This window comes from Barbus barbus, assembly GCF_936440315.1.
Source record: "Barbus barbus genome assembly, chromosome: 44".
In the NCBI taxonomy this organism is placed as follows: Eukaryota; Metazoa; Chordata; class Actinopteri; order Cypriniformes; family Cyprinidae; genus Barbus; species Barbus barbus.
Window position 1 is genome coordinate 14,650,570 of NC_136722.1, and position 115,980 is coordinate 14,766,549.

The 115,980-nt window shown below is 35.6% G+C and overlaps 6 protein-coding genes and 1 pseudogene across 16 annotated transcripts in view; 4 read left to right on the forward strand and 3 right to left on the reverse strand.

Moving 5' to 3' along the window:
- LOC306863293 (deleted in lung and esophageal cancer protein 1-like) overlaps positions 1-3,637 on the reverse strand; it is a 20,053-nt pseudogene extending 16,416 nt beyond the window's left edge. Inside the window, exons 1-5 of the transcript in view lie at positions 3,566-3,637; positions 3,266-3,406; positions 2,772-2,925; positions 2,540-2,650; positions 2,270-2,457 (exon numbers count right to left, since the gene is read on the reverse strand). The product of the transcript in view is annotated as a deleted in lung and esophageal cancer protein 1-like (transcript). The remainder of the gene's footprint in view (positions 1-2,269; positions 2,458-2,539; positions 2,651-2,771; positions 2,926-3,265; positions 3,407-3,565) is intronic.
- A 1,366-nt stretch (positions 3,638-5,003) lies between these two features.
- On the forward strand, positions 5,004-26,437 carry LOC306863599 (1-phosphatidylinositol 4,5-bisphosphate phosphodiesterase delta-1-like). Of its 2 annotated transcripts, none has more exons than XM_079407029.1 (15): positions 5,004-5,191; positions 12,853-13,011; positions 18,077-18,305; positions 18,696-18,825; positions 19,057-19,285; positions 20,224-20,425; positions 20,527-20,671; positions 21,455-21,607; positions 22,915-23,064; positions 24,290-24,449; positions 24,593-24,709; positions 24,830-25,008; positions 25,547-25,682; positions 25,768-25,917; positions 26,000-26,437. In XM_079407029.1, exons 1-15 carry the CDS (start codon positions 5,161-5,163, stop codon positions 26,086-26,088), a joined length of 2,259 nt encoding a protein of 752 aa, XP_079263155.1. In that variant the 5' UTR covers positions 5,004-5,160; the 3' UTR covers positions 26,089-26,437. The 2 variants fall into 2 exon arrangements, with proteins under 2 accessions (XP_079263155.1, XP_079263154.1); XM_079407028.1 differs by lacking the exon at positions 5,004-5,191 and adding an exon at positions 8,425-8,637.
- A 1,676-nt stretch (positions 26,438-28,113) lies between these two features.
- Positions 28,114-41,855, reverse strand: LOC306863600 (advillin-like). Its single transcript, XM_079407030.1, has 20 exons — positions 41,736-41,855; positions 39,956-40,035; positions 39,530-39,604; positions 38,132-38,325; positions 37,940-38,048; positions 35,331-35,441; positions 35,030-35,235; positions 34,706-34,784; positions 34,513-34,611; positions 34,257-34,410; positions 34,023-34,123; positions 33,800-33,937; positions 32,512-32,670; positions 32,099-32,278; positions 31,106-31,251; positions 30,869-31,013; positions 30,360-30,548; positions 29,328-29,387; positions 28,932-29,168; positions 28,114-28,489 (listed from the first exon to the last, which is right to left on the reverse strand). Exons 2-20 carry the CDS (start codon positions 40,022-40,024, stop codon positions 28,376-28,378), a joined length of 2,565 nt encoding a protein of 854 aa, XP_079263156.1. The 5' UTR covers positions 40,025-40,035; positions 41,736-41,855; the 3' UTR covers positions 28,114-28,375.
- A 4,178-nt stretch (positions 41,856-46,033) lies between these two features.
- Positions 46,034-88,505, reverse strand: LOC306863624 (CTD small phosphatase-like protein). Of its 8 annotated transcripts, none has more exons than XM_079407085.1 (9): positions 65,234-65,319; positions 65,027-65,099; positions 61,750-61,907; positions 60,224-60,256; positions 55,695-55,796; positions 52,200-52,256; positions 50,311-50,403; positions 48,667-48,852; positions 46,034-46,946 (listed from the first exon to the last, which is right to left on the reverse strand). In XM_079407085.1, exons 1-9 carry the CDS (start codon positions 65,291-65,293, stop codon positions 46,821-46,823), a joined length of 888 nt encoding a protein of 295 aa, XP_079263211.1. In that variant the 5' UTR covers positions 65,294-65,319; the 3' UTR covers positions 46,034-46,820. The 8 variants fall into 8 exon arrangements, 6 of the variants coding, with proteins under 6 accessions (XP_079263211.1, XP_079263212.1, XP_079263214.1 ...); XM_079407086.1 differs by having other exon boundaries at positions 65,246-65,315; XR_013783707.1 differs by lacking the exons at positions 65,027-65,099; positions 65,234-65,319 and adding an exon at positions 87,987-88,388 and having other exon boundaries at positions 46,045-46,506; positions 46,690-46,946.
- A 2,373-nt stretch (positions 88,506-90,878) lies between these two features.
- LOC306862945 (glycine--tRNA ligase-like) lies at positions 90,879-99,612 on the forward strand. The gene is made up of 17 exons (XM_079406055.1): positions 90,879-91,190; positions 91,629-91,730; positions 95,257-95,359; positions 95,506-95,647; positions 95,720-95,808; positions 96,339-96,415; positions 96,781-96,926; positions 97,052-97,201; positions 97,308-97,470; positions 97,549-97,713; positions 97,804-97,911; positions 98,037-98,182; positions 98,351-98,436; positions 98,515-98,624; positions 98,712-98,805; positions 98,891-99,081; positions 99,163-99,612. Exons 1-17 carry the CDS (start codon positions 90,933-90,935, stop codon positions 99,286-99,288), a joined length of 2,256 nt encoding a protein of 751 aa, XP_079262181.1. The 5' UTR covers positions 90,879-90,932; the 3' UTR covers positions 99,289-99,612.
- Positions 99,613-101,159: 1,547 nt separating this feature from the next.
- LOC306863075 (protein-cysteine N-palmitoyltransferase HHAT-like protein) lies at positions 101,160-107,099 on the forward strand. Its single transcript, XM_079406239.1, has 12 exons — positions 101,160-101,452; positions 102,231-102,351; positions 103,367-103,434; positions 103,520-103,633; positions 103,747-103,941; positions 104,570-104,779; positions 104,863-105,034; positions 105,119-105,263; positions 105,414-105,449; positions 105,545-105,746; positions 105,902-106,043; positions 106,435-107,099. Exons 2-12 carry the CDS (start codon positions 102,246-102,248, stop codon positions 106,662-106,664), a joined length of 1,620 nt encoding a protein of 539 aa, XP_079262365.1. The 5' UTR covers positions 101,160-101,452; positions 102,231-102,245; the 3' UTR covers positions 106,665-107,099.
- Positions 107,100-108,025: 926 nt separating this feature from the next.
- Positions 108,026-113,631, forward strand: klhl40b (kelch-like family member 40b). Of its 2 annotated transcripts, none has more exons than XM_079406236.1 (7): positions 108,026-108,084; positions 109,097-110,307; positions 111,227-111,387; positions 111,687-111,794; positions 111,910-112,095; positions 112,238-112,387; positions 113,202-113,631. In XM_079406236.1, the coding sequence occupies exons 2-7, from the start codon at positions 109,177-109,179 to the stop codon at positions 113,311-113,313; spliced, it is 1,848 nt and encodes a 615-aa protein (XP_079262362.1). In that variant the 5' UTR covers positions 108,026-108,084; positions 109,097-109,176; the 3' UTR covers positions 113,314-113,631. The 2 variants fall into 2 exon arrangements, with proteins under 2 accessions (XP_079262362.1, XP_079262363.1); XM_079406237.1 differs by having other exon boundaries at positions 108,045-108,413.
- Positions 113,632-115,980: the final 2,349 nt, after the last annotated feature.

The window sequence follows — 115,980 nt, forward strand, 5'->3', positions numbered from 1 at the left end:
GCTGTCAAATCGATTAATCGCAAATAATCACATCCAAAATAAAAATTTATGTTTACATAATGTGTGTGTGCACTGTACACACACACACACACACACATATATATATATATATATATATATATATATATATACACAGTATCTCACAGAAGTGAGTACACCCCTCACATTTTTGTAAATATTTTATAATAACTTTTCATGTGACAACATTTAAGAAATGACACTTTGCTACAATGTAAAGTAGTGAGTGTACAGCTTGTATAACAGTGTAAATTTGCTGTCCCCTCAAAATAACTGAACACACAGCCATTAATGTCTAAACCGCTGGCCACAAAAGTGAGTACACCCCTAAGAGAAAATGTCAAAATTGGGCCCAATTAGCCCTTTTCTCTCCCCGGTGTCATGTGACTCGTTAGTGTTACAAGGTCTCAGGTGTGAATGGGGAGCAGGTATGTTAAATTTGATGTTATCGCTCTCACTCTCTCATACTGCTCACTGGAAGTTCAACATGGCACCTCATGGCAAAGAACTCTCTGAGGATCTGAAAAAAAGAATTGTTGCTCTACATAAAGATGGCATAGGCTATAAGAAGATTGCCGAGACCCTGAAACCGAGCTGCAGCACGGAGACCAAGACTAATACTGCGGTTTAACAGGACATGTTCCACTCAGAACAGGCCTCGCCATGGTCGACCAAAGAAGTTGTGTGCACGTGCTCAGCATAATATCCAGAGGTTGGGTTTAGACATATGAGTGCTGCCAGCATTGCTGCAGAGGTTGAAGGGGTGGGGGGTCACCCTGTTAGTGCTCAGACCATACGCTGCACACTGCATCAAATTGGTCTACATGGCTGTCGCCCCATAAGGAAGCCTCTTCTAAAGATGATGCCCAAGAAAGCCCGCAAACAGTTTGCTGAAGACAAGCAGACTAAGGACATGGATTACTGGAACCATGTCCTGTGGTCAGATGAGACCAAGATAAACTTTGATAAACAGATGTTGTCAAGCATGTGTGGCGCCAACCAGGTGAGGAGTACAAAGGCAAGTGTGTCTTGCCTACAGTCAAGTATGGTGGTGAGAGTGTCATGGTCTGGGGCTTCATGAATTCTGCCGGCACTGGGGAGCTACAGTTCATTGAGCGAACCATGAATACCAACATGTACTGTGACATACTGCAGCAGAGACTGGGCCGCAGGGCAGTATTCCAACATGATAACGACCCCAAACACACCTCCAAGATGACCACTGCCTTGCTAAAGAAGCTGAGGGTAAAGGTGATGGACTGGCCAAGCATGTCTCCAGACCTAAACCCTATTGAGCATCTGTAGGGCATCCTCAAACGGAAGTTGGAGGAGCGCAAGGTCTCTAACATCCACCAGCTCCGTGATATCGCCATGGAGGAGTGGAAGAGGACTCCTGTGGCAACCTGTGAAGCTCTGGTGAACTCCATGCCCAAGAGGGTGAAGGCAGTGCTGGAAAAGAATGGTGGCCACACAAAATATTGACACATTAGGCCCAATTTGAACATTTTTACTTAGGGGTGTACTCACTTTTGTGGCCAGCAGTTTAGACATTAATGGCTGTGTGTTGAGTTATTTTGAGGGGACAGCAAATTTACACTGTTATACAAGCTGTACACTCACTACTTGTAGCAAAGTGTCATTTCTTCAGTGTTAACACATTAAAAGATATAATAAAATATTTACAAAAATGTGAGGGGTGTACTCACTTCTGTGAGATACTGTGTATATTTATTTATATATATATATATATATATATATATATATATATATATATATATATATATATATATATACATACACATAAATCATGTATAAATCTAAATATATATGTATACGTATGTATGTATATTTGTATATACAGTGAACACACAAATATTACGTAAACATAATTTTATTTTGGATGCGATTAATTGAGATTAATCGATTTGACAGCCCTAAATATAAAGTATATATATATATATTCTATGTATAATATTTATAATAGTACAAATGTAAAAGTCCAACTATTCCATATATTTATTCAAATAATTAGTAATATTAAAACTACAAGTAAAGTAATCATAAAAAAATATAATCTATAGGAGTATAGCTTGCTATATCTTGGGACATGTGAACTACCCGTAAATACTGCTTATCATGTGATCTGGGGCTAGAGTGTTAATTTGAAAGAAGGAAGTGGTGTAATAAAAAATATAAAGGTCATTCTACTCTCTTTGATATGAGGAAAATGGAATAACGTTCAGAGGCAAACCTCGGTGCCCTTGATGGAGCAGGACTCTGGAGAGGAAGGGAGCGTGAGTGTCTCCTCTGATTGTTCCAACAGGCTCTGGGCCGTATGCGCAGGTGGGGGGAGAGGAGTATAACCATCATCCTGTGGTTCGGTGCAAATGTGCATATTATAAGAGACAGTTGGCTGGGCAAAGCCTGGAGTGAACGTGCCTGCAAAATATGGGGAAATGATTATAATACGTAATCTTATTGTTTGAGTATGTTTTTACTTTATAGGTCAGTGAAATAATACCTTTTGGGGTTTTAACAACTGGGGTGTGCACTGTTGTATAGTCCAGTGGACAAATCAAGTTGTTGCTCCTGAGAAGCTCACTGTCCACACACCACTTGAAAGCTGATTTAACTTTGGAGACACAGAGGATTCTTCAGGGTTTTGATGCCATAAGACTACTAACTCACTAACCGACACACTGTGGATAGTAAAAACAATGGTTGTTTAAATAAACATAACTAGAGAAACCTACCTGGAGGAAGACCCAGTTGACGGTAGGCCTCACCCACTTCTTCCATGATTCTGTTGTGATCGTGCTCCTCCTTTGCAGCAGCATGCAGTCGGGCCTGTATGTGTGTCTCCAGCATGTCAGCGTTCTGAATCTGTCTGTTGTATTCAGAATGCACCTGATAAAAATCATAAAAATTCTATATAAAAAACATAATGTAGATAATACAAATCCCAAAAAAAGAAGAATTGAATAAGAATTAAAGAGCCAACACTAGGGAGGTCAGTAAGATTTTTTATATGAATAAATTTTTTGAGCAAAGGACTAAAATGATCAAAAGTGACGGCAAAAACATTTACAGTGTTACAAAAGGTTTCTATTGTAAAGAAATGCTGTTCTTTTGAACTTTCTACACATAAACAATCCTAAATTTCTGTTTCAAAAACATTTAAAACTTTTTAAAAATATATAAATCACATTTTATAAGACAGACTTTGCTCAGATGTGAAGAGAGGCACCTGCTGTAGCGCTTCCACAAAATGTTCATGGTAGTTGTTGCTTCCTCTGCGTGATTTACTAAGATTAGAAACAGTGTCCTTCCTAATCACCTCTATGGTGTAAAGGTCGTTGAATATGCTGGCCAGTAGATGAGAAATGTCCTGTACACACGAGACCCAAAAATTTAAAACATTTCCTGTAACATAACATCTCATTTTGGGTTCAACGGAATACAGTTCTACAGTTTGAGTAAACACTAGGGTGATAAATGGACTGTTAAAATAACCATCAGTTGCAGTGTTCAGCAGTCATTCTCTTACCCGAGTTGTATTTGATGCTGGTTTGTGTCGGTTCATGGAGGGTTCAGAGCTCTTTAGTGCTTTTGGTTCAGTTTCATTCGCGTAATTTAAACGTAATTTTATATTTTAAGCTCCGGCATGTGTGGTACGTAGCGAAGGAGGTTTATGGTGATATTTTTTTTTTGGAAACGTGCCATAAATGCTCATATTTCTCAATATAAAACGTGAAGGCAGAAATAATAAATACACAAAAAATACACTAAATGGCACCATGTAGAAGTTTCCTTTACTACATTGACCGCCATGTTTGTTTCGGGTAGTAACAGATGGAGCCTACCAAAAACTCCGTAACCAAAGCGATCCTAAATTATCAGAGCCTTAGAAAACGGCAAATAAAACATTTGGACATTTAAACCTCAAAAATGTATACTACTTTTAGGTGGTCAATATTTTTTTTATTTAATAAGAATGCATGTAGCCTAATTGATCAAAAGTTGATCAAAGCTGTCACACAAATAAAAGAATTTAAAAATATATTAATATAAAAACTGTTATTTAAAATTATAATAATTTAACTATATATAGAGAGAGAGAGAGAGAGAGAGGGGGGAACCTAATGGTAAAGCTAAGTGGTGGTAGTGGTGGCAAGTTACTGTGATGGTACACATGCAACATAACCAAAAATTAATGACGTAACATGTTACCCAATCCAAAAATAACATGCACACTTCTACATACCTGAAGATTATAAATGGCTAGGCAGTTTTAAAGGGTGTGCTAAAACTTGCCAGGCAGGATATTTTCAAAATCCCCATCATCACAAAGCAAAGAGCCTCTGAGCTTTATGCTATTGGACTTTGCTTCACACCCTACTTCTACGACAAAATTAGACTTTGGTTATTGTGAAGACAGATTGAATTTGGAAGTGTTCTGATTTTGTCCCATCTGGCCCCGGATGCAACACAGTCAATAAATCACTGATATGTAACTTTTAATACAACCTTAATTATGCAAAGTCCCATATTCAGATGAATCCATCCAGAAGTGGAACATAAAAACAAAACAAGGAAATAGCATGAAGTCTCACAGACCCTCACAGATGTTTTAACATTTAATCACTTGCATTGAAATGAAGACTTTTTTTTTCTTAACATGGTTCAATCTGAAAATACAATGTAAATCAAAAACTACTGACTTTTATGTCCTTACTCCTAAATGATAAGATGATGTTGTGCTTATGAAACAGGTGGAGGGTCAGATTAAGAATGCAGCACTTAGGTTTTGTTCATGTTCATGTTCAAGAAAGCAGACACGTTTCTGAATTAGGCTACACTTTAGTCGTTCATAATGGGTGGAAACAAATGAAACTTTTCAGGTCATCATTGAGAGAGACTTGAAAGACCGGTGCTGTGGGTGTTGGTGAATTCTCGATACTGCACTATAGTAATAGGCGGGTTCCACACAACAGTGCATTGAACTTTCCTGTCAGTGGATGGTTTAGGACACGAGCTGTACTCATCCCAGTCAGTATCTGGGCGGCTTTGGGACGCTAAAGGTATTTTTCCAACTGAAATATACAACAACTGAAAGCAAACGCTAAATAAAACAACAGAATTATGGAAGCCAATGGAAATACCAGCAGATTCGGTAAGTTTTACAGTGATGTCATGATTATTCCGCGCGAGAAGTGAATACATTTGATTTAAAGAGTCAACAGGCTATTCATAATGCCTGTGAACACCATAATGTGACCATTTATACAAAGCTATTTGCTCTGAAACACAATTTGTAAGATATTTTACCTTGTTTTTTTTATTTCGCGAGGTTCTTTTAAGTCACGCGACGTGTAATGACCATCTTGTTTATTGTTGCACACTCAAAACTGCTATTAAATGTAGAGGTGCCTCGTATTTAGTGACCTCAGAACATTTTCCATCACTTCAGGAGTTTGCTGACTTAAAGGATCTTTAATATACAGATGCATGAGTTCACAAATAAAACCGTGTAATTTATGAGCATTGCAGCTTACAAACAAACAGGCTACACTGAGCTAATGTAGCTTATGGATATATAACATGTTCTGTTCGTGCACCTTCTCTTGCACCAACACACACGTTCCCTAAGACGACGTTAACTAATGTCACGCGATGATTCGACTAGAAGAAGACGCCCAATGCCAAATTACTTTTGAGCTAGTGATTCATCAAAGTGACTCGGTTCACTCAAATATTTTATTTATTTTTTTAAATATATGCTTTATTATCAACAGGTAGCATGTACAGTGCCATATCTCAATATATAACAAAAAAAATTTTTTCACAAAAAACAATTCACATGCCTCAACAAGTAGGAACAAGGGAGAAAGAGAAAAGAAAGAAAAAAAAAGAGAACGAGAGGGTACATAAGCATCAGTTTACAGACAGATATCCATTATACATATATTAACAATTCCATAGAATATTACAATACAATACAGACAGTATACTTTGCTGGACAGCACCATTCATTTTATTTTTTATATTATGTGAAAATGTTAAAGGAGGAGCATATATTAATCGTTTTAATTGCTTTACTATTTTTAGATTTTGATATCACATCTACATACATTTCAATCTCCTTTTCAAGCACCATAAAAAGAGGTCTGCTTTTTGTAAACTTGCACTTATGAATGTGAAATTTACATAAAAATAAAATAAAATTTATAATAAAACCAACATCCTTTAAAGAGCGAACCTTGATATAATAACCCATAATTACATGTTTATAAGATAAAGAAAATGTTTTTAAAATGTTATCAGCAATGAAAACCTCCACATCATTCCAAAAATACTGGGCGTGTTGGCAGGACCAAAACAAATGAAAAATTTTTCAGTGGAGCATTCACAGAAAGAGCATTTCAAATCAATATCAATTTTAAATTTTTTGTAGTTCACTCAAATATTCATTTAGATTCGCTAAATATAAATTTATGTTTATGAATTTAATAAAGTTTAAGAATACAGGAATAACTAAAAACGAATAACTGTTTATCAATGTTCACTCTTTGTTAAAGAGTTTAACTCACAAGCTGAACTGAAAAACATGTCGCATCTTCAGCTGGTCAGCAGATATCCCGTTTATTTAGTTTGTCTCATTAATACCGCTACGAGTTCAGTGAAGGGGCGGTTCGTTCAGCAGGTCCAGCCAATTAAATGCTCCATCGCAACCCGCCTGGAATGCTATTGGTTCGCATTTTGGTCAGCAATCCTGCGCTTTAAACGAGAGAAACCTCAGCAAATTAAATAGGAGTCAAACCAGACCGACTCTTCCATTTAAACGGTCACTGTCCCGTATACGGGACGCCTAATAATGTAATCATGGCAAACTATATATCATTGGAAAGGTCTAAGTCTCCTAAATAGATATTTTACCATTTTTTGTAGTTACAAATTATGTAGGAACAGTAATAGATTAATTTATGACAAGAGTGCACCAAGAGTCTGCTAAATGACTAAACGTAAAAAGTAAAGAGTGTAACGGCCATCGAGTCCAGGACACCGGCAAAGGATATTAGTATCTCTTTTTATTTAATTTATTTATGTTTTTCCTTTCTATGTTTACTATTGAAATGTTGTTGTTGTATGCATTTGTCAATTTGATTTAATTTCTGTATTTTCTTAAATGAGTGTGTATAGAGTATTTACAGAGTGTTAACTTTTAGTTTTAGTTACTTTTTCTTATTTGTAAGTCGCTTTGGATAAAAGCGTCTGCTAAATGACTACAAGTAAAGTAAAGTAAAAGTAAGTCTGTGATAAATCTACATCATAACAGGAGTTCTGACCGTTGTCACAAAAAGTATTTATTTCCTTGCCTTTTTCCCTATCACATGTTTTAGCAATCATCATGTTATATACCATTTGAAAGCTTAAAATCTCATCCTGTGAAAACCATTTTGAAATTAGACATTGCCTTACCATAGAAATGGTACTTCAAAATATTTTAGCGGTCTCCTCCCCTTAGTGGGGGTGTCCTATTACAAAATGTATTATGGTCTTTTAGAATCAAAACTTTTTATAATCTTGACAAAATACATATCGTTGGAAAGGTCTGAGTCTCAAGATTCCATATTTCCATATTTATTTTGTTATAGATGTAATATTGAGAGAGAAATTTATAGATTTGTGACAGAAATGCATCAACAAAAAATTCAATGGTGTTTGAATGGCACCCGGTGGCTGTTTTTGGTATAACGCCTAAACAAAATTGCATATGAACCTCAATTTTTTTTATATAAACTTCAAATTTGGAACACAACTTATGTACACATGTGGATTTAATTTTATAGCAATTTTAGATTTTTTTTAAACTATTTTTTTAAATATTTATTTTATATAAAATACAATAAAAACAATATAATACATTTGTTTTACAGTAAATATAAACTTCTATAACGTTTTAATACTTTAATTGTATTAAATGATTTCACCTCTGTAATAATCTGCTAATTGTCTTTTTTAAAAAGAGACCAACCTTAGGTCTGTATTCAAGCGTTCATGAATTAAAATAATTTAAGTTTGCATAGTGCACATTTTCAAAAATGGGGATGACAGATAAGGGGTTAAAGGATTTGTTCAAAGATTATGCGAAATGCCTAAAAGGAGAAGCCACGTTTGTAGACAACAGGTAAAATGTATAGGTTACACGGAAACCTCTATCAGGAGGACGTAAAATGGGTTTGTGTTTAAGCAGGCCGAGAAAACGCTACCAACAGACAAAAATATTACGTTACACATGTTGTTATTACATCTAAATACCACAGAGCATGCCATAACGACGTATAGATGCGAAAACCTGAGATACACAGAGCAAGTGGATCATAAAAACACAATACGATGATTAGAACCCGCCCATAGAAAGAGACCCGCAAACGTCATGGTTTTCTCGCCTCGTGTTATTTTTCTAGACAAACTAACGTTAAACCGATTACAGTCGATCTCGTGGAGGAATTTCGGCCATGTCTTGTGTGCGGAAGCTTCGCAAAAGGACGAAATCCCAGGAGTTAGTTTACCAAGAGCAGTGTAAGATCGTGGCACAAGAGAATGGGAAACGCATAGGTGGGTGTTGCATTTGTGTCGGGCGGTCGTGCATTAAATAGCCCTCCGTGGACTAAACTGCATGAAAGTTGTTTAGTCCCAGAAAGTGAAGTTTCCACCAAAACCGCAGTTATAGTTTTATTACTATTACTGTAAACCCATAAAAATGGGGTCTCATTTCAACTGCAAAAAGTAAGAGAAGAGCTCGTACTCAATGTAAATGTTGTAAACAATGTAAACATTTAAGTGACACTGCAAGGTTTTATAAAATAACATTAACCGCTCGTGCTGAATTTGAAATAGCACAAAGTTTGGTTTATGAAACGTGCACGCTGATTATTTGATAAATACTGTAAATGTGTCAACCAATCTCTGCTACATCTTCCTGCACAAGTCAGATCAAGAATCTGCACTCTAAATATGAAGGATTAAAATGATTTAAACATTAAGATCATTCACAAAATACCACGATGAAAAGGATGTTTATTTGCATGTCACAAACATCCATGACTGTTTATTTCATAAAAGTGTATGATACACTTTTTTAATATTTGGGATGAGGAAGGGGATTTTTTTGATGTTTTGCTGTGTGTTAAATGACATTCCAGCCAAATACAGCAGAGAAGATCTGTTTTGTTCATGTTTTACTGAAAAACGGAAGGTAGGATTACAAAACATTTCCAGGGAAAGAATTAACGGTTGATTTATCACAGTTTAATCTCTGGCTACGTTCCACTGATGGAAAATCAAGGTTAAATTAAGACTTCTCATTAACATTTCTATCTTTCCTGAAGAATAGCTTTGGATAAAAACGTCTGCTAAATGACTAAATGTAAATGTAATGTAAATGTAAGAAAATAGTGGCACTCAGGGCTTCTTAAATGGAAATTCCAGTTAAATGGAAAAATTTTACAACAGCAGCATCAAAACACAATGAATAGCATTATCATTGTCATTTATTTTCCCACTTTGTTACAGTGTCCTGAAACTGAATGGATTTAAATGCTTCAGTTGCTATGTTTACATGCACTTTAATAATCAAAATAAAGTGCTTTCATGCTAATTTTAATTAAATTGAGGTTGATCCAGAAAATAAATTACATGTTGCGCAGATTTTAAGCATTCTGTTGATAATGCCATATAAACATTTGAATCTGACTAGTCACTGTAAGACTAAAAAATATTTAATGTACACATGTAATACTATTATGCAGTGATGTCTAGTTATTGGAAGCTAAAATGGCAAAATGATGATGGCTAAATTGGGGCACAAAGTGGATGGGGGCTGTAAAACTCCAAAATTACACACACAAAAAAAAGCACCATAAAAGCTTCGGTACAACTTTTGCGCTATATTGCAAGTCTTTTAAAGTCATATGTTAGCTTTGTCTGAGGATCAGACCAAAAAGTTTGTATTTGCTTGCTTTGAAAATCTCTCTTGACAGCTGTGGTCACCATTCACTTTTATTGTACAGGAAAGGGCAGTGAGCACATTATGCTTAAAATAACCTTTTTGTGTTCAATGGACAAATTCAATTTCATGCAGGTTTCAATTCAAGCTAGAAAGATAAGAAAAAGGCTCTTTTTTTAGTTACACATGCTGAGTTGCATAACATCTTAATCAGCTGTCTTTGACATGACTCACAAATTTCTTGGCGTCCTGATTTTAAATACATGTATAACCAGAAAATTCTGAATTTGTTGCCATAATGAATTGATACAGTTTACCAATAATCTGTGCATGATAGTACAGTCTGTGAAAGTCAACTTTGTGTTTTACCAAGGGTCAAAAAGGTGCCCTGTGTATCATCAACTTAAGAGCTTTGTTCATCTTCAGAACACAAATTAAGATATTTTTGATGAAATCTGAGAGCTTTCTGAACCTGCGATTGAACAGGTTCAGGTATTTTAACAGTGTCCTTTCTACCTTTCTGGGCCTTGAATGTGGCAGTTCCATTGTTGTCTATGGAGTGTCGGAAAGCTCTCAGGTATTTTAAGGTATTTTAACAGTGTCCTTTCTACCTTTCTGGGCCTTGAATGTGGCAGTTCCATTGTTGTCTATGGAGTGTCGGAAAGCTCTCAGATTTCATTAAAATAAATCTTAATTTGTGTTCCGAAGATGAACAAAGGTTTTAAAGTGATGATAGTAATTAATGACAGAATTTAAATTTTTGGGTGAACCATCTCTTTAAATATTTCACTATAATATACTTAATAATTTACTAATGCCCTGGTATATTTTGGACAGCCTTTAAAAATTTTAATTAATTTTTTTCCCCTGTTTGCTGCCTTTAAATTGCTGCTGAGGTGAATGGGAATGCTTTCGAATAGCTTTATCCAGGTATTAGTGATCTCTCTCGCTGGCTTTTATTCCAGCAATGGCACAGGCCTTGTTTCTATAATTTCTTTGAAGTTCACAGCAATTAGAACTAGAAGTCAGAAGAGTATTTGAACTTGCCGACATCTACATTTGCATTCTGAATACCTCTGTAGCATGATTTGAATGAGATAAAAAGTCTGATACACATTTTCCTAAATGTTAAATACCTCACCCTTTTCAAAAATGCTATAACACTAGTATCAGTCATCAAAATAAAACCTTAGCACAGAGTTTTCAGAGTAAACATAAGCAACCACTCCAGCACAGAAAGTGTTTTCAGCCCCATTTCAAAGGCCTTTCTGAAATCAGCTAAACTTTTTCACCATTTCTCCGCCTTCTGCTCGAGTGCAGCCAGAGCCTCATAAACAGCGTCTGTGGCAACAGCTCGTGAAAAAATGCCTGCAATGTTGTGGTTGTGCCCACACCCTTGGGTCAGAGAAGCTGGAGATATTCATAATTCAACTGCTGGGCCAATTAAGCCCATCACGACAGAGTTCAACCAGGTTATCACTCTGATATCAGCACTATGATAGCTGGGGGTCAACGGCTTTGCTTCTCATCAGGATGTTTCAGGCGTAAACTGCAATATTTTATCGTTCCAAATTTAGCCTCTCCTGAAAAGGAAGTGAAAGCAATTTATGGAAAGACTGATCTTTTATTGCAACATTGACATGAGTTGACTACAAACACCACCCATGCACATACACATTTTTCCATATTGCAGTAATATTGTGGTTATCTTTGGCTTGCTTTATAGATGCAATAATCCTAGCGTAATTGTTTGAAAATTCATCCTAAAATTTATAATACAGAGCATATGGCTATTTGGAAAGTGAACTCAGTATATTAAGCGAACTGGGTGTATTATTCATATATATATGCTGATTTGCTCAAGAAACAGTTCCGCTGCTTCATATTTTTGTTGAAACTGACACTTTTTTTTCAGGATTCATTGTATATCTTCTTTGGATATTTGTGTGTGTTTGTATGACTATTTCAAAGCCATAACTCAAAAAACAAGTATAATGTTCTGCTTATGGATATCTTTTTGTATATATATTTAAATATATTTTTAATCATACAATCTCTATATATTCACACAAGAATCTCTGTGAGTGATGTAAATAATTTTATTGCTAATCTTTACTATCAGCATTGTGGGTTTGTGGTTTCAGCAAGAAAAAATAACCATAATATGATTGCAATATGGAAAAATGCTGTGTGGGTGGATGTATGTGGTCAATACGTGTCAGTGTTATCTTTCAGACTATGAGAAGTATTTATGATACTTTAATAAAGAATAAAAAATCAATACAATACTTTATAAACTGAATATAATAATGATATACTGTATAGTGTTTATATTGTTCAAACTTAAAAACTAGAAACTAGTTACTGAAAGGGAGCGATTCTAGGAATTTACCAACAGTTGGAATGGTTAAGCAATTTATTTTCATGAAAGTAAAAACTCGATTTGGACTTTATACTGTGTAGATATACAGCACGAAAGAGTATCAAAGAAAATCTTGGTGCATTTACAGTAACCTTTACCATACTTAAAGCTCACCTAGCAGGTTTTGACCTTGAGCAAAGCTGTGTAAATTCTGCAAGTTCATTTCTGCTTTTGTCTGGAGAGAGGCATTAGAATGAATAAAACCATGGCCTTGACCTTTACGTGACTCAGCATTGACCCCATGTATTTTTGACTTTGTTTCTAGATTTAGACTTCCAAAGTTCTCATAAATTTTGAACTCATAAAAAAGAAACTTTTTTTGACTGTGGACTTTGAACATTTTGTGACCTTTGTGAAATCCATTCGCACTGATGCATGAACTTGACATTTTCTTGACCTTTAGGTCTGGAGGGAGACTCAGACCTGCAGTTTTTGCTGAAAGGTGGAGACCTACTAAAGGTGAAGTCAAGGTCATGGAGGAAGACCCGCTATTTTCGGCTGAATGAAGACTGCAAGACTGTGTGGCAACAGACCACCAAGAGTTTCAAGAGGGACTCCAGCTGTAAGTGTCTCTGCTGTCCCTTTATTCAGTGTCTGTTTGAGAGAGAGGAGGAGAAGAGGATTTGGTCATATCATGAAGGATCAGATTTTACTTGAAATAATAGATTTTGATATAATAAGCAAAACACTGTAAAATATGTGAATACAACTTAGCTGCCAAAACAACTCGTTTTGTATTGGCTATTTTGATCAGTAAACATATGAATGTTCAGGGTTACAAAACGATGATGCCATAAATAGATACTATTAAACACACTTATATAGTCCAGGTAATATGTGAAAATAATGTTCACTTTTTCATAAAAGCATGAAACTTGGTACACTTGTATAGTTTGTGGCCCTAAACATTTTGAGAAATGGAGCCATCACAAAAACACCTTGTGGTTGCCATGGCGACCATTTTACTTTCCGCCATAACCAAATTATGTATTTTGTGTCATATCTCCTGAACCAAACATAATAACACGGAAAACAAGATGTCTACCCCTATGTTGTGATGGTCAAGGATTACAATGATACCATGCACAACAACATAAACTGTTCAGGTAAAGAGTTAATGGTGAAATCAGCAATGTGAGAAGGATCTGAATGCCACAGCAGTCCATATTATATTATACATTTTTTCTTTCTTTGATAATTAACTAATATTTTATTCAGTAATACATGAAAAGATTATTTTCAAGAATACTATCATATGTTTCAGAGATACAAAAAAATAATCTCAGTTAAGTGTATTTTTCCTTACCTCTCAGGCGGAGTCATGTAGGCGGTAGTGTGTTTCCAATACATTCTTGTTCTCTACGCACTAACATCACACACAGATGGCAACACAATCAGATGAACAGTTAATGGTGAATTCAGTGACTTTATCAGAAGGATTACAATGAAATCTCAGAAGCAGCAGAATGAAATTTCAAACATATTTCATGTAAACTTAATTTACAATCACTCTCTGGGGCCAAAGTTGTCTATTATGTTGTCCACAAGGGGGAAGCCAGAGTCCTGCATGCGAGCGGGTACACACAGGTGAACCCCTAATATTTGATGTAACGGGTGGAATAATATTTATGTGTAGGTGTGGTGTGGTGTGGGTGCGGGCCGGACAGTGACAAGCACAGGCGGGTTACGGGTCCAGTAACCAAGACTATTTCGACTCTGTCCAGTACACGCCGAACAATGTAGCCAATCGCGCTGCCACTGATTGACAGCTGTAGTGATGATCTTAAAGGGAGAGCTATTCGCTTGCATTCTGTATTTAATCTACTCATAATTTGAATAAACATTTTAAAGGGGTCTTATTATGCTTTTTCACTTTTTGAATTTTAGTCAGTGTGTAGTGTGTATGTTTGGGCATAAAAAGCGGGCCTTCATCAAACCCGGAACTAATCGAGTCGTTTGTGTCAGACTTGGGAGAGAGGTATTGTAATGATGTAAATTATGTGAAAAATGAGAGCATGTTCCTTTGTGTTCAGCAGAACAAAGACATTCATACAGGTTTGGAACTACTTGAGGGTGAGTAAGTGATGATAGAATTTTTTTTTTTGGGTGAACTATCCCTTTAAGATTGTTTGAAGGAAGACATGCTAACATTGCTATTAAAGAACTGATACATTACCATCTTCAATAAATTCTTCTCCCCACAAAAATTTTGGTCAAGCCTACTTAATTTTTTGTATTAGAGAAATCTAGTACATTGGTGAGCCACCCAAAAGACGGCTCATCAAAAATACAGTAAAGATGATGATACATGGTGCAACTTTTTAGGTTAGAAGGAGTAGTATGCACTTGCCTGTCTAGACAGATATTGTCTTGACAAGAAGTTAAAGTGGACCATAAAGTGTCAGTTGCTGTATTTACATCCAGAGATGAAAAATGGATGGGTGAGGAAATAGAGGATGACACTACAGAGGGAAGATGGAGGGGTGAAAGAGAGCGTAGGTTTTGCCTAAAAGTAACTGGTAGAGGAAATGGTGGCACACAGATAGTAACATGTAGGTTAAATGTAATAAATAAATGATCAGAGATGTCTAGAGGTTTTACCAAATGTTGTCTGTGATATAATTGCATGTGCAAATTAAGTCAAGCTGGTTTCCTGATTTGTTAGTGCTTGTGGTGGTAAGTAGGGATGTTCATTTTAACCGTTTAACCGACCAATAAGAATTTTGACCGATTAATACAATCAGTTAAACGGTTTATTTTTTTATTTTTCAGTAATTTATGAAAATATTTTAAAAGGTTTGCTGCATGGTTAAAATAAGATACGCATTTAATGCTTCCGTATTCACGATCATATTTAGTAAGAAATTCCTAGCTTTGCTATCAGAAATATAAATTATGATTTAAAATATTTTAAAATAGAAAACAGTATTTCTATTCTTACTGTATTTTGGTCATACACACAATATGTGTGTGTGTATGTTTGTGTGTGTGTGTTTGTGAATGCAGTTATCATATATCTTAATACAAATATCTTATAAAAACATGTTTCTTGATACACTGTAATCAAATTACCTTGTACAATTTCCTTTCGATAAATGATCTCATGCTGACATCAGCAAGCCTCACATCAAATGGCTTTCTTGTAAACCCATTGTTTTAGTCTGGAGCTGTAAACAAATGTAACCCTGTCTGTGAAATCCAGGGTAAAGTGTCAAAACCTGATTAAGAGATAAGCATCAAAGTTTGATTTCAACCATTCATTTTAAAATGATTTAAATCTTTGACATGGCCTTACTCAGTCAGTGTTAAAGATATCAAGGTTACATTTTCACAGAATGTTCTTTACCTTATGAAGGATGATTTTATGTAGAAGACAGTAAAGACAGCTGGGTTTTCACAGTCAGGGTCACAAACAGTTTGACCTGTCCTTCACTTTCCTCCACAAACATTTTTACCACCTGCAAGGCCATAAAAGGCTTTGAGTTGAGCGGAAAGGAAACGTCTCTGACAAAATGACCAGAGAGGAGGGGAACGAATTTTGTGGTGATATTAAATCTTTTTCCCACATGTTGTCCAGAGGCCTCTGCTCCCTTAGCTTCCGGCCTGGTTCCTCCTAGCCAAAGGCCTCAGATCAGACCTCTTTATCTGCTGTCTGCCAGACTGTGGCTGCCTCCTCTTTGTCTTGCATGTGTGTGATTAAGGAAACCAGGACCAAACTAAATCAAAGGATTCTAGTGAAAACACCAAATATCAGCAGGGGAAACCTCTGGTCCTGTCACCCATTAGTTGGGTGTTTTGACAGGCTTTTATCTCCCATTGGCCAGGAATGATGATTAGATGGATTGCACATGTAGTCGAAGCATTTTGGCCTCTTATTATTTTCTCAAAACAATGACATAAATGGTGGAAAATGTACCTCCAAAACAAATAGCATCTTTCTAAGTATTGAAAAGTTACAGGTTGATTCAGAGACTTGCCATTGGAGCTATATTTAAATCTATAAAATATTGGCTAGTTAAATGCGAGAAGGGGATCATGTTATGCACAGGAAGTGAGGTTTTTATTATCTTATAGTGATGGTGCCAAGTTTATCTCAAGTTAAATGGACTTGAAAGGGTGGGAAACAAACTGAGGAAACATAACAGATTGTTTTTTATCAAACACTAGTGCTGATGCAGTAAAACTGTCCAGAAAAATGACCATTTTTCATCTGTTAAACCCTGTTGGACAGAGACAGTTTGAATAAAACATCAACCTCAGTCCTGTGTGATGCCCCGTTTCATAGTTTGACGCTATTATCTGTACAACAATGAACAGATTTTGCCCCTGTTTAGGGTGTTTGTCATGAGTTTATTATTCCCGCCTCCAGCAGAACACAATGAAAGGTCACATGGTCAGCATCCCACTACTGTAACATACAACAGAGGTCATATGAGGCAAAATCAGAGCCCTGATATTTGTTTAAAAGCTCTTGCTAGCACACCACAGCTGCTATTTTTTATTTTACACTAAGTATTGAGCTTTACTGCCTACAATAGTTCTTCCGTGACATCAATTATATCTCAAATAGGGCGGCTCGGAGGATCTGAGAAAAAGCACCTCACAGGATGTGGTTTCAAAACCAGACGTATTTTTGAAATGAGCAATCATTTTTAAAGGTGAAGTGCGCAATTATTAACATAAAAGTCACTGTTTTCATCTTGAAATAGTATTTCAGACACTGTATTTTATATAACACATTCAACGTAACAATAATTATCTGACAAAATCAGAAAACAGAGGTCAGAATTTGGCCAGGCACAATGTTTCCTTTCTGTCAGCTTGTTTGAGTGGAATCTGAAGGATGCTAAACTTGCTTTTGACACTGCTTTCTTTCACCAGTTCACTTGAGATTGGGTGTTATCCAAATAGTTCTCCTACAGTCCCCATATTTGCCTTTGTGAGCGTGTGCTACGTCTAAAACAGCAAATTATCTCCAGCTGTGCTTTTTCGACATTTTCCACAAATACTGTACAAATAAGTGTGTGAAGCAGGGGCGTTGCACTGGGGCACAGGCCCCCATTACTTTTTCTTTCACTTTTTTCTTGAAAGCCTGCTGCGTGCAAGAAGTGTGCAGCACAATGCACTGTACAAACCTCCGTTGCAACCACTATTCTTACACAATACTGAGGAAGGTAAACATGAACATGTACATTGTTTAAGGCATAAATGGCATACACTGTATGGAAATAATAAAAGCAGAAAGAATTTTGTCTTGCACATCTGCAATTTTCTACATTACACAATGATAATGAATATTTACATACTGATCCCTAAAATCTTTAAAAAGGATGGACCCTCTTGCACTTCTGTGTCTTTTGGTGGTTTGGAAGATTTTAGATGTCAAAATATACTCTTTAAATAATGCGCCACTGCATGTACAGACCTGCGTATCAAATAAGCCTAGAAATAATGTGTCTCTTTGACTTCAGGCTGTTTTGTTGTAAATCACTGTTGAGATGTTTCTCCCGCCAACAGATTTCTTGTGAAAGGCAGATGTATTCACAAAAAGTTCAAAATGCAGTCAGTTAAGTGAGTTAAAACTCTAAAATGAGTAATAATAAAAAAATCTCTTGCCTCTTTTACAGTCAGTCTCGAGGACATTGATTCGGTGCGGTATGGCCGTCAGACTGAAGGGCTGCAGAAGTACACTGACTCCTCGGCAGATGACCGCTGCTTCTCCATTGTCTTCAAAGGTCGACGAAAGAACCTGGACTTGATCGCCTCATCCAAAGAGGAGGCCAAGAGATGGGTCAGTGGTCTGGAGAAGGTCATGACTGGTATTTACAGCCTCAACCGACAGCAGAACAGCGAACAGTATCCTTGAACGTCCATTTCTCAAAGCCTGCTCTCTGAGCACATTTGTCAGCACTGTTGCAATTAAAGGAAAATATTGATTTAACATAATTAGGTTACACATCATTTCAAAGTGACATGTATTTAATATAAGGTTAAGGTTAGGTTTTGGTTTAAAGTTGGTTGCTTATAGTTAATAATATATTTTTATACATAATTCACTGTTATTCTCATAATAAGTACATGTAATATGTGTGACTGTCACCTTATAGTGTTACTCCAATTTATACTTTTTTGCACTAAAAGTACTGTGTAAAATGTGTAATAAGCATTGATATAAATCTTTTTTATATAAGTAGATAAGATCTAGCTACAAAACTGTAATATTCAGTCCTTACATCAGCCAAAAAGCTGGATCTATAATTGCATGCGCAAGGCAGACAAGAACGCAGACAACAAAATGTCCTTGAAGGAGTTGAAGCATTTCCTACGTCAGATCAATATTCAGGTGGATGACAGTTACGCTGAGATGCTTTTCATGGTGAGAGGCAAATCATATAAATCTATTGTTTTCATTTTAACTTGTTTTTCTGTTTAAATTACTGCCGTTCAGGATTATGTATGAGTCTACAAGTTATCTACACAATACTAAATAAAACATGTTTAAATTGCTTTTGAGCTCGCTGAAATTTTCAAAGAAAGTTGTTGGAATCTCCTGTTGATGGTCCTCAAGAATTGTTTAATTTTTATTTTTTGCTATTTAATATTGCAGAAATGTGACACATCAAACTCAGGCACTCTGGAGGGATCTGAGGTCAAACACTTCTACGATTTACTGACTTATCGTGAGGAAGTTGATGTGATCTATGGGAAGTACGCTAGTACTAATGGACAGATGAGCTCCGGCGACCTGTTGAACTTTCTCCAAATTGAGCAGAGGGAGCCAGTGTCTTTGGATTATGCAAAGCAGCTTATTGAGAAATATGAGGTGGATGAGACAGGTAAGCACACTTAAAATTACCAGAGGAATACATCAGGTAACTCTTATAGTTAATAGCTGCATTAATAGGATGCATTAAACTGATCAAAAGTGATTTATGCTATTTTTAAAACTTTCTATTTATCAAAGCATCATGGTTTCTACAAAAATATTAAGCAGAACAGCCATTTTAAATATTAATAAAAATCCTACTGTCAAACGATTAATCAAACGAGGAGACGAAGGAGCGCTGAGACATGGGAGATTCACAGTCACAGTCTTTATTTGACAAGATAGCCAGGCGCGCACACAGGTAGAGCGGGGTGTGTAGACAATTCAATACCAGACAAATAAGACAAGAACACACAGGGCTTAAGAACACTAGGTAATTACTAAAACACTAGGTAATTACTAAAACATTACTAGACCAAATAAGGGCATAAGGGAGCACAAGGGGAACAAAACACAAGCCTGACAATATATGTGTGTATCTATATATACATAATAAATAAACACAGCACACACATATAGTATGCAAACAAAAACTTGTATTTTGGACATGATTAATCATGATTAATCGTTTGACAGCGCTAATAAAAATAATTTCTTGAGCATCAAATCAGCATATTAGAATGATTTCTGAAGGATCATGTGACACTGAAGACCGGAGTAATGATGCTGAAAATTCAGCTTTGCATCACAGGAATAAACTAAAATGTAGTAAAATAAAAAAACAAACAGTTGTTTTGGAACATTTCACATATAATATAATTTGGATAATAGAAGATAAACATTATTACATTATAACATTATTATGAATATAACTAACTATAAATACACAATAATGAAATAAACTGAATTACCCAATCAAAATAGCAGGTGTATCATGTAACAAAATATAAGTAACATGTATTTTTACAATACATTTTAGTGTAATAGAGTGTTTTTACATTTACCCAGCCAAACAGAACAAGAACATGAGCAAAGATGGTTTCCTGATGTACCTGAACCATGAAGAAGGCTCCATCTTTAACCCGGCCCACAAACCTATATACCAAGACATGCATCAGCCGCTCAATCATTACTTCATTTCCTCTTCCCACAACACCTATCTGATGGAGGACCAGCTGAAGGGGCCTAGCAGCATAGAAGCCTATATCAAGTACGAACATGTCTGCTTTCACTAGAAGTCTCAACAGCTATGCATTAACACATTAAGCATTCATCCATAAGCAATGTGAGAAAATGATTGTTGTCTTTTAGAGCGCTGATGAAGAGCTGTCGCTGTGTGGAGCTGGATTGCTGGGACGGTGCAAACGGAGAGCCGGTCATTTACCACGGCCATACACTCACATCCAAAGTGCTCTTCAAAGATGTCATCAAGGCTATCAAAGAATATGCTTTCAAAGTGAGTGAAAAAGGTGGTTAAGTAATAATACCCACCACTTTTCAAGGTGTGAGTTTTCTATCTATGCAAATTACTTCAAGTGTTTATCATCACACAAAAATTTTATTGTACAAGCTTGTGTATCATTAACACACAGGACAAATGGGTAACTAATGCATTGCAGATGCAGAAAGAAGTAAATTATGTTTCTTTAAAATAAAGTTAGCTTTAGCTGCATGTCACATTATTTATTACTTAACAGAGCATAGAGATGTTTCACACCAGAATCCATTCAGGATGCTTCAGTTTTTCAAATAAAACCACAGATTCTCCACAGATGCACTTATCCAAGTATCTTGAATGAATCCCAAACTCCCATTACTTAATCAAGAAAACAATACATTATTTAACTGAGAAAATATCACAAAACAGTGAATGAAGGCCATTATCATAAAGAATGATGAGTCTGATCAAACCCTTGCATTTTGATATTACTGGCTGATTTGAGAAATGAAACGAACAAAACTCCTAGTATCTAGTTTTCCAAAAGACCTTTTCTTTTGGAAAACTAGGTATTAGGAGTTTTGTTCGTTTCATTTCTTAAATGATTAATAATTAATTAATCAAAATGCAATGTTTTGTATGTGTCCAACAGTTCATTGAGCTTTAAAGCTTGACAGACAATTTGATTGGTTATTTTTGGGCTGTAAGTCATTGATCTGTCATAAGGTCAATTGGATGTTGTGATGACTGATAATAGCAGCTTTGTGGGTTATGAAAACCTTGTGTTTTTTGCTACACTAGACCTCACAGTATCCAGTGATCCTGTCTTTGGAGAACCATTGCTCCATAGAGCAGCAGCAGATCATGGCCCGCCACTTAACCACCATCCTGGGCAGCGCTTTGCTCACTCAACCCCTGGGGCATCAAATGCCCAACACTTTTCCAGGACCTGAGGTTAGTCCGCTAAAAATAACATACTTGGATGTTGCTGAACCACTGCACTGTAAAAATATATGCTTTTTTTTTTTTTTTCTCTCGTTTTTCTACTTCAAAATTCATGCTCAATTCATTGTTATTTGTCATTTCTTTGTAATTGCTTGTGAAGTTTCTACACCAAATTTTTGTTCTATTGTAAAGAAATGTGTGCAACTGGACAGCTGATTCTACATATCGCCACCTGGTGGATAACAGAGACAGCTCTCTAAAACTAAACCAGCCACATGACCTCTTAAAATCTCTTTTCACCACACCCCACTTTCCTCAGATGACTTCCCTCATCATCCCTGCAATCTTCCTGTTTACTTCTGTATGCATGAATTCAAATAGCTGAAGACTGAGGAAGTGATTATTAGTAGAGCTACGATTACATGGAGAAACTTTTTTATCGTAACCATTTATCGCTTCCTGATGATTCACCAAAACACTCACCAAGCTTTTGAGTTGCCGTCTGAAAGTCAAATGACAAGACGGCACAAGTTCAGACGGGCAGGATTCGAAGTGCTTGTTTTGGTTGTGAGGTGGGAGGGGCTTCTGAATGATGTCACATTGGAATCCATGCTGCTGGATCGGTTTTGAATCTTTTCCTTACGATGACCTATTTGAATTGAGTTTCAGCCCTGAGCTTTGTCTTGTACTGAGAAGTTCTGCCAGTTTCTCTGAATGACACTATGGTAGGATGATAATCAAAGGGGATTCTAGTTTTACAGCCTGAGGGCGGTTCAGCCATGAACTCCCATCCTCACATAAACACAATAAGAAGAGAAACAATAGTAAAGCATCATCTTTCAGTTCCATTTGTAATATGTGAGAGGTATCTAGAATTTCTCTCACAAAACCTCTATCAAACAAGTCTCTTATGCTCATCAAGGCTGTATTTATAACAGTTTAGAATAAAATAACTTTCTATTTTAAAATATAATTTTTAATCCTGTGATGATGAAGCTGAATTTTTAGTAGCTATTATTCCAGTCTTCAGTGTCACATCATGATCCTTCAGAAATCATTTGGAAACACTTCTTATTATCAGTTATGCTGCTTAATATTTTTGTGGATTTAATTTTGATGAATAGAAAGCATTTATTTGAAATGGAAAGTCTTTACTATAACTTTTGATAAATTTTACGTATCCTCGCTGTATAAATGTATTAAAATACTTCACAAAGAGTGCTGAACAGTAGTGTATATAACATTTCAATGCATTATCAGATTTAATTTTCTACAAAAAGTGAACATATATTTGTGTCATCTGTTTATGTTTGTAGGAGCTGAAGGGACGTTTCTTGATTAAGGGCAAGCGTTTGAACAAACTGGATGCAGCATTCAACAACAACACCACAGAGGATGTAGACAGTGTGTCAGAGGAAGATGAGGCTGCTGAACTCAAAGAGGTTGAACAGAAACCAAAGGAAAAGGTGTGTAGAAGCCATACAGTCATTCAGAGACCAACAACCAAACAGCAGCTGGCATGAGTTTAAAGGAACACGCCACTTTTTTTGGAAATAGGCTCATTTTCCAAGTCCCCAAGAGTTAAACAGTTGAGTTTTACTATTTTCGAATCCATTCAGCCGATCTCTGGGTCTGGCGGTAGCACTTTTAGCTTAGTTTAGGCTATATGGCTAGGAACTATAATCTCACTCCGGCGTAATAATCAAGGAACTTTTCTGCCGTACCATGGGTGCAGCAGGTGCAATGATATTACGCAGCGCCTGAAAGTAGTCCCTAGCTGTCCCTAGAAACCATAGCTAGAAACTAACTACAGAAGAGTCAAGTTTTAAATAGGAAAAATATCTAAACTCTTTGGTCATTTTTGAGCGAGATGGTAATGGTCTAATCCAGGGCTGACCAAACTCGGTCCTGGAGGGCCGGTGTCCTGCAGAGTTTAGCTCCAATTTGCCTCAACACACCTGCATGGAAGTTTCTAGCATGCCTAGTAAAAGCTTGATTAGCTGCATCAGGTGTGTTTAATTAGGGTTGGAGCTAAACTCTGCAGGACACCGGCCCTCCAGGACCGAGTTTGGACAGCCCTGGTCTAATCCGATTCAATGATCTATGCTAAACTAAGATAACTCTTGGGGACTTGGAAAATGCCAAATTTCCAAAAAAAGTGGAGTGTTCCTTTAAGCTGTATTAAACATTATCATGAATGTAATCTAATGTACCAGTGAAAACAAAAACAGCTCATAATAACATTTCTGTCTGTCAAGTGCTACAAAATTAACAATCACCAAACACCACATATACTGTATGAGTAAAATTGGATGAAAAGCGGATTTTATTTGTTAGTGCAACAAAGTATGGTTTAAATCGAATTAATAAAAAGTTTAAAATCAAAAGTCTATTCTGATCCTGGCTGAAGTTTTTTTTCCAGACCACTGCATTTTCTTTTAAATGTAAACTGGAAAACAAATTTTCCACAAAGCACACTTGGGGCCATGGAGTTTATTTGCATACACAAAGCTGCGGTAGATAAGGTTGAGTTCAAATCGGCACACTCAGCTGTCACAGACATTCCCACAAAAACCCCATTCAAATCATGAGACAGATATCAGATTTGTTCTGCTTATTTGGCATCCCTTTGTCATTGCATGTGTGAAGTTGTGCCCAACTGTAATTAAACTATTTTTTAATACTTTGTAGACTTCCAAAAAGTTCAAGCTGGCTAAGGAGCTGTCAGACCTGGTCATCTACTGCAAAAGTGTCCATTTCAGCAACTTCGAGCATTCAAGAGATAACCACGATTTCTATGAAATGGCCTCCTTCAAGGAGAGCAAAGCAATGAACCTGGCAGAAAACTCAGGTAAACCAGGGTGTTTCTAACTTCCAGGTTGGCCTACAAAAATATGTCCTATGTCAAATATGGCCAAAAAAATGAAAGGCCTAAAATATGAGTGATGTTGCCAGGTATCCTCTAATATCAAATTTTTTGGTGATTTCTTGAAGCTACGGCATATATTCATCACAACATGGATAAGCTGAGCAGAATCTACCCAGCCGGCTCCAGAACCGATTCATCCAACTACAATCCGGTCCCACTGTGGAACGCCGGCTGTCAAATAGGTGCAAAGCCCTCGCGATATGACATAATACGAGTCTGATGCAGTTCAGAAAGTCTGTTTATAATCTACATGTGCTTCCATACTCCACTTAATATGTTTTTATCCCTCAAATTGTCTATAGTGGCTCTAAACTTCCAGACTCCTGGTAAGGAGATGGATCTGAATGAGGCCCTCTTTCTACCTAATGGCAAGTGTGGCTACATACTTAAGCCAGAGTTTCAGAGGGACCCGGCCTCACAGTTTGACCCCAAGAACCTCCGTGTAGGCCCCTGGCTGAAGAAAAAGAGCTTGCATGTCATGGTGAGATAATAATAAAAAAAATAGGGATGAATATATATTAAAATTCTGCCTGATAAAATAAATAAAAAAGAAATTAATTAGTACATTAATTATTTAATTTTTTTTAATAAAAAAACAAAATCACTAAATCTAAAATCCATTCATTTTAAATGCTACAAGTGAATTTAGGCATTCTGAAAAATAAATATTCATTTTGAGGTTTGCTAATGATTATATTTAACAGTGTTATTCTGGCTGATACAATAAATGAAATAAATTAATGAGTACATTAAAAAGAAAATCTTTTAATTAAATATTAATCAGTAAAAGCTGAAATCCAATTGTTTTTAAAGTGAATTTAGGCATCACAACATTATAATATTGAATATAATAAACATAAGAAAAATAAATATTCATTTTGAGATTTGATAAAGACATTTAACGGTGTTATTGAATTATGGCACTGATATATCATTCATCCCTAAACCAAATGCAAATCTATCTAAACCCTCAAAAAATCTTCAAACACAGCGACCAATTCTTGTATATGTCTGTTCAGATCATATCAGCCCAGCAGCTGCCTAAGATCAACAAAGACAAGCAGAAGTCCATCGTGGACCCTCAGGTCAGGGTGGAGATCTACGGTGTGCCCGACGACAACAACAGCAAACAGACACATCACATTGACAATAATGGCAAGTGTCAACAGTCCATTTACACTTATGCATTTAACAAATGCTTTTTACCAAAGTATAGGTCACTGAAGTGTTTTTGTTACAGGTTTCAATCCTATGTGGAACATAAAATTCCAGTTCACTATTCACGTGCCAGAACTGGCTTTAGTGCGGTTTGTGGTGGAGGACTACGACGCTGCTTCCCATAATGACCTGGTTGGCCTGTACACTCTGCCCTTCACCAGCATACAGAATGGTGAGCTTGTGAAAATAAGTGAGAAATTGTTGTGCAGTTATTATGTATTTGCTCAACATAAGTCCTATCTTCCTGTCTTCAGGGTACCGCCATGTGCCTCTGCTCACAAAGAGAGGAAACCTCATTCCTTCAGCGGGACTGTTTGTACACATCATGGCTCTTGATGCCTAATAAACTCCAACATTCCCCTCAGTCATCACAATGTCAAAGTGTGCAGATCACTGAACAAGACAATCAACTAAACTGTCCTCTGCAAACACTTTCAGTATAAGATTCGGACCTTTGCCTTGTGCTTTTCTGGTTGTCCTTACCATTTGAGTACAGAAGTGTACCTTAAAATACTTCATGGGGTTAGTACATGCGGTTCAGTTTCAAAAAACAGGTGGGGTGGGGTGAAAAAAACTAAAGACACAAGAAAAAAATGTCAATTCAAATAATGCTCAAAATTCTACACATTCTTTGTCTTTGATTTTTTTTTTCCATAGCGTGCAAATTTGATAAATTTAAACAAATATGGTTTAAATAAAAAAAATAATAATAATAATAACAAAAAAAAAAAAAAAAAATATATATATATATATATATATATATATATATATATATATATATATATATATATAAATTAATAAAATATATTTTATTTTAAGTTAATTTAAATTTTAAGATTTTAAGTAATATTTTTATATTTTTTTGGCTACCAGTTAGAGTAGTACTTACTAGTGTTGTCAAATCGATTAATTGCGATTAAACATATCCAAAATAAAAGTTGGTGTTTACCAGTGTTGGGGGTAATGCATTACAAGTAACCCAAGTTATGTAATCAGATTACTTTTTTTTTCCCAGTTACTAATAAAGTAACGCATTACTTTTAAATTTACAAGAAATTTGAGTTACTTCTGCAAATAAGTAACGCTAGTTACTTTGTTTCGCAATTTATTCACGGACACCTCTATTATTCCTGTGTTGAGAAAAACTTGGAGTGAGGTTCAGAGGCACTTCCTTCAGTCTGAGGCTTATTAATTTCACTTTTGGTGTGAAAGGGTTTTTACAGTTGCCAGAAATATAACTTTTGGGTTTTTTGTTATTAATAAACAAATAAGCAAGCTTAGCCCAGGTGACAAAAAGTAACGTAACGCATTACTTTCCATAAAGAGTAACGCACAGTTAATTATTTATTTAGTAAAATATACATGTATGTGTATTTATATACATATAAATATACACAGTACACACACATATATTATATAAACACTAACTTTTAATTTGGATGTGATTAATCGTGATTAATCGATATGACAGCACTAGTAATTTCAGAAAACACATTTTACCACACTGAAGTCCATTTGAAGAATTCCATCGTCATTCCTGTCTGAATCAGTTTAGATTTGTAATTAGAGAATGTTTTACCTAACAGTTTTCTAGTTTAATATAAAAAAAAATATACTACACTGATCCCTTTTTACATTAACAGAGTATTCAAACAGTGTTTGTATATAATTTCTGATTGTCAATGAAAGTGTTTTTGTCATCTTAGTCGCAGTTATATCTTGGTTAAACAGGAGATTTAATCTTAACAATACCATCCTTTTGTTCAGTGTTGTGTGAGATGAGTTGAACTGGAGTAATATTGTTTGATATTTGTTAGTTACAATGACTTGCGTTGGCTTATGCTCAGTTGTTCTTTATATGAACTCAGGATACAAATGAACCGTTTACCCCATATTACCAATACTGTACATGCTACCCATTATTTTTTGATAAACATGTTCAGCTATCAATAATAATCACATTATATAAGAATCTGAGTTATCTTGTCAGAGTGGTAAAAGTGTTGCACTACAAATGTGTATGACGTAAAAGAAAGGAAAAGTTATACATTTACAAACAGTAGCTGTACTTTATAGTTTTAAGGTGTTTGTTTTGTACTCGTTGTTGGTATAAGGTATTGCTGCTTTGATCTGCTCCTCTTCTAGAAATATTTCTATTTTTATGTTGTTCTTAACTTATCTAATGTGCCTTAAAGGAAAGTTGTTACACAAGCGGTTACCGTCTACTTCAGCAAAATGAAGTCATAACAACATCTATTTCTGATGTCCTGTTCTGACGTCCTCCGAACAGGAAAGAACTGGCTTTACTGACACTAAAATGCTGTGACATTCAACTAGTGCATTCATTAAAAATTTCAGAAACATTTCTTGGCATACATTGTGTTTTTATTAGCACTAAAAGTCATTAAGACATGTTCTACTGTATGTGACTGATATAGTTATTTTGGTGGGATAATTTTGATGTTCTATGCAAGATATTTACAAAGCATTTCTATTAGGTCATGTTAGCTTTTGAGTCGAAACATAAATCAAAAACATTTTATAGGTGACCATCTTCTATCCCAGAATACATATAAAGCACAATAATCAGGTCTGAAGATCAGACTGTATCTCTTTATAGCAAAACCAACTCAAAACAGTCCTGCCTTCTTTTTAAGGTCGTTCTGACGCCATTTAGGCAGCCGCTGGAAATTGTCACGGGTGCAGCCGAGGATATTCTCAAATTCTGCATCAGTCAAATATTCCTGAAATAAAGTCAGCGTAAGAAACAATTATTAGATAATAACCTTAAAAATATATTTTGAGCTCTGATTTTTTTAAGACCAAGTCCAAAAAATATGGAAGCTTGTTTCTTCCACAGGATTAAAAAATAAAAAAAACGTTAATTGCAACTTTTATCTCACAACTCTGACTTTTAGTCTCACAATTGTGATATTTATTCTTGCAATTCTGAGTTAATATCTCACAATCCTGCGAAAAACGGTCAGAATTGCAAGATATAAACTCACAATTCTGACTTTAATATAAACTATTGAGAGAAAAATAGTCAGATAAAAAAAAAAAAAGTTAAATAATTCTCTCAGAATTGTGAGCTATAAATTAGCTACAAATCGAGTCACAATTACCTTTTTTATTTTTTATCCCATCACAGAAAGAGGCTTCCATACTAAAGGTCTCAGTACCCACCTCTTGTTTTTCAGGGTCCACTCCTTGAGGCAGCTGATGTTGAGGAGTTCTATCTAGCTTCTCGGAATGAAGCATCCCAGAAGGCTTTGCTCCGCTGGGAGACTGATCTACATATGCATTGGAGATGGAGGAGGACATCCTCTTATTATGAGACTTTATATTTCCTGGACCTCCAGGAGCGCTGTAGCTCCCGCCACCTCCTCCTGTCTTCTTATTCAGGTTTGTGTTGTTGACATTCTACAGGAAATGAGGTTGATATCATGTTTAGATTTGCACACAGGTGTGTAAATCATATTGACATCTAAATGTAATTAGATAATCAATTTGATCACATTCGAATAATCAATTTAAATGAATCAGGTCAAGCATTTAATTGGTATGATGAAAGCTTTTTACCACAGTGATTTGCGAAATATCAGCCAGCTTGCTTTTCATCTCCTCATATGAAAGGCCTCCCTAGAATATACAGTAGAGTGAAACTGAAAAAGTGTCTCTCGTGTAACATTCATTCTTTATGTGGTGTGGTCGAGGACAAAAAGTATTTAAAGTCAGGATGAGATGGCACTGGTGACAAGCTTTACTTTCATGATATTGAATATTAAATTAGAAAAAAAGTAGGAGGGACCTGATTCTTTGCATCAGGGAAAAATGGGCATGGTCTGAATATGAATATGAGGCTGAATGTGAGATCAGTTTACATTTGTTCAACCTCATTTTTTTGTGACCAGAGGATAAAAAATAAAGGTACTGCAAGATGAAAAGTCAGAATTCAAAGAAAATAAAGTCAGAATTGTGAGGTATAAACTGAATTGCGAGGAAGTAATTCAGAATTCTGACTTTGTATCTTGCAGTTCTAATTTTATATCTCAGAATTACAACAAAAATCTAAATTCTGAGATATACATTTATAATGTTAAAACTGAAATGTATGAGAAAACTTGCAATGACCCCCCCCCCCCCCCCCCCCCCCCATGAAGTAAACAAGCTCCCATAATTTTTTTGTCAATATTTTAGAGAAAATCTGTATTATTATTATGCTTTCGAGAAGAAATTGAAGAAAGAAGAAATTTAAACTTACAAATATTTAAACTTATAAATTAATAATATTAATAATAAATAAATATTTAAACTTACAAATAATAAAATACTGAATAAAATATTTAAACTTACAAATAAATAATAATTTAAATTTATAAATATTTTTTTTTTTTTTGGAAAAACACAATGAAAAATCATGCAAAATAAGATCACGAAAATGTGTTAAGAAAGCAAAAATGGTCCATTTTGCTTTCACGTTAAGGATGTATTATTAGATGAGAATCAACAAATGATTATGTGGACTGAACTTCTCAAGATTCAGTTAGTTTGTTAGTGAATTGGTTGTGCATTACTGCCCCCTGCTGGACAAATGCAACCTGTTTGACTCACACTCCACTTATGAGCATCCCAAGCATTAAACCAGCCAGTGAAGGTGGGCGGCTCATAGCCTTGTTTAACAGTGGTGATGGGTGCCCCAGAGTCCCGTCCGGCTGGGTGGGTTTTAAGATATTCCACTGCACTGCTATAGGACTCCTGCGTCTCGTATTGGTTGGCTGAGTTGCCAATCCAAAGGAAAACCTGAGGGAGGAGGAAGAAGAGGGGTTTAAGAGATTGACATAAGATTGATATAAAAGCAGGAGCTTTCTAACTTTTGAATGCCACAAACCTTCTTTGCAAAGGGCCCCTCCCACATTCTTTATATTTTTCTTTGTAATTTATTTTCCTGGTCAACAGTTTGAAAACCCCAGGGTTTGAGTAACTTAACATGTAAAACAACCAGCAGAATTGTTGTTTGACGCTAATTTCTCTCTGCATATTTTGCAAAACCCAGAACGACACCGCCATTTCTCAGCAGACTCATGCAAAAGAAGCCGACAGCATAACCTCACGCAGCCCACCTCCTCCCAGGTGTCTAGAAGCATGACATCATCCTCGTCCAGGTCATCCTGAGTGAAGTCAGCCACTTCTGTCATAAGGAATCGGCCCGTCTGATTGGAGCATTCAAACAGACGAGGTTCGTGAAGTGCCACTTCTTTCTCCAGTCTGGTGGCGATACAGAGGAAGTCAGTGGAAATGATTGACTGTCCTCTAGATTTGAAGTATGAGCTCATCTTTATCTGTTTTTATGGTTGTACCTCTTGTCACTGGCGTATGGACCTTTCCCTCCCAAAGCCACCCAGAAGGTAGCTGGTTCCTGTCCTTCCATCACAATCTGCTTGTCCTGCTCAGAAAGCAAATCAGCTACAGCTTTTCCCATCTCCCTCTCGTCTCCACTGCAGCCCTGTGAGAAACAGAAACAAACACAAATACAAAGAGAGAGAAAGAGATGTAAAAATATAACAAAGTATATTTTTTATGATTAATAAATTAATAAACTACTTTTTTTATTGAAATCTCTTATGCTCACTTGCTCAGTGATTTGGTGCTCTAGAAACATTTATTATTATCAATGTTGAAACCATTTTGCCATAAGTAAGATAAAAAAAAAAAGAACACTTTTAAACAGTAAAGATGTACAAATGACTGTAAAGATGTGTATAATATTAAGTAAAGATTTCTAGTTCAAATAAATACTGTTCACTTATCAAAAAAACATTTTTCGCAAAGTAGCAAAAACTGTTTCCAGCTTTGATAATAATAAAAACCATTATTAATAATTGAGCACCAATAATAAGTGATAATTTAGCAAAAACTCTGCATATTAGAATGATTTCTAAAGGATCATGTGACACTGAAGACTGGAGTAATAATTGCTGAAAATTCAGCTTTGTCGTCACAGAAATAAATTAGAATTTTTTTAATTGTAATAATATTTCATAATGATATGATTATAAATATTTACTGTCTTTTTGATCAAATAATTGCAGCCTTTATGATCATAAGACACTTCTTTTTAAAAACAAAAATCTAAACTTTTTACCAGTAGTGTATATTTATTATAACACATTTTAACCAAAGTATAATTGTTATGTTTAGCTTATATTTTAATGTTATACATTTTAGTTTTAGTCTATATTTATTCAATTCAACCAATTATATATGCATTTATTCCAATACGTTTATGATTCATAGATTTAATTATTATATTTAATTAATTAGCGTGTATTTTTATATATACTTATACTTGCCTTGCCATACCACAGGAAGACATTCTGATGAGTTTTGAGCAGAAAGACGTCATTTGTGTTGAGAGAGGCGGCTCGGCCGGGCACCTCTGTTGCTTTGGTGTTCATCTCATGTGTCCCTCTGACCTGGAAGAGCCTGGCACCAGGATCAGGGTTCACAACACCCGGTCTACCTGTCCCGCCCTAAGAAACAATCAACATGTCAACGAAAAGCTAAAGCACTTTAGTATTTATTAATACATACTTAAAGAAAAAGTAGACTCATATAATACTCCAAAGAGGCAAGACATCATATTAATATATTCTATGACAATGTAAGTAAATAAATAAATATTTGGTTACCTGAAGGTGGCAAATAATTCAGATAATAAAATAATTTAGAGTTATATGTTTCATAGGAATGAAGGCACAATCACCTCAAAAATGATGAGTCTGCCCTTAAAGATGGCCAGGAAGTGTCTGGGCTCTTTTCCCATGACTACTCTGACCTGTGTTGGGGCTCCATTGTATTTGTTATCCAAATTCACCGCCTGATAAGCACATGCCGTCACCTCATCCTGTGTAGCATTGCGACCCTGGAAAACACATGCTTCATGTCATAGGATCTCCAATGTGTACATCCAGATTATTGTGTATTTATAGCTTTTCTGCTCAATACGTGTGAATTTTTCTACACAATATTTGTGTAGAGTTCAAATATTAGAAATGCTGCATTGTTTATTTTGCACTGTAGCCTTATACTCTAGCTATATAATGCATTTTATATACAGTGGCTCCACTTATGTCACACTTAAATGAATGTCATTATATAACAAATATTACAGTGACATTTATTTTAAATAAATACAGCACAAACAGTGTGGGGTAATGCATTACAAGTAGCGCGCGTTACGTAATTAATTACTTTTTTCAATTAACTATTAAAGTAATGCATTAAATTTACAACAAAATATCTGATTTACTTTCTTTTTTTAAAGTAACGCAAGTTACTTTGATTTTTCATTTATTCACTTACACCTCTGCTGTTCCTGTTTTGAGAGAAATCAGGAGTGAGGTGCAAAGGCTGAGGCACTTTCTTTGGCCTGAGTCTTATTAATTCCACTTTTGATGTGAAAGGGCCTTAACAGTTACCAAAAAATATAACTTTTGAGGGTTTTTTTTTTGTGTGTGTGTGTGTGTTCTTAATAAACAAATAAGCAAACCCAGCCTAGGTGACAAAAGGTAACGCAAAAGTAACAATGCATTACTTTTCATAAAAAGTAACTAACACAATTAGTTACTTTTTTATGGAGTAATGCAATATCGTAATGCATTACTTTTAAAAGTAACTTTCCCCAACATTGAGCACAAACAATTTCATAGCAAACCATTTTCTCAAAAAACAAAAAAACAAGCTTTTTGTGGAGAACATCCAAACTTCAAGGCCACTGTAAAATAACTCTAAGAAGTGAAGGTAGCTTAGCTTTGAGAAAATATCTAGAATTATTTGTTTGTGGTTGACACTTTTGTGGTTGATATTTTGTTATCTAGTAGAATTAAATTAATTTGTGTGAATTTATTATGTAAATAAATACTTACTTTGGGCCACTGGATCTGTAACTCTGCAGACTATTACATGATTTTTTCCACATATTATGACATGAAATGAATTTAATTTCAGTGTATATTGGGTTGGAGATAGAGTTTGCATGTTATGCTCCTCACCTGCCACATGTAAAGGATGTACTGTGGTTTGTTGGCTCTGTTGTAGGTGTACAGAACTAGATAACAGTCTCCTCCATAGAACTGTCCATATGTGCTTGGGTTTACCTCCTTCAGTTCAAGATCCTCAATGCGCCAAACCTGAACACAAAAGAGAGCAGACATTTGTCTGTTGTGGTGTGGTAACAATGCCAAACTTTTGAGTTCAGGTATTATTTTATCAGACCTGAATATGTCCTGAGGCGTCGTCCACCATCCGCTCCTGAGCAGCCAGCTTTGGCTGAGCGTGAAGCTCCATGACGTCAAACTTCACCTGATCCACTTTAGCTGCAATAACAGGTGTGTATAACAATCAATCACCACTCTGATACAATCAAATATGCAAATATGCATATACTAACATAACAATGCTGAAACATCTACACTCTCACATGAGAAATAATGCTGAATGATGAGTCACCTATCTTTCCTACTGAGTGCGTCTTTCCCAGTCCTCGAGTTTCACCTTTTTCTTTCCAGGACTTGAAGAGATGTTTAAACATGGCAGATTCTCCTCCTTCACTCATAACCTCCACTTTCGTGTTGGATGGGTAGTTCTTCGCTTTTATAAAGCCCTGAGGGATGAATATTTGTGTGCACCAATTATGACACAATAGAGAAGTGATATTAAATAAATATACTACTTGTAATAATACTATGCAAACACCGATACTTACAACCGCCCGACTCAGTGCTGAGTGTCTCTCTTCATCTGATGCTGCTTTTCCTTTCCAGACCAGTACTGAGCTGCCACCTTGATCTAAAATATAGCAATCCTGCAAACAAAACATAGTTCAAAGAATAATCCACAGATAGCTCTGCATCATATAATGATACTTTGGGTGTTTACGTAGACATCATGTCTCTCACAGTGGATCTCAGCAAATCCTGGGTCAGTGGACTGGTAGCCACTTCCTGTACCAACAGCTGACCACTAGCATCAGACACACTGAGAATGACAGAATGCTAATTAGGGACGTTTTATTCTATGTTAGTTCTGAATTATCAGTTATCAACATCATCATTAGAAACATCAAATAGTCATGAAAGAGTGAGAGATATAGCTAGATAGCACAGACAGACACAATAAAAAGACGCACAATACGGACGGACGGACGAACAGACAGACGGACAGATAGATAATGTCATCCTGAATAAGACTTTTTAATGCCAAACAGATTAAAGTGTTCATACTGGTACAGTTTGACGTTGGAGGTCTGGTTTTGGTCTGGTTTATCATCAGGGATTGGCTCTTTCAGGTATCCAGTCCTCTGACCTAAAACAGACAACATGATCTTCATCAGCTCAGGAGAGACTTCCTCCTGCCCACCCTCAATCACACCAATCTGAGCCCGGCCTCCACGCTCCCGGTCCCTGATGTCCTGAGCCATCAGAATGGCCTACGAAAGACAGGAGAGGACAGGAACTCAATAGAAATCCATACATCATTTTATTATATATCCAGCACAGTATCTTCCCCCGTTTCTTCAATTACCTTTACTTTTTCTTGTCTGTTGCTATGAGGACCGTTCCATTGTATTATTGCTTTTCCCAAGTCCAGCAAGAATATGTCCCCTAGATTAAAACTGCTCCAGGAAACCTCCACCTGCAGACACACACACAGCCTTGCTGAAATTTAAGAGTTCTAGGTAGAAATCAGACATTACTGAAAAAGGCCTGTTCATTCTTGACAGTAATCTTGAATAATTTGTGGGGTGTGCAATATTTAACTTCCTGATTCTTTCAAGGACCCAGGCCATGTAATAGAGAAACATAAGAGGATATGAGGACAGCAGTGAAGCAGAGACAAGATTCTTGACCTTCTTGCACATTAAATTCAATAATTTACAGTCTGACAGCTTCATTTACTGATCCTCTTAATGTTGGCCCTTCGCCTGCAATATAAATATCTGTTCACACAAAGTGAATTGCATTGCAAATCTTCTAATGTGCACTGACCACATTTATAATCTAACTCTAGCATAAGTTTGTCTGTCTGTGTTCTGTGAAAACAAGAGGTTTCAATTTGGGGTCTTTATATAAAAAAACAAAACAAAAAAAAACAGACCGCACAGTATTTGTATTATCAAGGCAACTATAATTATAATATTAATTATTGAATTAATAATAATAAATTAACCAATATATATATATATAAACAATCGTGGTCAGATTTTATTGGCACCCTTGGTAAATATGATTAAAGAAGGCTGTGAAAATTAATCTGCATTGTTAATCCTTTTGATCTTTTATTTTAAAAATGCACAAAAATCAAACCTTTCATTGGATGATAAGAATTTAAAATGGGGGGAAATATCATTATGAAATAAATGCTTTTCTCTAATACACATTGGCCACAATTAACGGCACCCTTTTATTCAATACTTTTTGAAACCTCCATTTGCCAGTTTAACAGCTCTAGATTTTCTCCTATAATGCCTGATGAGGTTAGAGAACACCTGACAAGAGATCAGAGACCATTCCTTCATCCAGAATCACTCCAGATCCTTTAGATTCCCAGCTCCATGACACTGCTTCTTCTCTTCAGTTCACCTCACTCATTTTCTACAGGGTTCAGGTCAGAGGACTGGGAATGGCCATAGCAGAAGCATGGTTTTGTGCCCAGTGACCCATTTTTTGTGTTGTTTTTGAGGTTTGTTTTTGGATTATTGTACGGTTAAAAGATCCAAACATGGCCTATTATAAGATTTCTAACAGAGTCAGTCACTTATTGATGTTTTATCTGTTGGTATTTGATAGAATCCATGATGCCATGTGTCTAAACAAGATGTCCAGGACATCCAGCAGAAATATAGGCCCACAACATCAAAAATACAGCCGTATATTTTATTGTACACATGGGGTACTTTTTATCCCTGTGTTCACCAAACCCATCTTGAGTGTTTGCTGCTAAAAAGCACAGTTTTTAGTTTCATCTGACAATAGAAGCCAGTCCCATTTGAAGTTCCAGTCGTGTCTGATAACTGAATATGCTGGAGTTTTTTTTAAAGGTTTTCTGACCCCAAGACTCAACTATTTTCTGCAATTCTCCAGCTGTGGTGCTTGGAGAGTCTTTAGCCACTCAAACTCTCCTTCTCACCGTGCATTAGGACGATATAGACACGCGTCCTCTTCCAGGCAGTTTTGTAACATTTTATGTTGATTGGAAATTCTTAATTATTGCGCTGATGGTGGAAATGGGAATTTTCACTGCTCTAGCTCTTTTCTAAAAGCCACTTCACTAATTTGTGAAGCTCAATTATCTTTTGCTGCGCATCATAAATATATTCTTTGGTTTTTCTCATTGTGATGGATGATTAAGGGAATTTGGGCTTTGTTTTCCTGTGAAACAGGAAGCCATGGCTGGGTAATTTCATGTTCATAATCACCCTGGAGTGCTCACAATTGTGAATATGAATGGAAATATACTTCAGAGATATTTTACTCATAAGAATTTCTAGGGGTGCCAATAATTGTGTCCAACGTGTATTTGAGAAAAACATTTATTTCATAATGAGATTTCCCCCCATTTTCAATTGTTTTAGTTCAATGAAAGGTTAGATTTTTGTGATTCTTTTAAATAAAAGATCAAAAGGATTAATAATCACATTTACCAAGGGTGCCAATAATTCTGACCACGACTGTATGTATATGTATATGTATATGTATATATATATATATATATAATATAATCTTAATATATACATATCAAGAGATATGACACAAAATAAATAATTTGTTTATGGCAGAAGACATCTTGTTTTCCGTGTTATTATGTTTGGTTCAGGAGATATGACACAAAATACATAATTTGGTTATGACGGAAAGTAAAATGGTCGCCATGGCAACCACGAGGTGTTTTTGCAATGGCTCCATTAATGAAACTGTTTAGGGCCACAAACTATAGAAGTGTACCAAGTTTCATGCTTTTATGGAAAAGTGAACATTATTTTCACATATCACCTGGACTAATTAATATTAATTAGGGTTGGTTATTCTATGCTCCTGTAAGATTACCAAGCAAGTATCAACTAATTAATATTCATGAAGTGAGCCTTCACTATTGTAGTATTGTGATTGGAGGTGTCTGGTGCAGCAGTTCACCTCTCTTGCAGTCACATGTTTGGTTCCTTTGACATGGAGCAGGCGATGAATGTTATACACATTGGTCTCCACATGTGTGAATCCTGATCCCACACCTCCTTTTTTATATCTACAGAAAACAGGAAAGTGTAGACATAATCAAACCTTCATGGAATTGGTAGGAGCAAGCCAAAATGTTTTTATTTCACTCACATGAGGCCATTCTTGAAGTAGCTTTTGAATTTAGCTGATTCACTTCCCTGGACCTCCCGATGTTGAACTGGACTGCTGCCGAGACACTCATCCAGTTGGGTCACATAGATGGCTGATGCTCCCTGCTCATCCTGAGAGGATGCGTTGCCTATCCAGTAGTGAATATGAGTGGATTGTGTGGCGCTGTTGCTCACCTGAATGACACATGACAAGATGCATGAGGACAGACCAAACATTATTCAGACAACTGTTAGCAATGCAATTGTTCAGTCTGTGGTGTAAAAATGTTGCATTAGCAATTAAAGAAAGAACACTTAAGCAATACAAGGTCAGATCAAAGTGTCTGAATAATTTTTGGTCCCAAATTGTTATTACTTTTACTGGTAGTCCACTGTATTAAGAATTTTTGGGTATAATATGTCACAGTTTACTCCCTTGAAATATAGTGTCCTGTAACCACTAGTAAAAAAAATATCAAAAATTATATCTGGTGTCTGAATAATTTTTGGTTTGACTGTACGTATCATTAGTAATAATAAATTAATAATTAAAAAAATATAGAATATTAATATAGATAAAAAAATATAAAATGATAAATGAAATAAACTAATTATAATTCATTAATATAATTGAAATACATTTATTTTATTTATAATTAGCTATTTTTATTAATATTTCATAATAATTAAAAAATACAAATCTATTTTTAATAATATTTTTTAAATAAATGAGAAAAAAAAATCACCACTGATTATGATTGGATAAAGAGCAACATTAAAACTTCCATAATGTTAACTTCCTTTGTGTTCCAAAGGACATAAATTCTAGTAATTTATTGTCAACTGGAGCACTTCCACCTCCAGTTTCAGAGAAAAGGCTTAAGCCTAGTCCCAGACTAAAATGTAAGTCTGAGCGGTTTCAACTGAAAGAAACTTGCACTGATTGATCTTGAAACATGTCAGTGCCCTTGTTTTGTCTCGAGATGCACACCAGTAATGTTTTTTTCTAAGGCATGTTTCTAAAAATTACTTTAATGTCCTAATTGAACTATGGCTTAGTCATAAATCCTGTCTGTGAAAAAAAAGGGAAAGGGAAGTGGTGTGTGGCTAAGTATGGTGACCCATACTCGAAATTTGTGCTCTGCATTTAACCCATCCAAGTGTACACACAGTAATGAACATACACCCGGAGCAGTGGGCAGCCAATGCTGCGGCGCCCGGGGAGCAGTTGGGGGTTCAGTGCCTTGCTCAAGGGTCTCACCTCAGTCGTGGTATTGAGGGTGGAGAGAGTGTTGGTTATTCACCAAAAGTGCTTAGTTATAGTAATTCTTTCTAAAAGCACTATTTAAAATGACCGAAAGAGTATCATGTGAATTAGACTGTATACCAGATTACTTACATTAAGAATAATGTAGCAGTCACCTTCAAAAAAATTCCCGTACGCTTGCTCTGGGACAGGGACCATTTTCATTTTCTGAAGAAACAAAACAGAATAATACATTAATATAATATAACATATTATACTACATTATGTATGCATGTATGTATATATGTGTGTGTGTGCGTGCGTGCATATATATATATATGTGAAGAGTTTATTTGCCAAAAAAAATCATGTTTTTCATTATGCTGTCATGTTTTTATTGTTTTATTGTGTTAGTTAGCCAGTATATATAGTAGTTTGCTATCATTTTATATATATATATATGTATATATATTTATATGTATCATTGTGATGTACAATGATATCGCAATATATCATTAAAAATATTAAATCTGACTCTCAAAAACGGCCTAATTTGAGAAAATAAAAGTGATTTCTTACACTGATGGTCCAGATCTGCAGGCCAGGTTTTCGCTGGATGCTTTTTAACACATCCTGGGCTTCCGTCATTCTGCTGTATTCTGAGAAGAAATCTCAATGCTAAAACTATCTGAATAAAAACCATAACCACAGCATGATGCATCACAACTGACAATAAAACTTCAGGTATGCTGAAGCATATTTTGACACTGTGAATCTAAATTTGACCTGAATTCATGCTTGCATTATAAAGTATAATATAATGAAATTATTTTTCATTATATTTACTTTTGCAGAAAAAACAACACCATTGGACTATAATGTAAATGTGTACATGTGACACACTTATGAACACATTCTATATAGCATAATAAAAATGATAAACATTAGCACATTATAATAGCACAATGTGTTTCACATTTCAGTTTTTATTAAATATTATGACAGATTTGTGCAATTCTATCTTTTGTACAAAAATGAGATTTTTTTTTAAAGGTGCTTCATCACTCCTAACACTGAGTGACAGAGAACAGATGGTTTATGAAAGGATGATGAAGAGAATATGTGGAAATTGTGCTTCCTCTAGAGAATCTGTACTACTAAACAGCGCTGGCCAGTACTATGGCAACAAAGGGATTTCACTTCCAAGAATCTGCTCAGTAAACACAAAAACTACTTAGCAACAGAAATGTGCATTAAAAAAACTAATTTAAAACAGAATGTATTCACATTACAAATTATGTGGAAATATTTCACAATTCTTGAGTCATACAATGGCCAAAATGTCTTTGAGATGTTTCATCATCCATGTCCAGCTAACGACTTTGCTTCAGAATACATATAAAATGCAGATTCAGACAAGCTGTGAATCTTATTAGGACAAATAGCCTGCAAATAAGTAGCATAGTGCAACCAAACAACAACTACACATCAGCAACCAGTCCTCTCTCATAAAACTCAATGCTAGCAGTGAAAAGAAATGCTGACCTTTCATAATCACAGCACAGCTGTTGCTAAGAAACTGGGGTGCGAGAATATTGACTGAAATATAGTGTTGAGAGTGGAGCATGAACACAAATATCACACAGAACAATCTTAGCAGGTTGTAAAAGACAGCACCCCCCAGATAAAAACTAAAAAATCTACTAAAACACCAATTCAACATAAACAGAAATATGGAATCAGATAATGGTATTTAATGAGAAAATAGGCAAACTAAAGCACAGCTGGTCATACTGTGTATATATATATGATACAGCCTCAATAGTATTTAATCTTTCGAGTGATCATGTTACATTAATAACATTCATGATTGCTCTCTGACAAAACAGCTACTGTACAAACACTTCATATTTAATAGTTTTGTGTGCTTTCTGTCCTGAATGACTGGTTTTCCTGTCTATTGACAAAGCTTTTTTAATAATAGTCGGCATAGGCTTTTCCATAAATCCTAATCAATGACATGGATTAGTCTCATATTTCCCTGTGCGAGTTTAAAGATGTAGGATCTTTTCATTCGATACGACAAATTCATACATTTCTGTTCCAAATAATATCTAATCTGGAATATAATTGAGTAAAATTTCCATCAACGAATCATTAAGAAAATTTGTTTGCATTGCAAAGAAGTAAAATACACATTAAGATACTGTAAACAGCTTTTTTTGGTTATAAGTAAAAGTCAATTTTAAAAATGTAAAACTTTGGCAAATACTGTCTCATAATTATGATTATATAACATGTTCTTCAAGGACTGTATATGTACGTGATCAACTGAAAGATTAAATAAGGTTTTTCTTACCTGTATGCCTTGCACAGAGGTATTGTTCGGTGTAGTAATGTATTAATGAGTTATGACGAATCTCTGAGTGGTTTCCTCTCCCTCTGTATGTGCTGTGCTGATCAGGGAAGGGCTTGTTATCCAGCCCTACAGGTGAGAACACACCTTAATACCCACACAAGACTTTATATGGACAAGAACAGGAGTTCCTTTTGACCTCTTACGTACATAACCCTACATAAATAAACCTTTAGAAACAAACCAACACAAAAGCCAATAACTGAAGGCTAAAACTACATGTTTGTCTGTTGTGTAATTCCAAAACAATCCTATAAGAAAATAAATCAATACATTTTAGAATTTAGAATCTATACATTTATTTACTATTTCAGAAACTAAAGGAAAAAATACTTTTATTTAGAAAGGATGCATTGATTAAAAATGAAAGAAAAGACATTTATAATGTTAAAAGTTACATTTATTTATTATTATTTATAAAATTACTTAACTTTCAATTCATCAAAGAATCCTGAAAAAAAGTCAAATATGGCAGCACAATGGTTTTCAACACTGATAATAATAATAATTAAAAAAAATGTTTTGTAAACACCAAGTCAGCATATTAAGAGTGATTTATGAAGGATTATGAGACACTCAAAACTGAAGTAATGACTGCTGAAATACAGCTTTTGCCATCACAGGAATACATTAAACTTTAAAATATATTAAAATAGAAGTTATTTTAAATTGTAATAATATTTCACAATATTGTTTGACTGTATTTTCATCAAACAAATGCAGCCTTGTCAGATCTTTTCAATAAATTATTATATTCAGGTGTGAACGATTCCGCTGCAGCAGCTGTATGTGCGTTTTTTACATTTTAATATCACCTCTAAAATCATTCTGACGGACATTTAATAAGGCAAATGGCTTCACTTACTTAACTGTAGGGGGCTCCAAAGTCGAAAATACACAAAACTTCTTACAGCTGCTTTAACAGCTCACTGAATTGGAAGATTATTCATAAATAATAATGCCTTAATTTTGTGTTATCTATCATATGGCTTATAGTGCATGAGTCATATGGACTACTTTTATGGAGCTTTTTGCATGCTTATTGAAGCTTGAAAGCATCAGTTAACATTAACATGAAAAAAGGGACCATTATTGATATTTTCTAATTTTGTGTTTCACAGAAGAAAGAATGGTACATGTGTTTGGAACAACACGAGAGTGAGTAAACAGTAACTGATAGTTCATAAACTTCACCATGAATTAGGAATCTGCTTCATTGTCACATATTCTCTCAGTTATATAAAACAAGCTCGTTTGAAGTTGGTGGAGGTCAGACAGGCTCGTGCGTCTCTCTCCTGCTCTGGATTCCCCTCACATCAGCTCTGCGTCTCAGCTCTTTCACACTCAGATCACAAGGAACGCTTCAGACGGGAACGCTACACAGACACTCAGGAGAGCCGGAGAAGGAGACAGTGATTAATCTCTTCCACTCCAGCAGATGGGGAGAAAGAGTGAACGAATCCCCTGCGAGAGGCTCTTGGACAGATATCAGAGGCTTCCTATGGCAAACAGCCCATCAGCCACTAACAAATAAAGATAAGCGGCAAAATGGTGCTTCATTAAGGTTTAGAGGCTGAATGCCACTCTGAGGGAGACGGAGAGAGGAGGGCAAACAAACTCTCAAAGTATTGTGTGTGCAGAAAAGCAGAACATTACAAGAATAAAAGTGTAAAGGCATTTATTACAAGGAACAAAAACTTCTTTCCTGAGTAATAACAGCAGATCAAGATCTACTGTATATCCACCTGTATGTCTATCCATCTACAGTTTCTGTATATATACATCTATGTCCATCAGTCTGTATGTCTGTTATTTAACTACCCATCTATACATCTTTCCATCTGTCTATCCGTACGTCACGTATCTACTTACCTTCTGTCTCTTTCTATATAATCCATTCATTTATCCATCTACCAACCTATTTATAATGTACATCTACTGTATTTATCTAACTCTATCCTAGTCTAGTCTAGTAGTCTATCAACCCACTAAATATCTGTCTATCCATCCATCCATCTACTGACTTATATAGCCATCTATCTACCTGTCTCTTCACCTCTCTATATAACTATCCATCAATCCTTCTCTCTATTCTTCTACCTACCTACACAGCAAAATCCCCAGAGTTAAATCAACTCTGCTCAGAGTACATATTGTCCCAATCTACAGAGTGTTAAAGTAACACTGAAGTAGAGTTACCACTGTTGAGGATTATGAGATAAATTTTCATGTCTAAAAGCCAGAGCAGTAGTTGTTCATCTTCAACATTGTTAACAACGGGTTTTCTTTTCTAATGCTCACTCATCACTTAATGAATCGCTTAATTATCCCATTAACTTTAACTCTGCTTCAGTGTTACTTTAACACTCTGTAGATTGGGACAATATGTACTCTGAGCAGAGTTGATTTAACTCTGGGGATTTTGCTGTGTACCTATACATCTGTCTACCTACTTTTCTGCTGTATCTATCCATCATATGTCTCTGTCTATAGCTCTATCCATCTGTGTCAGTCCATTTGTCTGTCTTTTGATCTGTCTACCGATCCATCTTTAAACTACCATCTGCTATAGGTTAAATATAATGAATATATCAGCAATAATTATAGAAAATACTGAACTTAGAATACACTCATGTAATATATGGCTATGTTTTTTAATGTAATCGGTAAAGATTGTGATTATTTTTTTCTTGATTGTCCACCTCTACCTACAAAATCAATATAATTCACTTTTTTTCCTCTCAAGGGTCTGTTGAAATGGAACAAGACAATTTCTTTTATTTTCTGCAAAAACTTTTTCTCTCTTCAATGTCAAGACATTCAAATTCAAAGAATAAAAGGCATTTGAGTCCTAATGCGAAGAAACTCAGTGACACTGGTTAGGGAAACAGGGTTTGGGCAAAACTAATTATGTTTGTCCCAATGCCATTTAGCAGCCGATTAGGTAATCAGTGTTTATGAAGCAACACATGGCCAATGCAGTATGTCGGTGGTACAATAAAGAATTAATTTTACTGCATTTAACACTAATGGCATAAGACCATCACCCAAAAGTCTGCACGGATTTTTAAAAGACTCAAACATTCGCTCTTATAGTAAGTGTTTGTTCAAAGGTTTTGAATTGTAAATATGCAGCATAAAAACTAATTTGTGTCCTCATAAAACAAGTCAGAAGGCACTTGGTACGAGAGAACAAGAAAAAGTAAATAAAAATTTCATTTGACTAATTTTACAAGTAAAGAATTCATTTTACTGCATTTAACAGCATAATGAGCAACCTTTAAGATTTAAGAGTATTTTCCTCACTAAAGCAGTGTGTACAGCACACATACAGACTTGCACGCACACACGACAATAGTAAAGCAAACATATATGACTTATTTGAGCAACCCAACATGAGAGAGCTCATATTCAGCTGTTCCTTTCATTCACGTCCCAGAGACACCTTAGGCAAACATTTCTCGGACAGCACCCAAATTCAAAATGTAATTTTATACTCTCAAACACACAGCGCTGTTTTCATCTCCAAGAAGTAAAACACACAATGCATAAAGCTCAAGGTCATGTGATTCACATGTACCATATTTGGATATTCTGAAGTTAATCATGGAGATCAGGAATTTCTGACAGAGCAAATACATTATGAAATGTGTTGAATCAAATTTTGGTCTGGTTTTATGTAAGTCACAGAAATAATTTACATTAACAAAAGAGTCAGTACAGGACAAACTATTTTACTTTTACAGTATAAACTGAGACACAAAATGTTAAAGATATGTGAAACAATGCGAAAATCATCTTACCTTTCTCAAACTCCAAGGTGAACAGATAAAATCATTTAATAATGTATAAATGCACAGCTGACCGCCACCACATATATTTCCATGGCTAAAAAAATACCTGCTTTTTCCCAAGTTTTACCAGCAGAAATGACTATTTACTGTCACAAGTGGCCTTTTGGTTGCTGCTCTGTAAGTGAACCGCTTAAAGTTCATGGCAAATCATGCAGCAAACTAACCGAGCGCTCAGAGTTTGCTCATTAACTACATTTCACACAGCCCACATTTCTGTGCACTCCGTTCTTTACACAAAAACTTGTTGAGGAAAACCGAACATATTTAAATTCACTGTACTGTAAAGGTGGTGTACAATGGACTTATTGTGTGTATCCGCTCATGGCTTCCCAGCATCCCTTTAGAACTTAATCAAGAGCAATGCACACAAATAAAGACAAACTTGTGAGCCATTCTTCATATTGATTGCATCTTTTATTTTAATAATGATGATTATAAATTTCAGATCCTGACGTATTGGATTCTTGATTACCTTTAGGTTTTTTTCACAGGTTCAATTCACAGTTGGGTAATAGATGCAAACGTTCCTTTTGAACAAAATGCTTATATGCTATATTTTCAAAGGCATAGAAGAACCCAAGAAAATAAAGGCATCATCTTTTGCCCGACAATATCATTCAGTCCAATGAAGACTTCCGACTGTCACTGAAAAGTCTTCACGAATTTTAAAAGACTCAAACGTTCGCCCTAACAGTAAGTGTTTGTTTAAAGGTTTCGAATTGTAAATATGCAGCATACAAAAACTCATTTGTGTCCTCATAAAAACAAGTCAGAAGGCACTTAGTACACGAGAACGATAAAAAGTAAATCACAGTTGTTGGAACTACCGATGACGCCACGGAAAAGACTGCCTGCATAGCCTGAAAAAAAAAAAAAAAAAGCTTAGCGTTTTCACGCCGGTCCAGAAAAATAACACGTCTTGTTCTTTTTCCTGGTAAATATAGTCAAGGATATTAAACTCTTGTGTTTGTCTTAAAAAACAAAGCTTTTTTCTTCATTCTGCATCAAAAATTTAAATAAACTGAGTGTATATATTTGCTTGCCAAGGAACAATGTTGGCCGTTGGTCCATTGAGGGAGATGGAGTGGCGTTCGTTGGGTGAGTGGTGTCCTCTAGAGGCCAGGGCCGAATGGTGGCTCGGCCTGAGATGGCTGGGCAGTGCTGGACCCGTATGCTACCTGGCCCCCAGGCTCTGTAACACACTGTAAACGTCCGTCTCTTTGCTCAGGCCTTCGAACAGTGGCAGTAAATCCAGCAGCTCGGTGTCTGTCAAGTCATCAAACCACGACTGCACCGGCACCTGCAGACACACAAACACCATTACAACAAGACACTTGAAGCACAAGCTGAAAACACACTTTTTTTAACCTAGTAGCTTTAAACAATAAAAATGCCATTTGCAGTTCTTTAGATTGTGCAAAGAAAATAGTTTTTATTAAGAACCATTTATGATCATCGTATAGGGTCTCTTAATAAGGCATAAGAAACCCCCTTAATAGTTCACCCAAAAATAAAAATTCTTATGACTTTATGCAGAACATTGTTTTCAAGCTACTTGTTCTGTCCCTTTGAAAAATTTATAATTTTTCTATCGCTTTATTAAAAAAATTAACTCTTTATAAAAGGTCTCTTTAGGTTATTGATATCCCCTATAATACTGAAAATCCTTCATAATTTTATTTGTTTAAAAATATGAAAGTAGGCACAATTTGTGGAGAAAAAAAACATTAAATGGCAATTTTCTAAAAAAAACTAATAAATAAATAATAATTACATATCAATATAACTGTAATAATACTGTAATAATGTAATTATTGTTGTTGTTGTTCTGTTATTGTATTATAATTATTATGACTAAAAACACAATAAGAAACATTAGAACTGTAATATTTCACTGTAAAATAAAGTGTTAAAATTAAAATATTAATAATAATTTATTATTAATATAATATTATTTTACAGTACAACTGTTAAATGTGTGACCCACATTCACAGCATTTACTGCAAACTGAGCTGCTCTACGACAATAGCTGGGTTTCCATTCAAACGTGAAGCAATTATTTTTTTAATTTCGCAAAAAACAAAAAAGGAGAAAAAATGCGAATTAGGTGCGTCTCCATTAAGTTGTTTGAGTAGATGATAACCGTAAATTTAAAAAACCCCCCAGAAAAACACCATCAGTGGAAACAGCTGATTAGTCACGTAGGTTTAATGTTCGCTACGTCAGAATTTATTCGGCAAATGCGTTTCCATCTTACATTATTTGCATTAACTCTTTTTCGCACAAGTCAAAATGCACTTAAAGCAAGTGTAAAAACTTTTTGCGAACTAAGGGATTTTTTGTAATCAGGCGTTTCAATCGCTAAAACAATCCCTTAATTCGCAAAAAAGTTTGTACGCTTGAGGTGGTTTCAATCACTCATTTCTGATGCAATACTTCAAAATGCGCATAAAAATGGGGTAACAGCTACTGAAAACAACGAAAGAACATAGCACAAATATTTATTTAATTAAATTACATAATTTGTGATTTGATAATCTAAGAATTGGATTTTATTACGATTAATCATGCAGCCCTAGAAAGCACTGTTAACAGCAGTGGCAGATAAAAGCATACGTGACATATACAATCAACTTATTTTGCCACAGGCTTTAATTAGCACCTTCAGCTCATTAGTTTGAATACAGAATAACACCTTCTCATCTAACAGAAGGGATGCAAGCATGTGTAGGAGGTGACAGCACTGAGGTACAGTATAGGATCTGTCTGACTGCAGCTTCCTCCACAGGTCTCTCGCTACACACTGAGGCTATAATTGATGAGATGTTTTGATAAAGGAGTGTAAAGTGCCAGTGGCTGGGTTCTACCTCATTAGTTCCATTGGAAAAAAAAAGATTCTGGGATAAAGACAAAAATTCATGCACTAGGAGTCAACACGCAACCTTTATTATAAAGTAATAGTGTATTCTGAAGCTGTAATGTCAAATCAAATGCAGTTGAGGCCCACAGTGACACGTACAGCATTTTCTGGATGGAAGATGTAGGAGGCAGGGGAGTTGTCCACTATGATGACTTTGCTGAGCTCTCGGCCCAGTCGGCTGAGGTCTTTGACGTAGTTCCCCCGGTGGAACACACAGGATTCCCTGAAGAGCCGTGCCCTGAAAACGCCCCACTGGTCCAACAGGTCTGCTACAGGGTCAGCATACTGCAAGACCAAAACAGAGAGAAACAATTCAACAATCACACTATGACCAGACAGACTAACTTTCCCTGCCTGCACTTATATATAGAAGGCATCGGTCCTAAATTGAAGAAAAAAAAAAAAAAGTGTAATAAAAAAATTGTCAAGAAAAGAATATAAAAATACATATTAAATATGTATTTAATACATTTTTCATTTATCATATTTTACAAAAATATGTCATTTATTGCAAAAAAATCTATTATAAAAAATAAAAATTACAAAACTGCAGCAAAGCAGTTTGGCAGCAGTGTCAGTAGCACTCAACCATGCTATTCTTGCAAAAATAATAATAATAATAATAATAAATTTAAAATGAAGGAAAATAGTTAAATAAATTAAAATAAAGAATCAAATAAATAAATAAATTATTTTTCATATCTGACTCAAATCCATCCCCCAAAGAACAAATGAAATAATTACTTGAATAAATATTTTTGAACATAATAACTTAATATGAATTGATGAATTAAACATGCATTAATAAAAAAAAATATATATAAATAAATAACTTTGTTGTTTTATATATAAAAAAACATACACTATGTAACTGACACAATTCCAGGCAAAAAAACATGAATATATAATTTTTATTAAATATTTTTTACAAACTAAATCATGTAATAATAATAATAATAATCATAATAATAATGAATTAATTAAAAATGCATAAATAAAGTAAATAAACAATAAATAAATACTTATGTCTCTAACTCAGCCAAAAAACAAACAAAAATTAAATAATAAATTACTTGAATAAATCATTTTTTTCAAACCCAATCCAAAAAACATAAATGGATTTATATATTTATATATGGATTTTCGTTTATGGATTTAAATCTGATTGATTCCCCCCAGCTTATGAAAAACTGGGATAAATTTGCAATAAAATAAGATTTTTTTTCTTTCTGCTGAAAATGAACGTTTGTCAGGAAAAGTATTTTATATAAATACCAGTGGCGCATAATACATCATCTCACGAACAAGATAAACGATTATCAATGCATGAACCAAACTCACTGCAAACTTTCTGACTCCGTTTCCCACACATCATTTTTTTATTATATAGGTATATATAAATCACACAGAACAGCAAAACCGCTCTATACAACAATATTAAAGTTCCTCAGAGAGTATCTCACAGGAGCTGGATCTTGTGAACGCCACTGACTTCACTCCATCACTTATTTGCATAACATTCAACTTTTCTCAACATTGTTAAATCACTGGGCTCACACACATTACCATGCTAACATTGCTAATGTCAGCTTTCACTAAAAAATGACTTCCTTTGCTAAATCGAGTCTGTAAAATATTGACTAATTGGCCAAATATTAAAAAACACTGACTAGAAATTGCAAGCTGTTAGTCAGTTCTAAAGATGGTTTATATGCAGTCTGAAGAAAGCTTAGGAAATCTTACCTTAGCCAGGCTGGCTGTAAAAAGAACACATTCAAACAGTTCGCCCATTTTCTGAAGAAACTCATCCACGTGAGGCCTCTTCAGTACGTAGACCTTCAAACAAAGCAAATACAGAGCTATTACTGATGGAAAGAGATCATTTCTGAGTTCTGACTGACACTGAACTTTCAACAAACATCTTCGTAGAGTTTCAGTCTTCAACTTGTAGTTTAGTAGCTGCAACCAAGTGCAAGTAACCAAGAACAGGCCAACCCTGATCCACAAAGCCTATCCTGGATTACTTGAACCAGGTACCAGCCACTTCGCAGATGTTTTCCAGCAACATAATGACTCGCACACAGATTTACAATCAACACACTCCAGACTCCCCTCAAGTGTGTTTACTCTTTGTTCAGACTGGTGACATTTGTTTACTTCAAGTTAGTTACCTCGAGCGAGTGCTGCTGACTACATCGCACCCAATGACTCGAGGAGAATGATAAAAAGGCAATGAGTTCAGATTCAGACTGTGATTTAACATGAACCCTTTGGGGCCACTCACATATTACTGCTTCTTAAGGGATGAAAAGACAGACAAAAAACTGAATAAAAATACAAAACCTCAGAGGACACATGTTGGAAATAGTAAGATATCATTACCGCCGATGTCTTAATACAGCAGAGAATAAACAGAACAGTGAGGTCGTCATCACAAAAAATTATTTTATGATGCAATTCTTAATTATTTTTTTACAGGAATATTTCAGGTTCAATATAAGTTAAGATTGATGTGGCATAATGTTGATTACCATAAAAATGAATTTCTACTTTTCACTCTATTTATTTAAAAGAAACAAAAATTTAAGTTACAGTGAGGCACTTACAATGGAACTAACCCGGATCAATGCATAACTATTCAAATAATACAAGTTCACTTTACAAATGATTGCAATTTTAACAGTAAAGCTCCTACAGTTAATTGGTTAATGGTAAACAGTTTACAGTAAAATACTGTTAAATGTACAATTTTTGGGAGGATTTTGTGTTACATCTTGTGTTGTTTATTTTAATTTTATGTCACATGTTAAAATAATGCTGTTTTGTATGACATTATTAGTATTTACCTCAGCTTGTGAAATAGCAAGTTGTGATGAATTTTGATTCATCATGTATCTTTTTCTTTACCGTATGTATTTTTAAGGTGTTTGTCAGTTTATTATAAAAGGTAAAAAACAGCTTTAGTAATTTGATGTAGTAACATTATTTCAGTTAAAGTAGACTTTTTTTTTATTGGACATTAAATTTCAATCTGTAAAACCTAAAGAGTTGTTATTGTATTTTTACAGTAAATATCTGGCAACCACAGCTGCTGTTTTTTTTTTAACTGTAATTTTATCATTTTTTACTACATTTTTGCAATATAGTAGCCACAAGATGATGTACTGTAACCAAAAATGTTAACATGATTTTAATGTGAAAATCACTTAAATAACATTTTCTGTGTGAAGTTCCAATTTTACAACTTTGTTTACCAGTTCCTTAAGACAGCTGTCAAAAATGATGGATTAAGCAGCTTTATGGCTCAAATGTTGTAAATATTTAGCATTTTATAATGTAAGAGCTTTAATAAAATGATTTTAAATCCTCCAAAAATTGGTTCCATTCACTTCGATTGTTTTTGATTTCTTTTATTTTTAAAGGAAATTATATTTGTTTTTATTATCCAACAAATGCTGTCAACTTGTATGGAACCCATAATATTCCTTTAATTTCAATTCATGACATAGTTTGTCAAGGTTATGTGATATTGCAGTCCAGATTCAAAGGGAGCGAAAGCTTTGATATTAATCCGTTGCTGACAAAGTGTGAACATTTACTCGTGGCTAAATTTGAGCCCATTTGCACGGTACCTGATGAACTGTTCCGTCAATCTCCACAGGGACTATAAAGTCTGCGTTGCTGATGGGCTGCAGGCACAAAACAGGAAACCACACATTAGGAGCCTGCTTGAAACCGACTGTAAGCATGTTACAGCTGTATCAGCTGCACTGTTCTCTGAGAGAGCCAGAGGGAGGCATGCACCGCTTCACAGCTACCTGTAGTCAAGACTTTCAATTAGACTTCTTTGAGCGTGTATGTGCAAGAGTGTGTGCATTTGAGCATGTGTGTTTCTGACAGCTGACTGCATGGAGCTGGAACTGCAAGCTTCTTTGAAAAGAGACTTGATTCACTTTTTAAAAGAAAGTGGAGGGAGAGAGAGGAGGAGATGTGCTGTAGCGCGCTGGGAGACGATGAAAGAGACTCAGCGGGTTGCTATGAGCTGTCTTATTGCAAACAGAGAAAGGGAAAGGAAGATGAGGATGAGAAGAGGAGAGAAAACTTTTGCTCTGTGCACTTTTCAAGGGCTTGTTAAAAACAAGGAAATTCTCAGTTCTGATTGGACGGCAGAGGCGGCGGCTCATCCAATATCTGACCTGGCTTGCATAACATCACAACTGTGATGGATAGTTTCATTTACAACAGGCAGACTGCAGAACATATGCTTAATTAGTCTTGTTTTGAAGTAATTAGTTTTGTATTTTACTAATATAATTTTGTTGGCTCATTTTTTTAAACCATACATTTACAGATCATTTTTGTCTTAAAAGGCTACGAAAACTGAACTCAAAGTCTCAGAATATTTTAAAAATTTTATTATTAAGTACAGTTATCATATTTTTTACTGGAAAACAAGAAAAAAACATTAAAAATAAGTTTTTCTCAGTTAACAGTTTGAATGTTTATCTAGAATTACACTGGACAGATTCTGGAATGTTTTATTAATTTAATGTCTGTCTGAAATAAATATTTAATGAAGGGACTGATTTCAGATCAGTTTTCACAGTCAACTGATTTACACATCATTTCATAATATGGCCAGCAGGAGGAGTGGGTGATCTATATGAATGGGGATTGTGACACTGGCACAGCAGTATTTATTAGCTAGAATAAATGCATTAAATATGTAAAAAAAATAAAATAAAAAAAATAATAAAATCCAAAACCTAAACTCAACATATAAATTGTAGTTGGAAAGGGTCTTGCGTAACCCTAAAGGAGTTAATTATGTACAAATTACCATCTGACTATACATTATCCTATTTAATACATGGCTACTTACCACATAAGAAAATACATTGACTTTGGAGATTGAAGTAAAGTAATTAAATTATTATTATTATTATATGAGGAAAAAAGATTTGTTTTGAAACTAGGATACTGTAGGTGATTGGCTGTCAGTGGAAATGGCCAATTGTCAGTTTAGAAGTCATTATACAAAAATAAAAAATATTTAAACAACTAAAACTTGAAAAAATCCATTGCATTAAATACTAAATATTTCATATTCTTATACTTTTTGTAGGCATTGTATGTAAAAAAGAAAAGAAAAAGAACAACATCTGTCACTGAGAAAATCAAGCCAACTGAGACAGAACATTCTAATTAATAATTATAAGTAGAAGAATATATTGTAAACACTCGTCAAGTATGGTCACGGTCAAATCGTTTTTGTGTAACTGTGAGCATACCTTTCCAATGTGATGTGTGTGTGTGTGTTTTGGTGTCAGGATGGGTGTATTTGTGCGTGTATGTGAGATTGTGAACGCGCATAAAGGCATGCATCCCTCTCTCTGGGCCTCTTTCTCTCAGTCGCCGCCTTTCTCTCTTCTCTGAGCAAAAACAGGAGCTGCCAGGCAGACATTTTAAAGGAGGACAGGTTTAACAAAACACAGTTATTAGTCTTAGAGCAAACACATTCAGTATCTGTCACTGTCTTTCTCCTTTGGGAGCAGGGATGTATCCAGCTGCGCAAGACATGTATGCATTAAGCAGGATGTGTGTACATATGTAAATGTGGGGTGATTGTGTGTAATCAACTGGCCATAATTGTTTATTTGACCATGTGTGTGTGTGAGAGAGAGAGAGAGAGAGAGAGAGAGAGAGAGAGAGAGCTAAAAACCAGCCTAAAACCAACATGCAGAGAAGTGGGTCACTGCGCTCAGCAGGTGGCTCCCCGAAGCGCTACTTTCTAAGGACCAGACAAACATTTAATCTCGGAAGAGGATTTAATTCATTTGGGACTTCAAATCCACCCCAACAATCTCTGATAACCAATGCCTTCTGTTATCATGTCTTAGGTTGCTCAAATTATTCATCTGGCCACTCAAAAACAATGTGCAGGAGTGAATGTTCTAAATTTGCTCAATATTTATTTAGAAATGAGGACTGAAATGAAAGCTCTGTCCCAAAACCTACTGAGCTGCCTCACTGTCTAGTGCCTACATAGGCAGCTGCCTTCTATGAGCGCATTCAAATAGGATGAAATAGGATCTCATAAGTGACCGAACTGGAATGGTCTATAAAGGCTGAAACGCCATACAAATAGCACTCTGCATGAGAAACCTCTTTCACAATTGATTCCAACAGAGTTTAACATTTGCATGTTGCTTTGTTAGCACATAACACTTATTAAAATGCATAACACAAAAATTGGTTAAAATAATCTATTTCTAATTACACTGAACTATTTTGAACTATTTTTGCCATTCCTTAAAAAATATGCATTCATGATCAATATTTTGCCCGCATTCTCCACCATCTTTGATTATTGTGTATTCTGGGACTTCCTTCTTTGCAAAGGATAGTTATGGCAACTGATACATTCAAGGCCCAGAAACGTAGTAGGGACATCGTTAAAGTAGTCCATGTGACATCAACCGTAATATTATGAAGCTACGCAAATTATTTTTGCACGCAAAGAAAACAAAAATAATGACTTCCTTCAACGATTTCTTCTCTTCCATGTCAGATTCTGCTGCACATTCACAAGAGACCCACCATGCAGGAGTCGTTGAATTAAGTTATTTTTGTTTTCTTTGCACATAAAAAGTATTTGCATAGCTTCATAACACTGCGGTTGAACCACTGATATCTCATGTACTATTTTATCGATGCCCTTACTACCTTCTGGGCCTTGAACATGTCAGTTGCATTGCTCTCTATGCAGGGTCAGAAAGCTCTCAGATTTCATCAGAAATATCTTAATTTGTGTTCCGAAGATAGTCTTAAGGGTTTGAAATGACATGAGGATGAGAAATTAATGACAGAATTTTCATTTTTGTGTTAACTAACCCTTTAAGATGTCTACTTTTTTAAAAGGCTCCCTACATAGGCAGCTAACTACGTTTTAAAACAATATTTAGCAATACTTGGTGCTTTTCAAAAGCTTGTCAAATAAAGAAAAGCAATGGTTGCCAAGGTAAAACTGATTAGCAAGGCTCAATATGCCACTTATTCATTGCTATATGAAGTATCATAATTCAGAATTGTAGTATTTGCGGTTATGTGTGTGTATTCAGAAGTACCTTGAATGAGCTGTGCACGAGGGTCTCGTCCAGGTCAATGACCACACAGTTCTTGCCGTAATCATTAATGCTGACCTCAGGCAAGAGGTATTTGGCTGGAGGCTGGAGGAAATACGGCACAGATGAATACATGGAGGACAGAAGAGCAAACAAGCAGTTCACTGGAGGATAAAGATGCATGCTTATCATATTAGCCAGACATTCAGAGTTATAATCAAAAGCAATGGGCCCTTCTCCAATGAGACACAACATGCACTGGAGATTCTGTTGTTGTCCCAAATGAATCCCAAATGATGTACCGCGATCTGGTGGTTTTGGATAACCTTGAAACAACGATCATAGCTTTGTGTTAAAGTGACTGTCCCCCCCTTGGTTTGGCTTCTCTGCCAAGTCATGTTGCCTAAGCACAAGCTGCCTCTGTAGATGGTCTGCCAGTAACGGGAATGAGATTTCCTTTACTAAGCCTGACCTGAGGGAGGCAGATGGAGTTGCCTATGGGAGCAAAACAGACTCTCACATATCTAAAGATGCAAGCAAAGTCATATCCAGCACATGCAGGCATGCATAATTTATGCACATTCATGATAGTAATATGCCGAATATTCTTTACATGCGCATTTCTGCATGAGTGTGGAGGAAAGGTCATGGAGGACAGTGCATGGGCTGGATGATTTATCTGTGCCAGTATGAATCTGCTGGAGTCCTCCATGACCTTTCACTGCCAATATTTCCACCTCATCACCTCAGGTTTGAATAACTATTTGCAATTCGAATGATATTAAACTTCATTAAAGTTTAATTCATTATTAATCATAATTATTCCAGTATGTACTTTAAGTATTTAAAATGTGATCAATGTGTCAAACATGAATAATCCTATAACCTATAAAGTGGGTCTCAGTGTATGACCTTATATCAGGAATACCAACATAATTACCACAATAATCTTTATGTTATGACCAATAACAGGGTGATATTGAAATTCTGTATTATGTTGTCAACATAAAAGTATATAATAATTTTTTTTAAGGTCTATGCTGAACTCTGTTCATTTGCATTAGAGTAAATTATCAGGAAATTTTCATTTTTGGGTGAACTTTTCCTTTAAGGCATTGCAATATTATAATATACAGTTTGTAAAATAAATATTTATTTTGAGATTTTCAAAAGATTACATTAAGAGTGTTATTAAACTATTAGTTTAAAAAAAATTAACTTTTAAGAATTATTAGTGATTGAAGACTAAGTGAGTGTTAGATGACAGCAAATGCAATTTAAAAACAAAACAAAAAAATAGGGAAATGTGCATGCACAATTAAATATCCAATATTCACCAATACAAATAAATAATATTTACAAAATAGGTTTTTCGAGTTTTACTATCACCGAGGGAACATTCAGTCCCCACATGGATACACAAACAAGACCACACAGATGGTCAAATTTATGCATGCTCCATGATCACAGGCAATTACATCATAACATTATAACTCTGAAGACTTTACGGTTTTCAAAAAATGCTTTAACCATAATTGAAGCCTCGTGCTGTGTCAGTCAATCCCAGCATTCATTTCATGGCTTTCAAACACATACGATTTATCACTTGCTTGCATTATGATAATCTGTTTGCTCTGAGTGAAAAATGACAGTCAACAGTTTGTGGTTCACTAAATTCCCAACTTAACCTTTCCCCCAATCCAGACACTTTCAAAATGCATTAGAGAGAAGTTATTGAAAGCTTGACATCATGCAGTTGAAAATTTCAGTCATTAGTGTCAGCCAGTCAGAGCGGGAGGATCTGGAAGCAGGCAGTGAGACATTCCCAGCTGTCATCTTAGAAAATCAGCGGATCCGAGGTTTGATTACAATTACTGTGAGAATTAAAACTCCTGCCAGCATTTTCTCAACGTGGATCCTCAGTTTTTGCTGAGCAGGCAGAGGCAGGTGGAGTGTGTTTCAGGATTTGGGTCTCCCCAATCTCTGGATCAGCGTGAAGGCCTGGCTCATGATTTGACTTTCGGAGACTGCTGTTGTCCTCAAGTACAGCTTATTGCTATCAGCACTACCAGTCTGTCAATTACATATGACTTTATAACCGGGTTTAAAGGGGTCATATGATGCGATTTCAAGTTTTTCTTTCTCTTTGGAGTGTTACAAGCTGATTGTGCATAGATAAGATCCCTGAAGTTGCAAAGACTAAAGTCTTAAAACCAAAGAGATATTCTTTATCAAACTTAAGACTCTGCCACGCCCCCCTAAAACGACTCATTCAAACATGCCCCCACATGTCTACGTCAAGATGTGGAAATATTTGCGTAAGCCGTGGTTTCAGTAACTGCAGTAGTGTTGATGCAGCCGTGTCAGGGAGAAGCTGTGTTTCTAGGCAAAAGCAAAAGCACTTTATTTGGCCTTCCGAAAGCAGATGCATTTTGAAATCATTAAGATTACACAACGCATTATTACAACGCATATTATGGACGACCGTTTCGTGAACCTAGGAGAGGAGGTAATTCTGACTTTGCTTTGACAATCTAGCGCTTCTGAATCAGCAACTGTATGTTTTGTTATTAGTTGAAGTATTTGTTATTGACTATTCAAATGCAGAGTTTTGCGCGTTGTGTGTGTGTGTGAGAGAGAGAGAGAGAGAGAGAGAGAGAGAGAGAGAGAGAGACACGGTCACAACCACGGCTTGTGTACTGCAAACAAATACGCGCACTGTGTCTGTCACGCGACTCTGTTCCCCTCTCGGGCTTGAACTGATGGTAAAACTAACTACATTATTAACTGTTTTTACTTTAATTTTGAAAGCTGAAGCTTGCGATTAAGGAGAGGGGCGTTACATTTCCGACGTGGCTTGTGATGTTCAGCCAATCACAATGCACTGTGCCAGTTGGCTAATCAGAGCAGACTGCGCTTGTCGGAAGGAGGGACTTTGTAGAAAACGAAGCGTTTGAGAGGCAGGGCATAGAGGACCTACAATAATGCATAGTATTTGAAAAATAATGTGTTTTTTGAACATTAAAACATGTCAACATATTCTGTTACACCAAATACACAAAATGATGATCTTTAAAAAAGCACCATATGACCCCTTTAAGACTGAATGAATGAAATAGCATTCTCCACATATTTAAAGGGTACACCCAAAATAAAAATTGTGTCAATGACTCATATCATTCCCAAACTGTATGACTCTATTTGAAACAAACAAAAAAAGTCTTTTGTCTACAAAATGAAAGCCAATGGGGTCCAATCGGTGTTGTTTAGGACTCAATTGTACAGAAACCTGCGTCTACCACTGAATAAAATTTGCGAGTTGCAAGGTAATTGCAAGTTTTTCCCTCACAATTCTGACTTTCTTCTTGCAATTGCATGTTTACATCTTGCAGTTCTGACTTTTTCTTCCCTCAGAATTGTGAGTTATAAACTCGCAAATGCTAGTTATAAAGGCAGAACTGCAATATAAAAACTGGAAAAAATTCGGAAAAATTCTTTCTCAGAATTGTGAGATATATACTCGCAGTTGTGAGTCGAATTCTGAGGGAAAAAAGACTGACGTATTCAGAATTGCGAGTTTCTCTCTCAAAATTCTGACTTAAGTCACAATTGTGTATAAAATAAAGTCATAACTGCGAGATATAAACTCACAGTTCTGAGAAAAATAGTCACAACAGAGATATAAACTTCCAATTCTGATTTTTTTAAAAAGTAAAAAAAATTTTTTTTATTTTATCTCTCACAATTTTGACTTTTCTAAGAATTATGAGTTTATATCTGAGTTATGACTTTATAACAAACAAACAATTTCGAGTGGCAATTCTGACTTTATAATTCGTAATTGCAAGTTTATATCTCAGAATTCTGAGAAAAAAAGTCAGAATTACATTTAGCAGATTTACCATACAATTAACTACGGGGAAAAACTGTCAAAAAAATTCTTCCAAATATCTTCTTTTGTGTTCCACAGAAGAAATAACAGGTTTGGAATGGTGATAGGGTGAGTAAATGACAGAATTTTCAATTTGGGTTAACTATCCATTTAACTTAAATTTTGAGTGAAACAGAATATTGAATTGGAAATAATTAAGGGCAGTTTGCTGATTTGATCTGTTTGATCTGATCATATATGTCTATGATATGTTGATATTAACGTTAATAGATAAGTGATATAAGTGATAGGTTAAAAGTTAAATACCATGAAAATAAACACTACACTGAAGCCACTTTTGTCAAATCTAAGTGATATAAGTGATAGAAATGTTAAACCTCATGAAAATAAACTTGTCATAACAATTATATCCATGAAATTAATTCAATTAAAATCTTTAATCAATTGAAAGCCCAAGGTTTAAATCCTTCTGTTATTTATGCACAATATGTGGCAGTTTTCCAAGATGCTGCATACTTTATGTAAAGTGGTGTAGAAGCTAAATGCATCCCAGAAAAATGAAGTCAGGCAGGTTTCTCTCAAGAGATGAAAATATATTCATAAGCATGCAGGCAAAATAATAAAAAAAGATAATACATACACTGGGAATAGGGATGACCTGGACCTGATCACACTGAGAAACAAAACCAGATAGAAAGAGAGAAAAAAAAATTAGAAAGAAAACAAAACGGAGGGAAGAGAATCAACAAAAAGAAAAAAACCCAAGCACAACAAACACGACACTGTGAAAGCAAACATCACAACAGAGATTACGAACAGTTGTACATTATTATTACATGACTGACTAACACACAGACAGACATGCTGACAAAAATCACATCCTTGTTCACAGTGTAATTCTGCCAGGGTTCTCTCTGTAAGGGCTGTAAAACACATGGGGTTCGTTTTAAGTGTCTGTGGGTCTAAAACAGGGCAGCTTCGAGCGCATGCAGATGTAAAATAGAAGGACATTCCTCTGCAGATCGCGAGTCATTTGCAGGCAGACACTGGTGGTAATGCGATCTGATTCAGATCCATTTATAGCTGCCTGTACCTGCTTTGGCAGCACACATGAGTGTTTGTGGAGCGCTGTGGCTTAAAGTTTCGCCACGGACAGTGAGGTCATTTCACACGGTACACTGCCCAGCGTTTGTGTGTGTGTTTGAATGTGTGCAAGAGACAGAAAGAAAAAGAACAAGAAAGAGAGTGAAAACACACTAAACAAGTGTGAATACTTTCTTCAAGTATGAATTGTGTCTTAGTTGTTTCTTCTATAACTATTTAGGAGAAATAAAAGCAGAAATAAGCATGTTAAAATTACTTGGCTCAGTTTTTTAAGAATTTGATGAGAAATCACAGACTATTGACTGCAGTCAGACTTGGCTAGTCTCAGTTGAATTTGAGATTTTTCTCAGGAGAACAATCTGAAAATCAGGAGCAAATGTCTCAATTTGATTTTGCTCCCTAGGAGAAACAACTAAGATATTAAAAAGATCTAATTTGTGCTTTTTACTTTTTAACATGGTGACCTGTTTTGCATAATTACTTTATTACCCGAAAACAGCAAAGATGACATGCAAATAAACAGGCGCAATGCATTCTAAGTGTAAGTGTATTCCCCCTTAAGTGTACATAGCCAATGGGAGAAAGAGAAAGAAAAATAAAGAAAAAGGAAGGAGGGGAAGGAACAAACTGGGCAGCAAGTAATCAATCACACAAGACACATACTTCATTGGAATTAAAGAAGCAGTTCAGGAATGTGAGAGAGAGAATGTGTGTTTATGTGGGTGGGTGGAAACTGAAGAATGTGTGTGAGGGGAAGCAGGCACATCATTTCTAGAACTGGATGGTAAACATCACAGTGGGTTCACAGAGTTCGGAACAGCTGGAAAACTTTGCGGTGTGGACACGGGAACAGCGTGCACAGAGCCTGCATTCGGGCGCAGCTCGCAAACAAGAAAAAAACCTCAGCTAAAACGAGAGTTTGCTAATAAACAGACTTTATTCTGAGCTGGAACAACATTAGCAATTCAAACACAGTAATTTAAACTCTCCAATTTCATGCATCCATTGCTGAAGATTTTCACGCCGTTAAAACTGTCGTTAGAGAAATAAATGAGGCCTCACCTTTGGAGGGCTGCTGTTCTCCTCGGCAGGTGGAGGGAGGGAGCAGGTCTTGTTGTTGGTGGCTGGTGGTTCCGCATTATAGTCCCGGAAACAGCAGAAGAAGGGACTAAAGATACTTCTGTTCCTGTGTTTCTTTAAACTGCTGTTGGACTGGGAGACTGTGACAGAGAAAAACACACACACACCACACGTTGGTCACTGCAATGCACAAACTGTTTAAAACATCTGGGGCTTTACCTTCCCTGCCCTGTAACTTAAAACCCGTCGGCCTCACATACAGCACACATTCACGAAGGAGGTCGTAACGAGTGAAAAAACAACGGTCTGTTGGAGTTTGCTTATTGGTTACCGTGCACAGCTCACATGACCGAACAAGCGTGCAAACAGCTCCTTTTGTGTATTATAGTACACAGAACGAGTCTCCATGGGCGACTCTGTCACCTTTGCCCCCTATGCTTGCACGCCTGCTGTTCTGTGATTGCATTCCATGAATACAACAGCACGTCATTGTGCACAGCAATAGGTCTCAAGTACAGTTACACAACCTGCTTTAAAAGCCCTCTATTAGGCAAAAAATGCAAATCAGACATTGTACATGCTAAATGTGAGGAAAACATATTTAAGCTGATAGACAAAAAGAAGTGTCACACACGGTTTGCACAATCCAAAAATAAAGGAAGAACCTTTTTCAAATAAAAAACATTAATTTGAAAAATCGAACAATGCAAAACAAACAAAACCAAAACAAATATTATGTCATCTTTATTTTAAAAGAACAGTCACAGAAGGTTTACATGATCTCATAACAAAACAACTCTACACAGAAACAGCAGCTTTCCTTTGAAAGTAATCCATCTGTCCATCTCACAATAACATTCTGGTTATGAGCACATATGTGCATGATATTTTGACCAATAACTGCAGGAACTACACAAACAGTACTATGAAACGAAATACTGAATATCTGCAAAGCTACATCACTTGGTTGCACTCCAGTTGATTGCTGGGTAATAAACAGAAAGACTGGATGAACAAACTGGCTCCATAGGTGACCTAATAAGGCGTGCAGGCCAGGTATTGTTATTGGAAGAACAGGTCGCTCTTGACAGCAGCAGACGTTTGGCAAAATACAGGGGGTAAGCAAAATATTTGATATTTCTATCTTTTCTGTTAAATTGAGTAACAAAAGTCTCAATCACTGAAGACTAACATGTCGGTCGAGACTCTAGATGTTTCTTTCTAGTCATTCTGCCATCTTGTGACCTGCTGTGTGTTAAAGTGGCACAGTACAGATAGGGTTCCATGCTATCCAGGTCAGATGTGAGGGCCAAGTGCTCTCATTGTTGAAGTAATGCCTGTTGTAACTGCACCTTAAAGGGCTAAAAATCAACCAATTATACACTTTCATTAAATCAAGAACTAATACAGTGCAGTACAACCTTCTCCGCCTTGTGATTTTAAATGAGTTTAGCCAATTATTTGTTAATATATTTGTTAATAGAATTATTCAGGTAATCAGTTTGCTTTAACAGCTCTTTTAGTCCATGTATGTTTACTTCAAAGTCTCCTACATTATTATAAAAGATAAAAAATATAATTATGGAGATATTTATAGGCATGATTTGGTGAAAGACATTTTTATTTATAAAATAAAATAAATAAAAAAAATCCTTGGCCAACCCAGGCTTCCTGTTCATTTGAAATCCATCAACAAGATAGAAAAATGAGCTTGTGAAAGCATTAAGGTTTTTTTTTAGAGTATTAGTATCATGCATATAGTTTTACTCAATACTATACTCATGCACTTACATTGATTAATGTAATAGTTAATGTCAAGACCTATTATTTAGACCTCCTCCCTATTTTTCAAATTATATGATTATAAAATGAGTGTAAGCTAAATTAGTTCACTTGAATTTGTATTTGATCTAATTATGTGAGGTTTGTGTTTCTTTAAAACTTTTTGTGCTGTTGATGGTCTTGGCCAGGTACGGTATCTCTTGTCAAAAAGCTTTTTAAATCTCAATGTGTCTAACCTCTTTACATAAAGGTTAAATAAATATAAAACCTGTGAGCCAAGCGGATCTCAATCTCATAATGGAAGAAGCATTAGGATAATAGCTTACAGCATCTGTCTGATTACTGCTATTGGAAAACACATAAGAGTCACATCAGACCATGAGGAAATCCGCTTCCTGTGGCCCGTTACAGGTTGACAAGAACTCAGTCCAGCCCAAGTACTTCAGTCCTTATGATGATCCCCTAACAACAAGCTTTGGCTAGAACCATTATTAACCACCTGTATGAGTACAACATGTCCCTTTCTACTATTTTCACAAATGACTGCATTAAAAGTGAGGCGAGATATTATGGAAAAAATTATTATTATTATTTTTTTTTTAAATGAATAGCCCCAAAGAATATTCAGCATATTGGGGACACTGCTCATTTTACACACACAAAGACAAATCAGAACAGGTCATTCACATATATAAGTCTTAAAAGACAGAAAAAAACCCTTATTGATAAACAAAAGTATGACTGTTTTAAAAGAAACAATAACTAACATTTTAAATATAATACATAAACACAATTCAAAAAAATACCACAAATGTAGAATGTTGACTACTAGACACAAAGAATACACAAACATAGGTAAATAAATAAAAGCATTTTTTTTTTTTAAATAAAATAAAATTTACACATTTTTCTCATTTATTTCTATTAATAAATCGATCAAGTCTGCCCGTGCAGGGCAGACTTGATCGTCTGCCCTGCACGGCAGTCTTGATCGTCTGCACACATTTTTCTCATTTATTTCTATTTACCCCAAGTACTGTACGAGTGCACACATTAAAAGTATATCAAATTAAAACGAATATTATAACAATTAATTAGTTCAGATATTTTTTCACTGACAATATTGTAGACTTGGCAAATTGTTTTATTTTGGCCAGTTTAGCTATTTTTATTCATTTGAAATATTGTTGGAACTGAACAAGGCAACACATTTGAAATTGTTGCTGTTCTCTTTATTATAAAGGAACAGTCACACAAGTTGTCCCAAACAGAATTAAGGGAAAAATGTTTAAAATAAAATAATAATAATAATAATGGTATCTTGTATTAGAAAAAAAAAAAAAAAAAAAAACATGCAGCAAGTGTCTTTAAACACACTAAGATACTTGTGTGAAACTAATTTGAGGGGCGTCTCCAAAGACACTCCAAAGATAGAGACAGAGCAGAGGCATTAGATTTTCTATCTAACTATAATTACCTGTCAGTTGACAAGCTGGGCTCTGAGGCATAACGAGATGTAAACGAGCCGAACGACCTTCCACACAGAAACGCTAGTCAGAGGGTGATTTAATAGAGTATTTTAAAACATAATTGCACTGTTGAACAAAATTCTCAGGCTTATTATAATGAGTAACTAAGTCTACCGAGGATACACAGTCTGTCATAAAACACAGTACGATCCAACCTCTGCGCTCACATTCCCAAAACACCGTTCCTGTGCGATCCCTCCCTCCCTGGCCTCCATTTTGAGGCTGTTGGTATTTTCCCGCCTTGATCGTCTGCCCTGCACGGCAGTCTAATAATATGCAGGTGGGAAGGACGCCAGAGGGAGAGATGGAAGGAGGAGGGCAAATAGGAGGTGGGCCACTGTAATGAAGCCTGTACCAGCCCCCCGAACAACCATCCATCCAACACAAACAGGGTTTTCTCCACACGCACACATACAAACATACCCATCTAAAAACATATTCTCTGGCTGACCACAGGAATGTGGCTGGAGTCAGTTTGCATGGCGATGCCGTCCCTGAAACAGTGTGAAGAAGTGTTGTTTATTCTATTCAAATTCCACCTCACTCCACAACTGTATTTAACAGATGTCTGTATTCATGAACGCAAGCATTTGTCTAACAAAGTAGAGATTAGGGCTGCACATAAAACCGAAATTGTGCTAAGGCTTAGCTTGATTGTCAAATTACAAAAACTGCAATTTAATTACATACATGAGCTGCATATTTCAGAGTGAAGCGTGGCAGTGTGTTTTTTTACACGCTAGAAGTTTTCAGCGTCTCAGAGCAGCTGCGGCTTGTAGTAAACCTCTGCATGTGCTGTGAGTTTGGATCATTTATAAGATTTGGGAACACAACATGTGCCAACCATATTCCCTAACTTGTAACGAGAAACGCTTATTAACTGCCTGTTGTCAACAAAAGAGAAAATTAACAACTTCTTTTTGGCAGAATAAAAGCTTGATAGTTTAATGCAGTGGTTTTCAACCCGCGGGCCACAGCCCCTATAGTGGCCTAGGTATTGCAGGGGAGCCACTAATTTTTAATAGAAATAATAATATTGTTAATATAAGTAAAAGTGTCTAGTCATAACTAAATATCACAATTTGATATATAATTAAATAACGAGAAATAAATAAACTGTTACTATGCGTTCACTATTCGAGCTCACTGATTGGTTTAATAACAATCCGCCAATTTAATCTAACATATTTTTGCTGCATACATCATATGCTACAACAAGATTTATATACGGTCCTTCTGTGGCTCTAATAAAATATGTGCCTCATATAGAGAGCTATAACATAGATCGCGCTTTCTCTTTCCGTTTGCTCTGTTGGTTTAAACACTGAACTTCAAACTTGTCTATGCCGCTTTTTGATCTTTCTTAAAGTAAACTTTTGCCCATTTGGTGATCAAATAAAGTTTTAGACAGCCGCTTGAATTGAACACGACACGTGTGTGTGTGTGTGTGTGTGTGTGTGTGAGATACCTGATAGCTGTGAGTTGTCCATGCGGCACGACACAGCGCTGCACTTTTGCCCGGTGTGAGATTAACATTTTTTTATTTTGATTAGATAATCATCAAGTGTCCTAGAATAGAAGCAGTTAAACTGTGAGAGTATACAATATCCATATGTATGTAATTTCAATACTATGACCTTTGTGTAGATATTTAAAGATGATCATCTTTAGCATGACTGTTGATATGAAATGGTAACACTTTACAATAAGAGTCCATTTGTAACATTAACTAAGATTGATAAAAGCTGTAGAATAGAAGTGTTGTTCCTTGTTAGTGTGTGTTAATTTCAACATTTACTGATTTTTTTCTTTTTTAATTTTTAAGTTGCTTTTGTGGTCCAACCTAACTATCGGTAAAATCCATATCGGACCATATAAAATATTGGATACTTTACACTGTATCATCTTAAACAATATATGTTGTCTTAGCGAAGACAATTTACAAAGTCTTCCTTTCAGGTTTATGTAATAATTATTATTTAGGTTTAATAATAATAATCATAAACAAAATAATAATCATTATTATTAGTAGTAATAGTAAAGTAATTTTGATACATAATCACAAAGCTTTTAGCTGCAAACCAGGAGCCTTAAAAAAAAAAAAAAATCAGTTTTTCTCAGAAAAAAAAAACAAACAGAAAAAAACTCAGAATCCTGTAGACAACAAATGACAGAAAACCAAGTCTACAAGGGCCTGACGTTCCAAAAACACTGACGTTCGATTAACAGCTTACTTTTTGAGAAATCTCGATTCTAGCAAATTCTAGCAATTCCCTTCTCGCAAATGAAAGCTTTGTTTTCATCAAGTATGGATCATTCCCACAGTCAGCAAGTGAGGTAATCCGAAGCCGAGCGGTCACATGGGTGGGCACGGTCTCTTTGCTCTCGCAGCCGGAAGAGGAACGCACAGGAAATTCCTTACATTCCTTACAGGAAGAGATAATAACCCTCTGACCCACAGCGTGGAAAAATGCCCATCTGCAAAGAATACAGACCTCCAGTTTCATTACAGGGGTCAGAACTGGCTGTGGTCTGTGTGTTTGTGAGAGGAGAGTGGCGTGAAGGAAATGGGGGAAAGGTTAAAGAAGAGAGGGATACAGAAACAGAGAGAGCGGGAAGGGCCGGGTTAAGCATCAAACGCCCACTCAGTTGTTGCTTTAAGATGGTCAGTTCACTGTGAGCAAACACGGGAATTGAGGTGATAAACAACAAGCTCACAAATCTGTTTGCTGTTTTGTTCCGAAAGCTGATACGAAAGAGGAAAAATGAGAAAGAGATTAACCGTATACCCTCTTTCCACTGTCTCATTTTACTCAAACTATCCGTGTTGTAGTGAAGCCAATTGCTTAAGTCTTCCTTCCGGCTAGTTCCTTACCTAATCAGCCAGATGAGTAGAAAAGATCCATGTCTTACATAATAGGTTTTTAAATGTTTGCATATTCAGTGCGCAGCTCACGTTGTCGGCCTCAGGTCTGTTAGGATGATGTAAACCAGAGGACATAGAGAGCCAAGACAGCTGGCTGATGAAGACATAAATGACTGTTGATTGTCTAGTGAACTATTCCTGTCGTCTGTAGAAGCACGTTTTTCATGTCTGCCCCAGCTAATCCATACTAAATACATATACTACACAAAGCAATACAATTAGGGCCGGGACTTTAACGCGTTAATTTAGATTAATTAATTACACAAAAATAACGCGTTAAAATTTAACAACGCATTTTAATCGCACTTATTTTTGCACTGCGGAACGTTTCTCACTGGATGAGTTTCGGCGGACCGATTATACTGGAGCACCAACTAGCGTTCAGACAAAAACAAACCACAGTGAACATGGACAAAGAAGCTGATGAGACCGCTTTGGTTGGCCCTGTGGATGGGAAATTTAAAAATCCATATGAAAAAACTTACTTCTCACTGTTCTCAGGTCAAATATTTATATGCGATTAAAATGCGATTAATTTCGATTAATTAATTACAAAGCCTCTAATTTATTAGATAATTTTTTTTAATCGAGTCCCGGCCCTAAATACAATCCATATTTTTATAAATATAGTCAAATGTTAATTTAGTAACCACTCAGATCATTTAATTTGAAACTTGTTTAAACTGGAGTCTTTTTGATTGAATTATTAATAGAATTTGCTCATAAAAGTCATTTGTTTGTGATTCTACACTGGTTTTTCTGTGCCGCCAGTCCACAATGAAGGAAAAAATTACATCAAAACATCTGTAGAAAACATCTGTAAAAATTTAATATTTATAAACTTAAGAATTAAGTATATTTTTAAATAAGATTTTCTTTTATTAGACATTAATGCTTAAAAATTAAAATAAAATAAAATTAACAACTAACTTTATTTTTCTCAAAAAAAATTGTTTTAAAAACTGGAAAAAAATAAAATATAGATTAAAAAAATCTAAATCATAATAATTCAGTCTGTTAAGCTATTAATTTTTTTATCGAATTGATACAATTATATGGTGTGTAATTAATCGCACATCAACATCTGGCTGATAAATTACCCCCAAAACTTATAAATAAATAAATATTTTATTTGATTCAACATAGAACTTATTAGGCTACAATGGCCATGAAATTACCCCCCCCCCCCCCCCCCCCCCGGCAGACCCCCAATATATATTAAACAAATAAATAAGCAAAATAAAATAAAATAAACAATAATAATAAAAATAATTTAATATTAATAGATAAATAAATAACAATAAAATATTTTTTACAAAGATTTTAGAAAAGATGGCACAACATCAAAAGCCAAATGCCACAAATCCACAGCCTTCAGGCTAGATCCATGTATACAAGAAGTTGAGAGTTCCATCGAGATAATGTCCAAAAGATACACAGTCCAGGTTCGTCCGTCCATTGTGTGAGGAGGATTCCAACAGTTGACTAGCAATTTTTTGCTGCTGTGAGAGCAGCTCACAGTAAACATCTTTGTTGGACGGACAAGGTGAAGTCCCACAAGTCAATCATAAAAAAAAATGGCGCGGAGTCAAACATATCTCAGTACCCAACAAATATGATAGGTCCAGTGAGAGCGGAGACCAAAAAGGTGAGAGAGAGGGGCAATCCGAGCAAACGCAGATTGCTGCGCCTATTGCGATCCTGTAAGTCCACAACCTGTTGCTCGAGCGCGGCTACTCGCCTATCGTGATCAGCAACAACTTTTGTTCTCTCATCTCCCCTGCAAGAAGATCCGGTGTTGTCACGATACTGGAATTTCTAACTTCGATACGATACCTTGAAAAATATCGATATTCGATACCATTTTCGATACCATGGAGAAAAAAACTGCCACAATATTAAGGGGGTAATTTTTTTAATTTAAAGATAAATGTAACAAGTCGAGAACATGCGGTATATTTTACATGAACAAAAAAATGTCTTGAGGTACTGCATTTGTTGATTTATTTATTAATCTTTTATTAATCTTAGTTAAATGTTAATTGAAACTAACGTTTACTAATACATGTACCAATTAAAATCCAAAGTTCTATTTGTTGATATTCTCATTTGCTTCATAACCAAAATATTTCCAGATATAGGGCCCTATGAAATCCGTTTTATTTTTCCCCAAATTCCATTTAAATTTTTCTGGATTCAGTTTTTTTCCGTTTGAATTTTTCTGTTTTTTTTTTAATGGTCAAATTAAATGCTATTAATCTAAAATCATGTCTAATTCATTAAAATCATGAAAATTATACAATTTAACATTTAATTTATTAAAAGTGTAACAAAAATGACATGTTTAGGGCCGTATGAAATGTTTTATTTTTTTCTCACCTTATGTTTTATTGTTACCAAATTCTGTGTTTTAGCATGTCTATTATTTGAATGCATACAAACAATTTTTATTTATTCTTACAGTAGCCTTATGAAATGTGTTTTCCCCCTCAGAAATTCTGTGTTGTGTATTTAAATTTTACTGGATATCAGATGAATGCATAAAACAATTAATTAATTCATTTATATTTGAATTAATGAAAATTAAACATTTACATTTTTGGCAAATGAAGGGGATTTACTATTAAAATTAAAATATTTTGTGATTATTTCTTTAAAAAAATTAACAGTAGTAGTAAGTAGTAGTATTATGTACATTCTACTAAATAATACACTGTAAAAAATGATCGTGATTTAACGGTAAAAAACTGTGAAAATGCTACGGTAAAAACCTGTTACATGGTTATCGGAAACTTCCTGTAAAATTTACAGGGAAAAACCGTAAACTGATGTTCCCAGAATTCCCTGCGTTCCATTTCAAATTCTGTTTGAATTTGACGTTTTTTCTTTGAAATAACTATGTTTCTTCTTAGTTTTTTCTTATCAGTTATGTTTAGGGTTGTATGTTACATCTAATGTTGTTAAATTAATGATTATAGCATATTTCATTTTAAGGAGTCTCACCATGATGGTGTTTAGTGCTTGTATGAATGACACTGCATCTGCACCTTCTGTAAATGCTATTGTTTAACAGTTGCTTGTGAAGGGCTTTGGCTCATCATGTGACTTTCTCATCATCACCTGCATTTGGTGGTTATCAGTGTATTTCAAAAGAACAAAACAGATTTCAGTACTTTAATAGGTTGGTATATTAAGATTATATCAGTTAAAGAAATTACGGTATTTAACTGTAAATTTAAGTTAAAACCGTAAAACCTAAAACGTTGCTACTGTATTTTATACGGTAGAATTCTGGCAACCACAGCTGCCAGTATTTTACCGTGAATTTGACAGATTTATTTTACAGTGTAGTAATATAGCCTATTTCTGGCACACGGTCTTTAATAGGCTAAGTTAAACCAAACTTTTGACGGGTTGCCGTGAATACCTTTAAAGTTCTGTGTGTGTATGATATGACGCTAGTTTTACTCAAATTAAATGGTAAAATGCTCATAAAGTGCCTTTCAGATCAGTTCTGGAGATATTGTTGATGAATTTATGTCCTCATTGAGACGGCAGACGCTGAAATCACCGCGAGCGCCACATAAACAAAACCGCACGTGCAGCACATTCACACAGACGCGCAGAACATGCAGGATTCATATTTAAATCGACTTTTGCAAATTAATATTTACAGATACTAGTCCATATCGCGATTTGATTTAAGTGTAATGACCTAATTTTGATTAATTCATCCAAACTTTGACAAATTCCGTGACATTCCGCGTTAAACTGTAAATTCCGTTTTTATGACTGGATTCCGTGCGCGTTCTCTGCATCGCGGAGATCATAGATCCCTACAGATAGCGCTCCTGCTGTGTTCTTTAACAACCAGAGCAGTCATCTTTCTGTTCACTTCACTTTTGCTATTTAACCAGAGCGAAGGAGACGAGTGCGGTCACGTGTGGTGCTTGTCCACGCGCCTTTGGAGAGAAGTGAAAGTGACAGCTCGGCTAGTATCGGTGTATCGATACTTCGGGAAATTAATATTGGTACCGTTCAGATATTTCAGTATCGATATTTATCGACACATCGATATTTTTGACAACACTAGTTTAGAGCATAGTGACTGAACAACTGACATGTGAGAAGCGAATTCGTTCCACATCGCCATCAACTCGGTTCTTAGAATGTCCTCAAAGTGTGTAACAGCGTTCATCTTGTCCACCATATCGCTCGCAGTCGGTGGCTTGGATTTCTTCTTAATCAGAAAAGCCGACGGAAACAACTCCTACTTTTTCCGATTGTATGCCATCAGTGAAAGTATTATTAATGAATAAAACTTCAAATAAAATGAAAAAAAACAGCAAAAAGGGCCAAAAGTACAGAGCTCTACTCAAGTGCGACAAGGTTCATGAGCACGTCACATGACCCCCTGTAGCCAGATTATTTTGATAGCGTCAGATCTGAAATAGATCTGTCATGACAGCAACAGTTACTCACAATCAGAGTATGTGAACGGAGCGCGGAGTGGAGCGGTGTGATTTTGAATGGAGGAGCAGATTTTTTTAAAAGTTGGAGCGTCGTGGTTTTCACTCGCTCCAAGAGCGCTCCATCACCGCTCCATCACGAGTGTACAATTCATGCCAACGACCCGTAATATAAGTGGATATTTAGCAAGAATTCACATGTTAAAAATATTTAGCTAGCTAGATAGAAAAGGATCACTCAAATCAGAAAGAATGTGAAGGCTATGATGACTGCAGTGGACATGAGTGGGAAGTTATATTTCTCAAGGAATTTATTTGTTCCTTCTGAATATTTTCAGCTGACAGCTGACTTTTTTTCTCAGAATTGCATTATATAAACTCGCAATTGCGAGTTAAAAAGTCATAATTCTGAGATATAAACTCGCAATTCTGAGAACATATCAGTCTTTTCCCCCCTTGCGAGTTTATATCGCACAATTCTGTAAAAAAAAAAAAAAACGGGCTTCCATAGAACTGTAATATTTCAAACATACTGAAATACTTTAGACGCGGAGTAGTGTTTCTGATATCAGTGAGCGCGGAGTGATTATTAAATGCTCGGAGCGCGGAGGGGAAATTGTTGACACTCCGCTCACATACTCTGATCGGACACCGCCACACAAATGTGTTTTTTTGTTAATGACTGTCGCAGGATTTTACACAGAGTAACAGCTCACTACCAGTTACAAAATACATTGTAACAGTCAGTCACAGGCAATTCTGGTTGCTTTTTTCATCAATTAATATCTTAAATTATTCTTTGACTATGTTCTGGCCCGCCATCTAGTGGTGAATGTTTTTTTTTGGCCCGATGTATATGCTTTTGGCAGGATGCGCTATTAATGCTCTTTGTATGAGGCTCCCCATTAAACTGTGATATTGCTTTTTGCTGCACACATGGGTTACGTAACATTTTATTATATCCTATTCAAAGATCAGGTCAAATGTATTTTATTTTACCATGATACAGTAGACCCTGCCTCAGTGCTGAATAGAAGTGCAGAAGTCTATCAGTAACAGTCTCCAAGTTGTTTTTGATAACGAAACAAACGGTGCCTCTTGTGATGTCAAGTAAGCACTTGTTTGAAGCCTGACTAATGATTAGCATCAAAGTACTTGTCGTCTTGCTTTGGACATAACTAGCATTTACGTTTGATAGCTTTGTGAGGGCAAAGAGAATTGCAGCGTGCAAGCACACACATGACGTACTGACTAAAAGCATCACCTTGAGGAAGGGAGTTCCTTACACTCAACCTCAGGCTGGACCAGGTGTGTCTGAAAATACAAACATATGAAGTAAGACTGGGTACAGAAGAACTGCAATCCAATGTTTCGCTCCACTGCCTTAATGTCTTAACATGAGCACTAAGTGAGAGGACTAAAAGAAGAATGATCTGTCAGGAAACTATTCATTACAATGCACTGAGTGAGACAAGGAAAGAGAGAAATGCTAGTGTTTGAAGTCTGATTATAAGGCTGAGACACATTTAAACACTCTAATTGTCTTTTAAGCAATGTGACTATTAAAAACAAACAAAAAATGTGTTGACAGATAAATGTTTACAGTGGAAGTCTATGGGAAACATATCGGCCCATTGTAAGTGGTTTTGTGTCAGTTGTGATTTTACAAACTGATGGAAATATCTACTTTTTTCTGTTGTACATTTTTGTCAGTGTACATTTTTCCAATCAAATGTGTGCAACGCAAAGTCAACTATACATAAAGTTTATGAGAAATAAGGCAGACAGAAAGGCAGTCTGTATTATTTTCGAAGGAGATGGCACATTTATAGTGAGCTTAATGTTGGTGATGTGAATTCATCATTGCAAACAACAATCATGGCCTTCTGCCTCTTTCAGGTAAGGCAGCATTCCTTGGTGTATTTCGCCATGGCTTAATACAGTGTTACGTAACACGTGTGCAGCAAAAGCAATATCACAGTTTAGTGTTGAACCAGCATTAAAAACACATCCCGCCAAAAGAACATACTGTAACAAGTGTCATTCCCATAATACAGTGCAACTTATAAACAGTGCAGGTGTTGTGATGTACAACAGACTAATGAATTATGAGGTTACACTTTTTAAGGTGTCCTTGTTACAGTGCAATTATACATTTATGTACTAAGTAATATTAATTAACTACTTGTATTTGCTATATGGTTAGGTTTAGTATTAGTGTTTGGCTTAGGGTTACTTGCAAGTAATTATGCATAATTAATGTTATTATAATAATAATAATAATAATAAGTACATGTAATGTGTAACAAAGACACTGCAAAATAAGTGCTACCAATTATGAAATAAAATCAGGTCAATCTCAGGCACTTAAAACGGTGTTAATTATAACTTGATTATTTACACAATGGCAAGAAAATTAACAGAAAAAAATCCACTCAAACTAATTTAAAGTACTAATATTAAAATTCTGGTCAATAAAGATAAACCAATAATGATTTGAAAGTGAAAGTGACGTGACATACGACCAAGTATGGTGACCCATACTCGGAATTTGTGCTCTGCATTTACTCATCCAAAGTGCACACACACAGCAGTGAACACACACACACACACACACACCGTGAACATACACCCGGAGCAGTGGGCAGCCATTTATGCTGCAGCGCCCGGGGAGCAGCTGAGGGTTCGGTGCCTTGCTCAAGGGCACCTCAGTCATGGTATTGAGGGTGGAGAGAGCGCTGGACATTCACTCCCCCCACCTACAATCCCTGCTGGACCTGAGACTCGAACCCGCAACCTTTGGATTACGAGTCCGACTCTCTAACCATTAGAGAGATTATTTTATTTTATTATTATTTTATTTTAAATGCTACAAATAAATTTAGGCTACACAACATTATGATGTACAGTATGAGAAATTTATATTCAATAAATATTACATTTAACAGTCTTATTAAATGATTTGTGTTTTTAAGCATAACTTGAAATGAGCATTAAATGACATCACTGGTAATCTAAAAATAGCATGAATTAATGAGCTTGCCTTGCATAATTACAAATATATTCAATGTATATTAATATAAAAAAAAAATCATCTGATAAAAATAGTACTGATATATTGTGCGCCCCTAGAAATAGGTTTAAATTAACTTATTTTGCTTATTAAAAACAACCCTTTTTTCACAGTGTTATTTTATTTTAAAATGATAGTCTTTGTTAATATTTTTAACTCGATTTTACTTTTATACTTTCTTTTTTAATTTTAGGTCAAGTTTTAGTCATTTTGTTATGTTTTTGTCATTTTAATTAGTTTTTATTTTATTTTTTATATGTCCAAATATTTTAGTTTGTTTAGTTAATTTTAGAACTTCAACAAACTAAATGAAAAAATATATATTTTTATGGTTTTAGTTAATGATCATAAATGTACATTACATTGACATTGTGATAAATTTAAAAAACTATTTTATTGTCCTTGTTTAAAAATTGTATGTATGTATATGTATGTATATATATATATATATATATATATATATATATATATATATATATATATATATACACACACACACATATACATATATATACACACACACACACACACACACACATACACCCATATATATATACATATGCATACACATATTTATATATATATATAATATGTGTAAATATGTGTATGTATATATATATATATATATATATATATATATATAGGACAAATATGGTGGGAACATGAAAATGTACTGTTTGTACCCAAAACAAACAATGAATCAAAGAATCCAATCTTTCCCCTAAACTGCTCAGTAGTGACAGTATCGGTGTGGATAAAGACCTAATTTCTCATACGTGTTTGCCATACCACATTGTTGACAGGACCACTCCGGACCCCGCAGCCACGTTACAGCAGCTGAAGAAATGAAGGATGTGACAGGCACGGTGGAATTAGCCGCTGAAAATAATAAGAGATGTGACTATTCAACCCTGTTACACAACACGTCCCACGTTGTTTTGGAAAAGCAGAGGCAGAGCAGATGAGGTGGGAGGGAGAAAAAAAGACAGGATATAGCAGATGTAGGACTACTGCACACAATATGTTTCATGCTCTGTCTCTGTGTCGCACTGATTCTGACATTAGCATCTGATCCAGGCAAAGTCTCTCGGGACTGTTGCAAAAAGGGCACGTTGGTGACAATGACAGTCTGACAAAGAGACTATGCAAATAAAAGTGCTTGGATTGACAGATGGATTCCCCATGACTGGAATACAGATTGTCGTGTCTAAATTTGGTAGGGCGTCCCTGTTATTGAATTCTGAATGTCAGTGGTCATATGCAGGTTAGTGGAGTGGTTCCGTCTGCTGAAAGCAGGTAATCATGCCGTTTCCACACACAAACATTCCCCTACAGCACTACTGCTCCACTTTATACATCTCTCAGGAGACAGGCTCACTGTTAAATGTAGTTCACCCTTCACTTTGAAGACTCAGACACTCTCTCAGATTTCATTCAGAGTGGCATTGTTTTACTGACCTACACTTCAAATATTCTCCTTTGAAGTGTCCTGAAAACGAAATTAGGGAGCATGATAATTCAGTCATTACATTTAGAAAAAGAAACATTAAAATTGATAGATTAGTAAGAGACGTGGCCAAGCAGGAAGTGCACAGGCTGGTATTTAATAGCAGGTCATCTGAATTTTACATTTTTAACCCCACCCTTCCATCAAAGTCTCTGTAAATGAAAAACTCCCAAATCCTCGATTTTTACATCTTCTGAAAATATGAGTGGACTTTACCATATAAAACTTGCTGCCACATTGGTTATGTGTTATGTGTTACGGATGGTTGCCAGGGTGTTGCTATGCAGTTGCTAAGGAATCCGGTCTAAATGACTGACTGTCCACACAGTGTATCGCAACTGTTCGTAACCAATTTGTGTATCCAGAAGCACACTTTCGTTTTACGCAATGTGCGTTGGTTTCTATGGCAATGCCACTGCATTGTTATGCCTATATGCCTATGCTAAAAACAACAACAGCAATATAGTTTGCAAAACAGATGTTGTCTTATGACATGACAACATGTTGCCATCATGCTGTATTATATTTCGTCTTATGAGGCACCGGTGGAAACGCAGGAAGCTGAACATGTGACTTTATTTTGTGCTGCCATCTCTGCTGATTTCAAAACTCAAAGAGGTGAGTATATTGCATGAGGCTTGACTTGCACTTCACAACGCAACACAATCTTGTTTCAGCAAAGACATTCACCATGTTTTCTACAAAAACGTCTGATGTGTTTACGTGTTTCCATGGTGCGAGAATGTGAAAAAGCTACGCTAAATCCAATCTGACCGGTCAGAATGAATAGCATGCATTTAATTTGAATAGCATTCCAAACCACATATGAATGTAGCTCAAAACGGATTTGCACAATAAATATTAGTCTAAATATGATCAGATTTCAATCAAATTTGCACAAAAATCGGGTTGACAGTCTGAACAAGAGCCTTAGAACTTGGCTATGTGATTTCTAAGGTGTTCTGGGAAGTTTCTTATCGGCCGAAATCAAAATAAGAAAATGTGACCATGCAAACCCTCCCGCCACGTTTCTAGGGTGTTGTGGATGGTTGTCAGGGTGTTGCTATGCAGTTCCTAAGGCATTCTGAGTGTTATTGGTGTGCTCATAAACAGTTTCTAGGGTGTTCTGGGTGGTTGCTCACTGGTACAGATTAGGGATGCGCGGTATACCGATACTGGAAAAATACCGGTATATATTATATTTCAAACGGTACGATATCATAATTTTGCTCAATTCGGTATTTCATACGCTGCTGTTGCAAAATGCACCTGTAGGTGGCAGTGCTTCCCAAATTGCTGCGCAACCGGTAAATGTGACAACAGAACAACGCCATGGATCAAACAGATGAAACTCAGCGCACCCAAAATTAATAAATAAAGAGAACAGTAGAAGTGAAATATGGCATTACTTTGGATAAAAAACAGATGACAAAGGTGAAGGAACTGGCCTTACTGCACCTGTATGCAAGCGTTGCTATAGGCCTAAATCATGTTGCCACAGGAACACATCAAATCTTTTTAAGCATTTGTCGCTTGCTCATCCTGATCTTTTCAAAGAATTAAGAGATCGACAGGTGAGTGCATCATTCATAAATTCAGATTTGATTTGACCTTTTATTTACATCTGATCAACGCACATTCAGATGTAATACAGTAAGCGCAAATGTGCATGTGAGACACGCTAGAATCAATGAAGTTTTGGTCACGTAATACATGCACTTGCATTTCATACAGTCAAATTTTAATTGGATATGAATTGAGCAAGAGTTTTGCTATATTAAATTTAGTATCAATGATATGAAGGGAATGTTTCTGACGCGCTGCTGATCGCTAATATGAAGCAAGTGAGAGAGTGAGATTTATATTTAATGCTTTTTCTTTGGTTGAGTCTGAAATCTGAAAACAATCTGAGAGAGAGAAATAATAACATGATTTTGAATATTACTTTGACTGTTAGAATAACACTTTACAATAAAGCAACATTTGTTGCATCAATTGCGCAACTTCAGTGCTATTTTTTTTTCTTCAAACTTCTTCAAAATGAAACCTATGTTTCCTATGTGCACTGCGTTTGCACTGAAAAGATAAGATTTGAATATATTTATAATGCAGTTAGCCTATTTTTTTTTCTCCAACATCAAAATGTAACCTATGTTCCCTTTAGGTTTTTTGTTACAGTTTGATACAAAGGTATTAACATATTAATCTGTTTTTATTATTATTAATAATAATTTTTTTTTAATTCACTCATCTTTTGAGGCTGGTTATTTGTCACCTATGGTATCGATTTAGTATCGATACCGAGGTACTACATTCTGGTATCGTACCGAAGCCAAAATTATGGTATCGAGCCATCCCTAGTCCAGATCAAAATAAAATAAATAACTTGAGTGTGAATGACCAAACAAAACTGCCTACTTGTTTCTAGTGAGCTGTCAATGGTTGCCAGGGTGTTACTATGCAGTTGCCGCGGTTTTTTGAGTGTTTTTAGCATGCTGCCATGCAGTTGCTAGGGTGTTCTGGGTGGTCGCTTGCTATTCTGGATCAAAAGGAGAAAATGTGAGTGAGCTTGACCATACAAAAGCTGCTGCCACATTTCTAGGGTATTGTGGATGGTTGCCAGGGTGTTGCTATGCAGTTGCCAAGGTATTTTGAGTGTTTTCAGCACACTGTCATGCAGTTGAGCCTATTGTCTGTGTGATATTCTGGTCTCTACAATGTATGTCTATATTTTTTTCCCCCATTTCATCAAGCACGAGAAAAAATTATCAGTTAGAAAAATAATACAGTAGCACACCTCTTCTCAACAATCTGCATCGTCTGAGGTATCATTCACATCTGTAGCACAAATGTGTGGGAAGGATCATGTGGTAAAGTTCAAAGCTCTAACTTTAGAGGTATGAGCTATAATAATATTGACGCTTGAGCGTAGGAGGCTCTGTGTCTGTGAGTACTTTTTCCATTCACCACAGATCTGCCTGTTTAAAATGATCCGATTCAAAAGGCAGCTGTGCTCGAAACGATGTCAACATCATCACAGCATTTTTGGTCATGTCCCAGCCTGCTTCAACGTTGTTCGCTTTTGACAATCTTCTGTTCCAAGCCACCATTAACCCTCAGCAAATGGAGTGATCTTGAGCCATTATACCCAGTTTAAGACACATTCACAGAGAGAAGCGCTCTGAGCCCAGGGGACCTCTGACTACCCACAGAGCAAATGTCGGTAGGTCTGATACTGAGACTCTCTCAGCTGGAGGAAATGGCTGTTTCTGTTACTGTGAGAACAGTGTAACATATAGTGTAATGATGGTTATAATAGGCTCTAATTGTTATAATAGGCTTGAATAAATCAACAAATATAGGAACATAAATTAAAATTGATGACTTTTTTTTTTTTACATTCATTTTTTTTCCCTAATTATTATTATTTATTTATTTTCAAAAAGCATGTCGATTTAATTTAAATCATGAAATATACAAAATTTAACACAATTTATTAAAATTTCTAATTTTTCTGGATCAATTTAGATTTTTTTTTAATCATCAAAAAGCATGTTTAATAAATTTTAATTCATAAAATTTTAACAATTTAATGCTTCATTAAATAATAACTATAATAAAGACCTATGAAATTTTTTTTCCCTATTATTTTATTCTGTTTGTCTCTTTTAATTTTCTGGATTTATAATTAAAGAACATACAAGACTAAAACATAACTTTATTAATATTTTAAAATGTAATTTAATGAAAACGTGATTACTTTTTTTTTAGCAAAATAGTGATGCACAAAAAAGATTTCCTGTTAAAATTAAAACGTGGAAGAAAAATTGTTTGATATTCTTCAGAAATCCTTCAAAAATATATATTTTTTAGTTACATTATAGCTTTATTATTTCCAGTAACTGTCAATACAAAAAATGATTAATAAAATATTACATTTATATTATATTAAAGAAAAAAAAAAACTGAAAAAATATTTTTAACTAAAATGAAATAAAACATGAATTATATTATTAATGAATACCTTTGTGGTAGAAAAATAAATGTTAATGAAAATACAGTATTATTTCTGGCACGGAATGCCTTCTCTGTACTATTGCTGGAAAGTCAACGAACATTCAGTCCAAAACAAACCAAAAACAAAGCTCAAACAACACACAAGATATGTGCTGCATAAATAACACAGCGAGCACAAACATATGCTGAAACACAAATTTATTACTGCTAATCTCGAAGTCTATGGAGGTGCTAAATACTGAAAGACTGAGGGAGAAATAGTAATTCACACATTCACACTAAAATAACATATACCAACACATAAATACACACTCAGCGTGATCAAATGAAGAACTCAGGAGGGTGTCAGTGGGTATCATTACACAAGCGGAAGAGAAGCCCACCCACTCTATCTGACCCTGATGGCTTCTGGCTGGTCGGACCGCCAAGAGCAATTCATCTCCTCAGCTTCCTTTCAACACCTCTATGCAGCCCTTCCAGAATCCACAAATCCACTGAGCCTTCAGTAATGAAGTCTTTTGAGATGATCTTACCAATTACAAGGAGGAAAAAGTCTTTAAAAGAGAACTAAAGACCTTTGAGGCTTTTGACAGAGGGCCTGATCTTTAAAATGGACCATTTGTCACATAACGTCTCAAACTCCTGAAATTTCACAAGACTCAACACCTTCTCCAAGCCTCCAAGATCTTTCTGTTATGGTATAGAACACATTTTCGAATATTTATACAAGAATTAACACTGAAAACTAATTGTGCCAATGTCTAAACTGTCAGATTAAAAAGTGAAACAAAAATAAAATATCTATTATAAGGTGACAAGATCACATTGCACAAGGACCACAGTGTTGGTGGCTCTTCCTTAGTGAAATATGATCCTGTAGGAGATGGCGGGCAGCTTCTAATTGGCAGGTGGCATGAGCTGTGTGGGGATAAACATCCATGCTCAGATGCTTCCTAATCTGATTAAGGTAAACAGCTCATCCAATGATACCTGACAAAGTTAAGACGTATTAGAGCAAAGCTGGCCAGTCAGGCTGCAACGCAACACTAAAGCATCAAGCACTACAATGCATTTGATTCAATTCAATCTCATCCCATGAGGGCATGAGGCTCTAGCCTCGGGATAGCCTTCAAGTGTCGGGGAAACTCTTCCTTCTGAACGTGGTACATCGTGTACCAAAAGGCTATTTATAGAGAGCAGAGCATGATGGGAGAAGCCAGAGACGTCCTTATAGAATGTCTCCTCAATGATGTGGAAATATGACACTCACCTAAATTAATCATAGACATCCATATGAATGTGTATGACTGTAGTGTTGATGCTTTAAAGAGGAATTTAAGATTTTGGGAAGAAAAAAAAACAAAAACTACACTATTAATATAATTTAATAGATCATTTATGTATTAATTCATTTATTCACAAATGATTAATTAAATCGATTCAAAGTGAAAGTAAAGACATTTATAATGTTACCAAAAAAATCTCATAAAAAAATGCTTTGTTTGAATTTTCTATTCAAAGAAATCTGAAAAAAAAAAAGTATCACAGTTTCCATAAAAATACTGAGCAGCACAATTATTTTTAACATTGATAATAATAAGAAATGTTACTGGAGCATCAAATCAGCATTTTAGAAAGATTTCTGATTTGCCATCAAAGAAATAAAGTATATTCAGATAGAAACAGTTTGTTTTAATTTATAATAATATTTCACAATAATGCTCCTTTTACTGTATTTTTGATCAAATAAATTCAGCCTTGGTGGGCATAATAAATTTATATATAAGAGTAGGGAAGTGTGATTCTATTCACATGCTGATATTAAGGGTTTTATTTCATTTATTAGCATTGTTTTAAAATTTAATTGTGCATGATAATTTCCCATATTTTCACATTTGAATTACCCTTGCCATCATCTAAAGCTCATTTAAAGTTCATCTTAAAGAACAATATTACTTAAATGAATAATACTGTTAAAAGTAAACTTTAGCTAAATTCAAAATGAATATTCATTTTCCATATTGTACATTATCAACTGTAGCATTTAAAATCAGTAATTCTACTTTTTGTTTTTAGAATAGAATTTTAATATCGGTGCATCCATAAGAAAAAATCTATGTGCCCTCATCATGATCTATCATGACCCTTTGCTAAGTTTGCAAAAATCGCTCCCTCACACTGAGAAGCCTGCATAAAACTAATAAACCATAATGTAACAAGCTGCATAAACCAAACAGACTGGACGCCAACCAGAGATGGATGATACAAGGACAGTTTTTTCAGTTGGTTGGATAATAGTGTTTCATACTGATTGTATGATGCTATTAGTTTGAGCTTCCTGAAATTAGCTGGCCAATTCCCTAGAGCTTATGCTACATGAGTTTTTGTGGACAGATACAACAAAGCCTCATGCCTTGCAAACAAACATGCGTCTAATCAACAGGAATTATGAGCACATATTTGTAATTTGTTGCCCAGAGACCAAAAAAGGCCTCCAGACTGTACGCCCGACAACATTTGGTATGCATGGCTAAGATTGCAACAAGAATGCAAAATGAGAGAATATTCCCAAATAAAGTGACGAGGAGATGGCCTAACCTTGACTGACCATTTTTCTTAGAGACTTAAGAGTAAAAAGCTTTTAACAAGCCCTAAAAGTCTCCATGACCTCATCCATCATGTATGTCTACAACCGGATTCGCTCCGTTAGTCCCAAATCCCTCAGCAAAGAGATTCCAATGCCAACTTCATTAAACGCTATCCATTATGCATAACGGTGCAATCTATAAACACCAACACCAGCGTCACACTTAAAATACGACACGAATTTGTCAGACGCTTCTTTGCTTACAATGAAACCGATAGGTTTCTGAAAATAGCCCCATCTGGCTTTGAAATATTCAGCAAGTGTGGCCAACATCCAAGGCCACTGGGTTAGGGAAGCTTTACACCATATGAAGGGACCAGTTCGCAAAGCTTCATTTTGGAAAGGGGAGGTTGCGTTTCTGCATGACAAACCTCAAAAGCTATGCTTCATTATCCTTTCTAGCTGTAGCTGGGAGACAGTGGCATCTTTTAATGAGATTCTTTAAATGGAATCCCATAGAAATCTCTGAATATCAAAGGCTGCAATGGCGATGGGAATTCCTGGCCATATTGTTGCATCAAGCAAATTTGTTTTAAGTGTTGTTATATTTATCTTTTTTATATGAACGGTCACAGTGCATAATCCCTCTGAATGGACATCAATTCATTTAAAAACGTAATTTCAAGTTAAAGGAAACTTCCAGATTCAATTGACAGCATTTTGTGGTGTAATGATCATCACAGAATTAACAAAAATCGCTCCTTGTGTGTAAAAAAAAGGCAAAGGAACAGAATGAGGTTATGGTGAGGCACTTACAATGGTAATTAGGGGCAATCGTGGAGAAAAAGTAATGTAAAGCTTATAATTTAAGAAAAAAGACGCACTTACATTAATTCTTCTGTTAAAACTTGTGTATTAGTCAACGCTATCTCACAACCAATTCGTACGTATTTTACAAGGTGGCTAATTCGTACGAGTGATTTTGTACGATTTGTCTACACCCAAGTGATGGGTAGGTTTAGGGGCGGGGTTAGGTGTTGGTCATTTGTACAAATTCATATAAATTGTGCAACTCGTAAAATACGAACAATTTAGCAAAAATCGTATGAATTTGTACGAATGAGGTCATACGAATTAGCCACCTCGTAAAATATGCACAAATTGCCGTGAGATCGGGCTGGTATTAGTTGAGCTGTGAACTTAAAATCATCCATTTTTGTCGTTTGTTTTCGGGTTTTAAGCCGGTGCAATTAAATTTATAGTCTTTGATCACTAGTTTGACACGTTTGCTGACAGACGATTAATGACCACTGCAATCAAATTTTACCTCAGATGAAATTCTGCCAGTGTCAGTTTTAAGGCACAGTCCTACAGTGAGGCTTCTCCTACGACAACAGTCCAATCAAGAAACCAACAGGAACACAGAACCTGATGACATACTTGCTCCACACACATTATCTTTTTTTTCCCTCGATTTTTAATTACTTTTTAATTCTAGAGACTGTTTTTGTTTGCTAGCCACCATGCTAATTCAGCATGTGAATGTGACTCGGATTAATCGGATCACGGATTAATGATGTAAAACTCAGGACATGTCTTCTTGCGTATGTCCATTTCTAACAAATCTAGACTTTTAACAAATCTAGACTTTCCATTTCTAACAAATTTAGACTTTTTTTAATGTTTACAGATTTGCCACATTCACTTCCAGTGTAATTATCTCACTTTAACCCAAATTTACACTTTTTTAAGAAACAAAAGGACATGTTGAAATTATTTTGTGTTGCTGATTATGCTTAACTTAGTAATTATATGAACAGATTTTGGGTGATTGATGATTGAAAATAAGGAATATTCTAGGTTTAATTCTAAGATGTTATTAATATTGCCATAGGGGTCTGCTCACTCCCATAAGAGATGGCAGCTATGGCTTGATTTGTGCGTGTGTGTTTTCCTGTTCTTCAAACATGGACGAGCATAAATTAAGATTAATTCAGGAACCCTGCTTTACCACTTCATCACAAAAACAAAATATGCCTGGCCGACAAACGGAGCAATGCATTTAATCTCTGGAACCAAGCATGGGAACCAACATTTTTACTGCAAGATACCACATCTTAGAATTCATCCAGTCTCATCTTAAATCAAAGAGTATGTTAACTGCTCGTGAAGATATTGACATCAGGACATGAGGGATTCCTCTGTCATGTGATCCTCTCTGGTAGACTTCTCATAGTGGAGGCATCCTCAGACAATTGATCCAACTTCATCGCAGAGAAGCAGAGAGAGGTCGCTTTACGTCCCAAAACCAGACCCCGTTCTGCTGCTCCTCTCTCTTCTAGTAAGACCCCCAACATATGGACTACCATCTGTTTGTGCTCTAAGTGTCTGTAAAATGTTTATATTGTGTCGTTATCCTCAGAAAAGGAGCCGAAAGTCACATGAAAATAATTTGTAAGATTTATTTACTCACATTAATTCTGTTTGGGCTAATCTCATAACTTCATCTCACATTAGTGCGTGTTGTGTTGACTTATGCAGGCACTAGACCTCCATGGGGCTAAACGCTCTCTTGAGAACTAGCTAAACGAAGAAGCAATTATAAAAAGCCACTGATAACTGTATAAGAAGGAGTTTGTTTTCCGCGTGATCTATGGAAGTGCTCTAGAAATCAATTCGAATTTGATGCCACATTGTTTCAATCAACTAACACATCGGAAAAACCAGGGGTTTAAATACATTAGTTTTCAGATGGTGACCACAACAACTCAAAACGTGTCAAGAGCACTTGGGAAAAGTGACAGGCTGGAGGAGATATTGATTTTCTGGGCAAACTCACAAAACTTTATTGAGAAAAATAAATCTTAATTTAGAAGTGCTGCAAAATTCAAAGAGAAAATCAACTGAGACTAAGTCTTCTTAAGTGAACAACTGTATGTTAGTAATAAATTAATCCATCAAGATGTTTATAACTTCAAACCATTGTTTCAGGCTAAAATATGAGTCCTCTATCCATAATATTGCTTTTTCCAGTGAAAAATGAATCTGGTCTGAATCAGGAGTGAAATCTGCACAGATCAAGCACCATTTACAAGCAAAAAACAGTCCAAAAGAAGTCTTAGACAAATATGCCGGTGGATTCTGATGTGAGAGGACAACAGGGGATGGTCTTTTTCACTAGTGGAAGCATACTGGTATTTTGTCCAAAAGCGATGGTTTAAAATAAAAAATGCTTTAATACTGGATTTCAGTAAAACACACAGTTTACATCATTAACCCCTGATTTCACAGACAAGGCTTAAACAAGTCCCCGACTAAAATGCATGTTTGAGCTGTCTCAACTGAAAATATCTTGCTCTGACGTATCTTAAAATAGGTCAGTGTCATTGTTCTGTCAAGATTCCCACCTTAATGTTTTCTTCCAAGGCATTTTTGTAAAAGTTGCTTAAATATCTTAATTTAACTAAGGCTTGAGCTAAGCCCTGTTTGTGAAACCGGGCCTACATTTTTAGTAGCAGACAGTTAAACTGATTCTTTCATCCACACAGTAAAAGAGAAAAGCATCAACACTTCTGACCAGTACAATAAGGCACGATTTGACATGCAGAGATTGATACATAAACCAGGAAAATACATTCATAATCATGATAAAGACACTTCCTCAGGAGTGACCATACAGCTCTATACAGTACATATCTGAACAGAAAACAAGCTTAGCACAGAAATACATTTTTTTACAATGTTCAGTTTTACAATGAGTTCAGGTTCAGTGGAATTAAATCATTTGATCCACTTAACAGGGCTCTAGCACAGCATTAAGATTGTTTGCTCTGATGCTTAGGAAAATAACTGTGATCAAGTACAGTGCATTCATGTCAAACAGATTGCTGCTTAACACCATGAAAAGAAGGCAGCAGGCTGGAAACACTTGTTTTGATATTCTCCGTCAGGAGCTGGCAAACATACACTACAAAAATCTATTTCATATTCAATATTCAATATATTAAAAAAATGAAGACATGAAGCAAAATCGTGCAATGTAAGAATACACACACACACACACACACACATATATATATATATATATATATATATATATATATATATATATATATATAAAACAATACTAAAACATAACAATAGTAGTAATAATAATTAGATAAGCTAGAAAATTTCACGTTTTTATTCTTTCAAAAAATAACCATTAGTCTTTAAAATCCTATGTATTATTAAAATCTGAAGAGCATCAGCAACAAAGCCGCAGTGATTCCGCTGTCAAAACAAAAACATTCAACATTAAGTCAAATAAACAGCGGCCACTCGCCTTACCTTTTTCTTGACAAGAAGAAAGGATCTCTTCCTCCTTTGGATTTGCTACCTGGGTAATGATGGACGTGTTGTCCATGGAAACGGGATTTTATTCTTCCTCAGTCACTTATGTTTTGATAATTTTCAGCTAGCCTGATGCTAGCGAGCTAGCGGTGTGAGTCCAGATGGCAGATGCACCATACACCGCACACGATCTTACACCACCGCGTCCAAATAAACATACAACACACACTTCACGATCATGCAGCGAGCAGTGCGACACGAGATACTCCTGTCAGATGGCGGGAATCGGCAACATCTCAGCCCTTGTGTGATTTAAGGTCTACGGAGCTCAATGACAGAATGTGTAATAACAAAGAGTCTGATCTGCAGCCGCGCTTTCTCTCCCCTTGTGTGCGTGTGCGTGTGTGTGTGTGTGTGGACGCGCGCACACACACGCGCGATGTGACCGTGTGAAACTACCATTTACAAAAATGTACCTGTTTACTTGATATCAGCGACACTGTCATAAAAATATCTATTTAAAAAAGTATGATTCTGTAATAAATTCATTATGATAATTTGGCTAAATAAAAACAAAAACAAAAAACGTACATGTAAGTACTTTACATAAATGTAGGCATTATATAAATAAAAATTAAATGTACTATTTATTTAATCCAATTTTATTTTAATTATTCATTTATTATAATTTATTAATTATATTGAATAACCTTAAACGTAGTATATGCAATGTATGCAACGACCAGGACTCATAACCTATAAAACAATCATAAAAAAAAAGAAAAAAAAGAAAAAAGTGGACTGATGCTGAAAACGATATAATCAATAGAACATTAAGTAGGCATCTATGGTTTAAAAGGGAAATGATTTTGCTGAGATACTAGGAGAAATTGCAGTGATTTCAGAAATGTTTTAATGACAGAGAGAGGTGGGAGGGTTACTGAATATTTTATGAAGGTGGGTGTTTGATCTTAATGTTTAATAAACCATGCAACCATCACTTCAACTAGTTTTACAGCCTATTTAAATACCTTATCACACTTTTTTACTTTCTCTGCTCTCTTTTTTAAAATAATAACACATATAATACATTATACATAATATACATATTATAAATAATGTAGGCCTAAATATAAATAATGCCAAAGATATATATTGCGCTTGCTAGTCGATGCTGTTGGGTTGCTAAATTAATTATTAGATTTTGTAAAAAAATCTGTTCTATTTTTACTCAAAACATTAAAAAATACAGAATATTCCTCTGTCCACATTTGGAATAAAAATTGGTTAATAATGGCATATAACTAATAAATGACATTTATATAAATTATATAGAAATTATAGTGTTTACTTTGTAACGAATGACTTTAGAAAAAATAAACTGATAGATTAACTATTTAGCCTATAGTTATTCCACAGTTGCTAAATATGAGGCACTATTTAAATGTGTGCTTATTCTGACATCTTGTGGTCGAACAGTAAAGTGTTAATTGAGTAATTAGCACTGATCTACAATAGAGAATGCTAATGTCAATGATAATCACTGATTTGACCTATTTTAATCTAGAGTACACATTTACTTTGATTTAGTGTTGGGAAGCATACATCATGAACATATATTTCATTATTATACTTTTATGGCTGCTATAGTCTTGACAGTTCCTAACACACATATTTGATATCTAGAATCATAACACTGTACACTAATATCCTGATCTACTCAGGTCTGGAACTCTACACCATTCATAACTCACTGAGTGTTATGTATTAGCCGTACTCCATCAGTGAAGTTCTCAATGTTCTGATAAACATTTGCACTTTATACAAGTTTATACATTTTAAATGGCCACACACACATATATACAATATATATATATTCAATCATAGCAAGAACTGAGTAGCAACTTTAATATTTTTGTCCCTCCTGTCTCTGTCTGTTTACTTTCCAGACTGTGCACAGGAAGCAGTGAGAACCACAGGAAATTACAGCGGAGCTTGGACCTACTATGCAGAGCCTGGTCACTGTCAATTCTGGGCCCTACAATGAAATAAAACTAGAATTATGAACTTTCAATTTTCCTTTTTCCTTTTATGGAGACTGGAGGTTAAAAAAGATCAGAAAAAAATAGTTTGTTACAGGATTTAGGTAACTGCAGCAGTGAATTCTGCAGTGAATTAATTGCAAAAAGAAAAAGCAGGTGCTCTTTGAAATGAAAAAGTCAGCTCTATAACAGTAATAATAATAGTAATGCATAACTACAACTGATATCATATGAAGGCCCAAATCCACTGTTCTTCTAGTTTTTAGATCAGTGGAATGATTATTTTCTTGTTTTGAAGTTATAGTTTGTAGCTATATATATATTTTTAAATGTATTTAATTTATTGTAATGTATGAAATTTATTGTAATATATGATGTATTATACAGTGTTATACACTCTTTCTTTCTATTTAAAATATTTATTATTAATTGTTACATATTAAAAGGATTTGTATTATTTATTTTTCATTCACAAGGTGTGGAAGTCATTAATAATTAATAAATCATTATATAATTATTAATATTTATTTTCATGTGGGGGTATATTTATTTACCCACCCACCCAATATGTGGACTTCAAGAAATCAAGATAAATACATTAAAATACTTCAGAATGTTTAATAATACAGGAAGAACTTTATTTATTTTTTTAATTCGTTTTTTATTATTATTTCGCACCTTTTATTTCGATTTTTTTTTTTTTTTGCACTATTTCTACTGACAGTCGTTATAAAATAGAGAGATTGTGACGAATCTGTCAGTTTTCAATTCAACTCCATTAAAAAAATAAATAAATAAAATAAAATAGCGAAAGTACCGAACTGAATCCCCGTCGTCACTTACTCATTTCTGGGGATTTCATCATTCAGTTCCGCAGTGTGGTTGCTCCTCCTCTCGGTCCATGCTGTCTCTGCGGAGCGCAACATCAGCACTCCTCCTCAGGACCGGTACACAGATTGCCACCGTCCGCGCGGTTCCGAGGGTCCGATCCAGTCCCATACGCCTGTGTGGTTCCCCTCCGATCAGAGCGCTCTCCCTGTCGGGCTGTTTGTGGAAGAAGAAGAAGAGAAGCGCGTGGCTGGAGATGACGGAAGGACAGAATATGGATGGCAGTATTGAAGAGGTTCTGGCTCCATTGAGGCTAGCAGTGAAGGAGCAGGTAACACAATTATGAAAGACAATAACAAGCATATATAATGTGCTGCGTTATTATTTCAAAGAGCCATGCATTGCATTAAACACCTATTTGCTTTTTATACGAAGTAACTTAGAGCCATGATTCAGGAATCAAATGTGTCTCTTTAAATTATGCAAAGCGGTTTAAATGGCTTGTTATGGAAAACTACATAATGCATTTTTGCTAAAGTGATGTTTTTAGGAAATATGACCGGGTGGTGGCTTTATTATGAAGTTTATACCGCTGGATGATTCAGTCTGTCAGTGCCACGTTTGATATGAGTCGTTCTGACATACAGTGCAGAAACCAATGGAGGAAATCACACACAGTTAAAACGAAACTCGGCTTGCATTTGTATTCTAATATATGGGAGTCATAATAAATTAAACATAGCATTTTGTGTTGTTTATTTTTCCATAGGGGGATCTCGTGCGTAAGCTGAAGGCAGAAAACGCTCCTGAAGTCGATGTCAACAAGGCTGTAGCAGAACTGAAAGCTCGCAAGAGAATCCTGGAGGCCAAGGTGAGAGATCTCATCAAGTCGATGAAGATGAAATGTGTCGTTTTAATGTTAAAAACTTAATAATTCTAAGTTTAATATGTTTAAACGACTATAGAGTGCAACAGTGCCCGCCTACTTTTCCAGGAGTAGCCTATTTAGGGATTTTTAAAAAGTCTTTGTTAAAGCTTTATGAGCTATAAACCAAACTAACCAGCTAAGAGAGAAATCACAACATTACAAACTTTGATTTTAATCAAAAATAAAAAATCAGACAGAATGAAAATTAAGCTTTAAAGTAGGGCTGTCAGTCAATTCTAATTTTTAATCTAATTAATTACAATTAACTAAATTTGGCTGTGAAAATACCCCCACAAAAGATCATTTAAAGCTATCATTGTGTTAAATGTTTAGGCTACAATGGCCTAACATAAAGTACGGAACATAAAAAGAAGATAATTTGAGAAACATCTCTGTATTTTTTGTTCATGCAATGAAAGTCGCTAGTGACCAAAACAGCTTAGTTACCAACAGTCTTCAAAATACCTTCTTCCATGTTGTGCAAAAGAAAGTAAGTCATTCAGGTTTGAAACAACATGAGGGTGAGTAAATGATGACAGAATTTATTTGTTTTTGGTGAACTATCCCTTTTTTTTTCTTAATAAATGAAATGATACTCTATAGAAGAAACTAAAACTTCCAGCAGGTGGCGGTAAATAATCCGTGTATCATTCGTTCATTCGTTTTTTTATTTAATATTGAAAGTAGAAAAATGAGAAAACGGCTCCTTTTTCAGTTATTCATTTTTTTTCTCCCAAAAACAGAAAACGAGAATTCAGCTTAAATTTTCATTTTTCGTTCAGGGGTAGATAAACGAATAGAGAAGGCCGTAGCGCCAAACACTCGTCCGAAAGTCCAGTAGACCAATAATATACGGTGCGTAGATCCAAACAAATGTAAAGATTTATAGACCAAGAAGATCCGCACTCATCCAAACAGTTTAAAAAGGCTTATCATTTATTACTCAGAGATCATTGAAAAGTGCAAAGGTGCAAAAGTTCAAAACGTTTTCGGGTATTAACCCTTCCTCAGTGCCATGTGCTACGAGGCACACAAGTCTACATCCTCTTGGTATGAATGAAGACTTGTCTTTGAATTGTTTTTTTATAATAATTTAAGGATATATGGTGGGACTCCAAAGAGTTTGTTTACTTATTGTATATAAAAACTGATGCAAAAAATGTTGTTTTGTATACTTTTTTGATATATTTATATATGGATCATTTTGAATGTATTGAGATATGTGTGTGGGGAGATATTTATTACCAGGCAGGTGTGTGCCTTGTAGCACATGGCACTGAGGGAGGGTTAATACCCGAAAACGTTTTGCACATTTTTGCACTTTTCAGTGACCTCTGAGTAATAAATGATAAGCCTGTTTGGACTGTTTGGATGAGTGCGGATCTTCTTGGTCTGTAAATTGTTCAGGGGTAGAAAAATGAATAAACAGCTTGAATATTCGATTTCTACACGTGGGTGGGAATTAAACTCCCCTTTCTGCTGATTGGTCAGCCGAAGATCAAACCGTGCCGTCATCAGTTCTTCTGTGGTATCATGCAGCAGAATAATAGTCCTACTGGTCTACAGATTCTTAATGCATTTATTGCAACTACATTTAATCTTTCTTCATCAAACAGACTAATGAATAGCTCGACACAACTCATACAGGGCTTTCTTCTGTGTCGACCAGCGGTTCTTAAAGTGATAGGGGGTCCACAAAATAATTTGCTATAGCCTACCATGTTTTCAGACTGTAAAGTCGCTTTTTTTTATCATGATTCATAGGCCTACTGTGATTTATTCCAAAGTGACTTATATGTTGCATTTAACGTCAAGTAATCTAAATGAAGCCTTTTAAAAACACAAGTATTCTCTGTGGTTCATGTTTGTTGCATGCGCCAGAAAGATGCTCAAGGAGACCGAGATGCGCTAAAGCAGCACATTCTGTTGTTCTTTTTCAAAGGCATGACATTTTGTAGTTATTTTGAACATAACGTTACACAAATAAAAATATAAATTTTACCATATGACTATAAATGAAAGATTATTAAGTTATTTCCCCCTCGATGGGTAAAAAATCCAAGTGGGCCGCCCGGGCCTGGTACTTTTGAGGTCTGGTACAAATATGACATGGGCTAGAAAAATACATAAGGCTCATATGTATGCACGTTTAATCATTAAAAGATTGCAATCTCGATTCAAACAGACGCAATGATGGTGATTCTGCTCTGTCTATTGAACCTTTGAAATCACATCACATCGAAATATTTAAACCTGCTTTTGCGCAGCCGCGGATCCAGAGCAGCGCTCATCATTTAAAGCTTTATGTTTGAAACAGCTTCACAAACTCTATGGGCTACTGAATCACTGGTTCACACGATTCGTTCAAAATGCGGATTTATTCAGAAACTAAATATCGCTGTGTTGCTCGGAGACGCACAACAGTTCTGCTGTGGCTTTGTAGGTATTATTTTTGTGGGCAAAATTGAACAAAAGGCACAATATTAACTTATTTACTGAACTGTTGTATAAAATCACATTTGCCCTCATGTTCTTCGTGACAAAAACAGCACTCGTGTGTGTAACGAGGTTCAATCGGACAGAGGACGAGGAAGTCAGGGGTGGCGAGTACAGCTTTTTATTACTCAGAAAAATAACCAACAAGGAACAAAATAAAGGGCTGTCAGGCTCTCTGCCTACACAGATTTCCAGCAAGACACACAAACAAGGCTCCGTCTCTACTGGCGTTCAGTCTCTCTCTCTCTCCCCTCCCAGGTCTGCAGGGCGCTTTTCTCTCATCTCTCCCCAATCACTGGAATTAGATACAGGTGTTAGTCATTATTCACTTGACCTCCTTTTTACTGCTCGTCTTCACACCCGTTCTCCCACTGCAGCCTTCGCATTCCCACACCCCCCTCACCACAGTGTGATATTGCTCTCGCTGCTGGTATGATTTGCTTATTATATTATATAAATATGAGACAAACTCATACATGGGCATTTGTTTGCTCCAATATCTTGAATTTTTAGGGCATAACCGCATTTATGGAGTTGTTGTCCTGCATCATATTTGTCAACGGTCAACTTTATGAAATGTAAGATGACGTACAGGTCTGGGGGCGGGGCCAGTGCGTTAACTGTTTTAAAATATTTTAATCGGGTTATTTTTTCATAACTAAATTAAAGCGTTAAACTGACAGCCATACTTTAAAGATGTGAATCATATATAGAAACAATATAATATGAAATACACAACGTATATAAAAGGTCACCCAGCTATGGGTGGCGGGAGTGTTCTGAAAACCTGTTTGAAAACAGCAATTATATTTACAGTTCTGTTTGATAATACTAGTAGTACAAACAAATTAAACCCTTCATCTCAAAATATTAGAAGACTGGTAGCTTGAATAAGTAACTTTTAGTAAATTTAGTTTTGTATGTCCTATCGTAATGATTTACATGATCCATTTGACCTTTCTCCATTTTGCAGGAGCTTGCCTTACAGCCCAAAGATGATATTGTGGACCGAACCAAGATGGAAGACACTCTAAAAAGACGTTTCTTTTACGATCAGGCATTTGCTATCTATGGCGGTGAGTGTTTTTGGTGTTTATTTATTTTTATGTTACTAGCTTCATTTTACCTTTATTCTAAATTTTAAAGGTTAGTCTTAACAAAATTGCTCTGAAAGGTTGGCTTGTGCAAATAATAGTATGCTTTGTTTGTGTGTGTGAAAAAGGTGTGAGTGGGCTGTATGACTTTGGACCGGTCGGATGTGCTCTGAAGAACAACGTTCTCCAGGTCTGGAGGCAGCACTTCATCCAGGAGGAGCAGATTCTGGAGATCGACTGCACCATGCTTACACCAGAACCCGTTCTGAAGTGAGTCTTATTGTCTATTGAATCTGTTCATAATCTCTGGAACTCTTACACAGTGCTTTTTTTGCGTTCCAGGACATCAGGGCATGTGGATAAGTTTGCAGACTACATGGTCAAGGATGTCAAGAACGGAGAGTGTTTCCGTGCTGACCACCTCCTTAAAGGTTTGTCATGGTTTATTATAAGAAGAACCGCTCCAGTAGTATTGTATAATTTGACTGCATTGAGCCATACTCTGATTTGACTCCATGGATGCTGTAGATGTTCAGGAGTAAAAGCAATGGGATCTGCAAGAATCACAAAGACTTTATTAGTTGTTTGTAGACCACCAACATGAAATAAGTTCTTTAATTAAGCTAAATGTAGACTGCTTAAAGTTACCAAAATTAACTTTTGTTGTATTGTATTGATGACTCATCTTACACTCAAGAGGCATATATTTTTGTCTAGTAAAATGCTCTAGAATGATGATAATAACATTTCCTTCTTATGCCATTTAGTTCAAGGTGGTATAAAATAGTCTATTAGCTTAAAAAGAAATTTAATAGAAAAAAGTTATTTTATCTTAATAAAGTAATAGCAGTATATAACAAGTATGCAGTAATAGCAGTACCAGTAGTACAACCTTTGTATTTCCATTATTAAAATGAAATTAAATAAATAATAAAATGCTTGCAATGTCTTTGTTTTTTAGCTCATCTTCAGAAATTAATGAGTGACAAAAAATGTACGGCAGAAAAGAAAGCGGAGATGGAGGGTGTCATCACTCAGGTATGTCTCACTCATGCAATAACTAGCTTTTATAAGATGAACTTGGTGTGCGAAAGGAGTATTTAATGCAATAAGGACCATATGCACAAAGAACAATATCTATAAAACAAAACTTTTTTATAATCGTTGATTACAATACAGAAACGATATTGTTTTTTTAGCTGATGAATGCTAAAAAATTGATAGCCAAAATAATTCACATTATTTTAATAAGCTTGAGCATCTGAAGTTGCAGATGACATAACTGAAATATTATCCATTGATGTGGACACTAAAAAAAGTTATAGTTGTCGTTTTTGATGTGAGTGGGCCTTTACTGTTTAGTAAAATTACTGAGTAATGGGTTTATTCTGCTTTTTTTTCAGATGGATAACTACACTCAGCAGGAGTTGGCAGATTTGTTTGTGCAATACAATGTCAAGTCTCCCAGTACAGGAAATGATCTCACACCTCCCATCTCATTCAACCTGATGTTCCAGACCTCCATTGGGCCTGGGGGCAACATGCAAGGGTAAGTAAAGTGTCTGCTAAATGACTAAATGTAAACTGGACACCACCAGACTACATGCTCTCATTTTAAAATATCCAAAGTAAGAAAAAGGATGATTTACACTTGGGGCTACATTATTTCCACAGCTATTTGAGGCCAGAAACCGCTCAGGGAATCTTCCTCAACTTCAAACGTCTTTTGGAGTTCAACCAGGGAAAGCTTCCATTTGCTGCTGCCCAGATCGGAAACTCCTTCAGGAATGAAATCTCTCCTCGCTCTGGCTTGATTCGTGTCAGGTGCAGATAATGATTTCCTTTTGAACATTTGGTTATTTGGGTGTCACATACAAGTGTTTCCATTACGATTTTTAAAATGTACTGAAGTGAATATTTCTCCCCATAGAGAGTTTACAATGGCTGAGATTGAGCACTTTGTAGATCCGAATGAGAAGGTTCATTCCAAGTTCTCCAATGTTGCTGATCTGGAGATCATGCTTTACTCGTCCAAAGCACAGACTAGTGGGCAATCTGCCCAGATTATGAGGCTGGGTGATGCAGTGGAGCAGGTCAGAGAAGATCTCATTTATTATGCATTGATTATAATTAACACTTCAGTTGTAGTAACAGACTTTTGTATTGTGTAGGGCATCATCAACAACTCCGTCTTGGGCTACTTCATTGGAAGGATCTACCTTTATCTAATCAAAGTGGGTGTGGCGAAAGACAAGCTTCGTTTCCGTCAACACATGGACAATGAGATGGCCCACTATGCCTGTGACTGCTGGGACGCCGAGACCAAAACCTCTTATGTACGTTCAGTGTTTGCTTGAGGACCTTCTAATTTCACTTGTCCCATAGATTAGGTGTTCATTTGTGTGTTTCTTCATACTGTTTTCCAGGGGTGGATTGAGATCGTGGGGTGTGCTGATCGCTCATGTTATGATCTTTTGTGCCATGCACGGGCCACCAAAGTCCCTCTGGTTGCTGAGAAACCCTTAAAGGAACCCATATCCTTCAGCGTTCTGCAGATATTAATAACTACAATTATCAAAGCATTTGAATGGGATCTCAACTCTCAGCACAGCATTTTAGTTCTCTTTGTCCTCAGTTACCTTCCTTAACTGCTTCACACAAAGTTGTAAATGTTGTCCAGTTCGAGCCAAACAAAGGAGCCATCGGCAAAGCTTACAAGAAGGACGCCAAGCTTGCAATGGAGTACCTGGCCCTCTGTGATGAATGCTATATCACAGAACAGGAGAAACTCCTCAACGAGAATGGGTGAGTATCATTAATCAGAGCATTCATAATTTTTGCCAATGACCTCAAAATATAAAGCAATATCATAGAGTTTTAACCAATAGTCAGAGATAAAATAGGTATTTTTCTCAGTCCATAGTGCCCACCAATGTTATTCTGTTCATTCATTGGTTTCCTGTCTCAATGCAGTGAGTTCACCATTGAGACTGAGGGCAAGACTTTCAAACTCACCAAGGACATGGTCAACGTCAAGAGGTTCCAGAAGACCCTGCATGGTAAGAAGCAGAAGCTACGATTTTAATGTCAACATAAGAATATGTAAGAGATTTTAATTGACTTCTCTTTCTCTACAGTTGAGGAGGTTGTTCCTAATGTAATCGAACCCTCCTTTGGCATTGGGAGAATCATGTATTCCATCTTTGAGCACACATTCCGTATCAGGGAGGGTGACGAACAAAGAACGGTAAGTGCAGTATGCTGTAATATTCTGAATTAATAGTTTTATACGTTTGTCTTGCTTTATTTATGAAGTTTACTTCTTTCTCTTCAGTATTTCAGCTTCCCTGCCACAGTTGCACCATATAAATGCTCTGTCCTTCCGTTGAGCCAAAATCAGGAATTTATGCCATTTGTTCGAGAATTATGTGAGTAGTACAACTCTACTATTATTTATAAAAATGTATAGATGCTATCCAAATAATAATGCACGGTTAATGCTTTGCTCTACAGCTGAAGCCCTGACCAGGAATGGTGTCTCCCACAAGGTGGATGATTCCTCAGGATCTATTGGCAGACGTTACGCCCGAACGGATGAGATTGGTGTGGCATTCGGTATCACCATTGATTTTGACACTGTTAATAAGACGCCCCACACGGCCACTCTAAGAGACCGTGACTCCATGAGGCAGATCAGGGCTGAGGTAAAGCAGTTATGTGTTTTCAATCCATTCACTGAGGCAGCGTGCTGACTATTTTACTGAGATATTTATGTTTATTTCCAGGTTAATGAATTGCCCGAAATCGTTCGTGACCTGGCCAATGGTGCAATCACATGGGCAGAAGTGGAAAGCAAGTACCCGATCTTTGAAGGCCAGGAGACGAGCAAAAAGGAAACTGTGGAAGAGTAGACTGTCTTGTCTGTTCGTCTATCTCCTCTGCCTTTTCACTGGAAGCAGTCAATGAACATTTTTACATTTGCATTCATAGGATCAAAATTATGGCAATTAGAATATACAGAGCAATCAATGTACACCAGATGTTCACACAACTGGAACCACTGTAATTAAGTACTCCTTTAAAATTCAAGGAAGCTCTGTAAGCACCTAAGGATGACTGATTAGGTTACTGTACTAGTAAAAGGATTCTGCCATTCCTGTCCATGGGTTGATAAATGAAGATATAAATCACATGTATGGTCAAATAAAACAAACCAGCACTTTCTGGACCTTTAACAGTGTGTTGAGTAAATGTTTTGATTAATTATGTGTTCAGTCAAGGATGCACTGAGTATGTTGGCCACATGGGGGCGTAACACCTGCCAGCTGATTTTCCATGACTTTAACCTTTTTGATTGAAGACAATATTCTAAGCCTCCCCATTTCAGACTATTATAGGCTTGTTCTTAAATGTTTTTATTAACAGAAACCGGGAGCAGTGATATATTAATATACTAATTATTTTTGTGAATTAAGTTTCAGGAACTTTGTTCTGAATAAAAAAAAAGAGGGGGGGGGGGTTCTTTTATTATTATTTTAATAGAAATAAATGTTGATTTCCATATTGATTTGCATGGGTTTTTTGTTAGCAATTTATATTACATTTTTACTTTTTTTTTCAATAGTAAATTCATTACAAATTGGAAAGTAGCACAATGAATTAAACTTCACATTTTTATGTAGAAAGGCTTAAATAGTATTTAGTGGTAAAATGCACTCCAATAATGTGTTTTATTTACAACAAATATTTTTTTACAGTGTACTTTGTCATCTTGAGGCCACCTTTGAAGATTGCTAACACCCCTAGTGGGCCCCGGTCCTCTTTTTGAGAACCACTCATTTAACAGTTAATGTTTCTAATGGTTCTCAGGTCAAAAGCTTGTTAATATGGATTGACCTAGATGGGCTGATCTATATTCAGACATGCTAATAATATTTAAGCCGAAATATTAACATGTGACATTGTTCTGATTACAAACTAAACCGCTGATCTGTCAGGACTTACTAATTCAAATCATCAAGGCTAAATCCAGTATTTCAGGTATTTTTAATATGGTATGCATAGACAGTGGCTTCATTTAGAACTGGAAATTTTTCTAATATTGTTTTATTTTTGAAGGGTGTTTATTCAGGTTAGAAAATGGTGCTCCAGTCTAAATTGTCATCCAAAAACAGCATTGACCCTGACAGAAACAGGTGTAGAAGAGTGTGAATGTATGCCAGGGCTCCTGGCTTTTCTTAAAGGCTGCTAAAGAGCTAATAGCCTAAAATACATGCAAGTTATATTAGGGGACTGCAATAGTCCAATCTATTATGAGTCCGTTCATCTAACCATGTAAAAATAATGTACTGATAAGTGGAAGTTGTGTTGGTATCTGAGTAACACATTTGCATATTAATACAGTAAAAGCACTTATAAATGATACTGTATCTTTATATAGCTTGTATTATCTCTCATGGCTTATCTCATAGACTGGACTACCAGTATTGTTTAACATGCCTGCTCTCAATGACCCCTGACCTCTCGATAAGTTTTTTTTTTTTTTTTTGTGTATGTGGATAATAGCTGCCTCTCATCTTGGTGAGACATGTCTCCCTCAATGCTTTCTCCCCTTTCTCAACCAATGTTTTTTCTTCTAAGTAAGCACATTATACTTGATAGTGCACCAGTGCTTCTCAGGTAAGTGTTTTAATTTAAATCTTTTTATTTGATTTTTTTTTTATTGACTCGTATTTGCACATTTACACTTTTTGTGCTAACCCTTCTTCTATTTCTTATGTAGGACAATCAGTATGCAAGCAATGGAGTTTCAAGCCTGTTTCTATTGATACAACATGGCACAATGGATCCTCCCCCTATGGGCTGCTTCAGATGAATATAAATACATCTCCCATTCACCTTTAACTGTCCGCAACTGCCCAACAGGCAGTTTGTGCACCCAACTGACACTTTGTAGAAACAGAGAGGATGCATTAGACTGTTATTTACCTGATCTCTTCTTTACACTATTGCCATTATTTTAAGTTCAAGTGGAGTTTTCAGAATTTGGGTTACGGTGGCATTGCTGTGCTCAAGGTTAGTACAACAGGTGTTTCTAATATCTGCTTGGCAGCATGACCCGCTAACATTTAAATCAAATATTGATCAAAATAGTTGAACTAATAAGCTGGTAACTTACCTGCATGGTTCCTCTCACAATAACAAACGTCACAATAATGCAGACCAGGTTGGTTTTTGACTACCTACCTTTAAATCACCTGAGAAGAGAAACAGACAAAATAATCTGGTTAAAAAAAAAGGATAACAAATTGAGCTGTAATGTAAAAATTATATTTCAGAGTGATGCTTCAGTCAATACAATGAAAGCAGAAAATAGCCCAGCTAAAAATAGCAAGAGGTCACATAGTGTAGATGCTTCCTGCTCACACAATCCAAATCATTGGAAACTTCTGCCCTGCCCACAAAGATCAAGTTGTTTTCAGTTCATCTATTTATTGTTTTGTTAGACATAGTGTTAAACATATAATTTCTATTGTAATGACTGGTGCCATTTATATTTATGCAATTTAACTCTTTATCCAAAGAGATTGAGTACATTTACAGCACACATTTTCTCAGTTCATTTGCTCCCTGGGAAGCTAACCTATGACCTTGGTGTTGCTAGCACCACGTTCTACAAGTTGAGCTACAGTAACACTACAATATTGCTTTCATCCCATAGTAGTTTATCATTTACCAATTTTTAGCGGGATCCTAATCGCTCATTGGCTGTCTTGATTGGAAAATATTTTAATGACCAAATTTGACACCAGATTTGTATTAATTCTAACCGTACTTTTCCAAACTCTCTTAGGTTGTTCTGCACACAATGGGGGTCAAAGCAGCTCTTCCGAGGTACGAGCTCTACTTTTATAATGTAGTGCTGTGTATGGCAATGCTCTGGGCTGCCAGATGGATATTTGATGTATCCAGCTGTAAGTATAAATGAACACATACACACTGTTCTTATGTGACCCTAAAATGATGTCACTGTACTGATAATGTTTCTAGAGTGGTTTCTGTGAGGCTTTTACCATTTTACATCTACTTGAGCTCATAAACATCGCCGGTAGAGCACAAAAACAGTACTACTGTATATTGTATGAGGAAAAAGACAGCGCAGTGATCCGCTAACCTCAGAAAGCTATGCAAAGTACGCAGCAGGGATCATATGTCAGTATTAATATACCAAAGTATGAATGACTGAAACAGAGTGACAGAGAAGAGAAAGAGGTATTATTATGGGTTTGTGACAAAAGCTGCCAAATTTGCATTGAATATACAGTAATAATTGAATATACAGTTTTTCCATATATTATACACATTTATTAATTAAAATATTTATTGAATATTTTAAGTTAATACTTTAATAATTTAACAACACGTTGGAATGTTCAGGGGTATGTAAAATATTTCATCTTTTTAAATATATTTTTAGTAATGCTGTCAAACAATTAATCGCGTCCAAAATAAACGTTTTTGTTTACATAATATATGTGTGTACTGTGTATATTTATTATGTATATATAAATACACACACATACAATATATATTTAGAAATTATTTACATGTATATATGTATATTATATAAATATATTTAATATAAAAACAACATATTTAAATATATTCATGTATGTGTTTGTATTTATATATACGTAATAAATATACACAGTACACACACATATATTATGTAAACAAAAACTTTTATTTTGGATGTGATTAATCGCGATTAATCATTTGACAACACTAATGTTTTAGTAAATTCTTTTATTTTGTGTTGGTTTATTTTACAAGAATTCATTTGTTTTAAATTTTTATGATTTAATTATTAGCTTTCATCTTCTAATTTCCTCATGAACCTTAGTTTGGGAAACCTGCTTTAAATTAATATTTGATCATATTTATTAATGAATAGAGCATTAATTGTCTCATGATTATATATATATCCAGCAAATTCCAACAGAAAAACCTTCAAGACCAGTGTTCAGCCAGGATGGTATTACTCTGGCAGAAAAATGGTGAGATTTTGTCTGTATAACTTCACATTATGGGTATATATAAAATTGTGATAATTGACTCTAATTGATCCATATCACATGGCAGGATACGGCTGATGTTGAGTGGATGATGTGGTTCTCTACGTTTCGAGAGCATATCATCTTTGCTCTCTCAGGTCATGTGATCTTTGCCAAGATCTGCTCCTTGCTGGCTCCGCAGGTGCCTCTTGAAAGTCCAAACAAATCTATATTATATGTGACTTAATGAATAAAGGTATGACTCTATATGGCCAAACTGAGATGCTCATTCTCTCATGTTCTCTCATCCCACAGTACAGATCTCTGGTGTTTATGGTGTATGGTATGCTGGCGGTTTTCACCAGTATGGGCTGGGCCTACATCACACTCATCCTCTCTCACTGTGTGCTGCTCTATAGCATCTCTCTGGTCAAGCTCAGGTGGCTCTGCTTCGTTGCTGGACTCACTACACTGGCGACTTTTAAAATGGAGCCCTTCATTTCCTGGCAGGTATGTGTCTGACACACTGAAAATCTAAAAATTGCTACAGAAGTTTTTATTAATTAATAATCATTAATAATTTATTATATTTTTATGCATTTATATAAATAATTATGTTAATCTTTTATATATAAAGGCAGAAAAGTCATTAACATTCATGTGCTTATAATTAGTATTAACACTAGATTTATCTAGTCTATTTCTTTTCTATCTACTTTTATTATTATAAATGATCAAATATGTTATAAAAACAAAATAACCTTGCCAGGTCTACTGCATTATATTATTGACTTATATATTGTGGCTCATTTGTTGGTTTGATTGCTTCTGTTGTCCTCATTTGTAAGTCACTTTGGAAAAAAAGTTATAATAATTGTTCAAATTAAACAATACAAAATATATAATAAACAATTAAAACTTCATAAACAGTATATAACACTCATAATGCATATAATTATTAAAATTATTATTAGTAGTAGTATTAAATATATTAATAATTATTACTAATACATTAATAAATAATAATTATTTATTATTATTAAATGTATCATACTTTTATCATAATTAATCATTATTAGTGATAATTATTTTATTCTACGTTTATGATTATGTTCATTTGTGATGGCTCATCTTTCAGGCAGGGTTTGTGACTGGCAATTTTGAGCTGCGTCCTCTTCTGTTCTACGGCGGCTGTGGATTCACCATCATGCGCTGTATGAGTTTCGCTCTGGAGAACTGTGAGAAGAAAGATGGAAACTACAGCATCCTAGAGCTTCTCAAGTACAACTTCTACCTTCCCTTCTTTTACTTTGGACCCATCATGACCTTCGACAAGTTCTACATTCAGGTTCGTAGCTAAATGAAATGATGGTTCGATTATTTTCTATATAATTGGACTGATTTTATAGCATTGCCCTCTAACCCCAGCAGGCCAATAACCCCAATCTGACAAGGAAGGATGGAGAGATGTGGAACATTTCCCTTCAGGGCCTGCTACACCTGGGGGTTATTATGATAGTGGCAGTCCTCTTACACTTCATGTACATTCTGACCATACCTAGTGACATGAAGCTCCTTAAAAATATCTCAGATTGGGCCCTTGGTATGTATGTGTGTATTTGTATTCGCTTACTTTTTAATCAATGTCAAAAGACTACAATAGTATTTCTCTTCTTTGACCATGCAGTTGGATTGGCTTATTTAAATCTGGTGTATGATTGGGTGAAAGCAGCAGTGATGTTTGGAGTGATAAACACAATATCTAGACTGGATCATCTGGACCCTCCCAAACCACCGAAATGCATTACAATGCTTTATGTGTTCTCTGAGACGTGAGAGAGCTAATTTGTCATTATTTGTTTTCTTGTTTCTTTATTCTAAAAGTAATAATAAAATTATTTTGATGTAATCAGTCAAATTAAACAGTACTGTTTATTCTAAATATATATAAAAAAAAAATATATATTTTATTTTTTTTACAGACATTTTGACCGAGGAATAAATGACTTTCTCTGCAAGTATGACTGACATGGTTACTTTTATCAGACTTTTAACCAACACAATGCTGTTTCAAGCACTAGTATTTTAACAAAGAATGCTGTCATCTCTACAGGTATGTTTATAACTATCTCGGTGGGAAGCATGACAATGTTTTGGATGAGCTGATAGCCTCTCTGTGCACGTTTGGCATCGCAGCGCTCTGGCTGGGACCAGGTTGGGTGGTTTTCATCTGGGCTTTCTTAAACTGCTTTGGCCTTAATTTTGAATTGTGGACCGCCAAGTTCTTCACCATGGAACCTTTTATTTCTATTGAGGCAAGTTGAAAGAAAGATGATCAGCAATAATTTGCTGGATTTTCTACTCATGTACTGTAACACGGATGCTCCAGTGCACTCTCTAGTGGTTAAATGTTAAATTGCTGGTAATATAAGCAATAATTTCATCTAGAACTTTTTCTTTCAACCCACAGATGGCGATCTCAGAAACTATGTCACGCAGGATCAGGGCTGTGTTTAATACCTTCAACTTCTGGACAATTGTCCTTTACAATGTCCTGGCCCTGAACAGTCTTGAATTTGTCAATCTGGTTGCCAAGAGATTGTTACTGAAAGGTGAAGTACTGGTGATATTTGAACAATTTATCTGCATTTTAAAATCCAAAAGATTGTTATTGTAAGATTGCAAGAAGTTGATTTGTATATTGTATTTTTTAAACTTTTTATTGAATTATTTTATTTTACTTTTTTTATGTATTTTTTTAAATAAATAATTTTATATATATATATATATATATATATATATATATATATATATATATATATATATATATATATATATATATATATATATATATATATATATAGATGTTCTTTTCCTGTTAAATTAAAATTATGTTTAATTATATTATATTTAAATAAATAAAAAATAAAGAAATATTGCGGTTCTTTTCCTGTTATTTAAAAAATATAGTATCCTTAAATCAAATTGTATATTGTTTCTCAGGTTTCCCCTTCACCACCATCACTGTGTTGTTCGTTACCTACTGCTTGATTCAGCTGATTAAGGAAAGGGAAAGAAGACAGGCTTTGATTGATGATCCAGACCCAATCCCCCCTCCAGCGCCCACTCCTACACCCACAGCTGCACCCACTCCCACAGATCCCAGCACCACCCAGACAGACGCTGCTGCTGCCGCCCAGCCTGTGGACCCAAACAAGCAAAAGGCAGAGTAGAAATTACACATGATGCTTACATTTTGATGAAACCTGACTGGTTTACTTACACATTTTGTCTTCTTGTGAATTCTGCAGACAATGATAATCTAGAAATATGGAGAAAAATCTTTTATTGATAGTCATTCGAAACAGCTATTTAAGTTTTTACAGATTTTTTCAACATTACAGACTTCACTCTCATTGGCTACTTTTTAAATTAGTGGCAGTTTAACGTGTAAAAGAATTTCAATATGTGATTTGTTGTTAAAAACCTAGAGGATGGATTTTATTACTACAAATTTTATAAGTTTTAATTCAAATGAAATACAAATATTCAGTGTTCATATCTATACATGAAATATATTACTAATATGTACTTAAAAATAATGGACTAACAATCACAAAGACTGTTTTCTGAATTTGTGATATGCATTAAAATCATCTTCATTAGTGACTATGTGTATGTCTTTTTGTCACCTTGATAAGCTGCTTGTGTGTGTGTGTGTGTGTGTGTGTGTGTGTGTGTGCATGTTTGTGAACTTTATTCATGTTTCAAATTTCTGCAAATAAGGTAATGGCAAAGTTATAATTGACAGAGATCGATCATCTGGGACACTCATCCTGCAGGACAACTCGGTTGCTTAAATTAAACTGTGACTCTTAACAAAAGCATAAATGTCACTGAGAACATTCAAGATCTTTGATGTCATTAAACCTTTTCAATCTAGGATATTTATATGAACTGGCATAAGCTCTCTTCTGTTGGTTCAACCATTAAGGTAGCCCGTGAATGTAAGCAAACTGCTGATATTATTAGTGACTAGTGAGTTTTTCTTAGAAATAAAACAGGAAAATGTAGAAGCTGGCTTTGTATTTTTGTTACATTTCATGTATAATACTTAAAGCAGTGGTTCAGAACCTTTTTTCCTAGTGACCCTATTTATTCACAATATTTTAACAACCCCCACCCCAACACAGTTAAGTTTTTAATAAATAAAATGACCGCAGAAACATTAAAATAATGACATTAACACCAATGACCAGTTTTTAAATAAATAAAAAATGGTTGTGTGACTACAATCAACAATCAAAAAAAGTTTTATAAAATTACACCCCAAATTTCAGACTAACAAAAGGGATATGAATCAAAATGATAAATAATTATAGATATTTTATCTGCTCTGTTATTAATTCTAGATACCTAGACCGCTTATTTTCCATCAACCGCTTAAACTTTACAATAGTGCATAAAAACTTGGTATTTTATAGCATTGCATTGGTTTGAACTAAAACGGCAGACAGGCTAAATGGAAATATAAATCCATTTTCTGCCAGTAGGTGGCGCTTACTGAACAGCATAGAGCTGCTTCCTCGGTAACCACTGTAAACAAAACAGCACTGCTTATAAACACTGCTATATTTTAGGCAGTATATGAAGGTAAGATGAACAGAAAAGGCCATAGAAACTCTTCTGAATGCAGTTGGTTTCCTTCAGAGATACATTCATATAATTTATTCATACTTTAATGTAATTTTCATCAGCGGTTGTAAAACCTTCCACTGCTTTCCTTCATATTTTCAAACAAAACGAGTTGCACGTTGCGACTGTTGCTAACTTTGCTTAGGCTAATGCTGGACAGTATTTACTCATATTAATCATATTGCTTTGTAATTTATTATGCTACAAAATGCAGTTTAGCCAGTAACGTTATATTAAAATATCCGCTTAACTTATATGGACCATGTGCATCAGACTCAGAAAAACAGGTACGCAGCCATCTTTAGAACTGTTTAACTTTTACTTTAAAATTTGAGGTAGCTTACTGTAGATTTCAGGAAAGTTATCATGTGCCACTGTAATGATTGAAGCGGATGTCATAACGAATGTCAGTAGACGGTAGGTAAATTCGTAAGACCTTACCTTCAGGCTTAGGAAACACAAACGAAGACAAGAGTAAGAGCGCAGTGCTCAAAAGGGGCGGGGCTACATAGAAGCACTACCACAATGCTTTGTAATATTTATTTAAATTATTTGGTAACACTTTATTTTAAGATGACCATTACATTGTAATGCAACAAGGTATGGAATTAAGTATTTTAAACATTACAAGATAATAATCTGTAATGAAACGTCTTTTTATCAATAATATAGTCTAAACAAATAAGTCAAGAAGGTGATTCATAGTCCCATAAATGTACTATGTAGTGGCTTGTGATCTCATTCAGAAGGCCAGCTTTCTTCTGACTACTGTCTCACATGGGGAAGTGTGTCAGCTGTTGCACAGGGCAGGGGATTGTGTTTCACATGTACAAGTATGGATTCCACATCTTTGTGAAGGACCTATAAATAGCCCCCAGTTGGAGTTTGGTTGAAATATTGGGACAGCTGATGAAGCCTGAAGTCCCGACAGCAAAGTGGAACTGATTCAACCCTGCCTCTTCTTTTTCAGCCAGTAACAGAAGTTTGGTCAAGAGACCGCTGGACTAGCCATTGACTTCATTGTGACCGTCAGGGTACTGCACGATCAATATGGCTCTACCCATAGATCCCATGGAGGAGCCGAGGATGTACCAGCAAACCCTGCTGCAGGATGGTCTATACGATCTTCTGGAGAGCGATATGATGGTTGATTGTGTGTTGAAGATCAAAGACAAGGAGTTTCCCTGCCACCGGTTGGTCCTGGCTGCTTGCAGCTCGTACTTCAGAGCTTTCTTTAAGTCAGGTGTGGAGGAGAGTAAACAGAAAGAGATTGTTTTGGAGGATGTGGAGCCTGGAGTCATGGGGATGATCTTGAAGTACCTCTACACCTCGAACATCAATGTGACGGAGCAAAATGTACAAGACATCTTCGCTCTGGCCAACATGCTTCAGATTCCCTCGATTTTCACCGTATGTGTCTCGTTCCTACAAAAGAGACTGAGTTTGAGCAACTGTTTGGCGATTTTCCGACTAGGCCTGATGCTGGACTGTCCTCGTCTGGCCATATCGGCGAGGAACTTCGCTTGTGAACGCTTCCAGTTAATTACTCGGGATGAAGAATTCCTGCAGCTGACTCCAAGTGAATTGGCAGCTATAATCGCATCAGACTCTTTGAATGTAGAAACTGAACAAGATGTTTTTGAGGCTTTGATCAAGTGGATTGGACATGACCAAGAGAAGAGGCTGGAGGACCTACCGGGTCTGCTGGACTGTGTCAGATTACGTCTGGTTCCTGAGGACTACTTCACCAAAAACGTGGAGAAACATGAATGGTTGAGCTCAAACCCAGAGATCACCAAGAAACTGCAACTGGTCAAAGACGCCCATGCAGGGAAGCTTCCTGAAGTCAAGAAGAACAAAAGTAAAAAGAGTGCTGGTCAGGAAGGAAAGAAGAAGGGAGACGAAGAGGAGGAAGAAGAGCAGGAGGAGCTACTTCCAGGAATCTTGAATGACAATCTGCGGTTTGGGATGTTCTTGAGAGACTTGATCTTCTTGATCAATGACACTGCATCGGTGGCTTATGACCCAACGGGAAATGATTGTTATGTGGTGTCACTCTCCACCCAAATTCCCAAAAACCACTGCAGTCTGGTCACAAAGGAAAATCAGATATTTGTGGCAGGTGGACTCTTTTTTGATGAGCAGAGCAAAGACGAACAGATCTATTCATACTTTTTGCAGGTAAAGGACTACTTCCCTTCATTTACTTGCTTTCATACAATCTAGTTTTCATTCATTATTTTCTCAGAGTCATTAATTCTGCACATTGGGAAGTTTATGTATAGTTTTAGCAATGTTTCTAGAATGTTAATAATCTGTGCCCAAAGAAATAACCAAACTTGATACCGTATCTTTAAGGGAACGTTTTGCATTTGTTGGGGATGACTTGGTGTATTTTCTGTGAAACTGAAAGCACAGGGAAGACCTTTCTTTTTTGTGTGTAGTTCAGAATGAGTCATCAATATTTTTTTACATTTGTTTTCCCAATATTTTAAATTTAATGCTTTATTTTTAATTTGAAGTATTCTAAAAGTTTATGTAGTCAGTGTTTAAGAATACAATAACATAGAAACATTTCATGAGTTTGGCTGCCCATCCAGTCTTAATAGTTATTAGTAAACAAGCTTACTTGCTGTCCTCAACAGAGGTTCGAACCCGAGGCTCGGCTTGAGCTGCTGGTTCGATTCTCCTATTGTGGTACTACATAAAGGGAGAATAACAGAAATAGAGGTGGAGATGGGGAGGTGGAGGGATGCCGGAATAATTGTCGCTGGGACAGCACAATGACTGCTGCTTATTAGGCTCATAATGATGACTGACAGGAAATGAATGATTAGGCTCCTCCCGAAAACCTACGTTTGGAACTTCATATAATAGAATAGACACTAACATCTCAGAACATTCTGGGAAGGTTAATTTATGGTTCTAAAATAATAAAACCTAAAAGTAACCATTAGAAAACATTGTCTATAAATTCTTAGCAGATTATCACACAAAACCACCCTCCCTTTAAACACCCTCCCTTTAAATTATCAGCAAATGCTCATGTAGACTGTTCCGTATAACACAGTGGATGATATATTGTCGTTATATCTGACAGTTTGACCCTGCAGCATCAGACTGGATGGGCATGCCTCCCATACCCTCTCCCCGCTTCCTGTTTGGCATGGGTGAGGCAGAAAACTTCATCTTTGTTATTGGAGGGAAAGAAATGAAGGAAGGAGAACCCATTCTGGACACAGTCATGGTTTATGACAGACAGTAAGTATGTTTACCGATGCCATGTTAATTATTTGAATATCAGCTATACATTTGTCTTTTTTGTTTATTGAATCGTCCCAACAGATACACAATGAAAATGATTTTTTTTTTTTAAATATTCCAAGATTATGGGAATACATTTGACAAGAAAATACTATTTCAGTCTTTCTACTTCAAAATTTTAATTCAGTGCTTCTGTAATTATTTGTGAAATTTACTAGCAATTGCTCGACTAGTGAAAATAGTTTCTGTACCAATTGTTTTCCACTGTGTATTTAAATAACCCTGCTTTTTTTAAGGTATCTTAAATGGGCCGAGTCCGATCCTCTTCCCTACCCAGTATATGGCCATGGAGTAGTGTCTCATAATGAACTGATCTATGTAATTGGAGGAAAGGGAGAGAACAAGTATGTTTATAAGTTATTTCTACATTTTGTGTTGGAATATGCATTCAACATTATAGCTAGTAGTAAAGCTGCCACTGTATCTCACATTTATACACACACTTGTCTTATTTTGTAGAGAGTGTTTGAATAGAGTGTGTGTGTACGACACTAAAAACTGTCAGTGGAAGGATCTGGCGACATTAAATACTGCACGCTCACTCTTTGGGGTCACAATTCACAAAAACAAGATCTACGTGGCAGCTGGTGTGACTGACACTGGCCTCACAGGCAACGCTGAAGTCTATGACATCAAAACCAACAAGTAAGTGTGGCCACATATATTATATGCTAAACAACCTGCAGCATAATCTAAGGTTTATGATATGTATTTACTTGGGGGACAAACCCATTATAATTAGCTTGCAATAAACAATTATTTAACCCCATCACTCTCTATCTTCTAGGTGGTCAGAGTTTGTGGAGTTTCCCCAGGAGCGCAGTTCACTTAGCTTGGTCACTGTGGGTGGAGTCCTCTATGCTACAGGTGGATTTGCCATGTTCCCCAAAGAGGACGGCGATGATCTCATGCCACAGGAGATGAACGACATCTGGAGGTGAGGTACCCATTCACTACACCAATCAGTCTTTACGTGGAACTATGCAAAGGGAAGCATCCACTTAGTAATTGATCAGTTAAAGTAATAGTGCATCCAAAAATGAATATTTTCAGAAAATGTGCTTACCCTCAGACCATCCGAGATGTAGTTTGTTTATTCTTTGGAACATTACATTTAGCATTGCATCACTTGCTCACCGATGGATCCGTCAGAATGAGAGTCCAAACAGCTGATAAAAACATCACAATAATCCACACCACTTCATTCATTCCATCAATTAACGTCTTGTGAAGTGAAAAGTTGCTTGACTGTAAGAAACAAATCCATCGTTAAGACATTTTTAACTTAAAAAATGCAAATAGCTTTCAGCTAAAATCCAAGAAGCAATATTATCTGAATCGAGAGAGAAATGTGCATGGATCAGGCACTGTTTACAGGCAAAAACAGTCCAAAACAGATCCAAACACTTAAAAAAACTTCTAAACACTCCAAACACTCCATTGACTTTTTACTGGAGGAAGTGTTATTATGGATTATGGACGTTTGGCCGGAAGTGATGTTGTGTGAATTGTGGATTATTGTGATGTTTTTAATCAGCTGTTTGAACTCTCATACTGACGGCATGAGGATCCACTGGTGAGCAAGTAAAAAAAAATGATATCTTGGATGGGATGAGGGTCAGTAAATAAAAAAAATCTCAACATCCATCCTTAACTGAAATGATACCGATATATTGTGAATCTGACCACATACGTGATTACAACAATCCAAATGTACATGTTCAAATAAATAGGTTAATGTTTGTTCACAGGTATGATGAGGGCGAGAGGAAATGGAACGGCATATTGAGAGACATTCAACATGCATCTGGTGCAACAGTTCTGGGCGTTCGTCTTAACACTCTTCGGCTCATTAAAATGTGAGACTACACCAGTGAAGTAAAAACTCTCTGCTGATTTTCAATCCGTTATTATAGTGTGGGACAAAGTGAAACCAACCAGCACGAAACATAAGAGGACAGAACATCTGTTCTCAAACTTGTTCCATGAAAGTGATCAATATGATATTCAACACACTTTATCATTTGGAACAGAGAGAACAAGCACAGATATCGTGAAAATAAGGCTGTTTCTGAACAATTTTATTATGGACAGAGCTTCTTGTGTTGTGTACTTTTTTTAATTTATTGTTAGTGTGACATTTCTGTTGTTCTGAATGAGAGAAACCTCCCAAAGTAAAGTAAAAACAAACACAAATTCTTGGGCTCATGTTTCATTTAGTTCACTATTGAAATTATTATTTTATTTTGTTTTATTACAGACGATAAATACTACCCAGTACAATAAATGACATAAAATACAGCCTCATTTTATTAGCACCGCTAGACTCTAGTCCTTGTATAGTTTAATATCCTGCTGACAGAACCAGCATGACTGCCAACTGCATGTACACCAACTTAACTAAGACATGCAGAATTAAAACGGAAGAACAGTCACACTCATGATTGGTTTAATACACTGAAAGTATGGGTAAGTTTAAGTATTACATGTTAGGTACTAGTTTAGAAAAAATGTCTTTAAAATCTTTAACAGACAATAAGAAAAACTACCCAAACTCTGAAGTGCAAATCATCTTTCGCTATCACTTATTATTTATTACAAAGGATAGCACACACCAGAACAAACTAAAATAACAGACAAATCCTTCTTAATATAAATCTTACTTTTTTCCAAAATCACTTAAATATACATATTTAAAAAACAAAAAACAAGGCCACAAACATCCCAAATCTTTCTCAATAAGCAGCAAACTAGGAATACATGCTAGTAAAGTATGCAAAATACAAAACATAAGTTTTAAAGACTTCCACCTTTTACTCTCCCTCACAACCTGTAAGAGAAATATGTTCTTTCAGATGCACAAAATCAAATCAAATTCAACTCTTCAATGGCCTTTTACTTGCTACCATATTTTCAGAGGTGGAAGTTTATTTACCTCTGTGCAATTTCACTTCACATAAAATATAAGACTTTAACGAAGAAAGAAAGAAAGAAAGAAAGAAAGAGAAATCAAGAAAAAACATGGGCATAACAAAAAGCCTTCAGTGTGTTTTTTATAATCTTTTTAACACAACTTGTGTTGTACCACAATTTTAATATTTAAATAAAGTGCACACAAAAATTAAGTAAAAACGGAATTCTGTGGTAATTCAACTTGTGATAAGACCATAATACATTAGAAAATGCTTCGGGAAATTTTGAATAATTAAATATATATCGAAAAGAAAATGATGAAATATGTTTAAATATATTAACAGGGGCTTTAAAAAAAACATGCATCCTCAGTATAAGGTACAATATGACATTATGAAAACATGTAAAGAACACCAACAACAGGATTTGATCCGTGGCAAAACCACAAAAAGGCTTGAACAATCATCATCTGGCATAACATTATTGCAGGATTTCTACCAAATACAAAATGTCCTTTTTAAAGTCCTCCTGGTGATGGTCTCTGCTCAGATCATTAACTTCAATCTTGCCAGCGTAATGTCAATCTACACATTCATGATCATGGCAACTCTATTCTATTACACACTCAAGGCAGGTTTGTCATAGTGCCTCTACATTGAGCTGGTTATGACCGACAAACTGACTTTCAGTTACAGAGATGAACATATTGCTCAATGCAGAATACTGACAATTACTGTGGGTCTTATTGCTTAAAAAACTAGCATGTTATGTCAGTTCAATCAGCTCTGCTTTTTAATAATGATTCTAGAACTTCTACAGTTACATTCCAACCTTAAAGGTATACTGTAGCCAAAAATGAAAATTCTGTCATCATTTACTTATGCAGCAGCTTGAACATTCTGCTATTAACCATGGAAGCCTGTTTCCACCACAGAATAAAAGGATAAAAAAAGGTTATTGCTTTTTAACTGCTTTTTATTCCATGGAAGAAATGCTCTTCAATCATTAATAGCGCCGTTTGTGAAGAAATAAATTAATATGAATTTCAAATGATATGAGGATAAGTAAATGTTAACAGAATTTACATTTTGGTGAACTATCCCTTTAACTGACCATTCTACTGGAACTTTCAAAAACTTCTTAAAGAAACGCCATTTAAAAACACTTGCCATAACCTGCATTAAGCCGAGTTTTCTTAACCCAGGAACATGACTGATGTACTGAGAACAATGTAAGGTAAGATTTAAGATGTAAGGTCAAATTTAGAGCTTATCCTCATGTGTGACCCTGGACCACAAAACCAGTCTTAAGTCGCTGGGGTATATTTGTAGCAATAGCCAAAAATACATGGTATGGGTCAAAATTATCGATTTTTCTTTTATGCCAAAAATCATTAGGATATTAAGTAAAGATCATGTTCCATGAAGATATTTTGTACATATCTTACCGTAAATTTATCAACACTTCATTTTTGATTAGTAATATGCATCGCTAAGGACATAATTCGGACAACTTTAAAAGCGATTTTCTCAATATTTAAATTTTTTTGCACCCTCAGATTCCAGATTTTCAAATAGTTGTATATCGGCCAAATATTGTCCTATCCTAACAAACATC

Excerpts from the sequence above, each read along its gene's own strand:
- LOC306863599 (XM_079407028.1), top strand. The coding sequence starts at position 8,538 with ATGTCTTGTGTGCGGAAGCTTCGCAAAAGGACGAAATCCCAGGAGTTA. Across the intron at positions 18,306-18,695 it reads CGACAGCAGAACAGCGAACA|CTGGATCTATAATTGCATGC; the intron begins GTATCCTTGAAC and ends TCAGCCAAAAAG. Across the intron at positions 18,826-19,056 it reads ACGCTGAGATGCTTTTCATG|AAATGTGACACATCAAACTC; the intron begins GTGAGAGGCAAA and ends TTAATATTGCAG.
- LOC306863600 (XM_079407030.1), bottom strand. The coding sequence starts at position 40,024 with ATGACGGAAGCCCAGGATGTGTTAAAAAGCATCCAGCGAAAACCTGGC. Across the intron at positions 33,938-34,022 it reads ACGCCTCAGGACATATTCAG|GTTTGGCGCATTGAGGATCT; the intron begins GTCTGATAAAAT and ends TTTTGTGTTCAG. Across the intron at positions 31,014-31,105 it reads CCATACGCCAGTGACAAGAG|ACTGGAGAAAGAAGTGGCAC; the intron begins GTACAACCATAA and ends TATCGCCACCAG.
- LOC306863624 (XM_079407085.1), bottom strand. The coding sequence starts at position 65,293 with ATGGAGGCCAGGGAGGGAGGGATCGCACAGGAACGGTGTTTTGGGAAT. Across the intron at positions 60,257-61,749 it reads AGAACAGCAGCCCTCCAAAG|TGTGATCAGGTCCAGGTCAT; the intron begins GTGAGGCCTCAT and ends TTTGTTTCTCAG. Across the intron at positions 48,853-50,310 it reads TTACAGCCAGCCTGGCTAAG|TATGCTGACCCTGTAGCAGA; the intron begins GTAAGATTTCCT and ends TTGGTCTTGCAG.
- LOC306862945 (XM_079406055.1), top strand. The coding sequence starts at position 90,933 with ATGCTGTCTCTGCGGAGCGCAACATCAGCACTCCTCCTCAGGACCGGT. Across the intron at positions 96,416-96,780 it reads TGGAGGGTGTCATCACTCAG|ATGGATAACTACACTCAGCA; the intron begins GTATGTCTCACT and ends CTTTTTTTTCAG. Across the intron at positions 97,202-97,307 it reads TCTGGCTTGATTCGTGTCAG|AGAGTTTACAATGGCTGAGA; the intron begins GTGCAGATAATG and ends TTCTCCCCATAG.
- LOC306863075 (XM_079406239.1), top strand. The coding sequence starts at position 102,246 with ATGGGGGTCAAAGCAGCTCTTCCGAGGTACGAGCTCTACTTTTATAAT. Across the intron at positions 103,435-103,519 it reads ATTACTCTGGCAGAAAAATG|GATACGGCTGATGTTGAGTG; the intron begins GTGAGATTTTGT and ends ATCACATGGCAG. Across the intron at positions 105,747-105,901 it reads AACCTTTTATTTCTATTGAG|ATGGCGATCTCAGAAACTAT; the intron begins GCAAGTTGAAAG and ends TTCAACCCACAG.
- klhl40b (XM_079406236.1), top strand. The coding sequence starts at position 109,177 with ATGGCTCTACCCATAGATCCCATGGAGGAGCCGAGGATGTACCAGCAA. Across the intron at positions 111,795-111,909 it reads GGAGGAAAGGGAGAGAACAA|AGAGTGTTTGAATAGAGTGT; the intron begins GTATGTTTATAA and ends CTTATTTTGTAG. Across the intron at positions 112,096-112,237 it reads TATGACATCAAAACCAACAA|GTGGTCAGAGTTTGTGGAGT; the intron begins GTAAGTGTGGCC and ends TCTATCTTCTAG.